The sequence below is a fragment of the Elephas maximus genome, chromosome 20 (assembly GCF_024166365.1).
Source record: "Elephas maximus indicus isolate mEleMax1 chromosome 20, mEleMax1 primary haplotype, whole genome shotgun sequence".
NCBI lineage: Eukaryota > Metazoa > Chordata > Mammalia > Proboscidea > Elephantidae > Elephas > Elephas maximus.
Genome location: NC_064838.1, coordinates 49,929,878 through 50,074,056, shown reverse-complemented (window position 1 = coordinate 50,074,056; position 144,179 = coordinate 49,929,878). Strand labels below are relative to the sequence as shown.

The 144,179-nt window shown below is 44.6% G+C and overlaps 2 protein-coding genes and 1 non-coding gene across 3 annotated transcripts; 1 reads left to right on the top strand and 2 right to left on the bottom strand.

The window, feature by feature from the left end:
* Positions 1-1,094: 1,094 nt before the first annotated feature.
* On the bottom strand, positions 1,095-38,531 carry SACM1L (SAC1 like phosphatidylinositide phosphatase). The gene is made up of 19 exons (XM_049862442.1): positions 38,434-38,531; positions 35,638-35,712; positions 34,600-34,727; positions 31,678-31,827; positions 29,049-29,108; positions 23,930-23,963; positions 20,448-20,549; positions 18,329-18,414; positions 17,438-17,524; positions 16,876-16,944; positions 16,703-16,782; positions 12,000-12,098; positions 9,434-9,572; positions 7,515-7,584; positions 7,312-7,384; positions 6,489-6,582; positions 6,288-6,380; positions 5,418-5,475; positions 1,095-2,956 (listed from the first exon to the last, which is right to left on the bottom strand). Exons 3-19 carry the CDS (start codon positions 34,621-34,623, stop codon positions 2,820-2,822), a joined length of 1,455 nt encoding a protein of 484 aa, XP_049718399.1. The 5' UTR covers positions 34,624-34,727; positions 35,638-35,712; positions 38,434-38,531; the 3' UTR covers positions 1,095-2,819.
* Positions 38,532-61,410: 22,879 nt separating this feature from the next.
* On the top strand, positions 61,411-61,483 carry TRNAR-ACG (transfer RNA arginine (anticodon ACG)). The gene has a single exon. It is a non-coding gene; the product is annotated as a tRNA-Arg (tRNA).
* Positions 61,484-69,352: 7,869 nt separating this feature from the next.
* Positions 69,353-141,439, bottom strand: LIMD1 (LIM domain containing 1). The gene is made up of 8 exons (XM_049862441.1): positions 139,263-141,439; positions 103,368-103,469; positions 85,330-85,397; positions 82,169-82,231; positions 76,423-76,553; positions 75,732-75,783; positions 74,894-74,962; positions 69,353-73,279 (listed from the first exon to the last, which is right to left on the bottom strand). Exons 1-8 carry the CDS (start codon positions 140,665-140,667, stop codon positions 73,142-73,144), a joined length of 2,028 nt encoding a protein of 675 aa, XP_049718398.1. The 5' UTR covers positions 140,668-141,439; the 3' UTR covers positions 69,353-73,141.
* Positions 141,440-144,179: the final 2,740 nt, after the last annotated feature.

The window sequence follows — 144,179 nt, the reverse complement described above, 5'->3', positions numbered from 1 at the left end:
GCACCATCCTAGTGTATCTCAGGAGTCTTAGACAAGCTGAAGGAAAAAAAACCTAAGTCGTTTAAGCTACTTCTCCAAACAACACCCCCATCCCCCTCCCCCGACTTCTTTTTCCTTTTCTTATTTGGGCTTTGGATTTGCCACATTTAGCCCACCTAATCCTGACACAAGCAGTCAGTCCGACTGCCTGGGGACTGACACTGTGCATCCATTGACTCTGGGACCCTCCTCCCACCTCCAACCTCCCTGCACCTCACTGAATCCTGAGAAGGCCAAAGCCTTTCATTTTGTAGCTACAGATAAAAGACTCAGAGCACAAACGGATGACCAAGGTAACACACTGACTACACCTTATTCACACTGAAGCGTCATCAGTCTATCAGCAAACATAGCTCATTTTTTTCCATGGCAAGAAAGGGGTTAGACAAGTGCCAGGCACAGAACAACAATTAGAGGGAAGGACAGAAGGTCACGGGGGTGCAGTGGAGGCGGGGGGACTACTGAAAACCCCTTTCCAGGAGGACTCTGGGCCAGCTGCCTTTGCCGGCACACGTGGGGACGCGCATGATGGAGTCCGAGGTGGTCCTGCACGGTTCACGAGGGGGAACATGTATAGTGCCCAGATGCCATTTCCAAGGAATTCATCTCACTTCCCACGTGTCCGAAGGCCTTCTAGGCTGCCTGGGTGTACTCACATCGCCATTTCACATGCTCAACACCACCTTCCCGCAGCCTGGAGAGAACATTTTCTAGAAAGCAGTATTTTCCCCGCTTGTCAGGTAAGACCTATATCATTGTGAAAAACAAATTATAACGGGGAGGAGGGGGGATGCCTTTTTATAGACATTATACTTTACTAGATATTTCTCTGGTTTTATCTATAACTTAAAAAAATTATAGGGACTTATACAATTTTTAAGTGATCGTAACTGCCAAGTAGGATTTCAGACGCTATTGATTTGCCTGCTTATTTAAACTGCCTAATTTTTCTATAATGATCCTGTATTACCTTGCATAATTTTTAAAATTCTAAGATTAAAAAAAAGAATATCAACACCTTTCAAGATAAAGTATAGGAACAACGCCAGCCGCAGTTAGAAAAGAGGATGACATTTTATTTTCACGTATAGAGGTACAGTACGTGAATTTAGAGACAAAATCACTGCAGGGTTCTGAAGTACTGATACCCTAAGACCTGACACACCAACATGAGTCCATTCCCGGCACAGTAGCCACATCAGCAGTTCTGATTTTGGTCTTTGTTGTAGTTGTTGAGTGAAGTTCTTAATGTGAAATGCCCAGTAGCATTTGAATAATATATTACAACAGACATGGACTACATTTCAATCTTCCAGGTATCTTTGGAACAAATTATACTTATTTACATATTAAGAATAGGCAGCTCTACTTTCTTACCTATTGCCAGTTTTAATGGCTGATTTTAAGCTACAGAGGCTTTCCCAGCTAGTATTTCCTTTAGAGTTTCTAAAAGCAACAACTCTTATTAACGTTTATAAAAGGTAAGGTTGAAAAAAAGGCAATGCTGAAACAAAGGTGCTTTTAGAAGTATTTAAGGACAACATAAGGTATTACTATTGAAAAATACTGTACGTATCTTCAAGCCCAACAATGCAACATTGCAGCAGTGTTTAAATGAGTAGTTTTAAAACAATGGCAATGACACTACCTTACATACTTTTCTAATATGTAAACCTTGTAATTACAATTTGAATATACAATCCAACTTACAATTAGAACTACACACAACTTCTAAAGCATATTTTCAGGTTTATTTCTGACATAAATTAAAGTTGAAGTTGGTCCTTGATTAGGAGAACTATAACTACCTGGAAGCACTAAATTTGAGACAGACTTATCGGATGCCAACAGAAACCTTTATAGAGTGAAAGGCATCCACAGTACCAGCGTGAAAAAGAAGCTGCCCACGTGCATCATCACCTCCAGCACAAGACCCTCGGGGAGGCCTGCACTCACGACAAAAGGCCCCCGGAGAAACCGGAATGTGCAGAGGAAGTGACTGACCAGCCAGGGCTGTTTTCCACACTGGGGCAATCCTTAAAATAGAGGCGGCTTTGGACCTTTAGCTCAAGAGATAGACTTTACATTCTTTGATTTACACCTTTTAAAAAAGATAAAGTACATCTGAACTTTGTCATCATACTTAAAACTGCTGGTCCAGCTGCAGCAGTTCAAGCTGACTGAACTTATGAGGCAACGCAACCAAAACTTCCCAAGAACACCCGACCGTTCTTCCCTCCCTCCCATGAAGTCACAGACCACTTTGTCAAACTCCCTGACGTATGTAAAGGGCTTACATCTTATAAACATACCGGAGTTAGCTTACTACTAAACTTTTAAGAAAAGTCAAAAGATGTGTGGGAAAGTATGCTTGCTAAGAGTGACTGCTTCTACAATGACAATAATGAAACTGAGCTAGAAAAATAATTTTCCTATTTTAAATAATGAAAGCTGCTAGATTTTTAATATATATTACTTATTCTGCAACAGTTGATTAGATTGACAATGAATAGATTTCTTCCATTCTGTGAGCTGAATTCAAGTTACATTTTAATTATAGAACAGCTCCAAGTGATAAATATAACCATCCCAACGGCAGAGAGATCATCAAGGCAGGACCATCAGATCATTTCTAGTTGTCACCACTGCACAGAGCACAGATGTGTTTTTTAAGAAAGGCTTTAAAAAGACCTCAGGCTGATGTGGAAAGCAGGTCAGTAAAGACTCCAGTTCTGCATGATGGAATCTTCCAAGCCAAGCCGCTTTCCACAAACACAAATTCAGTCTATCTTTTCTTTCTGGACCAATCTGGGAGCATCGACAAAATCTTTGCCATTGTAAAGGATAATGAAAAATGTTCCAATGCTTGCAACTGCCCAGAAGAGCACATAAGCCAGTGTTTCTGTCCACGTGTCACCTGTTGAGATTAAAAAAAAGTTGATAAAATGAAGTCTCTGATGCCAGACCCAGCTTTCTGCTATCAAGCACATCTTGACAACATTAAAGCTTAACACATCCACAGGAAAAACATGAGACCCTCTTCATTAACCAGCACTCTCGACTCTGGCTCCCATCATAACCCTCAGAGGGCTCGTTAAAGCACAGATGCTAGGCCCCACCCCAGAGCTTCTGGTCAGTCTGGTGGGGCCCAAGAATCTGCATTTCTAACAAGTTCCCAGGCGATGCTGACGATGCTGGTCCAGAGGCCACACTATGAGAACCACTGGACTACAGGATTTCACATCACATCACACAAATAATAATTACCACTTTTAGAATACAGACTTTCGTATTAGAAGAGACAATAGTTTAAGTCATAGTTCTATTCACAAATATTAGCTACTATCAAAATATCTATACAAAAATACATTTACAAAATATACACACTTCAGAAAACATTATACTTATATAAAACAAAATCCAGTAACATATTTAATAATGTATTTAAATACAACTCTGCTGACAGGCATTTTTCAAAGTCTAGGGTTCAGGAAGGTTAACAGCAAGCAAAATGTCTATTTTGCTTTATTTCCTTGCCGAGGGCCCAGTATCGCTTAGATGGGGAACACATGCAGAGGCTAACAGGCAGTAAGAACACACCAGGGGAAGCAAGCCAGGCGTTCAGGCTTTCCTAACAAGCTATCAGTGCTCACTCTGTATTTGCTTTCCATTTTCTTAAAAAACACACTCCAAACCAAACCAAACCCACTGCTGAAGAGTAGATTCCGACTCATAACGACCCTATAGGACAGAGTAGAACTGTCCCACAGGGCTTCCAAGGCTGTAATCTTTACAGAAGCAGACTGCCACATCCTTCTCCCACAGAGCGGGTGGTGGGTTGGCACCACACACTTTTCAGTTAGCAGCCGAGTACTTAACCGCTGAGCCATCAAGGCTCCTTAAAAACCAGAACAACAAGACCAAACCCATTCCTGGCAAGTCGATTAGAACTGCTGACCTGTGGTTAGCAGCCGAACTCTAAACCACAATAAACCCATAAACCCACTGCTGTCGAGTCAATTCCGACTCCTAGCGAGCCTATATAGGGGCTAGGAATCAAACATTATCCTACCCAAACAGTCCAAAGTTCATTATTTCACAACAATTAATTGGTAAGAGATGATGCCATCTGAAGATTAACTCCAGCAGCATCCAATCTCTTTTTATTCAAAAACACATCTGAAGTTGCTTAACAGCCCATGTTCACAGCTGAGTTTTAAGACTCTTCTTGAGCAAAAGGCAGGCAGTTCCTCATATGCAATGATCATATTCAAACCCTTCTCATCACCCCCACTTCTGACCCGGGTTCCCAGTTCCTCAACTTCCTGGAAAATCTGATCCCCTCAGCCTCCTCACTGGTGGCCCTGCCCCTTCTTTGAAGCTCTTCACCACAGAGGGAAAGAATGTTTTAGCTATTACCATTATTAATGGCTTGTTTCTTTTTACACCTCCCCTCTGCGGTTTAAGATCCTTGAGGGCAAGTTCCAGGTCTTCTTACTCTATGGCCTCAGCACAACGGACAGCTGGCCCTTGTCTCATTATGCAATCCTGAATCAACTTCTCCCCGCTGTGTTCTCCTCATCAACTCAGGTTTAGTCAATTTTATACTCAACTATTAAAAGCTAATGATTAGTGTTTTAATCTATTAATGACATTTATTTGTCCAACAATAGCTGTTTGATTAGATAAACTATACAGCCATAAACAGGATACTATGTAGTCCTTGAAAATGTAGATGAATATGTAATTACACGGGAAATATCTATATTGCTCAGTGAAAAAAGATTACCAAAAAGTATGTACGATATGATCTCACTTTTGAAAAAACACACACTCATAAGAATTAAAACATCAAATTGTTAAGAGTGGTGTGCTTCTCTTTGGAAGGCGAGATGGTGATTAATCTTTTTTTTTTTGCCTAACCATATTTTCTATAATTACTATGTGTTATTTTGGTAATAAGAAAAAAAATTTTTTTTTCAAAATCTTAAGCAAAAATAAATACCATTTATCAAACTACTGGGTATATATTTTACCTCCTGTCACTTCTAAGGAGCCCTGGTGGTGCAGTGGTTAAGAGCTCAGCTGCTAATCAAACTGGCAGTTCAAACCCACCAATCACTCCTTGGAAACTCTATGGTGCAGCAGTTCTACTCTGTCCTGTAGGGTTGCTTTGAGTCAGAATCAAGTCGATGGCAATGGGTTTGGGTTTTCTGGTCACTTCTAAGGACCAATCTCATCTGCTCACTTTATTCACTAAATTTAGTAAGGAAACACGAAGTGTTGAATGAACTAAAAAAAACTCAAATGCTATACAATAAATTTCAATGTTCTAACTAAGAAATAAATCTAAGAAGGTGAAGTATGAGCAGACTTACCAGCCATGAGCAAACAGATAATGCACATTGAAAAGGCAACAACCATGATGATAGGCAACTGGAAAAGAAAATGGAAACAGAGAAACCACTGTTTAAGGATGGTAATCAATGGCCGCAAAATCAGTTGTGCACGCTTTGCCTAAAAAAAAGGAACGTCTCTGCAATCTAATATAAGCAATTATCTCGGCTGCAATGATGGGCTCCAACATAGCAATGATTGTGAGGATAGCACAGGACTGGGCAATGTCTCATTCTGTTAAATGTTAAAAAGTCACTAATGAGTCAGAGCCAACTTGATGGTGCCCAGCAACAGTGTTTTCAACAAAACGCCATTATTCAGGGGCTCGGCCATGACTGCCAATGTCTTCCAGTGGGGTAAGTTACAAGATCTGAGGAAACACGCGTTTGCTCCAAACCGAGGAGTACTTAGTGGAAGGAGGTTGCCCAGATGAGAAACCAGACACCAGGGCTCTCCTTCCATTCCAGGCACTTCCCTTGCAAAGTCTAGGGAACAGAGGAGTCAATAAGGAGAGAAGGGTCACGAGCATACTTAATCTTACATGCTATAAGTTTGCCTCCGGTAATGCCTGAACCTACAGGGACTGACGACTTCCTGAAATGAGAAAACTCCCACATTCCCTATGCTTATGTGCCTTACATGAAATGGACGGGAGGGAGTGGGAAGAGAAAACAAATGCCCCAAAGTTATTTTATTCCTCTCCATACTCTTCTCTTTGGGGAAGCCTAAGAATTTATATTCCATTTAGAACAACATATAATGTTTTCAATCAGTGGGAGTTGGCACCATCTCTGGTGCCGTCCTCAGACACAATGCTTTTTCGGCATCTTGAAAATATGAAGGTTTCTTACAGCCAGGAATTTCCAATCCTTTGGAACACTTAAAGGACTATGAGATTCTAATTCATCCACGGAATAGTTCCCAAGAAATAAGTCTATGGAATCCTAGAACATAAAGAAGGAAATTATATTATTATATGACATTACTAAGGAATAACACAAAGGTACAACTGCATAATGACCAAAAAGGCATAAAGTATTGTACAAACTCACTTGTCGAAATCCATCAGAAAAGTTGTTCTTGTAATACCGTACTAGTGAGTTCCAGCCATCCATTAAAAGTCCCAACTGAGTTCTCTTCCCAGTTCTGGTTGAAAGAGGTTAATTTCTGAGTTAAAGATTACATATTAAATTCTCACAGTTTTATGACCAGGAAGTAGGTGGTATAGGGATAACTGAGTTACAGAGATTTAAAAAATCATTCCTATAAATTTAAACAAAAATTTCACTGAAGAAATCTCTGACAGAACCAAGAAATATGTATTCTCTTTCTAAACTATGACCAAAGTAGGACACAAACAGGAAAAACACTCAGTTCCAGTTGCAAAGACAATAAATTAGAGGAGAAACACAGAGCCTGGATTAAGTGGCATGAAACCAACAAACAAACAAAAATTAGGACTCTTGTTTTGCTCCCAGGGAATTCATACAACAGGTAAAGACCCACTTGCATTTGGGACAAGTTCAAAACGGCCTGGCTCTTCACTATCCGCAGTGAGGTACTAAAAGCTTTTCAGACTTGCAGAATCGCAGGCCCTGCCCCCAGGCTGGCTGATTCAGACCCCCTGTGACTCAGGGGCACAGTGAGGTTCCAGAAGCACTGAAGAGCCTAGTTCTCAACCCTCAGTGTGCACGAGAATCAGAGAATCACCCGGCCTGGGCCTCACCACCTAGCAGTCCCAACTTGACTGGTTGGAAGTGAGGCCCAGGCGCTGGTGTTCTGCTGGTATTGTGTGAAAGCCGCTCAAGTGACTCTCATCTGCACCAGGACCGTGAAGCACTGCTCTGGAATGCAATTTTTAAAAGCGTGACTTGCCTGGTAAAGTCAGTCTTCAAGGCACCAGTTCCCGCATACTGTTTGGCACAAGCATTCGCATTGTCAGCCCAGGCTGTGAAAAAAGGTTTAAAAAAAAAAAAAAAAAAAGCTGCTGATGATTAAAAGGATAACCAGAGACCTAAATCCAAAGTGTTACTTTAAGGTACAAAATTGAAGGACCTTTACCTCGGTTAATTACCTACCGTTTTTGTAAATCTTCTCAAATTCATCTTGCTCTTCAAGCTTTTGTCCCACATGCAAAACTCCTAGTCTCTGGAATCAGAATCACACCCATTCTTATTACAGGGGGTCCTAGCATGCACAGCCCTCTCCTGCCCAGGGCAGGCACCAAGCCTCTCCTGAGAACTCCTCTCCTCAGCAGCCCCCAATCTCCCTTGAGCCTAACCACCACAGCGCTGTCTGTCCTCAGGGAGAAGGGCAGAAGGGAAAGGAACAGAGAAAATGAAAGCTGCTGCAGGAGCCAACCACCACTGCCTCCCTCCCTCCTGGGCCCACCCTTCCCCTGCTGCTCTCCTCCACACAACTCACCGGCCCCAGACTTCCTCACCCTGGGTCATCCCCAATCACACCCCACCCCCAGGACCCCCGACAATCTGGTGGACGTTCCGTAACTACCTGCCCACAAGCTGCACATACATACAGCTCTTGCGTATAATCTCAGGGGGGTCGTGGGCCCCCTGAAGCTCCTCTGTGGACATGCACCCCTTCAGGGTTCACCAATCACCAACCAGGAACCCCTGCCTTAGCCTTTGTCTCAGACCCTCAACTCTCAGAACCACCATCTTCACTGCTCACCACAGACAACGTCTCAGTTTCTCTAATTCAGAACAGATTCTCGCTCCCACCCTCAGACAGCATAGGTGTCACTTATTCTAACTGGAAAGAAATTCTACCCTCACAGGGGGAGACAGGCACAACTGCAGAGTCCCACGCTAGCTGGCAATGCTGCTGCGGAGGTGCCTGCCCACACACTCTGTGGAGGTTGGTGAGGTTTTAGACTACTACATCTAGCACGTAAAACAATTCAATACAGATTCTAGCACCGAATTAAGTGGTTCTGTTACTCAGCCTTGGAACTAAATCATTACTATTGTTTCTACTGAAACATGCACTCTGAAGTATACTCAATAGAGCAACAAGGACCTGGTTAGTACAATACCCCAAATGGAGGCCACTCAAACAGGGAAAGCACTCTGTGCTGTAAGAGCACATTTTACTTAGTGTTCAGGAACAGTTCACTGGCAATGAGTTTACCATAATTCCCTCCTGGGTCTCATGAAATTATCACGAACAAAGTTGAACGCTTACTAATTATCTAAGCAGGAAGTCATTCGGGATACATTTTCTTTGCCACTCATAATAAATGCTAGTGTGATTTGAAAATTTGGGCTTTACATTGTTTTTAATTCCAAATATAAACAAAAGAAAATACTCATACCTACTTTTCTCAACAGCACAATGTTAGTGGTAAAGCCAAGCTAGATAAAAACTTTTTACCTGGAGTTCATACCCCTTGCCAGTAATAAAAAGAGATGCAAATAAAAGCCACCTTGAGGTACTACTACTTTATATGACTAAAATAGGGAAAAAAATGTTTTAAATAAAAACATTTAATGATGGCAAGAGTTCAGTGAAATGGATCCACTTATTCACTGCTGGTGTCAATGTAAATGAGCATTACTCTGTGGGAAAGTAATACGTTTATTTTCTTTAACACAGTAATTTCATTTCTGGGAATTAACCCAAATGAAATAATTCAACTTAATAATAGCATTCACAGATATATTCACTACAGTATTATTTATAAGCCAAAAATGTAGTGGCCTAAATAGCTTGGTAAATTAGAGAGTAACAATGAAGCCGTTAAAAGCCATGACTAGGCATAATGCTAGAGAAAATGACAAAATTAAAAATGGTGCATTTATACACTGACCATGGCTATGGAAAATGTGTGTGCCCAAGGACGGCAACACACAAAAGGAAAAAGAGCTGCATCAGGTTGGAAGCAATATGCATGTTTTTTGTTATTCATTTTTAAAGACGAAGTTTCTTTAATTTTGTTGCTATACTGTCTTCAATGAAAGGAAAAAAGAATTTGCACCTGAAGCTGGGCCTGAAGTGAACGGCGAGCTAACAAGCTCTGGATCACATTGGTCCTATCTAGACAATCCATGCAATTGCTGCGGAACACGCCTTCCTGGTTGGTCACCACCTTGCCAGCAGAGTCCACTAGAAAATAACTAAAACATATTTGTATAAGCACTCTAATACCAAAGTTAGTCACATCTACTGAGGACATACCTCTTACAACTGGACATCATTATCAGTGACATTACTAGAACCTGTTAAGGAAAAGATCAGACCGGAATGCGTGGTCTAGGTATATTTGATTACCACAGACCAAACAGAGTTTGAACAGCTGAGGCAAGACATGCCACCATCCAAAACACGAGTGTAACATTAGTGGTCATTTCATAAAGAAATGTGAAGAAGCAGAGCTGGGAGTACTGTCAAGGTTTCTCTGGGCACCAATCATGTTTCCCTAAGGCCAGAAGAGGGTTTTGTTCAACACGATTATTCCAACTAGGCACCTCTGCATCAGGGTTCACAGAGTGGGGTCCCCTGTCTATCTGTACAGTCTGCGGCAGAATCCCCTGGGTTGCTTGTTAAAAATGAAGATCCCCAGCCTTGAGATCAACGGAACCGGAATCTCTGAAGCAGGAGCTGGATATTGTACATCAGACACATATTTTAATCCTTTGAAAAATGGGTAATACCTGCGGAGAGTATAAAACCTGTAAAGTAGGGTATTGTAGGAAAGATCAGTTTCCCTTCCTCCCCTTAGCCACTCAGATGTTGGCACTGCAGCCAAACATGATAACCAGTTTCTGGGCAGTCTTCACTTTTAACAAGTTCCTCAGACAATCCTCTGAACTTGAAAATCTGATGACACTCGGAGTGGTGGTTAAGAGCACGGAGTCTGGCAGCAAACAATCCGCTTGCTGGCCTTAGCTCCCTGGGTAGTTCACTCTGTGTAACTTAAAATGATCAACCTCTGAGAGCCATGGAGGTGACGGCACCCCCACGGGGCTGTCCTGAGGTGTGAATGAGACAATGCACATGAAGTGCTTCACAGAGGGCACTGGACAAAGCATACCGATTACCAGGTAACAGTGATTTTATTGGAATTATTCCCAAGAATCCAAAAGGAGGGGGAAATGCAGACTGACCAAGGGCTAAATGAACAAGTGCAGTGAACTAATAAAAATCATGACCTTGGCACTAGGGCCTAGAAGATGTTTAGACTCAAAATCTACATGAGGTTCATTCAGAGCTGGTGCGCACGTGTGGGGGCACCGCTCCGCATTTATAAAACACCAACTCTTTTAAACACTACAGTAAGTCTGTGAGGTAGGCAGTAAGTCTGTGAGGTAGGCAGTAAGTCTGTGAGGTAGGCAGTAAGTCTGTGAGGTAGGCGTTACCTCCATTTTACACATCCGAGAAACCATGGCTTGAAGTTAAGTAACTTGCCCCTAGTCACATGGCTAATAAGAGGCAAACTGGGATTTCAAACCGAGATGCACTGGACCCCAAAACCCAGGTTCTTTCCATTGCCCCCAAAACTCTAGGGGAAAAAAGTCCGAAGAGGTCACCTGAAAGTCACTGGTGAAAGCTCTACTGCCCTGTGGAGCACAGTGAGGGGCAATGGACCAACTCTGGTGTTCATTCTCCCCTCCTTCTTACACCCCTGTGTGGCAGTGACTATCGGGTGACTCCAGAGAACTCCCCTCTGACAATGTGCCGGGCCCAGCCGATGTTTTCTCTTAATAGCCCAATAATGATATAGGCCACCTCTCTTCACCAGCTGTGCTCGTGACAAAACCTCACAGAAAAAAAAACAGATGTAAGTAACAGTAGCTGATAACTTCAGATGTATAAAAATATATATTAAAAATAGCCTGGCTAATGTCTGTTGGAGATGTTTTGCTCTATTACTGCGTAATAAGATAAAGAAGGTACATTTGGGTTGCCAGGTTTAGAACTATTACACAGAGGCAGAGCAAAGTAATAGAGCGGTTTAAAGATTCCTTCTTCTGGCTTTAAATGAGTAAAGACTGGCACCCACATAGGGCACAGCAAACCTGGGAACCAAGACAACCTTTTGGAAAACAATATGGTAAACACATAGAAAGTACCAGAGGATATTCAGGCCCTTTGATCCATTATATACCCAGAGTGATTTACTGCAGCACTATCTTCTACGGCAGTGAGAAAGAACACTTAACTGAGACTGATGACACAATGGAATACGGGAAAGCCATTAAACACCGTCGTTACAAAGACTCTAAGCTAATGAAACAATGCCTGTGATAGAAGGTTTGGGAGAAACTGACTGTACAACAGTAGTAAACTGACTTCAGTTATGTAAAAAGTTTTAAATGTGTGGAAGGTAACTCATAAAAACATGAAAACACTTGGGCTTAATTTTTAAGAATTTAAAAATGTTTTTAAATCACCAAGTCTCATCTTTCCAATAAAAAAAGAAAATAGTATAGACAAGCCCTTGTCGACCCACTGAACTATATCTGTAAGTCAGCTAGATGACGCATGACTGCTATGAATATACACCTCTTCCCCCACCTCCAGAGGGAAAGAACATCGCTTACCTTAATTCATCCTGCACTTCTGCTACCTTATCCAACAAAATACTTAGTCGATCCCATCTCATATTTTTACATTCCTTATGGAAGTCAAAGGCAATGTATCTATCAAAAGAGAAAAATATTCAGAAACTGACCACAGGTTACTCCTTTCCCTTCTATCAATTATGCTTTCATTAGCGGATTCTCCTCCTACGCCAGGGCGCACGGTATTTTCTGGGAACAGTGGAGCCTCTTCCGTCTGGGTTTACCACTACACATACATATACACACGCATCACCCCGGCTCCTCATTCTCATACCTGGGGGAGAAAGAAGTATATGTACGTCCACCCACACACACACACATAAATACACCCACACACACGTATCTTCACATGTTCTTCTAGGGGCCCTCAGGTAGGAAGATGGGAGAAGCCTGCAAAATGCTCGAGAAGTGGGTTCAGGTACAGTAATTAGGTACATACCGTAAAGAGGCTTTGCCTGAATACCTATCATGTATTTTTCTATCACTTATGTGAAAAGAATAGGGTTCCTTTTTGTTTTTCTCAAATCAATTAAAATGGGCAAGCAATTCAGTCCAAGAAGGATTAGTTTGTGTGTCTGTCCTGTACTGGGAGTTGTGAGAAGTACAGAGGCAGGATACTCTTCTCCATTCTGTTACTGGCCATCCTAACAAAAAATTCACTTTTCTTTACCAATATCTAAACATCAAGCATACATGTAGTAGAGATAATTTTCCTGTCAATTTCTAACAAGTTGTTTAAACTTATCCGATGTAGGAGACCCAGGTTGAATTCGTGGCCAACGGACCTCACGTATAACCACCACCCGTCTATCAGTGAAAGTTTGTCCGTTGCTGTGATGCTGAACAGGTTTCAGCAGAGCTTCCAGACTAAGAAGGACTATGAAGAAAGGCCTGGCAATCTACTTCCAAAAGCCAACCATGAAGACCTTATGGATTCACAACAATCCGATCCGCAGCCAATCATGGGGACGGCGCAGGACCGGGCAGCATCGTGTTGCGTTGTACGCGGGATCGCCATGAGGCCAGCACCGACTCAACAGCAGCGAACAACATTTAACAGGCACAGTTCTAAAAGTCAGGAGATATCTGACAGTGGAAGTGTCCTACCACAAGGTGAATAAAGTTGCCCCTCAAGAGGGGAAGAAATTATTAACAGAATCCTGAAAGTCAAGGGAAGCAGGATGGGTGCGGAGAACCTGGGCACCACAGAGACAGGGAAACTCCCACATTCTGCTTCCGCCCAGCTCCCTGCTCAGGGATCACGGTATGTCATGTAACAGGAGGCCTGGTATGCTCTCCTCTGCACAGTCAAGATTTAGATGAGGTGCCTGCTTCCCCGAGGACTCTCTCGGCTCCAACACACTGAAAGGGAGTCCATCAGCGTGTGGGCTTCTGAGCAGAGGAGAGGGGCTCCTACCACCTCCATGATTATCTCACTTATCTACATGGTTAGCTTCCAAAGACCAGGTCATTACTCAAAAATCAGCGTTATGCTAAAATGGCTGATTTTTTTTTTTTTTTTTCAGACCATCCATTTGTCTGATTTTATTTTGAAAAAAATGTGATCATAGAAATAACAACAGCTAAGATTTACTGTGACGAGTCCAGTTATGGATCATTCCTCTGCAGAGGAGGCTTGGAGGAGACAAAGCTGGATAAAGTCAGGCTGTGTGGAGGGCCCATGGCTTAACCACTTCACCTTCCTCTTGTATTGGAAGGCTCCGCCCCCACCCCCACCAGCCCTTTGTTCAAGATTCTGGAGCCTGTTCTGACCTCCAGGCCTGGGGAGTCACTGAGGATGGGGCTTCCTGTGAGGGCACTGGGAGCCTGGCCACACACCCAGCCCCACAGAAGCAAGGCTTCTGGCCCAGTTCAGCTCACTTTCGGATGTCATTAAACTTGTGTGCATTTCTTCCAAACACCCTCTCCAGCGATTTCTGCTTTCCTCCCTTCCCACCCCACAGCAATCTTGAGCTGCAGGGTCTCAGGCCACATAGGAGATGGGAACCCAGAACAGGTGCCCCGCTGGCTTGGTGCTGCCTGTGTATCTGTCCCCCATTTGCCAGCAGGAGGGAGCGGCAGCGAGGTCCAGCTTCCCCAAGGCTCCCCAGAGGCCCTCCTGGAAGGAGGGGATGCTCCGCAGCCATTGCCACCATACTTGCCATCTCGTTAATGTGCAAATTAGCTGGCAAGTAGATTTTTTACTATTGTCATAAATGCAAAATGTCCAGATAAGGGGGTAGTCGGTAAGTGAGGAGTAAGTATAGTACAAAATAGAGATTAGCCAACTCACAGGCTGACAACTTTGGGAAGACAGGGGGTGGCAGCAGGCATTTTCAAAGCAGCTCCAATAAACGCAGCAGTGTAACAGCTTTTTTCAGAGTGCTCTGGCCACAAGTGATAGCTCTAGATTTGTTTAAAGAAATTAAGACGCTAACATTCAACCGCACGTGGATTCTTAAGCCTGTATCCTTGTTCTAAAATCACACTTATATCTTCTAAGAAGGAACTCTAAGCTTCCACAGTTCCAGGAAGAAACCCTCAGAGACACATAACCTTGCACATCTCACCTTTTCACCCAATTTCTAAAAGAGTAACTTTCTACCGCTAATGCTCCCAGCCACTTCTCCGAAGTACAATCATATGACATTTCTCCTTCTGGTCCTTCGCCAATCCAGCAACTTAATTAACTTACTACAGTAACAACTGGTGACAAAACTAAAAAGTGACTCAGTCCAACAGGCACCTTATAGACTCAAAAAATCTACCGTTTGATTTCAGACTTGAGCCAACAGGCTGATTTTTTCCCCCGCCAGAATATATATTTATTAAGTAAAAAATACTCATATACCTGTTTTTCTGATGCTCCTCTGTCTGATGGTCCTCAGAGCCCACAGAAGGGAAATAACGACATCTTTGGGGTGATCACTCTTTAGCAGTAGGTGCCCTTTAACTTTCCTGAAACACTGAGTGTATAACCTTGGGACTCTACGATTTATGCATCACGTTCCCAAAGTTAGCTACTGCTAGAAACTCCAAATTCCTCGAGACAACTCTGGGGCAAGGCACACTCAGGAAACCCTCTGGGACAGGACTTAAGCAGGGTTGTACATGGGAGCCAGCATACGAACTTCCCCACTATAGACATGCTGGGCTCCGACCCGAGAGAGCTGGATTTTACAGTTCTAAGGTATAGCCTACGTTCCTCGCGGGTTTCTGAGGTACACCTGATCAGGAATTCCTTCTGAGTCAGCCAAAGTGTGTCTGGGCAGGTTTCACTCTGAGAAGGTAGAAGCGTGAATGCAGTGATGGTGTGATGAAGTTGCTAGAGTTTTTGAGTTAGACACAAAAGACTTAAATTCTTCCCCAAAGTTTCATTATATTATTCTATTTTGGGGTATATTTGAAATCTTCCATTAGGTTAAAACAATTTCTCCCCCAAAGAACTCACTAACATTTCAGATAGGAAGTTTTCCCTCAGTTGCCTGTGACCACTTCCTACCACAGTATGTCACCCTCACCTCCTGCCCATTTCCTGATGCAGAAACCTCCAAATGGGCTGACTCATTATCACCTTGCACCTCCCCACAGGATAACTGTGGATGTTTTAGGATTCCCGCCTTTTGATCAGCTACTCAGAATTTACAATCTACACCCGTGGAAGCAGCATTCAAGAAATCAAAAGACACATCGCATTGGGCAAATCTGCTGCGAAAGGATCTCTTTTAAGTGTTGAAAAGCAAAGACGTCACCCTGAAGACCAAGGTGCGCCTGACCCAAGCCACAGTGTTTTCAATCGCCTCCTATGCATGTGAAAGCTGGACAATGAATAAGGAAGATTGAAGAAGAACTGACGCCTTTAAACTGTGGTGTTGGCGAAGAATATTGAATATACTATGGACTGCCAAAAGAACGAACAAATCTGTCTTGGAAGAAGTACAACCAGAATGCTCCTTAGAAGCCAGGATGGCGAGACTGCGTCTTACATACTTTGGACATGTTGTCAGGAGGGATCAGTCCCCGGCGAAGGACATCACGCTTAGTAAAGTACAGGGTCAGCGGAAAACAGGAAGACCCTCAACGAAATGGACTGACACAGTGGCTGCAACAATGGGCTCAAGCGTAACGACGATTGTGGGGATGGCACTGGACAGGGCAGTGTGTCATTCTGTTGTGCGTAGGGTCGCTGTGAGTCAGAACCGACTCGACGGCATCTAACAACAACCAAAAACCCAGAATTTGTACCTGTTGTCTGGTGACTGCTCGTAAGACAGACAAAGCTGCTGCTCCAGTTGAGGCCACGGTACAGCTACTGAGCTGCCCCAGCTCCCATGACAGGCAGGACCACAGAGACCACACCAATTGCAAGCAGTGGAACTTTGAGATCTGGCGGCCTTCGAGCCACAAAGCCTCGATGAGGGGATTTTGATCAGGGGCTAAACATTTTACCAAACTTAGATGAAAACTTGAATGTTAAGAAATTATTTTACACCATAAAATTAAGCCAGAGAAAATTTCTAGTCAACCAAATCATGCCCTGATCTATTATTGGAAAGAAATGCAAGCTGAAACATATTATGTCTAGTGAGATCTATGTACTCAAGTATGCGTGTGAGTGTACATTTTTGTGTGTGCAGAGACAATGATCTGAAAGGACCCGCAACTGGTTTCAAGTGAGGTACCTGATCATTCCACTTCCCAAGGAAGACACCATTGTTGCAAACGTCTGTTCAAGAGGCTTCTCTGAGCCCTTCTGGTTAACCTGCAAAAAATTTTAAACATCCATAGCTTTCTTTCAAGTTTACTTAAAAGAAGATTTAAAAGGGGATTCTGACGCGGTTTGTAAGAAACATACCAGGTTGAGTATAACTTGCTTTCCATAAATAATCACTTGTGAATCAAAATGCCTTTGGAAACCGTCCAACTAGGAGGGAAAAAAAAAAAAGTTATCTACTTTACCAGATGACATTATAGGAACACTTATAAGATTTTTTAAAGTACCTCCTTAAATGTCCTATCTCTATATTCAAGGAATGAGGTTGGGATGCAGATCACGTCTTCTGAATGCTTTGTAGTAAACAGGATTGTAAACCATTCCACCCCGCCTGCAGTACTACTGTGGAAACTCTGAACACAATCTCCGACAGACTACGCCACGCACTCTAGAGTTCAAAGTCTTACTGAGGTCTCTAAAGTCTAACATGCCAAGCCATTAAATTCCACTTTGCTTTTCCACATCTGGCACGCCATTTATGCAGCCTTTTGGTTTAGAGGTCCACTGCGTGCCAGAACCAAGAGAAAGGCCTCAAAGATGCTGAATTCTAATACATGGGGAACAAATATGTGCTCCATATGCAAACTCTAGTGCCATTAATCTTCTATTTTTAGCTAAGGAAGAAAGCCTGGAAGATACACACATGATTTGCTACTTTGTTGATCTGGGGCTGTGGTTTGTACTTGAGGTTTGGTCTTTGGGACCAGAAAACTGGTATTGATCCTCGCGTCTAAAAGGAAAGAGAGAAATGTGAAATGAAAAACACACACACTTGTTTTTCTCAGTTTACTTACTGTCAGGGTACATATAGCAATGATTCTGCAAGGCAAAAAAGTAGCACAACTTAGCAACTCTGAAAGAAGTCCGCTACCTGTTCCTCCAGTTCATGTTTTTTGGGAATACATATGGAAAAGATTTTCTCTTCTTCTAATTTTAGTTACACGATGTCTGTAGAGCAGATAGTTGTTTCCCCCTAAATTCTAAAATAAATCAATTTTTCACAAGTAAAAATTAACAAACTATGTTATATGACTTGGCATTACGAAAAACTTAGAAAACGGCTTTATTCATTCCCAATGAATGCATTTATGAACACATGAATGTTTAGTTACCACTGCTCGGGAGAAGCTAGGGAGCCAGAATTCTGAAGCAGGCAACCAAACAGTGGTGCTGTCTCACAGTGAAGTACAAGGCAGGGAAGCCAGTCATAAACCAGCAGCTTGTCCTTCCTTCACTGCCCTGAATAAATCTAAAGGCTTAAGCAGATAGGTGGCTGTGTTCCCACACCCTTGTGCCTGCTACCCTCTCCTTTTGGGATGTAATTTAAGGGCAGAAAATGTCAGCAGGTGAGTACCAGATTAATGGAATATCCTTGTTCTGGGCAAACTCTTTCCCACACTGTAGACAAAGATATTACTTCAAAAAGAAAAAAAAGGGGTAAGGAGAGGACCCAACAACATGACAGAAAATGACGGACCAAGCAGAAGAGGCCCCTGGCCTGCGCCGACTCCGCCAACCAGACACAGAAACTTGCCTGCACAAAGGAAGCCCTGTTCCCATTGTAGTGCACGATCTGCTCTGTTTCTACAAAGTTCGCTGCGTGGCCTTCGGAATCAATCCCTACATTGAAGAAAAAAATAGTAAACTCTATTTATTACATAGGAAACACATCAGAAGCTCACTGATTCAGGTTAACTTGGAAAGAATTAAGTCAGTTCCAACTAGTGGAAAAGCACTTATAAAAATAAATTTCCAACAAATGCACAGTACATGACCACAAAGCTAACAGAAGCTCGCTTGTTTAAACCAGCTCAGAGAGGAGTATCCAGGACTAATAAACAGATGCAGTAGACTGTTGTTTGTTTATCCATGTATCAACGGTTTATACATACACAATTCCTCTAAAACAGTGTTTCTCAAACCTGAGACATCTTTTAAAGAAAAATAAATTCTCAAGGACCCCGAGAGAGTATGGCCATAGATCCCATATGGATCCCATAGATCCATAGTATTTGAAAAATACTATTTTGAAAGTTAAAACCTTCTATCTAGGTGATCATAGTTAGTAATAACACATTAAATGCAAATGTAGGGCATCATGTACATAGCATTCAGGTATAATAATGCAAATAAATGGTCCAGCAGATGCTTATATTGACTTTAATTATTAAAATGACAATACAAAAATGATATGAGTCTCAATCTTCTGTAAAATCTAGAGCGTCTATAACCACATGAAACCCAGTTTGAAAAGCACTGCTCTGAAGAGCTTAGAATCTGATACTGGTCAGTCCTTTCAAGTATGTGAAGCAGCCTTTTATGACCTTGTCTACGTGATCTTTTTCTACTAACAAAGAGCTTACCTGCTAAGCAAAAGCAACTTCCAAGCTAGTCTCTGACCCAAACAAATTACCAGGTTACCAGAAAGAAATCAGGGGAGTTTTAACTGTCCCAAATATTTTTCTTAACATCCTTTCTGATACATTTCTCAAGCGTCACATTTTGAGATATCTGTATGGTACGGAGTTTTTGTTAGTATATTATGGTGAGAAAAATGGTATGAAAAATTCACAACTAACCAGCTGGTACAGGGATGAGAACCAAGTGGATGGGGTAAGAAACGAGATTTTTTTTATTGTGTATCTTTTAAAACTTTTTGATATGTGAATTACGTGAATGTTATCTATTCAAAAAATTAAAAAATATGTTTCCATCCAAGACAATCCAGTTACCAGGGAGCTGCTAACTCTAATTCTGGTTCTCTGATCTTGGCCAGGTCACTCACTCAATGTCTTTCTTCCTCTGCTATATCATTTATAATGAGGGAGGTTATTAACCTCCACAATTTCCTAGCTGAAAGCTTGTGTGACTTATTTAATAGAACAGGATTTTATTCAGATATCTTCTGGTAAAAGGTAAAAAATAGAAAGAGCTGGAGAAACTCCTTTTCATTATGAAAGAAAGTTAATACTGATTTTAAAAGCTTGTTTGAGCAAATTAGCATACTGTTAGTACAAAACCTAGAGAATAAATGTTCAAGATGTAAATATAAAGTTAAATGTCTAGCTTAATGCATGCAAGGACAATGCAAGAAAATACTTTCTGATATTGAGTTTGGATTACTGAAAAGTACATTAAATTCAGCTGTGACTTCAGACATTCAGCAAGCAACATGGCCAGTTCCTCTCTCAGCAGGAAGCAGCCCATAGTGTCACACTGCCACGTGCGTAAATGACAGTAGCTGGAGTAAAGCACAGAAAACCAAACCCACTGCCATCGAGTGGATTCCAACTTACAGCAACCCTACGGGACAGAGTAGAGCTGCGCGTAGGGTTTCCAAGGCTGTAAATCTTTAGAGAAGCAGGCTGCCACATCTTTCTCCCTTGGAGCAGCTGGTGGATTCAAACTGCCACCCTTTTGGTTAGCAGCTGAGTGCTTTAACCACTGCACCACCAACTCCTAAAGCACAGACAACCTACCTAATTAGTACAATGAAGCAGGAGACAAATATTTAGTGAGGCTATCAAATGATAATGAAAACAAATTCAAAAGGTTACATTCATGTCACCGTAAGACAAAACGTTAGTGATAGATCTAAAAAAAAAAAAAAGATCTAACCCAGTATTAAATCATGCTGAGAAAATTAATCTCACCTCTCACATAGTAGCGCACACCAGCTCTGAAACAACTCCTTCTTGAGATGAGAATCCAATCAAAGTATTTTCCATTGATAGAACACGAGTGCATAGTAATAACTTAACTCCATTAAGAAAAACATAACATATGTAGAAATCACATTTATTTCCAGATTCAGTATGAATCATTTACCCTCCTGAGAACAACTCCATTTCTAAGAAAAAAAAAAAATGGCCAAAAATATACCAATCTTTCTGGTTCTTCATGAACACTCACAAGGCTTTAGTACCGTAATAGTCAAATGTAGAGTTCTGTCAAGGCAGTAGCCCTGCAATGACATATAATAAACAGTACATTTAAGTGGTTCATTATAGTGTCGCCACTTGGATAACATGATTTCCTTTTTCTGATATCCTCAACCACTTTCTCAAAGTAAAGAATTAAGTATTAACCTACTCTGAATGAGAAACATATAAATTTAAAATAGATTAACTTTCAAATAAGAAATGAAAAAAAAATGGGAAAAGGGCTAGACAACTGCAGTTAAAAAAAAAACTGAAAAATATCACATGTATAATTATAAACGTAAATTAACCATAAGAGTTGGTAAGCTTATGAAGATTTACAGATCAAGCTGAATTAAATAAAGATTATCCAGAAACAGAATCTTAGCTGTTTTTTTCTTGAAATAGGAAAAGTGAACCTAAATTTAAAAAAAAAAAAAAAAAAGACTCTCTCCTCAAAAGCTTCTTAATACAAAACTCTAACTACTGGTGACAGTATAGGCGACATGACACTCACAACCACTCAGTAACATCAAAGAGTCAGATGCCTGGAAATTGGAAAGGCTGACCTCTCTATTTCACTCCAGAGAAAAAGCCTGCAGAAGCCTCTGGCGCTGGCATACCTCTTAAATCAAAACTACATTTTTATCATTCAGTGTAATACAGAGTACATAATGCATATGTGCAGTTAAAGGAATAAAAAGGTACAAAACCACCTCTGCACCCACCAGCACCTTTGACGCACCCTTCAGAGTAACCACTCTCCACTCAGCTCATCGTTCCCTCACTTCTTTCCCGTTTTGCCAGTTTTTGACCTTTTTTTTTTTTTTGCAGATAAAAGGAATTACACTTTATATATTCTTTCAACTTGTTTTATTTGCTCAACATTATGTTCATGAGGTTCACTGGTTGCTATGGATGTATGACAGTCCACCATAGGGATATATATTAAAGAGAAGGAACACCGTAAAGAGAACGACATCATGCTTAGTGAAAAAGGGGGTCAATGAAAAAGAGGAAGACCCTCAGCGAGATGGATTAACACAGTGACTGCAACTATGGGCTCAAGCATAGCAACAGTTGTGAAGATGGCGTAGGACCAGGCAGGGTCGCTATGAGTCAGAGCCAACTTGAAGGCACCTAGTAACAACAACATCCATTCTACTGTCTGTGGACATGTAGGCCTTTCCCGTTTTTGCTATCATGAACAGTGCTACAGCAAACACTGCTGGACACCTGCTTCTGGGGCACTAAGCTCCTCTTTTTCATGTCACAACATACACTTTGTCAGCAAATCCTGTTAGTGCTATCTTCAAAACACATCCAGAGTCTGACCATCTCTCACCGCTGTCACTGCTACCATCCACCTAGCCACCATCACCTCTCACCTGGATTACTGCAACTGCCTCCTAATTGCTCCCTGTATCCACCCCTGCTCACCTCTGGTCTTTCCCCTACATTTACCTCAGTGATCAGTCTTAGCATGTCAATACTTTGCTCGAATCCCCCCAACAGCTTCTCACCAAAATTAAAAAAAAAAATCCATATTATGGCCTATCAGCCCCTGTGCAGTCTAGACCTGCAGTCTCTCGATGATGCAAACGGTTAATATGCCTGGCTGCTAGAGGCTCCACCCAGAGGAGCCTTGGAAGAAAGGCCTGGTGATCTACTTCGAAAAAAAAAATTAGCCATTGAAAATCTACAAAGCACAAGTCTCTGACACACACGGGGTTGCCATGAGTCAGAAGGGCTCAAAGGCAACTGGGTTTTTTGTTCATTTTTTAACCTGGGCCCAGCGACTTCTCTGAACACAGCCCCCACCTCCTCTGCTGGCTGGCTGTTCCACTCACGCACCTGCCTTGGGGCCTTGAAACTCACCATTCCCTCTGCATGTGTATGAAACGTGTTGACTATATTTCTAGTCAAGAAATTACACCAAACACAATTTAAAGCAATACGGGTAAATTTCTAAAAGTATCCAGAAAAAGATTCTCCAAAATCTTGATATTTGTCCATTCACAGTCTCATTTTGAGATAAAACACAACTGGCCTAATTCCCTTCAAGCACCACCTAAATATGTTAACATAAGTTCATTACATCTGTCACACAAATTTCAAAATATACAGTACTTACATTTACTTGCTACTCACACACACACATATACAAGTACTTTGGAAATAAAGTACAATAGGGAAACCTAGGATTAGCTCAGTGTTTATAATTGAGCAGTCCTTTCAATTTCTTTACTACGTAAGACTTATCTTCCCAGGCTTTACCTGTTTCCCAAATGCCCTATATTCCTCCTAAAAACCAATCACAGACTGTTGTGTTTCCAAGCTTCCTGGGGACACTGCAGAGAGAGCCGCCCCCTCAGTTTCTACAGAGCAGAGTCTTGCCTACAGGCACTCGTCAGTACACTGCCAACCAGCTCCCTCTGCTTCGCTATTTTTATCATGGTGTCTACAATAAAGCCATGTTTTTCAAATGAACTTACCATTAGATAGTTATTATGCATTTATACCATGATTTTTCCCTGAGTGTTATTCTTTGAACTCCAACTATTTTTATTTTTCTCTGGTTATTTGGAATGACAAATATAATTTTTAATTGTAATTCTCTCCAAGCTGCTGTTCATCCTACTTCATGAGTACAGCCTTTTTACTTACTGAGGAAAGTTTTCATTTCACAGACAGGGTGAAACTATTCTTCTTTGATTTACTGAGACAAAACCAAAAACAAAACCCAAATCCGCTGCCACTTAGTCAATTATGACTCATAGCAACCCTATAGGACAGAGTAGAACTGCTTCATAGGGTTTCCAAGGAGCAGCTGGTAGATTCGAACTGCCAACCTTTTGGTTAGCAGCCTGAGGTCTTAACCACTGCATCACCTTTACTGATACAAGGCAACATCAAAAATCTAATAAAGGCAAAATACAATGTATTAGAGTATTCCTTCTCTTTAAGCCACCAACCCCATAACTCTTGAACACAGAGAGAATAACTTCGTCTGAAGAGTTCATTCTTTAAAAAAGGCAGCAGTGGCTTACAACCAATATTCTAAGATTTTGTGTCAATGAGTCTGATTTTATCAACAATTTCTACTAATTCTGAAATTGTTCTCATGCAAAATCTGAGAATGTCTGAATCTGCCTTATAATAAAATTGAAAGAAAGGTTGTTAGAAAACTAAAGAGCAATACGATGTAAGGATACAGCCATGCAGCACTGGCAGGGCAAACCGATGAACCTGAAATGAAGATGTAACAGTACATTTAGGAATAAACGTACTTTAAAAACAAGTAAATAAGCACTACATTACAAGTATACGTGAAGAGGTAATATGCAAAATAACAAAGCAGTAAACTTCTGGGTAGTTTTTAATTTTAAAAGAAATTTCTCTAACGTAATGTCTTTTTAATTAAAACAATTTAAAGCACATCTATTTTTTTTTTAGTATTACAACCGTTTGGGCTTGACTATTCAGATTATGGGACACTAACAAAACTACACGACGTTGCAGAATGTTTTCCTACCTCCTTTTCAGTCTCTGACTGTAACAACTTCATTCCTCCAGGGAAAGGGTTTACCCATGCTAATTGTTTGCAGCTCAAATTACTTTTCCAAAACCAGCAAAGCAAATGACAAGAAATAAAGCAATTAGGCAAATCTACCTAGATTCTATATATTGTTTTCCTGGCTGTGCTTACTTGTTTATAACTCGTGTGTGTAAGCAAAGGACAAAGGAAGCTGAGGCCTACACCAGTCTCTCCTGGGTGGCTGAGGAGAGTCACAGCCCCACAGGAAGGCAAAGGCAGAGCTCTGGACTCAGCCTGGGGACTTGGCTCTGGCCCCTCATTTCTCCATTATTCATCCCCAAGACCAATCCTGTCCCTCTTACTTATAGAAAACATTGTTTTTGTTTTTTTTAAAATAATATTTTACTGTGTTTTAGGTGAAAGTTCACACAGCAAATTAGGTTCTCCTTTAATAACTTTTGGAAATCCTGGTGGCATAGTGGTTAAAGAGTTCAGCTGCTAACCAAAAGGTCAGCAGTTCAAAACCTCCAGGCGCTCCTTGGAAATGATGGGGCAGTTCTACTCTGTTCCATAGGGTCACTGTTAAGTTGGAACAGACTCAATAGCAATGAGTTTTTTTAAACAATTTTTATACAAATTGTTCTATGCCATTGGTTACAATTTTTACAATGTTATCAGCATTCTCATTATTTCCATTCTGTTTGCTCTGTTTCCACTGATAGAGCTTCCCTTCTCCTCGTCTTCTCGTTCTTGCTCTGTAAACGCTGACTGTTTGGTCTCACGTAGTTTGTTTAAGGAAGCACATTACTCATGGGCGATACTGTGTATTTTACAAGCCAGTCTATTATTTGACTGAAAGGTGACCTGCAGAAATAGCTTCAATTCCAAGTTCAAAGGTTATCTTAGGGCAATAGTCTCAGGGGTTCCTCTAGTCTCTATCAGTCCAGTAAGTCTGGCCTATTTTAGGAACTGGAGTTTTGTTTTACATTTTTCTCCCATTCGGTAGTGGTAGCCAGCACCATCTAGTTCTTCTGGCTGTGGTTCGTGCAGGCTATTAGTCTCATGGACTAGTTTCTTCTTGAGCCTTTGATTACCTTCATTCTCTTTAGCTCCATCTGAGTAGAGAATAATAGTTGTATCTTAGATGGACACTCGCAAGCTTTTAGGACACCAGATGCTACTCATCAATTTAGGATGTAAAACGCTGTCTTTGTGAACTATGTTATGCCAATTAACTAAGCTGTCCACAGAGACTATGGTCCCAAGCCTTCTAACCCAGTAAACTAATCCTTCAAGTTGTTTGGATATATCTAGGAAGCCTCCTTAACTGAGCCCCTGTGTGATTTGTTACTTATGTGGACATACACGCAGCGCACACAAACATACATATAGATACGCTTATAGGTGCACTACCCATGCACAGGCAGTTATTCACGTATGCCTTTATATACACATACATGCATCCGTATCTACCCACGTAACTACACATGTATCTTTTTGGTTGTGTTTTTACTGTTGCAAAATTGTACGTTACATAAAAAAAAAAACGAAACCAAACCTGTTGCTGACAAGTCAATTCCAACTCATTGCGACCCTACAGGACAGAGCAGAACTGCCCCATAGTGTTTCCAAGGAGTGCCTGGTGGATTCAAACTGCCGACCTTTTGGTTAGCAGCCACAGCTCTTAACCACTACACCAGCAGGGTTTCCCATAGCATTTACCAAAATTGTCCCATTTTCTCTCATACTTCTTAGTGTTTTTATTTAGCTTGGTTGAGGTATGCTTACTTCACCCATATTTGGTCTTATCTTTTCCATCACCAAAAGTAACAAGTGTCTACTATCAAGAAAGTGATTCCCCTCCCTCTCCCTCCCATCCCTGGTAACTGTCAAAGAACTTTGCTTTCTGTGTGTATATCTATTTTGATTTTTTATAAGAGTAGGACCATACGGTATTTGTCTTTTTGTGATGGACTTATTTCACTCAGCATAATGTCCTCCAGATTCATCAATGTTAAAAGATGCTTCATGGACTCCTCATTTTTCTTTATAGTTGTGTAGTAGCCCATTGTATGTATGTACCAGAGTTTGCTTATCCATTCATCCACTGATGAGCGCTAGGCTGTTTCCACCTTTTTGCTATTGTGAATGATGCAGTAATGAACACAGGTGTGCATATGTCTATTAGTGTCACTGCTCTTGTATCTCTAGGATATAAACCTAGGATTGGGATTGTTGAATCGTAAGGTATTTCTATTTCCAGCTTTTTGAGGAAGTGCCAAACAGTTTTCCATAGTAGTTGTACCATTTTATACTCCCACCAGCAATGTATAAGACTTCCAATCCCACCACAACCTCACCAGCATTTGTTGTTTTGTTTTTTTGATCACTGCTATTTTTGCAGGAGTGAGAGGGTATCTCATTAAATAGTTTAGATTTGCATCTCTCTAACAGCTCATCGTCACAAGCACCTGCTCATGTATTTGTTGGCCACCTGAATGTCCTCTCTGGTGAATCGTCTGTTCATGTCCTTTGCCCATTTTTTGATTGGACTGTCTTTTCGCTGTTGAAGTTTTCTACATATTTTAGAAATTAGACCCTTATTAGATATTTCATGGCCAAAGAGACTTCTTCCCAATCTGTAGATTTCTCTTTTTATTCGCTTGGTAAAGTCTTTTGATGAGCCTAAGTATCTAAGTTTTAGGAGGTCCCATTTATCAAATTTATCCTCTGTTGTTCACGCATTTTTAGTTTTGTGTGATAAGCTATTTATGCCAAAAATTAGGTCCCACAGTTTTGACTCTATGTAATCTTCCAGCATGGATGCAATGGACTAAGGGATGATTCACCTCCCGGTGTGAAATTTAAAACTTATAATTGTTTATTTCTGGAATTTTCCACTGAAGATTTTCACACCACGGGTGACCATGGGTAATTGAACTTGCCAAAAGCAGAACTGCAAATAAGAGGGGACTTCTGGTGCGGCAGTTTGCTTCCACAGAGATTTACAGCCTTGAAAACCCTATGGGGTCACTATGAGTCAGAACCAACTTGATGGCGGCAGGTCTGGTTTTACTGTATTGAATAAGAATGGTGATAAAAGGCATCCTTGTCTTATTCCTGTTCTCAAGGGGAATGGTCTCAATCTTTCTGTGTTGAGAAAAAGGTTGGCTGTTAGTTTTATGTATATGCCCTTAATCATATTGAGGAAGTTTCCTTCTACTCCTGTTTTGCTGAGAGTTATCTGGACAGGGTGTTGGATTTTATCAAATGTTTTTTCTGTGCTGATTGAGATGACCGTGTGATTCTTTGCCTTTGTTTTATTTATGTAGTGGATTATATCAATTGACTTTTTAATGCTGAACCATCCTTGCATCCCTGGTAGGAATCCCACTTGATCATAATGTATTATTTTTTTGATATGCTGTCGAATTCTGTTGGCCAGAATTTTGTTGAGAATTTTTGCATCTATATTTACAAGGGATGTTGTTGTTGTTGTCAGGTGCTGTTGAGTCAGTTCCAACTGATAGCAACCCTATGTATAACAGAACAAAACACGGCCCAGTCCTGCTCCATTCTCAAAATTGTTGTTATGCTTGAGCCCATTACTGCAGCCACTGTGTCAATCCATCTCATTGGAGGATATTGGTCTGTAATATTCTTTTTTAGTGGTGCCGTTGCCTAGCTTTAGCATCAGGGTTATGCTGTCCTCATAGAATGAATTAGGGAGTATTCTTTCCTTTTCTATGTTGTGGAATAGTTTAAGTATAATTGGTGTCAACTCTTCTCTGAATGTCTGATGGGATTGTCCAGTGAAGCTGTCTGGGCTGGGGCTTTTCTTGGTTGGGAGTTTTTTAATGACCTCTTCAATTTTTTCTTTTGTTATAGACCTACTCAAATTTCAAACTTCTATTTCTGTTAGTTTAGGAAGGTAGTGGGACAAATTTCTAGAAATCTGTCCACTTCTATATTTTCAAACTTGTTGCAGTACGATTTTCAGAATATTCTGTCACTATCCTTTTTGTCTTTTAATCCTTTTTATCTTAGTTGGTTCTGTTGTAATGCCACCCACCTCATTTGTTATTTTGGTTATTTGCATCTTCTCATTTTCTTTCTTTGTCAACTTGGCCAGTAGTTTGTCAGTTTTACTGATCATCTCAAAGAACCAACTTCTAGTCTTGTTGATTCTTTCTATTGTTTTTCTGTTTTCTAATTCATTTATTGTTACTCCGATCTTTATTATTTCCTTTCTTGTGGTGACTATGGGCTTCTTTTGGTGGTCCTTTTCTATTTATTCAAGTTGTAGGGTTAAGCTACTGATTTTGGCCCTTTGTTCTTTTTTGATGTGTCCATTTATTGCTATAAATTCTTCTCTGAGCATTGCTTTTGTTGTGTCCCAAAGATTTTGGTATGTCATGTTTTCATTCTCATTTGAATTTAGGAATTTTTCAATTTGATTTTTTATTTCTTCTATTACCCAGTAGTTTTTAAGTAAGGTGTTATTCAATTTCCATAGATCTAATTTTTTCCTTTTCTCTCTGTTACTGATTTCTAGTTTTGTAGTTATGATCAAAGACAAGAAAGCAACGTATTTTTACTTAAGGTTTCTATGAGATCAAATTAAAATAATTAGGCTTCCTCAACCTAGAATGATGTAAGGGTAGACCTGATCTAAGTTTATAAGTTATAAATACAGTTAAAGTAGATTTATTTACCAAAAACCCTGGTAGTCATTTTATTATATGTATTAAGACTTGACTGTAACAAATAAGCAGATTTTATTCAGTATACATTACCTCTGGCTGAGCAGAAAGTTCTCTTAGAAGATGACCATTCCATACAAACCTCTGATCTGCCTAAGAGAGAAGTTTTAAAATTAATATACTTGCTGCCAAGTTGACCTTCTACACAAAGAAAAATAAAGTAATCAATGTCTCCCCCTGGTGGCTAGGTATTTAGACTGCTCCAAACAGAACTCATCTTCCCACACTCATACTGTCTCTCCTCCAAGTTCACTGCCTCAGGCCAGGGCACTGCCCCAAACAGAAACCTGGGAGACCTCCCAGGATCTTTCTTTCCCTTACATTTAGTCAATCCTCAAGTCCTAAATCTCATCCAAAATCCATCTACCTTCTACATTCCTACTCCAACCAACCACGGCCAACACACTAGACTCCAGCCTAACTACTACAATGGCTTCCCTTGCCTCGAGTCTTGGCCCTCCTGCTTCATTCCTCCACAGTGCTGCTGCCAAGCAGGAGTTCTCTAACACGTCCTGTCTCCTATGTGCGCTGAATTCTCCCATGGCTTTCTATCACCTAAAGGACTCAATCTTTGAGGGACCTAGCCAGTCCTTGGCTCTGGCAGACCTATTTAACTCTCTGACTTCCAAACTACAAACACAGAGGAGGCGCCCTCAACCAGCCTCTGTTGAACTGACTCAGCAGAGTAACCAAGCCTCCCCATTCCCTCTATAAAGTCACCAACTCAACCCACCACAGATGAAAGCCACAGGGAGTGGCTCTTGCACTTAGCAGCATCAGATGAAATTCAGCTGTGTGTCCCCAACCGGTTTGTGCCAGTCATATTGCTATTCATCATTACATAATTTGACTAAACATTTTATACACCAATGAAATACGACTAAAACAGAACTGCTATTTCTATGAAGCTGAACGCCTTGAAATAACTCAGTAAAAGGCAAGTTGCTTAAAAAACTGCTGTTGAATTTGGAGCGCAAGTGGCAAGTAAAAAAGACTTTAGAAATGCAGTAAAAATCTACAGGATTTTATGCACAGATTGCTTTTTTGTAAGTATGAAAGCCTTTAAAAAGATCCAAGCTGGAAAGCAGTATGGATATAATTTACACAGGAAAAGACAGCTAGAATCAAAAAACCAAGAACAAAGAAAAAAAGCCTGTGGCCCTACATACAAAAATTGACCCTTGAATGAAAAATGTTGTTTAAATGTTTGACGTATGTATGTTTCATTTATCACTTTTGTGATTCCATATTTTAACTTTAACTGACTTTTCTGATTAGCTGACAACTTCCTATTCCCATCCCAACACATGGGATGGCTTCTCCCGCAGTTTAGCCTAATATTGCCATAGCCTCTGCCTGGAACCCTCTCTCTCCCACTGCCAACTGACCAACAAGCCCTACTCATCGGCAAGTCTCAGCTCAAATGTTCCTCCCTTTGTAAAGCTGTTTCTGACTCCCCCAGGCAAAGTGAAACCACCTCCCTTCAGGATCCATCCACACTTTGGTACATATTTCTGTTACACCAGTCATCCCTTGTTTTGTGATTGCTTGGAGGTCTGCTTCCCCTGTAGGCTGTAGGCTCTCACGAGGCAGAGGCTACATCTTTCCATTCTGTGTTCCCAGTTGCTAGTACCATACTTGGCCCATAGCAAGCACATGAGAGACATTTGCTAAACAAGTGGAGAATACAGCAACTGCTTCTAAAAGCAACAGTATCTTTGGTGTTAAAAGCCACTTTCTTGATTCCTTAGCCAAACTTACAACTAATCTTACATAGAATTTTACTAGATCAGAATATAAAATCTTACCCAAAAGGGCCAGTCAATTAAAATATTGATTTTAGTTGAATTACATGAAATTATCGTTTCTATTTTTTTTTAATTGGTAAACAACAGTCAATTACAAATGATTTCATATGTTTGACCTAATAGATAACTAACGGCAGCCTTTTAAATTCTATCTGTCCCCTAAACATATCTAATTGTTAATACAAAGTAAAATCAAGGCAGCAATTACCCAGGGTCTGAAGAGCAGAAATTTTAAGCTGAGATTATTTGAGGCCTAGTTTTAAAGATACACTTTAAAAATAAATGAATAATGGATTTTTTTCAAGCTCTGAAATCAATAAATTCTTATTTTTCTAATCACCCCAGATTATAAGTAACATGCTGCAGAAAGAACACCATTGACTTTGTGCTAATATTAACAAGATGTTAATTTTTTAAGCCCTATTTAGTCACTAACGCACTGCTTTACTACAGGACACTGAGTGCTAATAATTTACATGTGAATGCAATGCTGTTTTGAAGATTTGACACTTGAGAGCTACTGCTTGACAGCACAGTACTATTTATGTAAAAATATACGCTCTGAAGGCTTTTCATCTAATCACCTACACCTGCGTATTGAGACTGGCTTTCTAAATACCTGGGCCTGTGGTTCTCGATCCTGGCGGTGTAACAGGCATAGATTCTGGGGCCCTGAACTTGGGACTATGGTTTTTGTGATATATGTGAAACATGGTATGTTTTCAAAGCCCTGCAGATGACCCTGATATAGCCAGGGTTCAAAAGAATCAATATAAATTTTTATGGATGAAACAGAGACATGCCCCTTAAAAAAACACAAAAAGTAAATGAACATAACCAAAAAGCAAACTTACCCTTTCCAAAAGACTCATTTCTTGGAATTCTGGACTAGTGTTGGACAGCCGCTGCAATGTATGGGTCAAATCATATGATGTTGAAAAGTAAAATCCATCCACATTCAAGACATGGTTTATCATTGCTAGGAAAGTTTTATTATCTTGTAACTGTAAACAAACAGGAAATGTCAGTATGTGTCACACCTGAAAAGGCATCTGTCAGTATGAGGAAAGAATGAAAACAAGAATCTATCGTTTGGCCCCATTAAATATCACTGGCACGTGGACCGGGCCAGGGGTTGGGAGGGTGCTCACCATCCTTTCCCCCAGACCTAAAACACTTCCTGACATGGGGGAGGTGCTCAGTAAATGCTGCAGGGTATCATTAGATTACTTGATCAGGTGGGACTCCTTCCCTTTGGTATCCCTCACAATTTTTACCCTGAAGGGCAGAACAGTTGTTTTAACAAAATACCTTCACCCTAGGTTATGACCTACTATCTGGCATAGGCTTTACACAGATTCTCTTTCATCTTCACAACAACCCTACTAAACCCTACTAGGTTAGCATAATTATCCCCATTTGACCAATGAAAAGCCTAAGTTCGTGAGGAGCTCAGTAACAGCAAATAACAACAGAGTATCATCCTCATTCTTAAAAACTTCATTGGCTTGGGTTGGATAGGAAGTAAAACACAATTCTTTTTCTTTAAAAATAAGATTAAAAAGCCCAGTAAAAGCAATATTTATCTTTGCAGACACTTCCTAATAACCATTTTAACTGGCTTTCCCAATGAATACTAAGATTGATATTTTTTTTTATCCTTGTTTTAAAAAAAACGATTGTTGATGTTTGGTAACATAATTAATATGTACTACGAAATTTTAAATTTGGGCTCCAGAGATATTTTTTAAAAAAATCAAAAGCACAAGCAAGGCATATCTAATAAGCAATGCTAAAGTTAGCTACATGGCCTGACGACAAAGTGCAGCAATGAAGACCAACGGTCCGATACTACCGGGCTACCAAACACAAGCCATTTTATTTCCTTAAAATATTAGGCCCTCACGGAGAATGGATACAAATCCCTAATTTTTTCATTGATATATATTGTAAAAAAGAAATTTTAAGTTTAAACTAAAATTTAAAAAAGCAAATCCTACAGTTTTACTTAGTCAATAAAACAGTGCTATCACTTTATTTTCAAAATGTTTATCATAGGTAAGTTCCACATGTTAGTATAATAATTTTTCTTTCAGAAACAACCATTTTTGCAGTCTTGAGAGTAAAAATGTAACTTAAAAAAATTTAAATAATTTCTGAACATCCTGTTGACTTAAAGAATGCAAGTATTTATTTATAAATACTGTCTGGGTATGATGGGAGGCAGTCTTCACTTGGCACGGTTGAGCGGGACTATGAAAACGGCCCTGCAAGCTAGCTTAAAAAAGGAAAAACTATAATGGTCCTTTGATCTTTAAATTTTATAGTCAAAACAAAAACTCTCTTACTCTAAGTTATACATGTATAGAGAAAACAGTTAAAACTAATATTTCCTTAGTACACTGTAACTTAAAACATTAGAAACATGGAGAATTAAAAGTGTTTTTGTTTCTTTTTAAAAATCTTATCAAGAGTAGTCTGAACAGTGCTTGCCTCCTCCTCCTCATCGCTTGCGATATAGAACGGACATCTTTTCTACACCTTGGTGAGGTAGTATACTCCTTTCTAAGTCTGAATCATCTTCAAATATTTTATCCTTTGTGCTTTCTATGTGAAGAAATACCCCCAGAGAGTTCCTTCCATGGCAAGTTTTTCGCTGGCATCACTTCCTCTGGGATATCTTCATCCTTTTCATCACCACCACTTTGCTTGTTAGTATTGGTAAGTTCCCCTTCACTAATACCTCTGGCTGCATTATTTAAAGCCTCAGTCTCATACAGCTACAGTGGCAGCATTCCCACAATCAGCCATTTCTTCCATAACTCAAAAAAAAAAAAAAAAAACCCGTTGCCATCGAGTCGGTTCCAACTCCTAGCGACCCTATAGGACAGAGTAGAACTGTCTCATAGGGTTTCCCAGGAGCGGCTGGTGGACTTGAACTGCCGACCTCTAGGTCAGCAGCTGTAGCTCTTAACCACTGCACCACTAAGGCTCCTCTATAACTCCATTTATGAGCCATTCGATTTTTACTTCCAGCATTATTACTTTTCATTCCTTTGCAGCACTTTCATCTTTGGTAAACTAATTGTTTGCTTCATTAATATACTGTGGTAACGGAAATCTGAACTGTGTTGTTGGGGGGCCTGTTGTTACTTAACTAAACCACAGTAACTGAAATCCATGCATAAAGGAATCATGCAAAAGGGAGACAGTCTGAATATATGCACGGACATACCCACCCATACACACTTATATCCATGTGGTAAAACTGAAGAATACTTTTCTCTGAGGAAAGGGGGAATGAAATTTGATGAGCAGAACTTCAATCATATCTAATATTTTATTTCTTTCAAAAAGGGTCATCTATGAAGACAAATCTGGGTATTGAGTATATACGTATTTTCTGTTTGTACTTTTCTTACCACGTGAAGTTTCATTATTTAAAAATTAAGGCAGATTTTCTTTTTAAACAACCAAGAGCAATAAAATGCATTAATAATTTTTTAAAATATATTTTATAACTAGAAACCAAAAGTAAAAGCTTAAGTGTGTTGCCCCTACCATAAAAGTGACTAAGAGTTTCAAATTACCCAGAAGTAGCATAATACAGTTGTCTTTTAAAAAACCAGCTCTGTTTGCTTGCCACACAATAGCTACCTATTTCCTACCCTGCTTTATGGGTGCTTTTTTTTTTTTCAGTATTTGCATTTAAAAGAAATCCATCAAACATTCTTTGCATTTAGGCTCTACAATTACTAACTGTTCCCAGTTCTTACCTGAATATCAGTTAAGTGCAACATTGTCTTCTTATAAGAAAGGATATCAAAATCTGTTGCTTTCCAGATTACATGATTGAAAAATTCACCTATTTTTGTCTTTTTGGTAATGACAATAAGATAGTTACCTGCAAAAAGTAAAGTCAAACTTATATAAATATAAAAAAGACAACTCTAAAGCCAAAATAGAGGTCCTTATTGTTTAAACCGTAAAGGCTAGCCGAATAAGACTGTACTGTGCTACACAGATAAAAGGCCCATGCTTTTTTATTTTGGCAAGCTTGTATTTATGAACAGAAAGACTAAACATTATTTAGAAAAATTCTTGTTGAAAGGTCAAAGTTTCCCTCAAAAAAATAAAAGCAAAAGCTGTTGGTAAGCAGTCGTCTTAGCGGACGAAAAGCAGAGACAGAAAAACACTTCTCCCCTGTCCCCAAGGCATACAGGCCTTCTAGCTAGTAACACTGCATCACCAGCATGTACCTTAAAGTATCACAGGATGTGAGATCTGATCACTGCAGGGCAATGTCCCATCTACCCCATTCCTATGTCCCTCAGGTTATTCTAAATGGCAGAGAACTGTGCCGGGGCAGTGTAAGTGGTTACTGCAATATCACAAGGATGAGTGGCTAGGAATCAAGGAGCCACCACAGCACAACGCACAATATGCCAACCCTGATCCTAGCCACTTCCTTCTCCTCGCAAATGTAACAGGGTAACCACTTCCACTAACTCAATTCTTCAGCTCTGTTCAATGTTCTATCAATAAGCACCCTCCCCTGGAGCCTTCCTGGGTCCTTGTCTCCCCTAGAACTTGCACACCACACTGCAGTAACTTGCTGCTTACATGCCTCTCTCACTAGGCTGTGCACTACAGGACAGAAGGGGCCTGTAGCTTCACAACTCAGCATCTAGCGGAGTGTGACTTAACCTAGAGATTTATCACATAAAGCGTGACATGAAGTATGTCTCCGTCTTATACTCTAATATTGTCAACTGAATTACCTTCTTTGCCCATCTTAGCTTACTGTTTCTTACCTGCCACCAGATGGATTGTGCCCAATATACCAAATATTGGTCTTGTGACAGCTGAAGGAGGAACATCTTTCTTGACTTAAAACATGAAAAGAGAAAGAAAGAAAAATCACGTGGGAAAAAGCTCCAGTAGAAATGGAAATTCGGTTTGATTTCGATAGCTACTTCATTTAAATCAATGTGTATGATTTGCTCCAAAAACAATATATCCTTTCATAAGTGCTAGACCTCCAGTTCGGCAGAACGGAAAACAAAAACGCCCACGTGATGCATAAAGGCCTCTACCTGTCTAGACTGTGGAGCCAAAAGTAACAAGCCTCAGCAGCCTCATTGGGTAAATCGTTGGCTATTTCTAAAGTTAATTTTCAAACACATTTATTCAACCTCATGCCAGAAACTAAGTACCTATCTCTTTAGAAGAACTAGAAAATAAATGAAAGTGAGGGTTTGGGACAAGATTTTAATCTCTACACGCAACTAATAAAATGCAAAATATATATATATATATATATATGACTTGCCCATCTGTGTGTAAGAATGTGGGAAATGCAGGCAGAGAGCCAAGGGCAGAAGGAGGGAAAAGCCTCCTCGCGTCTAACAGTAAATTTACACAAGCAAGCAGGGAAGCATAACATAAACTGTGGTTTTATCAATTATGTCCCTATTAATAAAACAGTATTTATTTTAGATCACAGGGTCACTTCACAATTCATACTATAAGCCAATGTGTTTTGCAAAGCTTATTTTGTAGGCTCTAGTTTAGAGAATAATGCCCCCCAAGAAAGGGGCACAAGGAGCTCCACAGTCAAATAACCTATTGTGCTACCATGCATCGCCTCTGTTCCTTCTCCCAGACAGTCCTAACGCACATTCGGAGAATAAAGGCTCTGAGAAGGAAGGCTTGGTGTAAAAGAAAGCTGTTCCGCTGTCTAATTCAAGGTTTTCCAAATTTATACGGCTATAAAAGTTTTCTTTCAGTTACAGCGTATTATCATACTGGAACCCATTTTGGAAACACTGCTGTAAACCCAGGCTCTGATTCTTAAAGACATTCCTAACAATGTTGTTGTTGTGTGCTGTTGAGTCAATTCTGACTCATAGCAACCCTACAGAACAGAACTACCCCATAGGGTTTCCTAGGTTGTAGTCATTACGGATGCAGATCGCCAGGTCTTTTCTCCCACAGAGTGGCTAGGGGTCAAACCACCAACCTTTCAGTCGCCAGGTGATCACTTAACCATTGCGCCACCAGGCTCCTTTTCAAATAGACTAAAATTCAATCTAATTCACTCAATAATTAAATTTGCTTAATGACCCTATACCACAATTAACTAACGCGAAGAATGGGAACGCTGGTGCGGTAACAATCTCAGAGAAAATCCTAAAGGTACTGAGACCATCTGACAAACTTAAATGGACTACTGATAGTGCTGTAGGGTACAGTGACTTGGGTACAATGGCAACAAAACTATGAGGATGCCTAAGAATAGGTGTCGGTTTTTCACGGAAGGAAAAAAAAATTCCCTCTCTCTGTGGCCACAGTCTGTATTTCCAACAGAAAAAAGAAACTGGCTAAGAAACTGTCAGTGAGTCAGCCCTTCACCATCTCTGGCTTCATGCCAAGCATGTCTCCACTCATGGCTGCCTGGTATCGACATCGTCACATGCAGATAATCTACACCCTTCAGCTTTTCGGTCTGCTCAAATGAGTCGGCAGTCTCTAGCTGTGAGTAAAATGTCACTGCAAAGTCCAAAATAACAGACACCGGGCTGTCTCAATATGGTAAAAAGCAGCAGTGTGATTCAACTTCACGAGACGCATACTAACTTTGGTTAAACCCAAAAAGCTATCTGAAGAGAACAGCCACCAAGCCATGAACACGTGGGAAATACCGCATTACCAAACTAAAACAGCTCTAGTTCTGTTTGCTCAAATAAAAACTTTATGTGGTATTTACCAGAATAACCAGATAAGCAAGAAAATAGAAATTGTAGAGCCACAATCTTTCTTGTACTTTACTATCCCATGCAATATATTTTCATATTTCACTTTATCCATTCAGAGTATTTACTGACTGCCTAGTCTGTGGTTACTCAAATAATGTACTTAAGAAAAAACAAATACAGAACTCTGCAGTAAATCAGAATTTTTAAATAATCAAAAATGAAATTCTGAATGTGATGTCACAACGGTACACTAATTTGCCACCAAAATTATTTCACATCAATCTGTTTAGAAATCAGTGTTCCATACAATTGAAAAAACAGTTGTTTTTCATATCCCAGAAAGAAAAACCAAAACATAACTGGACAGGTAGATAAAGCTTCAGAACATCATTTGCCCAGAACTCTTACAAGTTTCAGTCAGTAAATTATATTTTTTTTCATTTATTAAATTATCCTCACCATCATGAATATTTTCAAAACAAAAGCCACTGCTGAATGTCACACATTTAATGATCTCAATCAAATACCTGAAAACTTAGAGCTATGAGACATCAAGAACACCAATCCTGTCAGAGTACAGGTAAGGGAACCAATAAAGAAATAGTTAGGTTTTCAAATGCTTACAGATAGTAAAATGTTTCCTAAAAATTTCAAGATCATTTTTCCTTTCTGTAAAAAGGAGACAGCATAAAATTAGTGTATAAACTTTAAATGTCATGGCCAAGAATTAAAATTTTATAAGAAGGCACACAGAGATCCGAACACTGGCATGCCTCTGAGTTATTTATTTTAATTATTACGACTTATGGATAAAGTCTTTCTCAGACGCTTCTACACACGACTAGGAAATACCTGAGAGGGTAACCTCTGTGGACACTCGGTCGATGGTAAGTACATCATCGGCTCCATCATCACAAGCTTCCACATAAAATTTTTCAGGTGTGATATGCCTAAGAAGAAATTTTAAGCCACAAGCAGTTAAATGAAATGAAAACTTATAAACGAAAACTATTTATTATAACAACGGTGTTTAAATCTGACGTCATTTTCCCAGCTTCTGACAACATAAAGGTGTTAAGTTTGCTATCCTTGTGAGTTCACTGCAACTCTTTTTACTTCTGTATTTAATGCTGACAAAGTTTTCATTTGCTGAAAAACCATCCGTTTGACTTACACAGAAAGGCATAAACAAGTGTAATTTATTATATTCAACACAGTGCAGAAAACAATGTAGCACAGCAGTTAGGAGCAGTATAGAACTAAACTGCCTGTGCTGTGTGACCCTGGACAAGTTACTCACCCTTTCTGTTCCTTAGTCTCCTTATCTGTAATTAAGGATAATACCAGACTCACCACACAGAATTGCTGTGAGGATTAAATGTGCTAATCTTTAACAAGCACTTAGAACAACACCTGAAACATAGTAAGAAAGATGTCAATACTAGCTAAAAATACTAAGAAATCCCATTCCTACGAAATTGTTCAAAATAAATTAACATTCAGCTGCTTTTTGTTAGAATGCCACATGTTAGAACTTTGAGTCTAACAAAAGAAACACTGGTTCCTCAGGAGATAACTGGGAAATATCAGGCAGGCAACTCAAGCCTGGTTAGGGTTGCCCCAGGGAATAGTAAAAATTAACCATAACAATGAAGTGAAGTGAAAATGCACACTTGCAGAAGTGACAGCGAGTGACGAGTGACGCAGGACTCTAAGCCTCTGGTTGAGGCTGTTGTTAAGGTGGGCACAGGAGAAGGCGGGACTCTCCAGGAACGGAGCAAGGTTGGGGAGGGAGCATGGGGCCTAGGAACTAACTCTGCACCACTCCCCCGCCCCCCTGCCCCCCCCCCGCCCCGGCGAAAGAACTAATTTCTAATGTTCTTAAAGCAGACTTGAAAGAATTTGTCTGTGTGGCAGCCAATCTGAGAGTATTTTCCTTTCCTTTTTTAATTGTACTTCCACTATTCTCGCTTTCCAGGCCTCTGAAAAACCTTGTACGAACCCATACAACCATTATTGACATCATTTCCTATTTACCAATCGCATATAAGCTATTTGGAGTTATAGAAACATGTCCTGTAGCAGAACAGACTGTATTGGCTATTTTTGACTGTAAGTTCTCTGAGGAATAATCAGCTCTTAATTATCCAAATATAATTTACATCCATTCGTGATTCACCTGTGACTAATTTCTTAACATGAGGCTAGTTTCCTCCATTTTGGGGGCTATGCGCTCGGGCAATGAATATCAATTTTAAATAAATCAAGCAAAATGCAATAAGGAAGGCAAATATGTTCGAAATATGGCAGTCTTCAGTTCAAAACAGTTGATTCCTTTTCATTGATGAGTAATATTCCATTGTATGGATATATCGATTTGTTATCTATTCACTCGTTGATGGACATCTGGGTTGTTTCCAGTTTGGGGTTATTATGAATAAAGGTTCTTATACATTCTTGTACAAGTCTTCAGGTGGGTGGCCATAACCACTCATTTCTCTGGGGTAACTTCTTAGGAGTGGAGTGGCTGGATCACATCACAGGTGTATGTTTAACCTGTGCAGGGAGGGATAAAAGGGATTACGAACTTTTAGGGCTGATGGATGCATTCACTATCTTGCTTCTGGTGATAGTTTCAAGGGTGTAAAAATATGTCAAAATTTATCAAGTTGGATACTTTAAATATGTGCCGTTTATTGGATGTCAATTATATATCAAGAAAGCTGTAAAAACAGTGAGAAGTTCTGCAACAAAACAAAGAACTTTCAGACATTCTACTCATTATAGGGTAGTCATCTCTACTCTTAACTCATTTAAAAACAAAAAACAAAAAAAACAACATTTCTGTTCATATCTGCAGAAGACGTTTTGTGCAAGCTACAAACTGTACTCCAATTTCAGGAGCAAGTCAGTATCTATTAGAAAGCTACCACGAACAAGTGACTAGGAGGCATACTGAATATACCACGGATCGCCAGGAAAACGAACAAATCTGTCTTGCAAAAAGTACAGCCAGAATGCTCCTCAGAAACAAGGATGGCGAAGACTTCATCTCATGTACTTTGGGCATGTTATCAGCAGGGACCAGAGCCTGGAGAAGGACATCATGCTTGGTAAAGTAGAGGGTCAGTGAAAAAGAGGAAGACCCTCAATGAGATGGACTGACACTGGTTGCAACAATGGGCTCAAGCATAACAATGACTGTGAGGACAGCACAGGCCTGAGCAGTGTTTCCTTCCGCAGTACAGAGGGTCACTATGAGTCAGAACTGACTCAACAGCACTTAACAAGAAGAAATGACTAGGAGGTAGGTGATAAATAAAAATTCAATAACAAATAGAAAAAATACCCCCCAAATTTTAAAAATAAAAAGCAGACTAGAGATAAAAGAGACATCTTTGTAAAGACTTTTGAAAAAAGTGCTGTATCTAAATCAGATGGCATTTTGAAAAGCCTACCTCCCGCACCGGGCCACCCAATCTTTTAAATGCCCTGTAAGCGCCTGTGGAGCAGGTGGTAGCCCGCTGCGTGCTTCCCACACCTCAACAAGCCATAGGAAATGCTTTCACACCGCGCTGGTGCCATCTCTGAACGTTTGTCCCACCCCAGTGTCCTATGAAACTCTTTTTATAATGTTCAAATGAGTAACAAAGAATCTTAAGACATTTTGTCTCCATTATCTGATCTTTAAAAGAATGATCACAGCATTGAAAAAACAGCCCATTACCAAAGTGGCTTCCGTGTTAAGTGTACCAACAAGGGTTTGTCCTGGTCCCAGTAATGCCAAAGCAATCATCCAAAATCAGTCAATTAATAAGCACACGCATGTAAGCTCTCCTATTTATACAGCCCCCACAGAACTGATCACAAGCCTCTCATCAAAACCACCTCAGCAAAGTATAAAAGCACCGCATTAGGAGTAGTCACACTGGGAAAAATCTAGAGAGCTGCAGTCAAAACCACAGGGGTTCTAATCCTGACTGCTATTTACTAGTTACGTGATGCTGGCAGAGCTGGGAGTATCTACCCTGGGCCAGGCCTTGTTCTAGACATCAGCGATACAAAGGCCCTGGATCAGAGAGCTTACGTTCTGGTGGGAGAGACGACCAAATCACAAGGAAGTACCCAGTGATTTCAGGCAGTGCAAAACAATATGACGAAAATAAAGGTTGGGTGGGGTACTCGGGAGAGGGTACTGATCTATTTGAGGAGTACACAAATCAACACACGAAAGCTCCTGGCACAGCTGTGAAAAAAGAGATTTTATATATATGTATACATACACACACATATACATACATATAAAAATATATATATATATATAAAACCTACCTCACCGCACAGAACAGCGAGAATGAAATGAACACTTACGAAGAGTTCATAAGCAAAGCATAAAGCACTGGCTCACCCGTATGATATGTTTTAACATTAACAAAAATAACGTCCTTTAACAGAGAAGGTAGAAAGGTTGCAAATTTTCATAAAACTCTCAACACGGGACCAGAAAAGTTGTTTGTCACATGGACAATATCTGAGTAATTTAATTTTGATAGTAAGATGCTAGAATAAAATTATATCTCAATTCAAATATAGTCTGTTTGAACATATAATTGGAATATAGAAACAGTAACATGTTATTGTTGTTGTTAGGTGCCGTCAAGTCGGTCCCAACTCATAGCGACCCTATGCACAACAGAACGGAACACTGCCCAGTCCTACACCATCCTCACAATTGTTGCTATGCTTGAGCCCACTGTAGCAGCCACTATGTCAGTCCATCTCATCGAGGGTCTTCCTCTTTTTCGCTGACCCTCTACTTCAGCAAGCATGATGTCCTTCTCCAGGGACTAATCCCTCCTGATAACACGTTCAAAGTATGTGAGACATAGTATTGCCATCCTTGCTTATTAAAAAAAGAAAAAAAAAGTTACCATTATGGCAACCCGATGTGTGTCAGAGTAGAACTATGTTCCACAGGGTTTTCAATGGTGATTTTTCAGAAGTAGATAGCCAGACTTTCTTCTAAGGCACCTCTGGGTGACTTGAACCTCCAATCTTTCAGTTAGTAGTCGAGCAAATTAACCATTTGTACCACCCAGGGACTTCAGTAGCTATTTAAAAAAAAAACTCGTGGTTGATTCTGACCCATAGTGGCCCTATAGGACAGAGTAAAACTGCCCCATAGGGTTTCCAAGGAGTGGCTGGTGGATTCGAACTGCCAGCCCTTTGGTTAGCAGCCAAGCACTTTAACCACTGCACCACCACGGCTCCTGCTGTATTAAACAGATAATTTTATTATATATGTATAAGTATTCCAGTAATACCCCACTCATCTGTCAGTTTGTCATATGGTGGTGGCTTGCATTTGTGATGCTGGAAGCCATGCCACTGGTATTTCAATACCAGCAGGGTCACCCATGGTTGACAGGTTTCAGCGGAGCTTCCAGACTAAGACAGACTAGGAATAATGACTACTTCTGAAAAAACTGATGAGTGAAAAACCTTACGAACAGCAGCAGAACATACTGGTGAAGAACACTGAATATACCCCGAACTGCCAGAAGAAAGAATAACTCTGTCTTGGAAGATGTACAGCAGAATGCTCCTTAGAAGCGAGGATGGCAAGCCTTCGTCTCACTTACTTCAGACATGTTGAGAGACCAGACCCTGGAGAAGGACATTATGCTTGGTAAAGTAGAGGGTCAGCAAAAGAGAGGAAGACCATCAATAAGATGGGCTGACACAGTGGCTGCAATGATGGCCTCATGCATAGCAATGATTGTCAGGATGGTGCAGAACCAGGCAGTGTTTAATTCCATTGCTCATAGGGTCGCTACTGAGCTGGAACCAATTCGATGACATCTAACATTCCAGTAATAAGGAGGCCTGGTGGTGTAGTGGTTAACTGCTCAGCTGCTAACCAAAAGGTTGGTGGCTCAAACCCACCAGCCATTCCATGAGAGAAGGATTTGGCAGACTGATTCCGTAAAAATTATAGCCTTGGAAACCTTATGGGACAGTTCTACTCTGTCCTACAGTCAGAATCAACTTGATGGCAATGGATTTTTCTTTATTCCAGTAACGCTGTTCTAAAAACTAAGATTACCTTGGCTTCGTATTTTGGCCCCAGAATTACGTGAAAAATCTGCCTTCTTCATTGTAATTCCACATTTCTTAATATTTAAAGACGTAAAATAATTATTTTCCAACATAAAACCCAGCCAGTGCCATCGAGTAGCGACATATCTGGACAGAATTCACACGAATGTGTTAATCTACATGTTTAAAAAAAAAATAGATTCCTCAAACCAGAATACAACAAACACAAATCTGGGAAAAGTTACATTTCAAAATAAGGAACTAGGAGTCGCTTCTTGGGGTAAATGTCCACTGAAAATACCCAGACTACATAAAATAGACCTCTGATTTATCAAAGATAAATGTTCTGAAATAACAAAAAGTTTTATTAAAAAATTATGAATACCTTTCTTGTTCATTTTTAAAGATATAAATCTATAAAAAGAAAAAATTCTTTAGTACAAAATAAATGTTAGCATAGGATCAGCTTAGAAAAGACAACATGCCAGCAATCACTTTTACTTTGCATACCTATCAGTTTGGGCAACTAAATTACAGACAAAATGTGCTGAAAAATTAACAGCAGCTATGGTCGGCAGTGGTGGTTAAGTGCTACAGCTGCTACCCAAGAGGTCAGCTGTTCGAATCTGCCAGGCGCTCCTTGGGAACTATCAGGCAGTTCTACTCTGTCCTATAGGGCTATGAGTCAGAATGAACTCGATGGCAGTGGGTTTTTTTGGGTTTGGTACGGTTGGCAGAATTCTAAATAAGCCCCCTCAAAATTCCTGTCCCCTGATTATTCAATCTAGGTATTGCCTGGCTGATGGAATTAAGGTTACTAATCAGCTGGCAGGAGCCCTGGTGGTGCGTGGTTAAGACCTTGGCTGCTAACCAAAAGGTCGGCAGTTCAAATCCACCAGGCCCTCCTTGGAAACCCTATGGGACAGTTCTACTCTGTCCTATAGGGTCGCTATGAGTTGGAAACGACTCAACGGCAACAAGTTTGGTTTTTTGGTAATCAGCGGGCTTTAAAATAGGGAAATTATCCGAGATTATCAGGGTAGGCCCAATGTAATCACGTGAACCCTTATAAGCAGAAGAAAAATGCGTCAGTCAGAGAAAAGCTGCAGAAGGGGAAGGCACGGGGATTACTAGTGAGGATTCCAAAGCTATGCATGGCTTCTGACATACAAGGGCCACGTGCAAGGATGGAGAGAGGTCTCTAGGAACTAAGGGCAGCCCCAGCCTGACAGCCAGCAAGGAAACTGACGCTGCTTAGTCCCACAACCACAAGAAACTGGATTCAGCCAACAGCCTGAATGAGCTTCTAAAAGAGATTCTTCACCAGACCCTCAGTAAGGAGCACAACCCTGCTGACACCTTGGTTTTAGGCTGTGAGACTCATATTGGTTGGGCTTCTCACCTACAGATACCATGGGATAAGAAATATATATTGTTTTAAGCTTCTGAGTTCATGGCAGTTTGTTATAGATAGCATCAATAGAAAACCAATGCAGTGATCAAGTCTACAGAGCCTCTGTCCCCTGTAGGATGAAGCTGCATTCACATTAACCCCCGACCAGAATATACCCACGAACGGCAACGCTTCTCTTTCTGGCAGCAAGGAAAGAGATCCTTCCCACGTCTGAATTTTCAGACATCTGGTATTAGATTTCTAAGTGATAAAACTTTTTCAAAACCATTTTTAATGGAAAGCCTTTATTTTAATCTGTACTAAACCTGTGTTTTTTCTTATTTCTCAAGCTAAGTCTAAATATGTAAGTACTGGTAGTCCCTGACTACATGGTTGTGTTCCCTGAAATAAGGGTTCGATTCTGACGTAAACTGAATACTTTTTTTTTTTTTCAGTTTTCATTATTATTGTCTTTTATTATCAGTATCTTTATAAATCTGATCTTTGAACATCTGCAAATGAACATTTAAGAATGATAACATCAGCAAATTACGTATAGCAACATTGTATTAGTATGTATTACTAACAATAAAATGTATTTTTAAAAAAAGGTTGTAAGTGTGGCTAGTCATATAACTCTAATAAAATTGTAAGTGGTTTTAAGTCAGGGACTAGCTGTAACAATGTTTCTTGTTGAACCAGGGTTGGTTTCTGTATCCTTGTCTTCCTATCAGGATGAGGCCTTTAAAATCCAGTAATATACACCAAAAAAAAACAAACCTGTTGCAATGGAGGCGATTCTGATTCATAGTGATCCTACAGGACAGAGTAGAAAGACCCCGTAGGATTTCCAAGACTGTAATCTTTATGGAAGCAGACTGCCACCTTTCTCCTGCAGAGTGGCTGATGGGTTCGCAACACTGACATTTCGGTTTGCAGCCGGGTAATTAACGGCTGGCCCAGCAGGGCTCCCTAGTGACAACAACACCAAAAAAAAACCAAACCCGCTGAGTTGATTCTGACTCACAGCGACCCTGAAGGACAGAGTAGAACTGCCCCATAGGGTTTCCAAGAAGCACCTGGTGGATTCAAACTGCCAACTTTTGGTTAGCAGCCGTGGCTCCTCTGAACCACTACACCACCAGGTTTCTCTAGTGATACAGCATGGTGAAAAATGAGAGGTTTCAGACCTTTATAAGTCTCGTTTGAATCCCAACTCCACTGCTTACCATCAGCTGTCCCTGAACAAACCACTAACTTCCAGGATCAGCTTCTATTAAACAGGGATAACTGATAGGTGAGGCCAAACAAGACAATACACGTGATATGCCTGGCACTAAGACAAGACTCCACGAAATGGCAGCATTATTGTTTTTTTTATTTTACTAAATGACTTCAAACCATTGGGTTTTAACGTCTTTTGACTCTTCTGCTGTCTTTAGTCTCTTGACAAAACCTTTGCCACTGCTTCTACTCAGCTGCTTTAGTTTTCCATCTAATACAAGGTTAACAAGCTTCAGATAAGGTCTGAGGAGGACAACACAGCTTTGACCAGAGAAAAGCCCACAGGTTTTATTACATTCATTCCCCCCATATTGCTCAGAGGACTGTTTTCTTCTAAGTTCACATCTATATTCTGAGGGACAGAGTCAACACAATTTATTTTTCCAGATAAATGTTGTATTACTTCTTTAATAATTATACTTAATATAGAATATATCTCAGAAATAAAATTCCTTCACTTTTTTATACAATGCACAGTAACCGAAAGCTTGCATCTATGAAACAGTCAGTACAAAAATGCATGTTGCTGACTGTTGCTGTCAGCCGCCAGCAAGTCGGCCCCGACTCACGGCAATGCCACGCGTTACAGAGCAGAGCTGCTCCACGGGGGTTTCTTGGCTGTAATCTTTACAGCAGAGGTTCGCTAGGCCTTTCTTCCAAAGAGCCACTGGGTGGGCTCACACTGCCAACCTCTGGGTGAGCAGCCAACTGCAAACGGCTTGTGCCACCCAGTTTCCTTTTATATTGCTCACATACTCATATGTATGGAGTCCCTGGGTGGCACAACCAGTTAAGTGCTCAACTACTTAACCAAAAGGTTAGTGGTTTGAACCAACCCAGAGGCACCTCAGAAGACAGGCCTGGCAATCCGCTTCCAAAAGGTCACAGCCTCGAAAACTCTACGGAGCAGTTTGCACACGTGGGGTCTCCATGAGACGCAATCAACAATATGGCAACTAACAACAACAAGTATGTACAGAAATGCATTGAAGATTCTCACCTGCGAAACTTATGATGAAAGTGAATGACCTGAACGAAGTCAGTGAGCTGAGAAGTCACACTTGCTTCCATGTGTAAGTTTTGGTGTGTAACCTAACTGATACCTTTCACAGGGATAATCAAGTGTTTATATGAGCAGGACAATCTGGTTTTAAATGCCTTAAAATATGTGTGTGTGTGTGTGTGTGTGTGTGTGTGTGTGTACGCGTATATATGTATTTAAAGGGCCAAAAACTACTATCCCCGTTACAGGCAATCCTCATTTCTTCTGGCAGTCCATGGTACATTCGATATTCTTCGTCAACACCATCATTCAAGCGCATCGATTCCTCTTCGGTCTTCCTCATTCACTGACCAGCTTTTGGATGCATATGAGGTACCTGAAAATCCCATGGCTTGGGGCAGGTGCACCTTAGTCCTCGAAGTGACATCTTTGCATTTCAACACTTTAAAGATGTCTTTTGCAGCAGATCTGGCCGATACAATATGTCATTCGATTTCTTGACTGCTGCTTCCATGGGCGTTGATTGAGGATTCGTGTAAAATCAAATCTTTGATAATGCCAATATTTTCTCCATCTATCATGATGTTGCTTAGTGGTCCAGTTGTGAGGACTTTGCTTTATGTTGAGGTGTAATCCATACTGAAAACCGCGGTCTTTGATCTTCATCAGTACATGCTTCAAATCCTCCAGACTGAAAAGACCCACCAAATAAATGGAAAACACACACAGACATATTAGACAAAAAAAAATTGAAAACACCAGATAAACAATCCTAAAGTTTCTAGAAAACAAAAAACTAAGAAGAAGAAACACTAACGTATTCAACAGTCACACTACCAGATCATTCCACAGCACCACACGGGACGACTCAGCAGCAAAGCCTTCGCGATTCTGGATGACGGTAATTTCCAAACGAGCATTCTTTACCTAGCCATGCTATCAAGTAAGGGTGAGGGTAGAATGAAAGCTTCTTTTTTTTTAAGGTTTGAAATTTTGCATTTTAAAGATTAACCCATCAAAAGCTAAAAATTTTCATTGTAGGGTCATGTATCAATCCTGCTTCTCTGTTTTATATTCGTAATACAGGAACAAAAAAGAGGAAACAGAATGTGCTCAGAAGTGAATAGGCCCAATATGGACTAATGCTTGGTGCTTTGGATTGGTACTTCTCAACCACACAAAAAACATTTTACTTAAACTCTCAAATCCCTAGTCTTAATCAAGACTTTCATGCTTCGGTTGATGTGATGACTCAACATTTTCTCACTTCAAGTTTCTCAAAATCCCTTTGGATCCTTGGGATTTTAAAGTTAATTTTGCCTATTGCCATTTAATAGAACAATCATGATGGAAAGCTGAGTTATGGTTAGGAGATAAGTCAGTAATTAACAAAGGGCTGTCTGCCATCACATCTCCCTGACACAGCCTACTTTACAAAGGGAGCCTTTTCTTTTTATTGTGCTTTAAGTGAAAGTTTACAAATCAAGTCAGTCTCTCATACAAAAATTTATATAGACCTTGCTATATACTCCTACTTGCTCTCCCCCTAATGAGACAGCACGCTCCTTCCCTCCACTCTGTTTTCGTGTCCATTCGGCCAGCTTCTGATCCCCTCTGCCCTCTCATTTCCCCTCCAGACAGGAGATGCCAACATAGTCACATGTGTCTACTTGATCCAACAAGCTCATTCTTCACCGGTATCATTTTCTACCCCATTGTCCAGTCCAATCCCTGTCTGAAGAGGTGGCTCTGGGAATGGTTCCTATCTTGGGCTAAAAGAAGGTCTGGGGAACATGACCACCAAGGTGCTTCTAGTCTCAGTCAGACCATTAAGTTTGGTCTTTTTATGAGAATTTGGGGTCTGCATCCCACTGTTCTCCTGCTCCCTCAGGTTCTCTGTTGTGTACCCTGTCAGGGCAGTCATCAGTTGTAGCTGGGCACCATCTAGTTCTTCTGATCTCAGGCTGATGTAGTCTCTGGTTTATGTGGCCCTTTCTGTCTCTTGGGCTCATAGTTATCGTGTGACCTTGGTGTTCTTCATTCTCCTTTGCTCCAGACGGGTTGAGACCAATTGATGCATCTTAGATGGCCGCTTGCTAGTGTTTAAGACCTCAGACACCACTCACCAATGTGGGATGCAGAATGTTTTCTTAATAGATTTTATTATGCCAACTGACTTGGATGTCCCCCGAAACCATGGTCCCCAAACCCCTGCCCCTCTATGCTGGCCTTCGAAGCATTCAGTTTATTCAGGAAACTTCTTTGCTTCTGGTTTACTTCGGTTGTGCTGACCTCTCCTGTATTGTGTGTTGTCTTTCCCTTCACCTAAAATAGTTCTTATCTACTATCTAATTAGTGAATACCCCCTCCTCTCCCTCTCTCCCTCCTCCCTCTTGTAACCATCAAAGAATATTTTCTTCTCTGTTTACAAACTATTTCTCGAGTTCTTATAATAGTGGTCTTATACAATATTTGTCCTTTTGCAACTAATTCCACTCAGCATAATGCCTTCCGGATTCCTCCATGTTATGTAACGTTTCACAGATTCATCACTGTTCTTCATCGATGTGCAGTATTCCATTCATCCATTGATGGGCACCTTGGTTGCTTCCATCTTTTTGCTATTATAAACAGTGCTGCAATGAACATGGGTGTGCATGTATCTGTTCGTGTAAAGGCTCTTATTTCTCTAGGATATATTCCAAGGAGTGGGATTGCTGGATTGTATGGTAGTTCTATTTCTAGCTTTTTAAGGAAGTGCCAAATCGATTTCCAACGTGGCTGTACCATTTTACATGCCCACCAGCAGTGTATAAGTGTTCCAGTCTCTCCACAACCTCTCCAACATTTATTATTTTGTGTTTTTTGGATTAATGCCAGCCTTGTTGGAGTGAGATGGAATCTCACTGTAGTTTTGATCTGCATTTCTCTAGTGGCTAAAGATTATCAGCATTTCCTCATGTATCTGTTAGCTACCTGAATGTCTTCTCTGGTGATGTGTCTGTTCATATCCTTTGCCCATTTTTTAATTGGGTTATTTGTCTTTTTGTAGTAGAGTTTTTGGAGTATCACGTAGATTTCAGAGATCAGGCGCTGATCGGAAATGTCATAGCTAAAAACTTCTTCCCAATCTGTAGGTAATCTTTTTACTCTTTTACTGAAATCTTTGGATGAGCGCAGGTGTTTGGTTTGTAGGAGCTCCCTGTTACCTAGTTTCTCTTCTGCATTGTTAGTAATGGAATGAAAACATTTTTAAATATGCAATGTCTCAAAAAGATACCTCTCTTGCACTTTTTCCTAGAGAGAATAAAAGGCGTGTTTCACCAAAATGAGGGAGTAATTCAACAAAGAGACTTGGAATCCAAAACAGGAGAGAGGTGAAAGCCATTCTCACGATGATGGTGAATGAGAGGTCTCAGGAAAATAGCTGTGCAATTAGCCTAAGCAATAATGTGTCCAGAATAAAGCATACAGGGATAGAGGGCTCCCAAAGGTGAGTCTGAGAAGAAGATGAATTGACAGTTACCTGACATGTCTGAGTGCATTTTATTGCTGTCAGAGAGACTGAAGGTTAATTAGTGATGATGTCGTTAGCTGCTATTGAGTCAGTTCGACTCAGAGCGACCCTATGTGCAACAGAGTGGAACACTGCCTGGTCCTGCACCATCCTCACAATCGTTACGATGTTTGAACCCACTGTTGCAAACACTGTGCCAATCCATCTCATTGAGGGTCCTCCTCTTTTTCAATGATACTCCACATTACCAAACATGATGCCCTTCTCAAGGGACTGGTCTCTCCCGATAACATGTCCAAAGTATGTGAGACGAAGTCTCACCATCCTTGTTTCTAAGGAACATTCTGGCTGTACTTCTTCCAAGACAGACTTGTTCATTCTTCTGGCAGTCCACGGTATATTTAATATTCTTCACCAATACCATAATTCAAATGCATCAATTCTTCAGTCTTTCTTATTCACAGTCCATCTTTTGCATGCATGAGGTGACTGAAAATCCTATGGCTTGGGTCAGGCTCACCTTAGTCCTCAAAGTGGCATCTTTGCTTTTTAACATTTTAAAGAGGTCTTCTGCAGCAGATTTGTCCAATGAATTACATTGTTGGATTTCTTAACTGCTGCTCCCATTGACACTGATTGTGGATTCAAATAAAATGAAATCCTTAACAACGTCAATATTTTCTCCATTTATCATGATGTTGCTTATTGGTCCAGTTGTGAGGATTTTTCTTTTCTTTATGTTGAGGTGTAACCCATACTGAAGGTTGTAGTCTTTGATCTTCATCAGTAAGTGCTTCAAGTCCTCTTCACTTTTCAGCAAGCAAAGTTGGGTCATCTGCATATCGCAGGTTGTTAATGAGTCTTCTTCCAATCCTGATGCTGCATTATTCTTCATAGAGTCCAGCTTCTTGGATTATCTGCTCAGCATACAGACTGAATAAGTATGGTGAAAGGATAAAACCCTGATACACACCTTTTCTGATTTTAAACCAATTAGTGATAGGTACGTCAAAAAAAAATAAGAAAATTAAAAAAAAAAAAAGGTACTTTTTAACTCCTGGAAAAACCATGTTTTTGTAAAAAAAAAAAAAAAAGTAATACTATACTGTGGGCTTGCCCTAAACCATATCCATATAACCATAACAATGTGAACACTGAATATTTTACTATACTAAGAGGAAAGGAGGAGAAAAGAGAATTTTAAAAGCTAAATCCTCATCTTCTTAAGTAGGAAGTCATCAGCTGACTAAAAATGAAAAAAGAAAAGAATCAGGAAACAGCAGTAAAACATGTTGTTTAGAAATATGGGGTAAATGCCAGAAGAAATCGCTTTAAAGCTGAAAGTAGGTAGGTGCTTCTTAGGGGGAACTGGAAGTACGGATGGGTGCTCTGGTTTTCTATAAGCTTTGTCGACTGTTACTTTTAAATATGTGTCTCAGATTTTTAAAAATTACATTTTCAAAAATATCTTAAAATAATAAAACACAAAAATAAGAGTAATAAGGGATCAAGACAGAATTGTACGCCAAGGGCTCTGGGACCTTGGCTTGATCATCCCCCTCAGAGAGATACTGCTAGAATTTAAGTTGCTGGTGCTGCCACCAGGCTATTCTCATAATGCAACTGAAAATGGTATCTCAGGCATAGTGGTAAAAAGATCAGCTACTAACCAAAAGGCTGGCAGTTCAAATCCATCAGCTGCTCCTCAGAAGCCCTATGGGGCAGTTCTACTCTGTCGTATACGGCGACTCGGTGGCACCTAAAGACAACCAGGCTTAAAAACTGGAGTAATGAAGAGCTGAACAGTGACTGCCAACTAATCAACATTTCTAAGGACAGCAATCCTAAGTAACACGCTCAGAATCCCACTGAACAGCAGGGTGCCACCGAAACTCAGGGACACCCACATGTCCCTTAGTGTCCTCCTCTTCTCCTTACCCTCCTTCCATTTCTCACCTCTCTTTAACTGGCCTTAAAATTGATCTGAAGTAGATCTGTCTTTATATATTAAATTCTATTCTATAAGTTTTATGCTCTCCACATGTCATTTCAAAACCTGGTGAGATTAACTTCAACTCTAGCACTTACGGTCAAGAAATACTCATGTGGAATACATGAGTAAACACCCAGTGGTGTAATTTTTGCTAGCGTGTATGATTTTGTTGCTGTTTGTTTTTAAATCCCCACCAAAGAGGCTACAAAGTCTCTACAGACAAGAACGTCCATGCTTGTTCCACTCTTCCTGGTATTTCCCACACAAGAAGAGCAGAGGCTCAATCAATGTTCTTAGAAAATGCAACATGTTTAGTCCGCAAACACCTACATGAAGCTATTTTTAATATGGCCCTTAACATTTTCTTTGGCTCTGTGACAGAGGAAATAGAATTCTAAAGTTTGGTTTCCGTTGTTCTAGCTAAGGAAAGATGTTGACAGGGCAAAACTTTTGAACTGGATTTGAGGTTATACTGTAACGAATATCAAGAGGTGAAAGAGGAAGCAGTGCGTTCTCCAATTACAAAGCCTATGAAGTGTCACCAAACCCAAGTACTGCCCTGGATATTTTCCCAAATTAAGGTCAACATGGCCATACTGAGTTATCAATGTAATAAACACATGGAAACTGAAGAACTTGATGGAAACCGAAGACAGACTCAATGATAATCAAAAGGCTACTCAAAAGGAGAATGAACAAAACCAAAGACACAATGTTATGAGTTGGAATTGACTCGACACCACCTAACAACAACAACAGACCACAAGTAGCACAGCCTCCACCAGCCTGAGCCCAGAACAACTAGATGGTACCCAACTACCATCACCAACCGCTGACAGGGATCATAATAGAAGGTCCCCGACTGAACGATAAAAAAAATGTAAAACAAAATTCAAATTCACACACACACAAAAAAAGACCAGATTTACTGATCTGATAGAGACTGAAGGAACCCCCGAGACTATAAAAACCAAACAAACCAAAGCCAGTGCTGTCGAGTCGATTCCAACTCATACTGACCCTACAGGACAGAGTGGAGCTGCCCCATAGAGTTTCCAAGGAGCGCCCGGTGGATTTGAACTGCCATCCCTTTGATTAGCAGTCATAGCACTTAACCACTACACCACCAGGGATCCCCCCCTCCCCGAGACTATAGCCCATGGAAACTCTTTTAACTCAGAACTAAAGTCACTCCCCAAGTTCACCCTTCAGCCAAAGATTAGACAGGTCTATACAACAAACAATGACACACATGAAGAACATGCCTCTTAGTTCAGTTATGTTTATGAGACCAAATGGGCAACACGTGCCCAAAAGCAAAGACGAGAAGGCAGAAAGGGACAGGAAAACTGCATGAATGGACATGGGGAACCTGGAGTGGAAAAGGGGAGAGTGTTAACGCATGGCAGGAACTGCAACCAATGTCACAAAAAAATCTGTGTATAAATTGCTGAATGAGAAATTAAATTTCTCTGTAAACTTTTACCTAAAAACCAAACCCATTTCTATGAAGTCGATTCCGACTCACAGCAACCCTAGAACTGCCCCATAGGGTTTCCAAGGAGTGGCTGGGGGATTCGAACCGCTGATCTTTTGGTTAGCAGCTCAGCTTTTAACCACTGCACCACCAAGGCTCCACTTTTACCTAAAGCACAATTTTAAAAAGAGTTGCTCAGCATGAACAACTATCTAAGAAAAAACCCTTTCCCTTTTGCAAAAAGAATGGCCCTTGATGTGTGATGCCCCTCATTTCCATAAAATTCTGTTACTTATTTTTTGAAACAGACCTTAGAAGTTAAAAGAAAGAGATCCCAGCCCAGAACTATATTTGGTCATTAACTATGCTGTTGATATCAAATCTGTAAGATTCAAAGTTATATTGTTGACTAAAAAGGACTTCTTTTACATAAACTATCTGTTGAGGTAATCAGAGTGCAACAGGTATTAACTGTTTAACTGAACAAGAACATTGACAAGCTATTTTCAAGAAAAGGGGATTCAAAATTCACTCAGAGTTCTGGCTACTGTTAAGACGACACACATTTTGGGGGGATATATCAAAGTAGGATAATATTTAAATCACAGCTATTTCCTATTTAACTACTTTTCTTTGGTTGGCTATTTTGCTTTTAGGGATATTGCCCAATTACGGGGTTAAAACATAGAGGGGACTAAAAGTAAAATTTAACTAATGCAATTCTGGATATTATACTTAATTTAAATGTATAGCCACCTAGGATTCAATAGCACTTAGGAGTGATTTTTTTTACTACCCTTGTTAAATTTTAAGAAAAGCATTACATTTAATATAGTACAAATATCAGACATTACAATTTCATTTTCTTTCAGTGTTGGCATTATGATTTTCTAGTATCTGAAAACATACTTTTTCCCCATGTAACATTCATATTTCAGGCAACAACTGACCTCCTCAAAATGCTGTCAAATCACACTCAAATTAACTCAATTCAAAAATATTAATATTTGCATAGAAACATTGTATAGTCATGTCATAAAACTAGCAAAAGTATTTGCTCAAAAATCTTACATAAAGAATTAAATCAAGGTCTCAATGATCAAATTTAATATATCTTTGGCTGAAAACATACAGGCATAAAATTTCAGTAGGTTTGGCTATCAAAAAGGGTCCTCTGAACCTACTACGCCCATACCCAGAGGCATTCCCACCGCTCCCATACATCCTCCCTTTGGGCCGCTGAGTCTCCCTGCACTGAGCTCCTCCTGGGGGCCTTTCCTAGGGCCCTCAGTTCACCCCAGCTTAGCTCGGGGCCCAGCCCAATCCCAGCTGGTTTCCAAGAAGCTAATACACTTCAATTCCATCTTCTTCCTCAAAATCCCAAGCTTCCACCCACTTCAGGCCATGGGGCTTCCTATTCCCCGTATACCCTAAGATTCCTTCTCTCCAAAGGCCAGACTCCTTCACAGGACCAGCTCTAAACTCCACCTGATTTGAAGCTCTAATCCATAGCACAATCTTATCTTTCAGCGGCCTAGGTCCCCCAAAGAAAGTTCTTCTACCAGCATTCTCTGGTCTTCATTCAGTTGCATCCAGCCCTAAAATACCCTTTAGAGTGCATAGAACTACCAGGACAGCTGGTTAACCTACCAGGACAGCTGGTTAAGCTTGCAGATTCCCAGGTCCCACCCCCAAAGATTTTCACTCGGCAGGCCTAACGTGGGGCTCTGGAATATGCATTGAAAACAAGCACACCAAGTGATTCTGATGTAGCCTAGGACCAACCTGGGCCCACTAGCCTGGACCCCCCACTCAAGTCTCTAGCAGCCATCATGTATTAGATACAAACCCTGTACTGTCTGTGCCCAAATTCATAAGGAAATCTCAGTTGCCCACACCCTTCCCTCCACAAAGAGCAGTGTGAATAACTGAATGTTCGTTGTTCTGGATAGTCTACGTATTCTTCATCACTATGTAGCTTAGCTTACATCTGCTCTGAGGGTTCTAGCACATGTAGCCCCGCTGACCTCAAAGCTATGAGAATCTTTTTAAGAAGAAAGGTGACTTCCTAACTGAGAAAACAGTACTGCTCCAGAGGGAAGCTGCAGCCTGATTCAGTTTATAGAGAATTTTCTACCTTCCACCTAAGTTTCAGCTCACTTTTCAAAAGAAAAAAAAAATGCTTTAAATTCTTCCAGTATGGCATTTCTGTTTTAATTGCTTAGCAATTTCCATTTTGTTGTTGTCTAACATTATCCATGTTTACACAAATGATTTAAAAGGCAAAATGGTGTCTCAAACATAGGATATTTTGAACTGCCTGAAAGTTTAAAAAGTGTGAATTTTAAATTCTGAATAAATCAATATTGTTTTCTATATTAAAAACCCTTGTGCACATGTCAACTATTTTCAATTATAAGTGATCCATTTGTATACTGGGCATGTCCTTGGACTGAGGGAGCAAGCTGATAAGAGAAAAGAAGGTTTTAAATGGGATAATGTGGCGTAATGGAAAGATCACCGGACTCTGGGCCACCTGTGTTCCAAGTTCAGCTCTGCCATGATGTGGCTGAGCGACCTGTGGGGCCAAGGGCAATTATCTGACTGTCTTCAACAATGATAGATGGTATACGTCAACCTACAGCCTCACAGAACCAAACCAAAACCCAGTTCCGACTCATAGCAATCCTATAGGACAGAGTAGAACGGCCCCATAGGGTTTCCATGGAATAGCTGGTGGATCTGAACTGCCAGCCTTTTGGTTAGCAGCCGAGCTATTAACCACTGCACCACTAGACCTCACAGAGGCATTGGGAAAATAATACGCATGAAATAGCTTAAGCTGCTGCTGCTTCAAAAGAATACATTCCAAATTACCCCAGACTGTTATCTTTTTGAAGTGCCAGTAGGTGTTCTGTACTGGAAAGTTCTTCTCATTTACTCAGGTGATTCACTAAAGAGCTGCTCTGTTTATGCTAGGTACTGAGTGGGACTAGAGAAGAAATCAATGTTAAGACGTTTCTAACACGTCCTAGGTATGTGCAGTCTGGTTGGAGAAAGCATACATTAAGATCTCACCAATTTTATGTGGTACTGAGAGGGCTTCAAAAAGTACTATGGACTGATTATTCTAGCTTCCGGTCCTCTTGTCCATGAAACAGTAAATACACTGTAAATCAATCCTAAGAGACAGGACGTATAAATTATATGGACATTTCGTGTCTAGACCCTGTGACAGTAATTCCTCATTTTGAATTAACTGCATTCTAGCTTTTAAAAGTTACAGGAGCTCAGAGAAGGGCGACATGTGGAAAGAAAACAGATTCTCTGACGAGGTATCCGTGTACACCAGGTATTTTCATGTATACTCTCCTTCAATCTTTAAAAGAATCCTGTGAAGTGTTAACATTCCCACTTTACAGATGAAAAACAGATTCAGAGACGCTAACTAGCGTGCCCAAGGTAAAAAAAAAAAAAAAAGCGTGCCCAAGGTAGAAGGATCAAAATACGGTGAGCCCAAACGTGGAGCTAGAAGAGCACGAGCCAAGTCTGGTATGAGGAAGTGGGAAAGGAAAAAAAAAAATTGGGAATGTTATGGGAAATAAGGAGCCCTGGTGGCGCAGTGGTTAAGAGCTCAACTGCTAACCAAAATGTCGGCAGTTCGAATCCACCAGCCGCTCCTTGGAAATCCTAAGGGGGCAGTTCTACCCTGTCCTATAGGGTCGCTATGAGTTGGAATCAATTTGATACCAATGGGATTGGTTTGGTTTATGGGAAATAAAATTAGGGGTTAGATGAGTCAGAATTGACTCGGCAGCAACCAACAACAACCAGAATACAGATGGCCAAGAAACGTGGGCTGATCCTACAGGCCAACATGATGGGACTGGAAATCGAATACAGGGTCGCTGTGAGTCACAGTCGACTCAACAATGGATTTGGAGAGAGGAGTAAGGATGAAATCAGGACATTAGAAAGGTGAGCCTCCTAGCAGGGTAAATGGACTGCAGGGAGAGTGTTGGATAACGTAGAACTACTACTTAAAATTTCAAGTACTTCAACACTTAAAGAACCCAAGTAGCAACACTTTATAATAAATTAATCAAACTATCTCTTTTGTATGGGTTTTTCTTAAAACACATCTTTAGGCACATTTAAAAAATAGTTATTCCTTTGTCCTACTAATTCTTAAAGGGGTCAGAAACCACTTCCACTTCCAAATGCATCCTAAAGAATACTCCTTATTTCAAAGGCTACATCTGAAAACCTTGAACAAGGGTCTTAGAGCAGGAAAAGCCAAAGACAAAGACTAAGAGGAGACTCCAACTCAGAGAGACTTCAACTCACAAAAATCTTTGGTAAAGAAAACAAAGTTGTAAAAGAGTTGTATCTTCTAGTTGTAACTAGAGAGTGCCTGACTACACCTGATGACTGCTCTGACAGGGAACACAACAGAGAATGCCTGATGCAGCAGATGAGTAGTGGGATGCGGACCTCAAATTCTCATAAAAACACCAGACTTAATGTTCTGACTGAGACTAGAAGGACCCCGGAGGTCACGGTCCCCAGACCTTCTGTTAGCCCAAGACTGGAACCATTCCCAAAGCCAACTCTTCAGGCAGACTGGACTGAGCTTTAAGATAGAAAATGATACTGGTGAGGAGTAATACTGGCTCATGTAGACATATGAGACTATGTGGGCAGCTCCTGTCTGGAGGGGAGATGAGAAGGCAGAGGGGTACAGAAGCCGGCTGAATAAAGAGGAGCGTGCTGTTTCATCAGGGGGAGAACAACTAGGAGTACACAACAAGGTGTACATAAATTTTTGTATGAGAGACTGACTTGATTTGTAAACTTGCACTTAAACCACAATTAAAAAAAAAAAAAGTACCTTCGGATTTAAAGAAGCTCTCAAAAAAAAGTTCAGGGGAAAAAGGTTAAGGACTAGCAAATCAAAGAATGACTTTCACATGACCCAAATATTTTTTCATCCCAGTAAGTTTAGTTTCCACTTCTCACAAAGATCAATACAAAGACATCGTCCTCACCACTTAAGGGCCAAATTGCCTTTCTCTTTTGTGGATACAGAGCATTTTGTTCTTTTTCTGATGTCTGGACTGGTGAAATTTAGTGTCCTGGCCGTTCAAAAACGAACATAATTCTCCAATTCTCTAGCCCATTCACTCTTTGCCACAGGAAGATTTAACTGCATTCTGTAACCTAATGCTTGGCCGCATCAAGCCAAAGCTCCATATTCCTTAAACACACTTGAGATGTGGTATAAGATCACGCTAACCCTTTCAGAGGCTATCGGATCTACAACAATAACCAAATTACCCAGCAGAGCACAGGTGACACTGGCTCTGCCAATACCCTAGTCAAAGAGGGACTGGGACTCATTCATTCACAAGGTGATCATCTTGCAAAGGGAAAATGTGGAAGCAAGTGTGCAGCTGGAGGTCTCACAGAGATTTACGGTAAACAGAGTGGGCTAGGGAACGTAATCGTCATCTTTTCTGCAGAATATTTGATGTCAAGCAGATGACCTCTCTCTCCACTTTATATCCCTAACTTTACAATGAACCTTCCAGAAAGTCATTAGTGAGCTTGAGGTTCTGGGAAAAGCGTAAGAAGTACCCAAACCACATTCTGATGTCCTCATTTCTCTGCAAAGGAAATCTGACACCTAAGTACCAAGATACTTTGACTTATTTAGGGATGGATAAGCTTCTCAGAAATTACAGTTGCTTCTGCTGCCAAAGACATTGCCAAATTATGGCACCTGGATGTTCCAATATCCGCGAGGTAAAGTACTAAACACACAGAAGTGAGTAAAAGTTATGCTAAAGATATAACACACGCACGAAAAGGGTGGGCTGGTGGTAATGCTAAGGGAAATACATGTTTTTATTTATCCAGAACAAGCCAAAGCCATCAAACTCCTATTTTACAACTCTGACCACCAGAGCCTATTTGTCAAAGCCTCAAGAACTTGACTTTACCGAAAAGTCAATCTGCAGTGTCAAAATTCTCGAGACTGACCTCTGGCTATTAGCAAGGCCTCCAGAACCTGCTTTGTGCTGCAACTGAACAAAATTTAAAGCAAAGTAAATACCTTCAGGACTTCAAGAGTACTAACTGGACTTTAAAATTTTTCTGCATCCTAAAAGCCGGTCAGGTAAGCATCGCTGCCTAGATAGGCTGTACCAGGGAGAGGTCCGCCGATCTGTGCATTCCAAAGTGCAGCTATGGGCTCATTAAATAAGAAAAAAACTTCTTTTCTCTAGGAAGCCGTCCAGATGAATTTCGCCGCCCCCATCTAGAGAAAGAGTGGGCAGGAGCGCAGCGCCCCGGAGCGCCGCATCGCGACGCCGGCCCCCCTGCACTCTCCCGCCGCGGGCGCCGAGGCCCAACGGGGCGGAGAAAGGCCGGCGGGGCGGTCCACCTCCGGCCGGGCCTCGGGCCGGGAGCGCTGGGCACCGAAGGCGAGGACGAGGGGCTGCCACACCCGCCTTCCGCGCCGGGCCCAGGAGCCCTCCCCGAGGCCGGCCGCGAGCACCTGCCGTCCCGCCCCGCCGGCCGCATCTCAGGCCCCCTCTGTCAACGGCCTTCGGCCCGCAGAACTCACAGCTTCAGATGCTCATAGGCGGTCGCCGCCATCGCCATCCTGCACCGCCACCTCCTTCCTGCAGCCTCGGCCCGCCCCGCCCCACACCGCCACCTCGGCTACGGCGCTCCTGGTCACCCGGGTACAGGGGCCGCCGCGCCGCGCCTCTGTCCACCCTCGCCCCGCCCCGCCCCGCCCCGCGCTGAGAGATGACGGAATACGGCCGCGGACAAACTTAGTTCGCGAGTTCGCGAACGCGAGGCGGCACTGTCCGACGCGGCGGATTGGAGCGCGCCAACGAGCGCCGGGACGTACCTCCTGCAGATTGGTGGAGCGCGTTTGCGACAGAAAGGCGGGGCGCTCTGCGCTGAGACAGAAACGGAACGCAGGCGTGGCGCCGCCTATTGAGGCTGGTAAGAAGTGATGAGACGTTGCAGCGAGCACAGCAACAACACGGGGCCAGTGGCGCAATGGATAACGCGTCTGACTACGGATCAGAAGATTCTAGGTTCGACTCCTGGCTGGCTCGAGGTGTCTCTTTTTATTCCATTTTTAGGATTGGTTTTGCAAGAATCTTTGACAACGGTTATGGTTAAAGCATGAAAGCTAAATATATTGATTTTTTTGAGTTTTTAAAAAATTATTGTACTTGAGATGAAGGTTTGCAGAAGAAACTAGCTTCTCATTAAATATATTTAATTTTAATGCTGCTTTGAGAATTTAAGCTATATTTGGAACCTGGAGTTGGCTGAGATGTTTGTAAATTCAAAGCTTTCTAGTAATAAGGCAGGTAGGAGCCTCCCTAAGTGGTACATTTGGGGAAATACATCTGGAAAAGTGGTGGTGGAGGGCGTGGTGTGGCCAGACGTTGACTCTCAGATGACATAAAAGCGCAATTCTGGCCTTTTGCCCATGGAACCGACACCCTCACACTGATAGAAAAAAGAGCGCTGTCCCGGGCTGTCAGGAGGCTGGAGTGCCAGCTCTAGCCCTCAGCAGACAAGGAAACGCTGCCGTGCGGCTGCGCGCCTCCAGGAGGGCTGGGCGGAGGGCTGGGAGTCTGCAGCGCTGGCCCATTGCGAGCTTCGGGTCCAAAGCCAACCTGGCCCCGGATTCCACCGGGAAACCTTAAAACATGGGCTCTTTACAGTAAGAAGGCACCAGGTAATCTAGTGGATTACCCCTCATTTTATAGGTGCCGGGATTAGAGATCTGAGAAGGCCCGAAACGTCTGCGGCTGAAAGGGGACTTGAACCGGTGGACTGGCTCAGTCATCGGACATCGTCCATTCACCGATTAATCGATCAACATAATGTTTCCCCCGCCTGATTATCATATTAATTATAGAAATTTTGGAAAATACAAAAAATTATTGGGACTAGAAATAGCCCAAATTCTTATCCCAAGGTAATTACTATTAACGTGTTTTATTTCCTCCAGAAGTTTTTCTTCCATACTTTTTAATATGGCTAAACCTAAACCTAAACCAAAAAATCCTGTTGCCCTCAGTCGATTCTGACTTCCAGCCACCCTTTATGTATTTTCCCACATTTGCTGTTGTACCGGAAATGGCTTTGTGTTCTCATTTTGTCCTTTTGGAGCCCCAATACACACTTCCATCAACAGCATTTTTCTTTGCAAGCTAACCAACATTGGGTATTATAAATTGAACTATAATTTCATTGCAATTTTCATAATTGAAAGATAGAGCTTCCTTTTACTTGCATTTATTACTGGAGAATGATATATGCCTTCTCAATTCATTCCATTTTTTTTTCTTACAGATTTGTTAGACTTTTTAATACATTTTTGTTGTTGTTGTTGTTATGTGCCATCGAGTCGGTTCCCATGCATAGCAACCTTGTGTACAACAGATAAACCCTGCCCAGTCTTCTACCATCCTCGCAATCGTTGTTAGGCTTGAGCCCATTGTTGCAGCCCTTGTGTCAGTCCATCTCATACAGGGTCTTCCGCTTTTTTGCTGACGCTCTACTTTACCAAGCATGATGTCCTTCTCCAGCGACTGGTCCCTCCTGATAACATGTCCAGGGGACATGAGACAAAGTCTCACCATCTTGTCCTCAAAGGAGCATTCTGGCTATACTTCTTCCAAGACAGATTTGTTCATTCTTCGGCAGTTCTTGGCATACTCAATATTCTTTTCCAACACCATAATTCAAATGCCATCTATTATTCTTTGGTCTTGCTTATTCATTATCCAGCCTTTGCACACATGTGAAGTGATTGAAAATCACATGGTTTGGGTCAGGTGCACCTCAGTCCTCAAAGTGACATCTGTGCTTTTTAACACTTTAAAGAGGTCTAGTAGATTTGCCCAATGCAATACATTGTTTGATTTCTTAACTGCTGCTTCCATGGGCGTTGATTGTGGATCCAGGTGAAACGAAATCCTGGACAACTTTCAGTCTTTTCTCCGTTTATCATGTCGATTATTGGTCCAGTTGTGATGATTTTTTTGTTTTGTTTATGTGAAGGTGTAATCCATACTGCATGCTGTAGTCTTTGATCTTCATCAGTAAGTGTTTCAAGTCCTCTTTACTTTCAGCAAGCAAGGTTGTGTCATCTGCATACTGCAGATTGTTAATGAGTCGTCCTCCAACCCTGATGCCCCATTCTTCTGCATATAGTCTGGCTTCTCAGATTATTTGCTCAGCATACAGATTGAATATGGTAAGAGGATACAACCCTGACACACACTTTTAATATACTGGAGGGTATTAACTCTATCATACACATTGCAATTTTTTTTTCCAATTTATCGTTTTCCTTACATTTTTGAAACTAGAGTAATTTTTACTTTTGTATATTGAAATTACCAATATTTTACTTTATGGCATCTATTGCATATGTGCTTTCTTCAAATTATTTTGTGTTGTGTTTTTCCCATTTGCTTGGAAAAAACTAAGTGTGGCTCTTAATTCGTTCGTATCTTATTTTATACACGTCATGATATAAAGATCAATGAAGTCCTAAAAATGTCACACTTGTTGAGCAATTACTGCATGTCATGTACTACTCTAAGCCCTTTACGTGGACTAAGTCAGTCCTTAAAACAATCTCATAAATTCCTGTGTTTATCCCATTTTTTACATATAAGGAAACTAAATTTGCTCAAGGCCATGAAGCAGTTAGGTGGTGGGGCCTCGATTAGACTGAGTTTGAGCTCTTGGTCCCAATGCTGTTCCGATCCTTTTTAGCTCAGGTAAGTGGGCTTAGTGCCAGTTCCCTTCTGGGCATGGATGGCAGTTGTATATGCTGCTTGCCCTCTCCCCTGCTGATTAGCAAAAGGACCACTGTGTTTCCAGTCCTGATGATGCCTCTACACGCCACCCCGGAACTCTTGGCCATTTCCTCTCCTTTAATAAAATGAGGATTTAAGTTGCAGCTGAACAGCCATCACCCTGTAGAGAGCTCCCAACCAGGCTTTATAAACAGGTCACCATGTAGAAGGAACTAGGAGACGTAAAGGTTCACCTTTCTTCTCCAGTTATACAGTATAAGCCAAGGCCTTTGTGAACATTCAATGAGACTGAAAAACAAACTAACCTGGGCAGGAAGAGGCATTCCTCTGGGCTTTTTAAAGGCAAACAAGCCAAAGTCAGAGTCTAAGGAGAGGAACATTCAGAGTAAGAAATCAGCCAAGGATGGTAAAGCCTGGGTAATTTTAAGTCGACACTTTCAGCCAAATGTTTCCTATAGTGAAATTACTTACAGTAAATAGATATATATTTTTACAACATATGCTAGGGTCTCCCCATAGAGACAGTCCAAGCTGCATATAAAGCTTGCTGGCACTGTCCAAATGACTTCTACCACCCCCTGAAGGAGAATGTGGCTCCCACTTCGATCCATTCTGCCTGCTGTGGGCTCTGCCTTTCCTCTAAGCCTCCAAATTGTGTGTGTTCCCTCACTATTCTTCATCATGAGCCTGCCATGGGGAACCCAGGGCCCACAGTCATCTGCCCTTAATCAGTTGGAAGTGTTACCAGAATAAGGTTCGTGCCTCTCACTGGTCAAGGATGAGCAGGTAACGCACATAGAGTTTTCCACACCAGCAAAGCTTTATTGAAGAGGCTTGCAAGCGGAGACGAGAAAGGCCTAAAGCAAAGCTTACCCAAGTCTCACAGAACAAAAGACAGGCCGGGGTTTTTAAAAGCTCCTGGGCAGGAAAAGGTTCACGTTTATTCATAGACACAGGTGAGGATATGTTAACTACAGTGCCCACACAGCAGCCTTCTAAGATGGCTCCTGTCCCAGAGGCTTCTGGGATTCGTAGCAGGACTTATTATGGGGTGTCGTGCCTGCGCAGTCTCTCCGCGGGTTCAATTCCCTGGCTGCTCCTGCCCCTAGTGGAAGGTCACACAACAGTCACAAGTTGATGTTCTGCGCTTGTCCCTGGGGCTGGTTTACTCCAGCTGCTTCTGAAAGACAACTTTAAAGGAGTTTGCACACTGGCCCATTTCCTTTTACTTACTTTTCAGATTTGGGGGGCCCTCTCTTCCGTCTTAGAAGGATGTGTGTGTGACCAGGCGGTGAGAGTGCCTTAGGCCTCCTTACACACCCAGAAACCTGGGGACGTCTAGAAGTGTCACACGCCTGGTGCTGTCACATACCTGGACCAGACTTCTCTTTCTTCCCACACAGGATCCTGCTATGGCCTATTCTCTTTTTTTCATACCTAGAGTCCAAATCCCAATCACTTGGATGTATGAAGCTTTACTGTTTTCATTTCAGGGATAATGCAAACCCTACTTATAGCAATGCTTGAAGAAAAGGCACTAATACTCCAGGGATATTCTTTTATCTTCACCAAAAAAAAGAGTTGATCAGACACTGTGGTTGGATGAATGACCCCTCAAAGATGTCTACATCCTAATACCTAGAGCCTGCAAATGTTAATCCCATAAGGCTGTAACGGATTGAGTTATGTTCCCCCCCACCAAAAAAACAAAAAACAAATGTGTATTGAAACCCTAACCCTTGTAACTGTAAATGGAGACCTGGTGGTGCAGTGGTTAAGCATTCGGCTGCTAACCAAAAGGTTGGCAGTTTGAATCCACCAACCACTCCTTGGAAACCTTAGGGGGCAGTTCTACCTTGTCCTATAGGGTCACTATGAGTTGGAATCCACTCAACGGCAACAGGTATGGGTACCTGAAAAAAGGACCCTGGCTGGAAATAGGTGTTTTCTTTTGTTATGTTAGTGAGGTCATGCCAGTGTAGGTCGGATCCTAAACCTAATCACTCCTGAGTTACGAAAAGACCAGAATAGACACAGACACACACACAAAGGGAGAAGAGGAAGATAAAGGATGGAAACAGATGTATCTACAAGCCAGGAACACCAAAGACTGCTGGCAGCTATTAGAAGCTAAAAGAGGCGTGGAAGGACCTCCTCCTAGAGCCATACCCTTAATTCTGATTTCGAGCCTCCTGAAGAGTGAGAAAATAAATTTATTTAAAGTCATTAACTTGTAGTACCTCTTGTTATGGCAGCACTAGGTAACTAAGACAAGGACAGAAAGGACTTGGCAGATTTGATTAAGGATCTTTGTTACCGCAAATCGGGGATTCGAGCCACCTACCTCAAAGCCAATACTGAGAAAGGTGGAGGTAAGCAGGAAGAGGGCTTTATTGAACACCGTGTTCAAGAGACAGAGGGTTCCCCAAACTGTCTGCCCCAAAAGGGCTGACTGAAGGGTTTTATAGGGAGAGGGTCGGGGTTTAGAGATTTCCGGGAAAGTTGATTCTCCTTTGAGGTTGGCATAATGACAAAGTGACCTATTGTTGACATCCAGCAGGTCTCTTATTGCTATCCTGGTTTCGGTCACAAGATGGATCCGGACTTTGCTCAGTCATCTCGGGTCCTAATGGTACTGTTCATTGTCTCGTCTCCTGGTCTAATCAATGACAAAAATCTCGATTACCTTGTTTTTCTACAAAGGAACTTGTTTTTCTACAAAGGAACAATCGTGAGACAGATCCCAGAGCAAGTAATCGATATTTTCAAAGACTAAAGATTTAATCGCAGCTTATACAGCTAAACAAGAAAATATTTTCTCTTATTTTGATACTGAAACACTAAAGAAAATGTATTTTCTCTACTTCATCTAGCAGTGGTGAGGTTATCCTGGATTATCCAGGTGGGCCCAGGTAATCACAGTGGTCCTTATAAGAGGGAGGCAGGATAGTCAGATGGAGAGGAGGTGGGACAAAAGAAATCAGAGTGATGCGCCCAAGGACCAAGGAATGCTGACAGACTCTACAAGCTGAAAAAGGCAAGGAATGTGGCTCTACTGACATTTGATCTTAGCCCTGTAAGACCATTTCAGACTTCTGGCTTCCAGGACTGTTTTAAGCCACTGTTAGTGGTAATTTGTTACAGCAGCCATAGGTAACTAATACTCCGATGGACAGCAGTATAAGCTCCTCCTCACAGCCTCATGATATGAGTCTTTAGACTACGTAGCTTTGATAAGAGCCTCCCTAGCGGTACAAATAATTAAGCACTCAATTCCTAACCAAAAGGTTGGTGGTTTGTACCCACTAGAGGCTCCTCAGCAGAAAGACCTAGTGATCTTCTTTCATATAGACTACTGCCTAGAAAACCCTATGGGGGAGTTCTACTCTGTCATATAGGGTCACCATGAGTTGGAATTGACTTGACGGCACCCAGCAACAGCTTTGATGAACACAATGAAGGACAAGTTACTCCCCTCACGGCAGCCAGAGTGGTAAAGCAGTCAAGACAGCCTCCTCTGGGTCAGACTGCCTGGGTTGCACTCTCAGCTCTACCATTTACTGGATACTTACTGTTTGGTAAGTTACTTCACTCTTTTACGTATGTTGCCTTATCTACAAAATGGGGAGTGAGAATATATGGTCCTCAGATATCTGGTATGTGGTGGGCACAGAAGGAATGTAAGCTATTACTATTGCTACTGCTTTAACCACAGAACTTAGAATCGAACCAGATTTTCCCATTGCTTCAGCCCCAAGTGGCCCAACTGCCGGAAGCTGGCTCATACTTGTTCATGACTGTGCGGTCTCCTCCCAACTCCAAGTTCAGGGATGTCAGGTTGGTAGCTTGAAACTGGCAATGGTGGGAATATTTACACCACTGAAACTGGCAAACACAGGGCCTATTTTTTCCCCCAGAGACCTGGTTTGCCAGCACATCACAGCCCCAGACCACCAGAAGATTTTTCTCTGACTACATTTTCATCCCTTGTTCAGGCTCATAGGGAAACAGCAGCTCACGTTTGTAAAATCAGGATAGCTGCTCTTCTGCCACTTTGTGTGCGTGTCTGTGTGTATCTGTGTATGTGGCCCCACTGCCACAGCACCTTCATTCTCAGTTTCCCTGTATCCTTGGCACATCAGACCTGGCAGCCTCAAGAACTAAATGGAAATCTTAAATGAGCCCCCAGAGCAGTAAGTGACGAGTAGCTAAACCACCTACTCCAGGCCAAGGTTTCTAACCATACTCAGCCCCGTCATGCTGCGAGTCCTGCCTTCCTGCAAGTGGCTGCCTCAAATCTAGGACATTGACTGGTTCTATCCTGGCAGCAAGATAGTTAAGCCCTTGGCTGCTAAATGAAAGGTTGGCTGTTCAAACCCACACAGCGGCTCCTTGGGAGAAAAACCTGGCTATCTGCTCCCATAAAGATTAGTCAAGAAAACCCTATAAGGCAGTTCTACGCTGTCATATGGGGTGGCTATGAGTCGAAATTGACTTGATGGAACACAACACCTCAAAAGAAAAAAACAATAACAGGAAGGAAACAAAGGGCCACCACTGCAAGACCCAGTTAAAGAAACTGCCGATTCTTGAAAGACAATTTTCCAAGAGTCTCAAGTTCCTACCCATCTTGTGAGCAGAGGCACCAACTGCCTTAGTTCTAGACTACCTTTTGAAGGATGTTTGTATAGTGAACAGTATTGGATGTGAGAGATAGTGTCTCTCTCAGGAGCAAAGGACAGGCACGCTTCTGCCCATTATAAACGATAAGGTTCCCTGAGCTTGGGGTTCCTCTTGCAACATATGTACAGGTGTCTCCTGGCCCTCTTCATGGGGCCCTGTGGGAACAGGGCTTAGGGAACCAGCTCAAACGCTAATCCTCTGTCTATTGCTACTGCTGTGAGTAATACACTCTCCTTTGTCTCTGACCCAGGAGTCTCATGACTCTTGCCAGCATCCATGAACTGTGGGATACTAACTTATTAGCTTCCAAGTAGGGTAAAACCTCAGACCCTTCACAGTCCTTGATACCCATGTGTTCCTTTAAAAATCCAGAGCTCTAAAGACCAAATCCAGTCAGCAAAAAGTACCATCTGCTTACTTCACACACACAAAAGAAGACCCCAGTAAACATCATCAGGTTGGGGAGCACTTTAATAGTCTACAAATTAATGCAGTTTTATTGTCACAATATTTTGGATAATTTCATAGTAGCAATATCTTGGATAATTTCATAGTAACAATATTTTGAATAGTTAAAGAAGAAACACAGAATAATTCCCCTGCACAGTGAAATTTTCATACACTATATGGAAATTTCCCACATCTGCCCAGTTCTGGCTCAGAACAATAGATAGCTAATATATTTTACTCATTTTTTTCTATTACTTTGGAAAGTCATTTCAAATAGTAACTAGGAAATTAGGCCTTATTTCTTGCACAACGGACAGAACAAAGAATTTGGTTTCCTGGCACACAGAGTCTTAACAAGTGCTTGAAGCAACAATGGTGTGGGGGTCACCAAGTCTCGCACGCACCCCTTCAAGGGTACCAGCAGCTATCACGGCTCTCATGCTTCCGCACACGTGGGAAATGACACACAAAAACAATCTTAAAAGGACTGCAATGCAAAGGATCATGAATTCCAAATAATTCTCTCAAGTCCTAATGATCCTGTTTTTCATTTTGGAAGTGTGACTCAAGTCCACAGAAACGAGGTGATAATGAGTCTTGAAGGTGATGAGAATTCCTTGACTGTCCCATCAGCCATCCAGCACCCACCAGCATAACCCCTGTGGATTCTGCTGAAGGGTTTTCACTCGAGCACTCACATCACGGAGAAATGGAAATCCTGCTGCCATTTGCAGGCACTGACCCAGGGACGACTAGATGCCATTTGGTGTTGAGACAGGAACACATCACTCTTTACCCAACAATAGATGGGCTAATGACATCACGTGAGAGGGAAAGAATCCTGATACAGCAGGCCAACGGGGTAACTGGTTTTGCTCAGGCCACCCAGTTTTTGAACGGCCCAAGCTGGGGGTGGGGGTGGGAAGACAAACCAGGAGATGGTGAACAAAAGCTAAAGGGCAAAAGGAGGCAAGGGAAAAAGCTGGCTTTGAGGTCTGGAATCGGGCCATAGCCCTCCTCCTTGGCCAGGGAACTCAAGAAGGTCTATTTGCTCTAACTTTTAAAACAAACTTAACTTTTAATAAGCTTAATAAACACCAGGCCCTTGTGTTTCCTTTCTATAATCCCATTACAGTTCCTTCCGGCTAATAATTTATAGAACGTTTAAAGTAACAGGTAGGTAAATGTCTCTTCATGGCTTTTGTGCAAGGGCCTGAGGAGAGAGAGAGAGAAAACTGGTGCAAGCACCTCACCAGCTGCCCTCCGCAGGGAAACTGGCATCAAGAGAAGTCTGCTTACTGGATTTCTAGGACATCGCCAGATTCTCTTATTCCGTTATCGTTCTTCAACACCACAAAATGGCCTGTTTGCAGAGAGACCTGAATCACCTCAATCAAGGCCACTTTAAAGGATTCATTCAAAAAGTTAATCATAGATTTTTAAAACCAATTACCCAATTTGCAAGCGAATCCCTGTTACTTCTGTCTGTGGCTCCAAGGCATTTTTCTTCACTAGGCTTAAATTGAAAGCGGAGCAAAGGTCTGTCACAAGGCCAGAAACAGTCCCACGTTGGTGGAGACTGGTTAAAATATAGTCCAGGCTTCTTTTACCCTTGAGCCCTGCTAAATGCAAGGGAAGAGAGAGGCGAGACTCTGGGGTTCACTTCCGTACCCATGTGTGTTTGGGGTTTCACAAGCCCGAGCCTGTGAAAAAGAACCAGTAAAAGCACACAGCCTGGGCCAAAGTGACATCTAGTGCAAGGATTCCCACAGAATGAATTTAATCAAAATGAAAAGGATGATCCATGGCACCAATTCTGTGCTTCCTACAGAAAACTGCCATCAGACGAGTCAAAGCCTGGCCTAGAAATGGAACTGGGTCTGAGTTCACAGGGCTCCATAGACGCCCTCGGCTGGCCCAGACCTCTCACTCTGGTGTGGGGTGAGGTGGCAGGTGCACCCTGGAACCACTGTGCTCCCAGCTGGCTGGCAGGGGTGAAATGGGCACACCCTCCCGAGACCAGGCTGCCAAAGTCTCCCCGTTGGCTGAGAGGGCAAACGGCAGTCGGCCTTTCTTTTTGCTGCTTCAAACTGGAGCACCAAGCCACACTGACCTCCAGCCTTAGGGGTGTGACTTGCAGGGCATATTTTGCCTCTTCAGTGCAGACGTGGCCTTGACATCTTGCCAGTGTGTGGCCCTCCCTTAGCCCTTGCTGCCCCGGGGGGCCAGAATGATGAAACACAGAAGGCAACAGCACTGGCTTTTAATCGGCTCTATTCCCAGCTGCCCTTTCGTGAAGCTTACAGTGCCCTGATAGACCGGAGATTCCTAACACCAAAGAAGGTATCTGAGTCCAGGGAGATGGCTGGATTCCTCCTGAATCTGTGATTAGATGAAGATCTTATCTACGAGGTATTTTTTGTGTGTGTAAAGACTGAGAGTGGACGGAAACTTAAAAAAAAAAAAAAAAAGATAAAAGCAGTGTACCTTATACTGGTTTCTTTAAACATAATGCCTGTGCCAAGATCTGAGCAAGAAAGAAACCTGTGAAATGAATACAATAACTTATCCCGAGGCACTCCCTCCATGCTGGCTTAGAGATCTCACACACACAAAAACTGCCCTTGTTTATAAGGGGCTATCTCTCAGCATGTGGGCAGGACTTCCCCCAAAGCCTATTATTAAATAAGCTAAAACAGCCACGAGAGACGTCCCCACATGGGACCCTGAGACTTCCCTTTGTAGAAGCGGCTCTGAAGTCACAGACTCTCAAGAGCATCAGAGGAAAAAAGCACAAACAGGCAAGCGACAAAGGCCTGGTGCCTGCACCAAGTTCTTTCAGAGCAAGCTTTGCTAGAACAGGACAAATCTCCTAAGGCCCCAGGGGCATTCGAGGGGCGCAGGGAGGACACCCTGCTCACTTACTTCAAAACTTGGCTCTGGTTGACCAAATTCTTCTTAGGGTACAAATCCCACGACAGAGCTTCCCTCTTACCATAAGGCAACTCAAATTTGTCACCATTCTACTGGAGAACTGAAGTTTTGGGCTGAAAGAAAATTTTAAACCATGCTCTGTGTGTGTGTGTGTGCGTGCATGTGTGTGTGAGATGGTCCCTGGGTGGTGCAAACAATTTGCACATGTCTACTAACCAAAAGGTTTGAGGTTCAAGTCCACCCAGAGGTGCCTCAGAAGGCCTGGCACCCTACTTCCAAAAAACCAGTCATCAAAGCCTCGACAGAGCACAGCTCTACTCTGACACACATGGGGTCGCCATGAGTCAGAACGGAGTTAACGGCAACAGGTTTGGGGTGTGTGTGTGTGTGTGTGTGTGTGTGAGAGAGAGAGGTGGGTGTCTGGGTGCAGGTATTTCCCTAAGGGGGTGAGGAAAGAGGTGACCATATCAACAGCTGAGCTCTCTCTTCAGGCGACATTGTGAAATCCGCTGAAGATGAACCTCTCCCTCTGAAGCAGGAACTGTTCCCAGTGGGGACAGAAGGGTCTGCCTGGTTTCACCCATGGATCTCGCTGTTGTATGCCACACACTTGCTGGGCGTCTTTCTGAGTAACCTGACGACGGTGCGGCAGCAGAGAGAGGCACTTGGAAGGTGCCTGCACCAGACAGGTTGTGTTTCACCTCCCTGGTTCAGCGAAAGGCATCCTGCACACCTGTGTGGGAACCTGCCTGCCCATACTTCCTCTCCCCCATCCCAACCCCACTGGAAATCAACTGGCGGATTTCTGCATGTGAAGGCCTGGCTTCTCGTGCCCAGGAGGTCTGTCCCAGGCCCTGGCTAGAAGTGGTGCTGGTGAAGGGTGGCTGGCGAGGGGCCTTTCTCTAGCCTCTTGACGTGGCAGGAGTGACAGAACAGATGGTCCTCCAGTGGGTAGCAGCGGTGGCCATCTTCATCATTGAGCTCCAAGCCACAGTCCTGGGGGTGAGGCGAAGACGTCCAGTGGGAACAAAACAAACACAACAGACTATAAGGCTGACACAAAGACCACAGTCCCGGAGCCGAGCAGAGGGTACTGTGTTTCTACATGTTGCTGGGTGCAGTCGAGTTGATTCCGACTTATAGCGACCCCAGGTGACAGTGCAGAACTGCCCCAAAACGTTTCCTAGGCTATAATCTTTATGGGAGCAGATCACCAGGCCTTTCTCCCGTGGACCTGCTCGGTGGGTTTGAACCGCCAACTTTTTGGTTAGCAGTTGAGCACTTAAGTATCACACCACTAGGGCTCCCACCCAGTGAAGGCATGGACTGTGCTGCCCAGCACAGAGCCAAGAGCCACATGGTGTCACTAACCACTTGAAATGCAGCAGAACTGAGATGTGCAGTTGGCATAAAGCACGCATTGGATTTCAGAGACAGAAGACAAAAAAGGATATAAAATATACCGTTAAGTAAGTTTTTATATTAACAGCGAAATGGTATATTTTGGATATACTTGGTTAAATAAAACATCATCACAAAAATTGATCACTTCTCTTTCTTTTTACTTTTTTAACATGGCTACTAAACACCAAAAAACCAAACCCAGTGCCGTTGAGTCGATTCCAACTCATAGCGACCCTACAGGACAGAGTAGAACTGCCCCATAGAGTTTCCAAGGAGCTCCTGGTGGATTCGAACTGCCGACCCTTTGGTTAGCGGCCGTAGCACTTAACCACTATGCCACCAGGGTTTCCAACATGGCTACTAGAAAACTTAAATTGCACATGTGGCTTAAATTTGTGGATCATGTGGCTTGAATTTGTGGCTCTCAGATTTCCACTGGAGAGCTCTGGTCTGGAATGAGTGGGCAGGAATATTGAGAAAATACTGTCACCTTTCTCTCTAGGCACCTGGAATGCCATGACAGTGATCCCTTGTTTATCTTCAGAGCTGGCCATGGGATCGAGCTAGGCGGCACCTGCGCCTCCTGTTCTCCCCACTCACAGGGTCACAAAATCAATCTAATCTCCTTCTGTGGGTGAAGCCACTGAATTCTGGCTCAAACGCCACAGACACTTAACATGTTTGCACCCTTCACAAGGGGTGGGCAGGGTGACCCCTGGCTTTCCTGACAGCGGCTTCTTCAGCCTTGGTGTGACCCAAGGACAAAGAAGGGGCAGACAGGCCCCCACCACCTTCATACCACCAGCTGACATGCCTGTCTCCAGGGGGGTTTCTTCATAATTTCCAGGGCTTGGCTGAGAAAGGGGGTCCTGACAGACAGAACAGCCTACAAGCCTCTTACCCAAACCACACAACCTGCCTGACAATCTGAGCCCCAAACAGGACCTGAAACTGTGGCCTCATAAGAGCCTCCCAGTGCTGCAGCTTCAGGGAACAGCAGGGTGAAGGTCTCAGGACCTGACGGTTCTGAATGTGGAGGCCTTTGCACCCCAAACATCTGCATCCTCTCCTGCCCCACCCTCGTCAGGCTGCACCTCGATTCCTAGGTCAGCTCTGGAGGGCACACCCGCCCCAGAGTCTTGTTGGTCATCTTGCATCCCAGCCAAGCAGGGAGGCTTCCTCTCTTGGACCTGGAAGCTGGCCTACCTCACAGTGGTAGCACTCCACGTGGTAGTCTCTGTCCATGGACACGACGCGGATGGTCTCGTCTGAGCCCTGGGGCCAGGCACAAGCGACAACACCAAAAAGAGGCGGTTAGGGGCCTGTTCATTGGGCTCCACATAAAAAGGGGCGGGGAGGGAAGAGGTTCTGATGTGACAGGTAGGTGGCCTTAGAAGAAGCGTATCAATCAGTGGTGGACGCTAACACTTGCAGGAAAAAACACATGGTGGGATAAGTGCAACGGGGAGTAATGGCAGTCCTACCTTCTGGGATGTCAGAGTCAACAATGAAACACAAGACCCACGTGGGCATTTATTTTTTTAAAAAAATGAATAGGGCATATGAGCCCAAAAGCAGAGAATAGAAGGCAGGAAGGGACAGGAAAAATGGATAAATGGAAACTGAACCTGGGGTGGAGAAGGGGAGAGTCTTGACAGATTGCAGAGTTGGCAACCAATGTCACAAAAGAATTTATGCATTCATTGTTTAATGAGAAACTAATCTGCTCTGTAAACTTTCACCTAGAGCACAATAAAAAAAATAAAATAAAAGGTAAGCTTTTTAGCTCATCTAAAAACCTAGGAGTTAGTACCAATAAGAGTTTGACTTGATTATAGAGACAAACGGGGACAGGGGGGCACTGGGTGGGGAGAGCCAGCCAATGGAAAAGGGGCTTCCCAATGAGAACGCTATTTATCTCAGAGTTAAGATTTTATAAGGGTTGTTTAACAGGTGTAGGGACAGGACACCGATCTTGCAAATGACCTCAGGGAGATTTCCTAGTCTTGGAGTCCCCACGGGCATGTTTGAAGAAACATCTTACCTCAGGTGGAAGGATGGGAAGCCCACAGGCTGCACACTTGGGGGCCAACACCCTGGGGGAAGAGGCAAAGAAGTTGTATAATGCATATTGAGTGCTTTCTGGGTGGTAAGGCCCAGATTAAGACTTGCATCTGGAGCTTTCTCACCACCCACCTCCTACTATCTTCTTCTGCGTTCTTCCAGCCCTCAGAGAGAGGCTGGGGTCACTCTCTGGGTCATGCTTCATTGCTGCGTTAGAACCATGCCCCAGCTGTAACAAGAATGTTTGGCCCTTCTAACTCTACTAAGGGGAGAGACGGAGCCCTTTGTTTGTTTATTCCCCTCATGGAGCCTAGTGTGGCCCAGGCAAACCGAGAATGGCGGACACCAACACGGTACCAAGAGCCTTTTGAAGTGAGGTAAAGCTGGAGCCACAGGGTTTGGCTGGTCCTCTTGAGGCCTAACCAGGAGTCTGATTACAGGTTGTGTTGTTGTTGCTCTGCTTTTTCTCTAAACACAATTCTTTAACCAGTTCCTGCCTGTAGTGTCACTGATTGCCCTCCCAGGGCCCCTCAGAACAACAGAGCTCTCGCTGCCTGCCGACCGTGGGTACAATCCGTCTGCACACACACTTCCATCCACCTCCATCTCTCGCTCTGCTGAGGTCCACGTGGGTTACGCGTGCAGTTCCTCTCCGCTCCACCCCTCCTTACTTGTGGTAATCTCGGACACAGTAGATCTTGTTCTCTGAGTCCACAGTGAAGGGCACCCCATCCAAACACTCATTGCAGATGACACAGCGGAAACAGCCGGGGTGGTAGGACTTCCCCAGGGCCTGCAGGATCTGGGGGTATGCAGAATGAAAGCTGAGAATCAGTAGGCCTTAGCAGAAAGGCAGGGGCAGTGGAAGGGAGAGAAGCACCTAAGGCTAAGGGAGCACGGGAGCAGACACGCAATATGGCACACACTCTTCTCAGATTACACTTGGACAGAGGTTGAGAAAGGATGGGGGCAGGAAAAGATTAAACAGGAATCCTATACTTGACAAACTTCTCGCAGGGTCTCTAGTGCCAGAAGAGAATTTAGAGGGGTGGTGAAAGTGTTTAAGCACTGGGCAACTAACCTAAAGGTTGGTGGTTTAAACCCACCCAGAGGCACCTAGAAGAAAGGTCTGGAGATTTGCTTTTGAAAGGTCACAGCCTTTGAAACTCCGTGGAATGTAGTTCTACGCCACCGCACGTGGGGTCGTCGTGAGTTGGAAGTGACTCCACGGCAGTTGGTTTGGTTTTTGGTTTTACTACTGTTATGGATTGAATTTTGTCCCCCCAAAAGACAGGCAGAAATCCTAACCCCTGTACCTGCGAATGTGACCCTGTTTGGGAATAAGGTTTTTCTTTTGTTATGTTAATGAGGTCTTATGAAAATAGGGTGGGTCCTAAACCTAATCCCTTCTGAGTGGTGTCTTATAGAGGGGACTATGGACCCAGACAGACATACTCCATGTGAAGTTGGAGGCAGATGAACATATAAGCCCAGAAACACCAAGAATTGTCCTTGGTGCCACAGTGGTTAAGTGTTCCGCTGCCAACCAAAAGGTTGGTGATTCAAACCCACCAGCCTCTCCACGGGAAAAAGATGTGGCAGTCTGCTTCCGTAACGATTTACAGCCTTCAAAAGCCTATGGGGCAGCTGTACTCCGTCCTACAGGGTTGGAAGCGACTTGATGGCAATGACTTTGGTTTTTGGACTAGAAGCTGAAAGAGACAAAGAAGGATCTAACCCTAGAGCTGATGCCCTGATTTCGACTTCTAGCCTCCAAAACTGAGACAATAAATTCCTGTTCTTTAAAGCTACCTCCTTTGTGATATTTTTGTTACAGCAGCACTGCATAACTAAGATACCTACCAATTCCTTACACAGAGCAGGAATCTCTCTTCTAGTTCTTTCCTAAAAAGATGTGCTGAGGCATCTAGGATACAATTATTGGTCTCTATTCATCCACAGCAAAAGAGAAAGAAGGAAACCAAAGACTCAGAGAAGAAACTAGTCTACAGGACTAATAAATAGTCTACATGAACCACAGCCTCATCTACCCTGAGATCAGAAGGAATAGATAGTGCCCGGCTACCACTACTGACCATTCTAATCAGGGCCACAATTTATGGACCCGCATAGAATGGGAGAAAAACATGGAACAGAATTCAAATTCTTAAAAAGTTCAGACTTACTGGGCCAGTTGAGGCTGGAGGACTCCCTGAGACCACTGCCCTGAGATACTCTTTAAACCTTGAACTGAAACTATCCCGAGGTCACCTTTTAGTGAAATAACAGATTGGCTCATAAAATAAATAATATCATCCATGAGTACTAAGCTCCTTTAAATAATCATCTATATGAGATCAAATGGTCAACAATTACTCTAAAGCAAAGATGAGGAGGAAGGGCAGCAGGGAAACTAGGTTACTGGAAACAGAACTAGAACAGAAATAATGAGAACGTTGACATACTGAGAAAAATTTAATTTTCACAATAAAACATTATTTAAAAAAAGGAAGATGGATTAAAAAAAAAAAAGGATGTGCTCTGGCAGGGTTGGGGTCACTCCCAGGACAAAATCCACCATGGAGAAGCAGAAAATGATGCAAAGCAGGGCCATAGAAGGATCCATCCCAGATCTGGGTAGCAGCAGCTATATGGACAGATTAAAGGAAATTCCACATGGAACTGGCAGTGCTCAAAAAAAAAAAAAAAAAAACCCTCTTAACATCTGCCTCCTGGGTACAGTCAGAGGTTCTCAAAGTGTGGTCCCAGCACCTGCAGCCTCAGCACTACTGGGAACCTGTCAAAAACGCACATTCTTAAACCCTGCCCCAGACTTCCTGAATCAGAAAATCTGGGACTGGGGACCAATAACCCGTATTCTAACCTGACCCCAGGTGACTCTGGAGCACACTAATGTTCCAGAGACACTGGTTTAAGTTAAGGTCCCTGGATGGTGCAAACAGTTTGTGCTCAGCTGGTAACAGAAAGGTCAGTGGTTCGGACCCCCCCACCACCCAGAGGCTCTGCGGAAGAAAGGCCTGGTGATCTCCTTCCATAAAGATTACAGCCAAGTAGAACTACACAAAAGTAGAGCCAAGTAGAGCTATGGAGCAGTTCTACTGTGTGACACATGGAGTCGCCACAAGTCAGAAACCACTCAACACAAGACGACAACAGGAGGTTTAAGTTAAAATGAGTCAGGTTTTCTACAACTTGCAGTTGAAAACATCTTCACTGACTCAAGAGATTTCATTTCTGCAATTACGTGGGCAGGGAAGCGCAGCACAAACAATGGAACTACAGACCAACGTAAGGGTGCCCCCAAACACCGACGTACAAGAACATGCAGAATGGCTGTCAGCATCCTGCAATGGGGGCCACACAGAAGTCCTCAGACAGGCAGAAGGAAGGGGACTCCGAAGTGAGGAAAACTTCGCCAATACACTGAGAAGCCTGTGGGAAAGACATGCTGTGTTCTGGTCCCCTCCGTAGGCCCCATGCTGCCTCAGGAAGTGAACGCCGCCTGCACACACTCCAGCCAAGCTATTCATTCCTGCATTCATCTGAAACAACAGCTCCCTGGCTCAGCTTTCAAGCTTCCTCATTCCCTCCTGGGTTTCACTAACCTGTGGGGACCCTCTCTATCTGCAATGAGCTACCAAAATAGGAAGAACAATCAGCTGGGCTTCCAAAGTCCATTTGATACCTTGGACCTTGAAATGCATTTCCCCCTACACTAATGCCATTTTGGCAGGAAGACCCTTAAAGTTAATTAACCCACACCGTGCCTAAAGTATGGTACGATAAAGATGCCACTTCACCACATTCTGAATAGATGTAATGGTGTCTTTTTTTTTTTTTTTTTTTTAATGTGGAAAATGCCCAGTTCTAATCTGCAAACCCAGAGTACACAAAAGGTGGCAAAGACAGTTTACAAAAGAGCTGAACAGTTGGGATTCTGGTGTAGGACCAAGAGTGGTATCTGAAGGTATTTTTCCCTGCATTATTAAAATCCTTGGCAGCAGTTAAAGGTTCTGTCTTTAAAACTGGGCATCGCTACCAGAAAGACATAGGCTAAAAGTTTCCAAGTCCTGGAAAAGATCTGTGAGACTCCAGACTCAATTTCCCATTATCCTGTGTGGTAGGGATCATCTCCAAAGATGGCCACCATCAATTCCTTCCCTCCCTGTATTCACATGTTGATACTCACATCAAGAGGTGGAGAATATTTCCCCTCCCTGTGAATCTGGGCTGGCCTTATTATTTTCTTTGATCAAGAGAATGAGGAAGAAGTGATGTTTTGGGACTTCTGAGTAAAGGACTTAAGACTGACAACTTCTACTTCCTCTTCCTTGCTGTAAGGATGTCCAAGCCAGACTACTGCATGATTAGAGGCTACCGGGAAAGAGACCTGGAGGGTGAGAGGTCACCCTGGACATTCCAGTCCAACCATGCCACTAGCTGAACACAGTAGGGTAAATCACTCCACACTCCAGCCAATGTCAAGTGGAGCAGAAGAACCACACTGCTGAGCCCTGACCTAATTCCTGACGCACAGTATCACCCAACCACAGTCCTGGGACAATGGCATGTGAGTATATGTCTGAGTGTGTCTGTATGTATGCAGGTGGATGCCTTGGGAGAATGTGAGTTCTTTCTCATGATAAATAACAAATCACTGTTGCTTTCAACCACTAAGTTTTGGGGTAGTTTATCAAACAACAATGATAAATGAAATACCCAGAAGCCCTAAGAAATTTTAGGACACTAAGAACTAAGAATAGGGTATAATCATGCTCATAAAGTTTGGACACTGTTAACTTCATATGCAGAAAGTTTGTCAGAGGGCTCTTAAATAAAGGGAGCCTAGCATGTCTGACAGGCACTTGAAGAAGGTAGGGGTGAGGGTGAGTAGCTCCTGCCAGCCTCCCATTGAAAAGGGCCATGTTCATGTATGGGGTTCTTCCAGAGCTAAGCTGTGCCTCTGCTGTGGTCTGTCAAGTGTAAATGACAGCAGGTATTCTTCACGAATAGGCAGGGCTCTGGTTCACTGTTGTTTCATAAATGTTAGCATATAACCAACAGAAATGAGTGTTTATGTCCACCAAAGACATGCACAGGAATGTTCACAGTGGCTTTATTCGTAATAGCCCCAAACTGGAAACCACTCAAATCCTCATTAGCAGGGGAATGAATAAATAAACCATGTGGTATGCCCACACAGGAGAATCCCTCTGAGCAATGAAAACGATGAATTACTGATACAGGCAACAAGATGGATGAATCTCAAAAACGTTTTGCTGAGTGAGAGAAGCCAGACCCAAGAGAGTTCATGCTGTACAATTCCATTTATATGTACTTCTAAGACAAGCAAGCCAAATCTGCAGTGAGAAGAGTTCCTAAGAGTTCCTAAGAGCCAAAACTGCAGTGGAAGGGGGTCTTGACTGGGAGAAGGGCCAGAAGGAACTTTCTGGGGAATGTTCTCCATCTTGATCCGGGCGGTGGTTACATAGGTATACGGGTATGTAAAATATTAATTTGCTGCCCACTTTGGATTTGTACCCTTCACACTATGTGAGTTATTTCTCAATAAAAAGGTAAAAGAAAGAAATTAGCCAAGATTTGTAATAGTGCCTCCTGGGGAGAAAGAAATAAGTGAGTCAGCTTAGAGAAGGATTTAACTCTTTCCAACCCACAGAATGTCACATAATCATTTCCTCTGACCAGTGTTTTAAAGAAATCCTTAAAGGCTTGTCTCCAGTGGTGAACAATTTGATTCCTAAGACAGGATAAGAACACTGTATTTATTAACCTCACAACCTCATCCTATAAACAGGCCAAGAAGGAAAAACTGTCCCCACTGAAGAGATAAAGATACTAAGGCCCAAGAAGACCTCAGAGAGCCAGTGGCTGAGTGAGAATGGAATGTGTTGAACCTGCTTCTTGTTCTGCTGCCTTGGAACTAAACTACACGCCCCATAAATTCAGGAAGAGGTTGAGCCAGGCAGAATGGGGGGGCAGGGGGGAGAGGACAATTGTGCTTATCTGCGTTTCTGTGCCTAATTCCAAGGGTGCTGAGATTTCTGCAGTAAAAACAAGCTCCATTTGGCATCTCACCTGGGATGCCACATGGATCTCAGAGAAATCAGAGGGAGGCCGGTGTGATCTGAACAGCCCAGAGGAGGAAGGAGCATTGCCAGAGACATGACATCACCCAGTGTGGATGGTTAAGGATGCTGATACCAAGAAAAGCCAACAAGAGGGGCTCTATCAGCAAGCAAGCTGCATGCACAGGGCTCTTTTAATAAAACCAGTTGTGATCACAAAGCCTGTTCTCAGTTACTAATTTTTTTTTTTTTAATCTAAAGGCATCCCCCTCCCACCATGCAATTATCTCATCCAGCTGACCCTACTCACCATATCCATGATCAGATGTCCACAAAGAAAACACCTGTCAGCAGACTGCTGGAACCCAGAGTACTGCAGAGAAAAGAGAAACCGTTAAACCCAGGCAAAGAGGAGGGATCCAACCACTTTCCCGCCAGTCACGAGGACAACAAGGAATTTCTCAGAAAGATGTGTCACTCTGTGCAGAAGTGTGTCACTTCCCTGAGGTCAACACAGCTGTGTGATGAGTCACAGAATATACCTTCTGCTGCAAAAGTCACTACAGATACTAGTACCACTCACCACAGCAATGACTGGGTCTGGCACCCACGACATGCCAGTGGTTCTCAAATGATCCCTAGATCATCTGGAAACTTGTAAGAAATGCAAATTCTCCCATCCCATCCCATCCCACCCCACCCCACCCCAGACCTACTGATTTAGAAACTCAGAGGGTGGGGCCTGGCAATCTGTTTTCACAAGCCCCTCAGGGGATTCTGAGCCACACGTAATTTTGAGAACCACTCCTCTGATTCTGAAAACAATTCTGCAAGGAATATATTATCTCCATTTCCCAAATGGAAGATCAGAGAGGTTAAGTCACCTTCTCAGGATCACACAGCTTATAGGGGTAAAGACAGGACTCAAATTCAAGTCTGGCTCTGGCTCTGGCTCCAACGCCAGTGCCTTTTACAGTTAGCTCAAATAAACTTGCTAAATTGTGTCTACTTTACCTTACCAAATACTCAGGCAAACATACACACACACTTGGGAGTTTTAAAAGAAATGGGGGACTCTCTTCAGAAAACACACTAGATACTACATACTGGAAGTAACGTGTTACTGCTGTTGTTTGCTGTCAAGTCAGTTTTGACTCATAGTGACCCCACGTCAGAGAGCCCAACTGCCCCATAGGGTCTTCCAGGTTATAATCTTTACAGGAGGGGATCGCTAGGTCTTCTCCCACTGCTGGGTGGTTTGGAATCATCAACCTTTCGGTTAGCAGCTAAGGGCTTAACTACTGAGCCACCAGGGCTCATTCCTAGAAGCTTAAACCAAACCCGTTGCCGTTGAGTTGATCCTGACTCCTAGCAACCCTATAGGACAGAGTAGAACTGTCCCATAGAGTTTCCAAGGAGTGCCTGGAGGATTTGAACTGCCAACCCTTTGGTTAGCAGCCATAGCACTTAACCACTGTGCCACCAGGGTTTCCAAAACATTGCCATTGAGTCAATTCTGACTCACAGTGACCCTACAGGACGGAGTAGAACTGCCCCATTGGGTTTCCAAGGAGCACCTGGTGGATTCAAACTGCTGACTTTTGGTCAGTAGCAGAAGGACTTATAACTACTACACCACCAGGGTTTCCTCCTAAAAGCTTAGATAATGCAAACATAGCATAAGTGGGAAAACATGGTGGGAAGGCAGAAGGAAAAAAAGAAAGCAAGGAAATTTCCTACAACTTTATACCACGCAGTGGAAGTCTCTGTTGCCGGGCACCTTCTTCCCATCCCAGGCGCAACAAGTCTTTATTTCATTGGAATTCAGCCCGCACACCCCTCACCTCGTAGTTCCCATGATTTCCGTGTGGTCCACTCGTGCCCAGTCCCAAGGCAGAGCATGTGATTCAGACCTGGCCAGTCAGAGCCTTGCATTCCTCCAGCACCAATAATTTTGTCCAGGGATGGATATGTGACCCAATAAGAGCTAATGAGACTCCAGGAGACTTTTGCTCAGGATTCTGAAAGTGGGACAGGCATTCTTGCCCATGGGATTTGAAACTGGGAGAATAAAACTCTGGAGTGCTGCCACCATCTGGCCATCAGAGAGTGCCTGAGACTGAAGCTAACGGGGTGGGAGGCCAGGCCAAGGACAAAAGAGAAAATGACTCCTGAAAGCACTACTGAAATGAATTTCCGTTTTGCATAAGCCAGTTTGGGTGTGCTTGTCTGTTACTGGCAAACAAGAGTCATAATGAATCAATCCTTATCTCTGAAAAACCAAATAGAACTTTCTCCAGGAGAAGGCGGAGAGAAGAGGGCTTCCTATATTCACCAAGAAGCTGGCTGGAAGCCCATCTGTGGGTGTCCCATTCCTTAACCGAGAAACAGCAGAACCAGTTCAAAGAGTGTTTTCAGAGTGCCCCCCTGCTTGGCCTTGTGTGAGCGTCTGAAGATGCGAAGGTGGAGAAGCATGCTCTTTCCTTTCTAGAAGCCCAGTCAAGTGGGGGAGAAAGGCTTGTAAACAACTTGATGCAGGGTGCTAACCGCTGTCCAGGGCAAGCCCCGGGCATGGTGGCAGCACAGGGCAGGGGCATTTCGCTGTGGGAGCAGAAAGGGCAAGCAAGGCTGTTGGAGTTAACCAGGCAAAGAAAGGGGCAAAGATACCCCAAGCAGGGAAAACCACAGGCAAAGGCACGAAGGTCTGAGGTGATGTGGTGTGCAGAAAACAAGCCACACAGAGCCAGCAAGAGGCTGGAGAGGGAGTCAGGGTTCAGCTCTCGTAAGCTTCCTTTCGGGCACGCTCTTCACCCTGGAGACACCAGAGTGAAGGGGGTCAGATGTACATGATGGGGGCCTCCTCACAAAGGTACTGTGGAGCAGGCTGCTATGCTGACCCAGCTGAGCCCCGGTGAGGGTGGGAACTAGGGCAGAAGCCTGGAGGACACAGTGGCACAGGGCTCAGTGCCTGGCTGCATTCAGGGAAAGATGGGAAGGAAGAAGGTTGAGGATGGACTCCAGTCTCTAGTGGGGTGGGGAACAGAGGTCAATCTCAGAGACAGGACACAAGGCAAGACTACGCTATGTGCTTCAGACAAGGAGGGTGTAAGGCGCTAGAGGACAGCACGCAGGCCATGTCCAGTGGATGGGGAGACCACAACAGCAGGACCCGCCACAGGTGGGGGCAGGACACCAAGGTTCAAGAGATGCATGGAGGAGGCAGAACTCAAGAAAGTGACAAGAGGATAGGCCGAGTGGCCCTAAAGTCCCTACAAAGTACAAAGCTCTGCAGTCTATCGTTTGCCTGGGGAACCTGGGCCACCCCCATACATCTCTATAAGGAAAGTCATGGCCCCTCTCCAGCTTCAGCCAGCACAGAAAGGTGCCCTCTTCTGCCTGATCCCAGGCTCTCCATATCCTCATTCCCTCTAGTCAGGGAAGGGGGAAGGGAGGCAACAGTAACATACTCACCAGGAAGTCTTCCTCACAAAACACTTTGCCGTTGACAAAATAAAAGGCTTTTCCCCTCAGCTTCCGGCCTAGGGAAAAAAAAAACACAATGGTAGGATATAACAAAAGGGGGGGGCCAGGAGAGGGTAAACACTTTTTAAGCAGAAACAAACATACAAATAAATGTCAACTGCCAATTACAGCTTCCTGTTACTGTGGCCCTTGGTGATGGGCAGACTGAGGCCAGAAGGCACAGACTGAGGCTATTTGGCAGGAAGACCTGACGGCTGACTCAGGAATCATCCATACCCACCTTCTAGTACCTCCTCTCTGCTTAGAAAGAAGCCAGTGACTAGATCACAGAAAAAAACACAAAAGAAGCTTCTGTTTCCCAAAGGCATTTGTTTTTCTTTTATTGTGATTTAGGTGAAGGTTTACAGAGCAGATTAGTTTTTCATTAAACAACACACGTATTGTTTTGTGACATGGGTAGCCAATCCTGCGACGTGTCAACGCTCTCCCCTTCTCGACCTCGGGTTCCCCATTTTCATTCGTCCAGCTTTCCTGTCCCCTCCTACCTTCTCATTTTTGTCCTGGGCTGGTCTGCCCATTTAATCCCATATACTTCACTGAGCTACACGTATTATTGTTTGTTTTATGGGCGTTGTCTAGTCTTTGGCCGAAGGATGAACCTCGGGAGTGACCAGTACTGAGTTAAAGGGGTGTCCAGTGGCCATGCTTTAGAGGTTTCTCCAGTCTGTGTCAGACCAGTTAAGTCTGGTCTTTTTTTGTGAGTTAGAATTTTGTTCTACATTTCCCTAGCTCTGTCAGGGACCTTTTATTGTGATCTCTGTCAGAGCAGTCGGTGATGGAAGCTGTCTAGTTGTTCTGGGCTCAGTCTGGTTGAGGTTGCCCCACAGGCATTTGGGGCAGTGACCTTTCACTATATTCTCAGGGGATGTTTATGACAACCTACTGGGGAAATCCTATGACTTGGTTAACTTTTATTTTCCTTATTTTCATTCACATCTTCTTTTCATCTAAACTATAGAAAACACACATTGTTGGAAGGGTGATTTTTTCTTGTTTTCTCTTGATCTAAATTGGGTAGCAAGAATGGGGAAAATGCAATGCACCCCGACTCTTTAAACGGAACTTTAGATTCCATAAGGCTAGAACATTGACAAGAATATACCTGTCCAACTCTTTTAGTCTCTTACAGAAAAAAAATGGGGCCACATGTTCAAGGTAAGCAGGAGTATCTTTATGGGAGTCCTTGGATCTGCTACTCAGCAACATTCACAGACCTGGGAACATGTCCAGTGCTAGGCATAATATTTACCCAAAAGACAGCACGTGAAGGTCAAAAATCAAACGAATTCTAAACACGAATGGTATCAAGTGACTTGGGGCCCGGGTAGGCTGCAGCTATGGGTGCAGCCACTAGGGGGAGCAAGAAGGCCACCTAGGAAGGGCACACCCTTTACAGAGAGACGAGGCTTGGAGAGCACAGACAGGGCTGCGGTTCCAGGAATGGGTCCAGAAAGTTCTAAGGAAGCTGAGCTGGGAACCAACTGTTTTGTTTTAATAGAGGGCAGATTACCTCTACTCTCATAATCATAATTATAGGACATCATTAAACATGCAAAAGCATCTAAAACCCCCTAATATTCTAAGGGAGCCCTGGTGGCACAGTGGTTAAGAACTCGGCTGCTCACCAAAAGGTCTGCGGCTGGAGTCCACCAGCCACTCCTTGGAAACCCTATGGGGCCATTCTACTCTGTCCTACAGGGTCGGAATTGACTCAACGGCAGTGGGTTTAACCCTCTAAGAAGGAGCCCTGGTGGTGCAGTGGTTAAGTGCTCAGCTGCTGACCGAAAGGTTGGTGGTTCAAGCCCACCACCTGCTCTACGAGAGAAGGATGTGGCAGTCTGCTTTGATAATGATCACAGCCTTGGAAACCCCAGGAGGCAGTTCTCTTTGTCCCATAGGGTCGCTAAGACTCAGAATCAACTTGACAGCAGCGGGTTTTTTTTTTTCTTCACCGTGACGTCAACAAGGACTTCTTAAATGATCACAAGCGATGTTCGTGACTGCCACCGTCACTGCATATTTCTGTAAGCTACCGATGCGAGTGTAAATGATAAACTCTCACTGGAGCGGAAACCTTAAAATACTTATTCTCTGACCCACCGAGAGCGTCTGAAACTTAGCTTAGGGAAGGCATCAGTAATGTGTATAAATATTTACTTAGATAGCCAACGGTAGCCTTAGAGGAATGGTTACGTGAACTACAGTACATCTAAACGACGGGATCTTATGCCGCCATCTAAAATACCATTCAAATAGGTCTTAATGATATTGGAAAATGCTCACACTCTAGGATACCCAAAATATATTAGTAAGTGAAGAACGCAAACTGGAAACAGTATTTATAGTACAATTCCATTTCAGTTATTAACATGCCTGTCATTGATATGCAAAAGGGGAAAAAAAGGAAAGACTGCACACTAAAACTAATACTGGTTAGCACTGGTAGGGAGCACTACTGGGAAATTTCACTATTTCATAAATTTGTCTTTTTTTAACTTCTCTAGTCTTATGTAAAGGAGCCCTGGTGGTGCAGTGGTTAAAGTACTTGGCTGCTTACAGAAACATCAGCAGTTGGAAACCACCAGCCATCCGCTCCACGGGAGAAGGATGTAGCAGTCTGCTTCCATAAAGATTTACATTTACAGCCTTGGAAACCCTGCGGAGCAGTTCAACTCTTTCCTACAGGGTCGCTATGAGTCGGAATCTACTTGAAGGCAGTGGGTTTGGTTTTTGGTTGGGGTTAGAGCGTAAAGAGCCCTGGTGGTGCAGTGATTAAGAGCTCAGCTGCTAACCAAAAGGTTGATAGTTTGAATCTGCCAGCTGCACCCTGGAAACCCTACGGGGCAGTTCTACTCCCAGGATCGCTATGAGTAGGAATCAACTCCCCGGCAATGGGAGTATTATATAGCACTGGCAGTGGCTGTCGTTGCTATTAGCTGCCGTGAAGCCGGCCCCCAGCTCATGGCAACCCCATGCGTAATATAACAAGCCCTGCCCAGTCCTGTGCCATCCCCATGATTGGTTATGAATCACACCGTTGTGATCCATAGGGTTTTCATTAGCTGATTTTCGGAAGTAGATCAACTGTATCCTGAACTCTCTTGGTAGGTAGGTGGTGGTAAAGAGAAATTTCACTTTCTACTTTATACACCTCAATACTTTTTTAAAAAAACTTTTCTAGTGTTAGGTACACTGGTAGATAGACTATGAGAGAAATTTCACTTTTTACCTCATACCTGTCTATATTAAAAATTTTTAGACTCATATATATTGTAATCTGAAAAAACAATTTTAAAAATTTTTAAAAATTTAGATGACAATGCTCATGTCACAATGTGAAAAGTAAAAAATCAAGGTGTAATAATCATATATGCAATATGACCTCAACTATGTAAAGAAGAAAGCCAAAGGAAAAAGCTTGGCAAGGAAAGCTGCCAAACTGGGCCTCTGAGTAGACACAGGCAAGATCTGTGCCATGGGGCCAGGGTGGCCAGCCCGCCAGCCGTTGGCTTCTTCACGCTCTCCTACACTTCCCCAAGCTTTTAACAACAAGCAGGCGTTACTCGGATCGACATTTTAGAACACTGTCCAGCTGGCTGGACAAATCTTGATGCCCACACTCAGAGCAGAGAAGTCCCACGTTCGGACACAGACGCCAGCAGAGGGCTTTAGTTGCTGCACCCGCTTTTCCTTTATTTAAAAAAAAAAAAAATTGAGAACGCCCCCACAGACCCAAGAGGCTGGGGCTTTGATCTGCTCTGATGGACTAAAACTTCAGTTTTTAAAAAACCACCAGAGTTTCGATTCCACATCCAAATGTATTAGTTTGTATTTTTGTCAGAGAGAGAAGAACAAAACTAACATCTGTTGAGTGCCTTCTATGTTTCAGGTACTGTAGCTGGAGCTTTCGTGTATTAAAAGAACTATTTTAAGAACCACCGCCCCCCGTGTTATTGCCTCATTACCCGCCCCCCGCCTCATGCTTTTTGCAGAGAAGTGTGTTAGGTCATTCCCTGCCAGCTACTGTAGCTTTCAGCAAACATGGAAAGGGCTCACATAAGAGTTAACGCAGAAAAAAAACACTACACGCCAATAATGGAGCAGTCCAAGAACTGGTTATTCTTGGGAATCACTGGACATGGTATCCTGGATTGCCTCCAGATTTCTGGGTTTCCTTTTCTCTTCAAAAAAGCACAATACTTATGAGTTAAATGTTATTGGCTCCATTTCATAAACAAGGAAACTGGGGCTCAGAGAGGTTAACCCAAGTAGTAAGTGGCCAGGATGGGAACCGTGGTTTGTCTGACTCTGCAGTCCATGCTTGCTCCATTGTGCCGAGGGCTTCCGGCACTATTTAAATGCTATTGAATGCACAGCTACTACAGTGAGAAGAAGAAAACTGTCGCTTTTTGAAGCACTCTCTTGTACTGGACCATTTACTTAGATCATATCTCACTTAATTGTCAAGACAATTCTGTAAAAATCCCTTGAGATGACACACATTTGTATATAACTTAATTGGCAACTGGCTCCCATCTTCCCCTGGGAGCAGGCTAAAGTTTGTGCATCTTTGGAGAAGTGGTGTGTTGAGGAAGAGAGGGTGAGGCCAAGCAGGAAGCAGCAAGAAATCTCGTCTCGAGAAGCAAAGAGGCAGAGAGAAGCTGAATCATTCCAGATCTGGCCAATGAAACAGACACCAACCAACTTGGGAAGTCCTGGAACCACACTACGGTCCTGAAAGTTCCAATCAAGTACAGGATCCAAAATCATCCTCATGGACATTTAAGCTAGAGCATCCCCCCACCACTAGGTGACACCAAACCACAACCAGGACCAGGACAGACTGGCGTAGCACAACCGAGAACTCTAGGCTGGCTAGTGGTAGAGGCTGGCTTGGGTCATTGCATTAATCTTGTAATAATGTGACCCTGCACTTCAGATAGTTGAACCTCACTTATTGCAGCATACTCGCTGCCGTGGAGTCAGGTCTGACAGCAACTGACTCATAGCCACTCCATAGGGTTTGCAAGGCTGTAAATCTCTACGGAAGCAGACTGCCACATCTCTCTCCTGCTGCTGGTGGTTTTGAACCACCGACCTTTCAGTTAGCAGCCAAGCGCTTAACCACTGTACCAACAGGGTTACCTATTGCAGTGTGGTGAAGCTGTACTGAATCTTCATTTTACAAATAGGGAAACAGAAGCAAAAGAAGTCAGGCAAACCTGCCTGTTTTAGTCAAAACTTTTTCAGAGTTTTAGAATACTAGTAGTCAAAGCTGCTCTTTATTGTCCTATTCCAACAATAGTTTATAAAATATTGAGTGATAAATATACAGACTCATTGAGAATCCACTCGAAAAAGACACTTACCATAGATTCAGTGAATGAATATTTTATATTTGCCTTCAGGGGCACCTTCAGTTGAAAAGAGACATATGCATCTCACAAAGCCAGTGTGGCTTGATGAAGGAAAGAAATAGCAGACAAGGACGCCACAAAGAGAGGTCAGTCATTTAATCTGACAAATAAAAATCTAAATTTTCAATACTCACCATTCTCTCTTCCCTATAGAAATTGAAACAACATACAATCTATTCTGGAAAAGTAATTGGCCCTTAGCCGTAAGACTTCACCACAAAATTTCAGTTCCCAAATATCTCCCCGAAAAGTAAAAATGCAAGGCTTTGCCGACTACGAGTAGTTTCTGAGAAAAGGAAGTAAAAATTAGACTGTGTTTTTATTGTGCTATCCTAGTTAGTTACCTCATTCTACCTGTGCTGTCCAGAGGGGCCGCCAGCCACATGTGCCTATTTATAAAAAAACAAGCCAAACCCGTTGTTGAGTCGGAATCGACTCAACGGCACTGGGTTTTTTTAAACCCGTTGCCATCAAGTCGATTGCAACTCATAGTGACCCTAGAGGACAGAGCAGAACTGGCCCATGGAGTTTCCAAGTAGCACCTGGTGGATTTAAACTGCCGACTTTTTAGTTAGCAGCAGTAGCTCTTAACCACTACGCCACCAGGGTTTCCGTACCTATTTATAGGCAGATGTAAATTAATTAAAATAAAATAGCACTGAAAACTCAGTTCCTCAATCACACTAGCCACACTGAAGTGCCTGGTGGTAGCACCTGTGGCTAGCACAGCTCTAGAATACTTACATCATCGCAGAAAGTTCTACCTGATCTACTTCTTCAAACAGCTTTTTCCAGAACAGGCTAACTCTTAAACCGGTAACCAGCTGCCGTGGAGTTGACCCTATGTGTGTTAGAGTAGAACTGTGCTCCATAGGGTTTTTAAGGGCTGGCTTTTCAGAGGAGATTGCCAGGCCTTCCTTCCAAGGTGTCTCTGCGTGGACTTGAACCTCTAACTTTTTTGGTTAGCAGCCAAGTGTGTTAACTGGTTGCTACTACCCAAGGACTCCTAGCTCTTAAAAGTTATTACCTATACCGAAGCAACAGAAAGAAAGCAATCAAGTTAGTTTGAGTTAAATGAAGCAGAGATCAAATCTGGAATCCTAGTCCAGCCTCAGGAAGCCCACAGGGTGATTCCCACCACAGTAGGCCCGAGCTTCTCTCCATGTGATGGACTCAAGGGGCAAGGCAGAAAGGTAGAGGTAGAAAGTGTTCAGGCTTGGGGTCCAAACGTGGCTTTGTCACTTCCCGGAAATGAGACTGTAGCCATCACCTAACCCCTCAGGGTACAAATGTGGAGTGAGGAGCCCAGCACAGTGCCTGCTCACACACACTGGTACTCACCATCAGTTACTGCTGCCAGGACTCCATCAATGACCTTCACTTTCTTCAGTGGCAACTTCGTGAGCTAAAAACCACATTCCCCACCAGCTCCCCCCTTTCTCCAAACCCTCCAGGTCACTACTTTCTTTTCAGTTTATCTGTGGTAAAGGGTCAGGCTTTTTTGGAAGGGGGTTATTTATTTATTTGCTTTATTTTGTTTTTAATTTCCATCTGTCAAAGACTTCTTTTCTTGTAAAACACAATAAAAATTACTAGAAAAATGAAACATATGAAATCTAAGCCCTGACGCTATTTATTCCCTAATTCAACTGACACAAAGTTACTCTGTCAAATTGTCACACAAGTTTCTAAATGTTCTCAATTTCTGTGCATGTCTCACTGAGGACCCCCATGTTGTGAGTAGCGGTGTTCACATTCCAATTCTCTTTTCCCTTGCCTCTCCCCAGTCTTTTTTCTTACGGTTTTATAGCTCCATTCCTTTTTTGTTTTCCATTTCCACTACCCCAGGCCATAATCATCTGGGTCAGAGAAAAGAACGCTGCAGAGAGGGAAATTCTGGAAATCTGCAGAGGGTCTCCTTCTGGTATCCAGCAGAGTACTGGTCAACACATGCGTGTGAGGAAACTAGCCAAGGCTGAGGGGAAAAAAAACACCCAAAAGAATTAGAAGGAACAGTGCCTGGCGTTCACACAGGGCCAGAAATAGTGCCTATTCCTACCAGCCAGGCTGGGAAAGCTCATAATCCACAAGGTGTTGAGTAAAATACTCAGGAAAGTTTTGCCCCAGAATAGGGAATAATTAGCTCTAAACTGAGCTCTGTTCCAAACTTGTCTAACAAATCATAAAGGCAAGACTGGAAAGGGCCACTGTTTTCAAATAACTTAACTGCATCGCAGAACAAAGCCGAAGACAATTTAAAGGAATACAAAAATTATCCAGTACTCAACAAGGTAAAATTTACCATGCCTGGCGTCCAGTCAAAGATTACCAGGCACGCAGAGGCAGGAAAATGCAGCCCATAATGAGAAGAATAATTAATCTACGGCAATCAACCCAGATCTGACACAGATGTTAGAATTAGCAGAGAAGGACATTAAAAGTTGTTACTATATTCCATATGCCCAAAAAGTTAAGCAGCAACATGGAAGATATTAAAAAAAAGATCCAAATTGAACTTCTAGAGAAGAGAAATAAAACACGTGAGATGAAAAATACACTGAATGGGATTAATGGCAGATGTAACACACTTTAGGAAAAAATGTTAGTGAATTTAAAGGCATAGCTATTGAAACCATCCGAAATGAAACTAAGAGAATAAAAGAATATAAAAATAATAATTTTAATGAAAAGAGCATAAGTGAGGTGAGGGACTACTTCAAGACGCTAAACACAGGGATAAGTAAAACCCCTTAAAGAATGAGAGAGAGGGTGTGGCAGAAAATATTTTGAGGAAATAATGGCCAAAAGCATTTCAGAATTGATGAAAACCACAAAGAAGCTCAACAGACCTCAAGCACAAGAAACATGAAAACAACACCAAAAACAAAAACAAACCCAAACCCGTTGCTGCCAAGTCGATTCCGACTCACAGCAACCCTATAGGACAGAGCAGAACTGCCCCATCGGGCTTCCAAGGAGCAGCTGGTGGATTCGAACTCCCAATCTTTTGATTAGCAGCCGAACGCTTAACCACTGTGTCAGCACAGCTCCAAACACCACCAAAGGAAGTCATAACCGAATTTCTCAAAATCAATGATACAGAGAAAATCTTAAAAGCAACCAGAGAAAACCAGCATGTTACATACAGAGAAATAAAGATAAGAATGACACTGAATTTCTCATTGAAACTAATGCATGTGAGAAAGCAGTGGAAAAACATGTTTAAAGTACTGAAAGAAAAAAAACCTGTCAACGTAGAATTCTATACTCAGCAAAAATATCCTTTAAAAATGAAAATAAAGTAAAGATGTATTCGGACATATAAAGGCTGGAAGAATTCATCACCAGAAGATCTGGGCTACCAAAAAAAAGTTAAAGAAAGTCCTTCAAGAAGAAGGACGATGGTACCAGATGAAAATTTGGGTCTAAACAAAGGAATGAAGAGGACCAGAAATGGTAACTGTATGAGTACATACGCTTTTTTTTTAATTAGTTAAATCTCTTTAAAAGATAATGAATGGACTGGCTCAATGGAATACAACTTAGAGACCAGACACAAACCCTTACATTATGGTTCAACTGATCTGCCACACGTTTGCCAGGTCTCTGCACCAAATGGTGCTGGCAGAACCGGATATCCATGTGCTTGAGAGAATGACGTTGGAACCCTGCCTCCTACCATATACAAAAATTAACTCAAAATGGGTTAGAGACCTAAATGTAAAAGCTAAAACTATAAAACTCTTGGAAGAAAACGTAGTCCTGAGTTGGGCAATGGTTTCTTACACATGACACCAAAAGCACTAGCAACAAAAAAGATAAATTAGACTACATCAAAATTAAAAATAAAAAAACCTGTGCACTGAAAATGCCACCATCAAGGAGGTGAAAAGACAAGGAACTGACTGACAGAACGGGCCACATGTGGCTATTTACATTTAAATGGTAATGAATTATAAATGAAGCAAAATTAAAAATTCAGTTCCGAAGTCACACTAGCCACATTTCAAGTGCTTCATAGCCACCCCAACAGTGGTCCTCACCTTTTGCGGAGCATCAGTCACCAGGAGCGTGTTACAGTGCAGACTCCTGGCTCCACCTGCAGACACCATGATTCATGACGTGTGTAAGGCACATCCCTGGGGGGTCTGATGCAGCCAAACGGCCACTGTCTACAGCCTAGCAGTTGGCCTCACCACCCACACCTCTTTACCTTCATTTGGACTTCCACCTCTCTGGCCTCTGGACTCCTTGAAAAATCTAGACTCTATTAATGTCCCAGACAAGAAGAACCTGAGATTCTTCCAATCAGTGACTTCAAGGCCTCTGACTAGATCAGCAAAGTCTGATCTGGGAAGCCAAGCTTGGCCCCATTTCAAGCACATCCGTGGAATGACTACAGGAGACGGACACAAGAGACCCTTTGGTAGCATGCCAAGTAACTGTCACCCCTCTGCTCCTGTCTGACCCGCACAGCCCTGTACCCAGCTCCAGTCTATTCTGGTTATTTCCTAATCCCTCCCTCGCCCACTGATTTCCTTTGGTCTCTGCCCACTCTTCCTTTCTCACATTCTTGGTCTTTGGCTTTTTTCCTGAGGTCCAGCTGACTCACTCAACTCATACATAAATGCTGAATAGGATGAGAAATATTGGGACGACCCAGAAACTCAGGGATCAAAGGCCTGAAGAAAGAATAGACCTCTAATCAAAGCCCCTAATCCATGTCTCTCCTATGGGTACATCCCCTGGTTGAAATTCTGCCTCCCCTATTCCAAGTCCCAGGCCACTCTCCTGCACCCATAACTTGAGTGTTTCCAAGGGCCCAGCCTCTGTGTCACACAGCCCCAAGGTGGCAGCTGAACCTGAGAAGTCAAGGCAAGACCCCATGCCCACAGCCAGGCCCCTTTCTCCCTACATATCCTAAGCAAAGGTAATTTAACATAATGGCCCTAAGCAACGGCTGTGGGTTCACACGTTCCTAGGTTCAAGTGCTCACTCCGCTTCTTAACAGTGATGTAACCAGAGACAAGCTAAATTCACCAAGCCTCTGTCTGCCCTTCTGTAAAATGAGGATGATAATAACGCTGAATTCACCGGGTTGTTACAAGAATTTCTGAGCTACTGAAGGTAGAGGGCTCAGCATGGTGTCAGGCCCACAGTAAGTTCTAGGACGCTCGCTTATAAAATTATTGTGATGGCTGTTCTAAGGAAGCAGACTTCCATGACGTAAATGACCAGTTACCAGTGGCTGCGGAGTTGATTCTGATTCACGGCGACCCCACACGCATCAGAGTAAAACTATGTTCCACAGGGTTTTCGATGGCTGATTTTTCAAAAGTAGATCACTAGTTCTTTCTTCTGAGGTACCTCTGGGTAAACTAGAACCTCCAAAATTTTGGTTAGTGGCTTAGCACACTGACCATTTGCACCACCCAGAGACTCCCAATTAAAGGAAGACCTCCTTAATTCTGGTTCGGTGAATTCAGGATCTGTGAGCATTTTCAAAGGCTAGGTTGAAGAAGTCATTTACAAACTCGATGGAAAAGGCAAACATGATTTCAGAGGCAATGTTTAGACTTTGTAAGAAAAACAAAATAGCTGACAAGAACCCTCCCATACTTCACAGATTCCAACTCACTGGTAGGTGAGTCACCAACCACTTATTTATTAAGAATGCCTGCTCAGCAAGGCTGGGCTTAGAGCTGGTGGTTTTATTTACCTGAAAGTAATGAAATGGCATTTATTTCATGTTTTAGAGGGAAGCTTTTCACTAACTCAGACACACTTTCCCCTAATTGAGTGAGATTTCACGATAAAATCCATCCATGATCTTTAGCAGACCTGGGTGTTTAGTTTTTGAAAGGTAAGATGTCTTCCCCTAAGGTATGGCTGGCAGATCACAGTTCGTCCTCCCACCCAGAAATATAAACACTACGTTATGATGCCTTGACTTACACATCCTGGCACTGCCCCTGGGCTGGACCAGTCTGAGCCCTCTGTGGTCCTCCTCTGAGCTCAGCCCTTCACCAGTTTAATGGTTTTGGCATAATTCCCATCAGCCTCAGGGTCAGTGCCTCCCAAGCCCCAACCCCAACACTCAGGCCCCCTCATGTTCTTAGGGGCCTCCAGGAGGAGAGTACATAGTGTTTCATATCTAGTTTATCATCCTCCAACTTGCACAGCCGAGACACAACAGACACTATGAACATGACAGAGCAAACAGGTGTCACCTGGACTCCAGGACAGAATTTGTCTAATCTTTACAAAATTGTTTTGGGGACCAAAAACTGCCTGGACTGAGGACACAGCGGCTTTGCCTTCTTTTTCCACCACAGTCTATTCTGGAAGGTGCTAAGCAGAACCCCACTTGGCCCCTTAAGCCCAGCATACCTTTTCTTCCTTTTCACTCCATCTCTTACTCAAGCCAGATGGGCGGGAGCTTCTCCTCAGACAGCCCACTCAACACAGGGTATCCATACACACTACGTGCATGGTCGCCTGCCAAGGCCACTCCTGCCTCTCCTGTGGGTGCCAAGAGCTTCCTGAGAGCGTCCAGGCAGGGTGCTCGGCCCCTCGGGTAAGCAGAGCCGGCAGGAGGAGGTGCCACAGCTCACATCTCCATGGCAACCAAGCACACTGGCTGCTCAGGGGTCCTCAGGAAAGAAGCGAACTTGAAAAACCATATACACGCCCACACACTGGACCTTGAATGCTTGATTCTGGGAACAAACACTAAGGAAACAATTCAGCAGAGAGAATAAAGACCCACGCATAAACTTGTTCTCTGATGCGATGTGTAATAGCTAACAAACCAGAAAGGCGCCTAAGGCCATAAACCGTGGCTGTAAACCAAGTCCTCTTGGTAGACTCAGCTGGTTACCACGTTTTAACAAAACTTACGGAGGCTGCAGAGACAGGGATGAGTTTATGATATGATGTTAAATCAAAAAGGATACAACATTGATTATCCTCTATGATCACAACCCTAAAAAATGTGTATACGCATGGCCAAAAACTGGAAGGGAAAAGGAAAAGTGAAAATAGCTGGGCTAGAATGATAAAATAGCAGGTTTCTTCTTTAGAACTTTCTCTCTGGTCATCATGTTGTTGTCATGCTAAAAATGAACTAAGTATTGTGGCCTCTTGGCAGAGAGGTGGGGGAGCCCGCAATGCCAGGTGCCTGGCGACCTCACGTGGATCCACACAGGCCAAGGGTCACCTGGTCTCAGAGCAGCACTGTGTGTGTGGTCCTCCTGGAACCCAAGGAGGGCGGGAGGCCTCTGAGGAGCTGCTGCAAGGCCATCTCCCTCGAGCCTCCTTATCTCCCTGGGGGGCTATCATCAGACAGTCTCTCATCACCTCTGCGTTCTGAAGAGGTCTGAGACTCTGCCCTGGCCCCTCAGGATTGCACTGCAGACTACAAAACCCCCAACTGCATGTAGATTTGGCTCCTCAGCAACAGGGGGGAAGGGAGGGTGTTGTCGTTCTTTTTGGTGTGTGGGACGAGGACCCAGAGGCCCTTAGACTACTTTACTTTTCATCGTCTAGCTAAAGAATAAGCTCTCTGGATCTAAAAGTGGCTTGTCGTATCTTTACCAGTCAAATCAGTCAGGTCTTGGCCTTGCCTTATCTTATAAGGGTGTGTGAGTTTGGCAAGACCCCACGATTTTGGTTTAATGCAGTATCAGTAAAATCCAAGAAGTGTGCGTGTATGTTTGTGTGTGTATACATATAAAAAAAAAAATCCATAAATAAATATACATATATATACATATATATACACATATACACATATATACACATATACACACATATACACACATATACACACATATACACACATATACACACATATACACACATATACATATATATATATATGGAGCCCTGGTGGCACAGTGTTTAAGCTCTCAGCTGCTAACAGAAATGGGGGTTGGCAGTTGGAACCCACCAGCCACTCTGTGAGAAAAAGATGTGGCAGTCTATTTCCGTAAATATCTCAGCCTCAGAAACTCTATGGGGCAGTTTTACTCTGTCCTATAGGGTCGTTACGAGTCAGAACTGACTTGACAGCAACAGATACACATATATTCACTACTCATCTGTCAATCTGTCATACTATGGTGGCTTGCATATTGCTACGATGCTGGAAGCTATGCCATCGGCATTTCAAATACCGGCAGGGTCACGTGTGGTGGACAGGTTTCAGCAGCCTTCCAAACTAAGACTACAAAGAAAGGCCTGGCAATCTACTTCTGAAAATCAGCCAATGAAAACCTTGGATTTAACAGGTTAAAGACGAGTGACATGTGGGGTACCACCAGGTCTCACCCTTGGTCTGGGATTACTGCGGGAAAAGGGTGTAGATTTTTATGCTGATCACAGCAGAACACTGTCTGACTCGCTTGCTTTGGACATGTCATCAGAAGGGATCAATCACTGGAGGAGGACACCATGCTTGGTGAGGTAGAGGGCCAGCGAGGGTGAGGGAGACCCTCGGTGAGATGGACTGGCACAACAGCTATATCAATGGATACGAACATGCCGGCGATTGTGAGGATGATGCAGGACCGGGCGGTGTTTTCTTCTGTCTACAGAAGGTCACCATGAATTTGATATGACACCACAGCAGCTAACAAGAATAACAACTATGGGTATGTGTACACATACACACACACACACACACACACACACACAGATTTTAAGCTAGACTGTTACCACACATGCCTTCAGTATGGATTAATCTCAACATAAAGGAGACAAAAATCTTCACATCTGGACCAATACGCAACATCATGATAAACAAAGAAAAGATTGAAGTTGTCAAAGATTTCATTTTACTCGGGTCCACAATCACACCCATGGAAGCAGTGGTCAAGAAATCAAACAGTGCATTGCATTGGGCAGATCTGTGGCAAAAAAACCTCTTTTAAGTGTTAAAATTCAAAGATGTCACCTTGAAGACTAAGGTGTGCCAGACCCAGGCCATGATGTTTTCAATCACCTCATGTGCACGCCAAAACTAGATGGCGAATAAAGAAGATCGAAGAATTGACGACTTTGAACTATGCTCTTGGTGAAGAATACTGAATATTCCATGGACTGCCAAAAAAATGAACAAATCTGTCTTGGAAAAAGTACAACCAGAATGCTCCTTAGAAGTGAGGATGGTGAGACTATGTCTCACATACTTTGGACATGTTATCAGGAGGGACCCGTCCCTGAAGAAGGACATCATGCTTGGTAAAATAGAGGGTCAGCAGAAAAGAGGAAGACCCTCAATGAGATGGATTGACACAGTGGCTGCAACAGTGGGCCCAAGAACAACAACTGTGAGGATGGTACAGGACCAGGCAGTGTTTCATTTTGTTGTACACAGGGTCACTATGAGTCGGAACTCACTTGACGGCACCTAACGACAACAACATATTATCATAAATGAAATGAGAAAACAGAAAACATACACATATACTCACAAACACACACAGTAGCCAGGTGTCTTTATCAACAATCAAAATATGAAGAACAAAGAAAACACCCCTCTCTTCAGCTTGGCTGGGTGGAAACGTATCAGAGGGAGAATCAGAAAAGCAGGTAAGTACAAGGATAACGTAGACTCAGGTGCCTTGGAGGCTGATGCCAGCTCCACTGCTGGGTTTTTGACCTTGAGAAATTCTGCTCCCCTCTCTGAGCCCCCATCTTCTCTTCTATGAACGTGGGGATGGAATGGATGAGCCCCAGCCCACGCTGTGCCGTCTCCATGGCGCCGAGGCTCACAGAGACACACTCGAGGACCTGCAGAGCCAGGCGCCTCCTTTTACTGCAGAAAGCTGAGTTAAAGGGTAGCAATAAGTTAACCGAACAAAAGGCAAATGACTTCTAGAGTTCAAGAGAAGCCACTCAAACACATGCCTGGGTTTCTGGCAGCACCAACGGTTCCCTACAGCTAGTTAGAGAGGAGCAAAATGCTCCCCAGACTGGAGCGTGTGCAAGCCCGGGGGCAAACAGGTGTTCCTGCCTTGTCACAGAGGGGCCTAGTTTGCTGGCACTGGAGACACAGGGCATGTGTTCCCTGTCTACCAGGTAACACCAACAAGAAGGCCAAACCCAAAAGTCCAAGCCAGTCGCCGTCAAGCTGACTCTGCTTCATGGTGTGTATGGAGTACACCTGTGTTCCATAGGATTTTCAATGGCTGAGTTTTTGGAAGTAGAACTCCAGGGCTTTCTTCTGAGGCACCTCTCAGTGGACTCAAATGGCCAACCCTTCAGTTAGCAGCCAAGTGTGCTAACCTGTGACCACCCAGGGACCCTAACAAGAAAGCAGTACATGCCAAATTCAGGAGAAAAGGTTCCTTTCTGCTAGGAGAACAGGGACGGCTTCCTGGAAGAGGAGGTATTTGAGCTGAGTCTTCAAGGCTGGACAGAATTTAAACATATGAAGTGAGCGGGGACTAGTGGGGATAGGAGATTCTAGGGATCAATGTGATCAGAGGCATGGAAGTGAAAGAAAGAAACTCAATTTGACCGATAAGGAAGGAGAAAGTGATAAGGCAGAGACCAGACCACAAGGGCTTTAAATGCTAGACCAAGTAAAAGCCTGAACCAGCTCTGTCTTCCTTAAGGGCCTGGGCTTGTCACAATTTAAAGCAACATTAACTTGACCCATTAAGGAAAAAATAATTATTCATACAGCCACAGGTAGGTTTGATTTTTTCCCCCAATAGCTTTACTCTTTCAAACGGCAGTCGTGTGATGTAAAAAAAGTGTCTAATGTTTCTTCTCCTTTTCCTAGAAAATAGAGCAAATATGGAGAAACAGCTGTAGGAGGCAAAGATGTTAAAAGATCATTTTTAACATAGAGTGTAATCACAACTCTCATACAGATATAACACAAATGTGTTAAAGTGTTTTTTTTTTTAATGGATTAACAAACTAGGGAGCCAGCAAGATGCTCAACCAGGAAAATTCAAAGAATCGCGCATATATAAGCCACCGGGAATGCAGAAGTAAACTTGCTGAATAGAAGTAAAACCGGTCAACAGCCACAGAGCAATAATCAATTGGACGCCGCCTACAAACTCAGTTTGCAGTGCTATGGATACCGTCGGCATTCCACAACTGACAGTGTAACTCAGCTCAGACAGGGAAAGGCCCAGAGGCCCCAGACAATCATATAACCACTCAACTCCTGCTTTTTCCATTGAGGACACTCAGTAATTTTGGATCCATTTCAAAATCTTTTACAACTTCTCACTATGCAGGTGATTACTGATCAATGTGCCAACAGTAAACTCTCAGGCATATGTTTTATGGGAAATCGCAGGGAGGATCAGAGTGTGAGGTTTAGAACTTGGGCATCTGACCAGGCCACACACACAAGCAACTGTACACACTCTCACACACTCATACACCAGCCTCCAAATCAAAGGTTGGGGTCACACAAGAGAAAGATTAGTCCAAAGGACTAATGGACCACAACTACCACAGCCTCCACCAGACGGAGTCCAGCATTACTAGATGGCACCTGGCTACCACCACTGACTGCTCTGACAGGTATCACAATAGAGGGTCCCAGACAGAGCTGGAGAAACATGTAGAACAAAGTTCTAAATCACAAAAAAAAAGACTAGACTTACTGGCCTGACAGGGACTGGAGAAACCCCCAGATACCCTTTTAGCTCAGTAAAGAAGTCACTCCCGAGGTTCACCCTTCAGCCAAAGATTAGACAGGCCCATTAAACAAAGTGACACTAAAGGGGCACACTAGCCCAGGAGCAAGGACTAGAAGGCAGGAGGGGACAGGAAAGCTGGTAATGAGGAACCCAAGGTTGAGAAGGAGAGAGTATTGACATGTCGTGGGGTTGGTAACCAATGTCACAAAACAATATGTGTACTAACTGTTTAATGAGAAGCTAATTTGTTCTGTAAACCTTCATGTAAAGTATAATAATAAAAATAAGTAAATAAAAAAAGGTTGGGGTCCCACTGGGGTAACTGCGATTGACTGATCACCCTTTGGTTGGCTGGTCCCCACAGTAGGGCCGATAACTGACAGAAGGGAATGATGGTGCATCCCAGACATCCCTCCCCCGTCCCACCCAGGTCTGAGACCTCTGGCATCATTACAAACTCTGATGTTAAGGATTGCTTTGAACTCACTCCAGCGTCTCACCAAAGTATGTCTCAGGTAATCTCTGGTACCCAAGGATAAGTCACCCTACCCTGGTGGTAAGAAGCCCCACTCTAAAGAAACTGTTCGCCTTTCTGTGGGACTGGGGAAGGCGTGGGCCAGGTATCCACTGGGAAGGATGACCTTCTATTTCTGTGTGGCCATTGCAATGAATGATCGAACCCAGCAGAGAAGTAGAGAGTACTGGGTAAGGGACGGCTGGTGTCAGTATTAGTAAAGATGGCGGAGAGAGGAGGCTTGACTGGCCTCCACCTCACAGAAGTCAGCCTTGGGCTGTCGATCTTGGTTCTCCTTCCCCCTTATGAAGTTGGAGGAAGTCAGATGCTGCCCCCACACCATTTTTACACACACACACTTACTGCAGGCTGCACAGGTGAAGCACGTGTCATGGTAGAGGTTCCCCATGGCTTGGCAGGCCTGGTCGGCCCCAAAGACCCCTTTGCTGCATTTCACACAGGCTCCTGCAAGGGCAAGAACATATCAGTGAGTCGGGAGGGAGACAGTCCAAACTGAGTCACAAAAAAGCCAATGGAAACAGCAAGGCGCACATCCGTCCTCATAACCAACCCCTCACCAAACCCCAAGGAGTACTCCCTTGAAATAATACTTGTCCTTCTTCAGGCTGGACCTCCCTGCCCCATGCTGCCATCCACACTGTCATGCGAACGTTCAGAATGCCTCCACTTGGCCAACTCACCCCCTTGCCCAAAGCTTTAAAAGTTCACAGGAAAAGACCAGAAATTGCAGGACTGGCTACAATATGCCAAACATAGTTCAACTGAAGTATCTCATTTAATCCTCAGTGGACACCCACCAACCGAGGTGGATCATCTTCACTTTCTACAAAAGGCATCAGGCCCAAGCCCCCAGCTCTGAGCTGGTCACTGCCCTCCGCCCTTGGCCCCTCACCTTTCTAGTCACCCCATGCTAGGGCGGCCCAGCTGCTTTTCCCTCCATCCTCCAAATAAGTCCCCCCGTATCCCAGCTCTTAGCATTTAAGGACGTGGTTCCCCTGCCTGACACACCCCACCCGCACCCTTCTGCCCATTCAAATCCTTCTAGACCTTCGCCTTGACTCCTTCCTCACCCTCTCCAGCTCTCAGTTCTGAAGGCAACATGGTGACATGAAAAACAAACCAGAAACTAAAGAGCCAGGTTCCAATCTTGAGCCTCCCACCTACTCAGCACCTACGTGGGTTGGGTTAATTCATTCAACTCTTTGAATGTCAGTTTCTTTAATTAGGAAGTAGAAGTTAGTTTTACGTGCCCCTAATGTGTCAGGAGCTACAGTAAAGAAGATTGCTTTGTAAACCAAAAAGTTCTAGAGTTCATCTGCCCACAATTTACTAGCTATGTGACTTCTTGTTAGCTGCCATTGAGTTGGCTCTGACTCATGCCAACCTTATGTATAAAGAAACAAAATGTTGCCCGGTCCTGTGCCATCTTCATGATTGTTGGTATGTGTGCGTCCACTGTTGCTGCCACTGTATTCTGAGTGCCTTTCAATCGGGGGACTCATCTTCCAGCACTGTATCAGACAATATACTATTATACAATATACTATAATATCCGTAAGATTTTCATTGGTTAGTTTTTGGTAGTAGAGGACTTTCTTCCTAATCTGTCTTAGTCTGGAAGCTCTACTGAGAACTGTCCACCGATACCATAGCTTCCAGCATCACAGCAATACTCAAGCCACCACAATACCACAAACTGACAGACTAGGGCAGATTACTTAACCTCCCTGACATCTGGCTTTCTATCTATAAACTGGGGATATAATAATCCCCTTATAGGGTTGCTGTAAGAGAATACACAGAGTACTTGGCACAGGGCCTGTCATTTGGTAAATACTCAGTAAACAGGGATACAAAAAACAGGGATGATAACGATATTACTCCATTCAGCAAGAAGTTGCTCTGACCTAAAATGAACTGTCTAAGAAGTTCCAGACCTCCCAGGATCTCAGGTCCATGAACAAGACCACCCCAAGCGTTTTCATTCATCAGGCACTTCTCTGGCTTCAGAGCCCCAGCCCTCTGCCCACAGGGTAGAAGGCACTGTGTTTCAGAGTTCATATAGCTTCAAATTGAGAAGTTCGTCGCCATCAAATGAAGCCCGAGCTAACACATCCTTCAGGTTCAAAGTGAAAACACGAAGCCATCGGCCCTCAAGCCCCAACTCTTCACCAACTCTAGGAAGCAAGGAGAGGCAGTTGTAGGAACAGAATTGCGTCACCCAAGAAAACTCTTAGGGGAATTAGTTATGGAAAGCTCTAGAGAACGTATACTGGTTATTTGCAGTTCTGTTTCAACATTGTACTAGGAAAACTTTCAAACTAGCATAAAAGTTGAGAGAATCACACAGTAAACACCCAAAAAACTCAGTTCCGTAACTGACATTTTGCTATCCATCCTCCTATGAATTCAACAACCCACCTTATTTTTTCAGCATTCCAGATTAAGTTGTAGGCATCAGTCCACCTCACCCCTAGACACCTCAGCCGATGTATCATTAATTAAAGTTCATTTTTTATTTACAGTACTTCTTCAAGGAAAAATTTACAAACAACGAAAACATAGAAGTCATAAACCTACTACTCGATGAGTTTTGACAAATGACCTATGTAACACAAACTATGTTTCCAACACCTTAGAAAGTTGCCCTAGACCCCTTCCCTTCCTTTTTCTCCTTAATGGCTATCAAATTGTGTGTGTGCGTGTGAAAGTATCAGAGCACGTCATTGCTAGGAAATTGAAATTGTGAAGTAAGTAGGAGGCATCAGGATTTCTTTTTGTCCAATTATTTCATATATACTCTCAGCTGCTCTCAAGCCAGGAAATACAATAGTTCTGGGCAAGGCACACTCCTTTCCTGGCATGCTCAGAGTTGTTGTTGCATGAAGACAGCAGGGTTCTGCCATTACCATTCATCTTGAAGGCTCATTTAAGCAGGCTCATAACTCTAGAAACCAGTGGTGCTGACGGCTGCTGCCGGAGCAGAGAGGGCACTGAGCCAGGCTGGCCAGGTGGGGCCTCCGGGCCTTTGGCATTTCGCAACATGAGGCTGTGGAAGCGATGCATTGGCAAGTCCACCACTGGGCACAGCACATCTCTCCCTGTGGCAGGTTACTAGTTGCCTGTGCATTTATCTGCCTCTCCTAGTGAATTGGGAGTGCGTCCCGGGTAGGGGCCCTATCTTCATTGTGGCCTCCACAGTGCTCATAAAGGAGTGCTGAGTTGCATCACAGTCCTAGGTAGCTCCACGCTGTCCTTTCTCCTCTCCCTTTTCTGGGCACTCACTCTCTTATGTCTTGGGCACACAAGTCCATCTCCCCCGTTAGCATCATTTACAGAGGTTCAGAGTCTTATTGAACTCTGAACACCCCAGCCACTGACCAAGTGCCTTCAGTATGCCCTCAATACCCATTTACTACACAGAAGCAGAACTGCTGGGCACTTGCGATGGCGTAATTCAAATGTGATGCTGGGAAAGAATGCACTCTGAAAAAATGCCCAGGATCAGGCAATGGCAAAGTATTCGTTAAATTATTTAGTGATGATGTGTGTTACGGACTGAATTATGTCCCCCCAAAATATGTGTTGGAATCCTAACCCCTATACCTGTGGAAGAGAGTCCCTGGGTGGTACAAATGGCTAAGCACTAGACTACTAGCTGAAAATTTGGCAGTCCAAACCCACCCAGAGGAACCTTGAAGACAGGCCTGGTGATCTGATTCCGAAAGGTCACAGCCATTGAAAACCTTATGGAGCAGTTCTACTCTGCATACATGGGGTTATCATGAGTCAGAATCGACTCAAAGGCGGCTAACAACAACAAATACCTGTGGATGTAACCCTATTTGGGAATAGGGCTTTCTTTGACACCATGTCAGTGTAGGGTGGGTCCTCAGCCTAATCTCATCTGGGTTATAAGGAGCAGCATAGACACAGAGACCAGCAAGCACAAACAGGGGAAGACAGATGCCATGTGAATATCGCCAAGGAGCCAAGGAATGCCGACGCAACACAAGCTGAGGCCAAGACCTTCCCCCAGGGCCGACAGACAGACAGACTTCCCCTAAAGCCAGTGCCCTGAATTTGGACATCTAGCCTTCTGAACTGTGAGAAAATAAATTTCTGTTCTTTGAAGCCACCCGCATGTGGTATCTGTGTTACAGCAACACGAGGGAGCTGACCTGACTCTAAACCTTTACAATAAGCAACAAGGGCTGGTTTGTCGGGAAGCAGCCAAAACACACTCAAACCAGACTGGATGTAACGTCGACACGATACCCTCATGAACATAATTCCGTTCGAGAACATGGAACAAAAGCACCCCCAGACCCAACATCATTTCTTCCCTGTTACTCTTTGTGGTCTCTTTGCTGAACCAACTCACTGTAGAAACATTCACTGCAAACAGCAGAGGAGCAGTGAGGCTCCACAGCTCAGCGTGGCAAGATCGCCCCTTCCCCCATCGATAGGATGGACACACGACAAGGACCAGCCTTCTAGTCAGCTCACCAGAAAAGAGACCCTAACTATAATCTCATGAGTCAGCGGAACACTGCTGGCTCGGAATGAAGATGTGAGCTCCTCTTGTTGGATTTTGGGGAATAAATTTAGACAGCTTCTCCCACTCCTGCTATGATGGAAAGATAGAAGCATCTCTGAGTGGGCGCACAGGCGCTCGGACAGCGGCCCAGGCCTCCCTGGACTTCCTACTACTTTATCTCTGGATGTCGGCCTTCCTCCTCTCCCTCCGAGCCCAGCCCAATGACACACGCTCCTGGTTTCCTCTTTATCTGAGGGCTGTGACCTCCTGCCTTCAGCCTCCACCTCACTCTCTCTTTAGTTCTGCAACTTGGCTCCTTCAGGCCGCTGACATCCTTTCTCAGCACTCTGACAATTGAGACCAGATACAAAGCAAGGAAGGAAGCTACTTATGTTCTAAACGGTCAGTCATGAAGCAAGGAAGATCGTGTCAGAAGCCAAATAGGTAGGAAAATACTTCATCCTCTGGCTTGTGGTAAATGCACAGAAAAGGATTTCACGGACAGGAAACAGATCTACTCTTCTTTCTAAACAACCATCCAGTTGCTGTCGCGTTGACACTGACTCACGGCGACCCCACAGATGTCAGAGTAGAACTATCCCACGCAGGGTTTTGACTGATCTTTTGGAAGTAGATCGCCAGACCTTTCTTTGAGGCATCTCTGGGTGGACTCGAACCACCAACGTTTTGGTTAGCAGCCAAGCGCATTAACCATTTACACCACCCAGGGAAACAAGGCAGATTTCAAATTCTGGGAAATTAAAATTTCCTGCCATGGGCCATACCCTGTGCTGAGAGGTTTCAACCACTGAAGGAGCTCCTGTCATCTCCTTTCTAAAGCTCAAGTTCTAGAAAGGTCCTGCAACTTGCTGAAGGTCACACACATGGTAGGTTTGAGAGATGAAATCTGAGCCCAGGTTCTAAACCAACAGCACCCATGCAGGAAAGACACGTGAAGGCAGCAGGGTTCTACCACTGCCACTAATCTTAAAGGCTCATTTTAGCTATTCCTGTCTGGTTTGCCATGGCAGTTATTCCTGCCACACACACGTGGCATCCAATAAGGCAAGCAGACCACTTCCTCATTCCCAACACACTCAGGGATACAGACTCACAACCAGTCTTGCCCCAGGATCTCCTACCGACCACCCTAGCCTGCCTCCCCTTCTGTCTCATCCCCTGCACACTGGCTGTCTTTCTGTCTGTGACCTCAACCACAAGGCTACCCTCACCCCATGGACAGGCAACCCTCAGTTCTTCCTGCCCTACTTCCAGGGACATCGCAGCTGAGTGCCTCTTGACGACATTTGATGAAGCAGGAAGCCATTCATTCACCCCATAAATACTTCTCTATCACTCTCCCGGAGCCAGGCTCTCAAGCAGACACGGGCCACAGGATAGTTAGCAAGATGACTGCTTTGGGGAAGGTGCTCCAAGGAACCACATTTGCCACAGTGCACAGTGAGCTGACCAGTCTCACCTAGAAACCTGCTCTGAAAGTTCACTAAGTGGCCAGGGCTGAGGAGAGGTGCAGGCTCTAACAAAAGAAAAAGAACCAACCAGTCAACAACCACTTTAAAACAAAGATGAGACTGTAAAGGGACAGGGAAACCAGATTAACAGAAGTGCAACAACCAGAATGGAAATAATCAGAGTGTTCACGCATTGTGAAGAATGTAACCAATGCCACCGAACGATTTGTGTAGAAATTACTGAATGGGAACCTAAACAGCTGTATAAACCTTCACTGAAAACATGATAAAATATTATTTAAAAAAATAAAAGAAATAGAAAAAGAAGAAAAGGCTATTAGGCAGCCCTGTTTTCAGGAGGAGTCCCTGGGTGATGCAAATGGTTAATGCATTCGGCTGCTGACCAAAACGTTGGAGGTTTCAGTTCACCTAGAGGCACCACCGAAGAAAGGCCTGGTGATCTACTTCCGAAAAAATCAGCCATTAAAAACCTTATGGTGCGTGGTTCTAGTCTGACACGCATGGGATTGCAGTGCGTTGGAATGGACTTGAAGGCAAATGGTTTGGTTTGCTATGGTTTTGGTTTTCACATGTCCTCGATGTTACAGGATTTTAAAGAAATGCCCAACAGTGGAAAGTAAGAAAATGTAGTCACTGATAACCCTAATATTCCAAGTTCAAAAGCCAGGCGAGTAAGGCGAAGAAGGGATTAAGCTTTTAGGAGGAGAGAGCAAGGGCAGGGCATTTCCTCCTGCATTTAGACTCACTGCTTTTTAATCTACATTCCAAACTGCAGACACAGGGATCTTTTTTAAAACAGTTTTGCTGAGGTATAAGTGACAACAATAAACTGCACAAATTTCAAGTGTGCAATTTAACAAGTTGTGACATTTGTATGCACCTGTGACACCATCATCACAATCAAGATAGTGAACCTTTATGCCTTTTGTAATCCTTCCTCTCTGCCACTGCTCTGATTTCTGTCACTATACTTTGTACCTTCTCAAGTTGTATATAAATAGAGTCTACAGTGTGTACAGTCCATGGGGATTGGTTCCAGCACCCCGGTGGATACCAAAATCCGTGGGTGCTCAAGTCCCTTATATAAAATGGCATAGTATTTGTATATAACCTACGCAGTCCTCCTACTACCTTAAATCATCCCTGTTGTTGCTGTTGTTAAGTGCCATCCAGTCAATTCTGACTCACAGCGACCCTATGTACAACAGAACGACACACTGCCCAGTCCTGTGCCATCCTCTAGGTTACTTCTATACATAATATAACGCAAATGCTACGGCGACAGTTGTTTCATCAAATTGAAGGCTCGCTCTGGAAGGCAGCCCTTCTCTTCTATGAGTTTCTGGAGCTCTCTCTGCTGGGAACGCTAATGCTGCCTGGGTCTCTGTGATGCTGGCTCGTCTGTGATCTTGAAGTTCTGGAGGCCACAGCGCAGCACAGAGCTAGCCAGCCATCCCTTCCTAGCTTGACACTCCTTCCTCTCGCTCTCCTCAACCCCTCACATTTAGCCTCTGAGGGACTGCTCTGACCACTTCTTTGCTTTTTAGGAGCCCATTTTTCACAGAAACCAAGGGGGCACACAGCACAAGTAGGAACTAGTAGCGAGGTGAACAGCGCTCAAACAGCCAGCACTGGAGAGAGGCTGAGGATTTGCGAGGTGGCGGGAGGCTACAGCAGGGGATGTCTGCACTTCATTCTCTTGCATTCAGCATAGTGCTCTGCAAGCTGCAAATTCAAGTTTTGCTTTTTGGGCTTTCTTTCTTTTTTTTTTTTTTTAATATTTTCAATCCACGGTTGGTTGAATCCACCGATGCAGAACCCGCAGATACGGAAGGCCAACTATACTCGTTTTTTTCTTTTTTTTCGTTCAGTATAACGATTTTATGCTTCATCCACGTTGTTGTATGAATCAAGAGTTCATTTCTTTTTAATGCATAGTATTCCATTGCACGGAGTGACCATAATCTGTTTATCCATGCCTCCACTGAAGGACATCTGGATTGTTTCCAGGTTGGGGCTATGACAAATAAAGCTCCTATCAGCATTTGTGTACAAGTGTTTCTATAGATACATTTCTTTTCTCTTAGCTAAATACCTGGGAAGCAAGTGGCTGGATTAAATGGTAGGCGTGTGTTATGGACTGAACTTTGTCCCCCCAAAATACCTGTCAACTTGGGTAGGTTGTGATTCCCAGTATTGTGTGATTATCCTCCATTTTGTGATTTGATGTAGTTTTCCTATGTGTTATAAATTCTAATCTCTGCCTGTGGTTAACAAGGCAAGATTAGGTTATGTTAAAGAGGATTAAGGTGGGATGCAACACCTTAACTCAGGTCACATCCCTGGTCCGATCTTGTAAGGGTAGTTTTCCCGGGGTGTGGCCTGCATCACTTTTATTTATTTATTTTTTACAAGAGATAAAAGGAGAGAGAGAGAAGCGAGCAGAAGAGAAAAAAAAAAAAAGGGGGCCTCATAATACCAAGAAAGAAGCACTGGGAGCAGAGCACATCCTTTGGACCTGGGGTCCCTGCACTGAGAAGCCCCTAGACCAGGGAAAGATTGATGACAAGGACCTTCCCCCAGAGCTGACAGAGAAAGACTTCCCCTAGAGCTGATGCCCTGAATTTGGACTTCTAGCCTCCTAATCTGTGAGAGAACAAATTTCTGTTTGTTAAAGCCATCCACTTGTGCTATTTCTGTTACAGGAGTACCAGAAAACTAAGATAATGTGTATTTAGCTTTCTAAGAAAATACCTGAAAAATCCGTGTACCTGACCCAAGCCATGATATTTTTAATCACCTCATGTACACATGAAAGCTGGACAATGAATAAGGAAAATCGAAGAAGAACTGATGCCTTTGAATTATGGTGTTGGCGAAGAATACTGAATATACCATGGACTGCCAGGAGAACAAACAAGTCTGTCTTGGAAAAAATACAGCCAGGGTGCTCCTTGGAAGCAAGGATGGTGAGACTTTGTCTCACATACTTTGGACATGTTATCAGGAGGGACTAGTCCCCAGAGAAGGATATAGAGCTTGGTAAAGTAGAGGGTCAGTGAAAAAGTGGAGGACACTCAATGAGATAGATTAATACAGTGGCTACAACAATGGGCTCAAGCATAACAAACATTGAAAGGACAGCACAGAAAGGGGCAGTGCTTTGTTCTGTTGTACGTAGAGTGACTATGAGTTGGAACCTAACAACAACATCCCCTTCTACCCAGAGTTGAACCAAACTTCACAGGTCAAGGCACAGTCCTCCAGACTAACAAGTCTGCTCTGTACTACAGACATCAGGCCCATTCGAGGGTTCCCAGGGCCACCCTCACTTCTGACCAGTTGGCTCCAAGTTCAAGAGTTCCCACTACCCCTTCAAGTTCAGTAATTTGCTAGAACTCAGAGAACTGAGCAAAGCGCTATACTTACGATTATAGTTTTATTATAGCAAAAAGGATACAAACCAGAACTACCCAAAGGGAGAGACGCATAGGGTGAGGTCTGGGAGGGCCCTAAATGTGAAGCTTCCTTGACCTCTCCCCATGGAGTCAGGACATGTCACCCTCCTGGCACTTCAATGAGCCAAGAGTATTGTCAATCGGAGAAGCTCACCTGAGCGTTGGTGACCAGAGTGTTTACTGGAGTTTCATTACATAACCATCATTGATTGAATCATTAGCCATGTGATCGAGTTCAATCTCCAACTCCTTCCCCTCCCCAAGGTGGAGCTGATATCACCTGGTGGGTATTTCTTGAATGGCTACCACATTATGATTTGTTTCATTAGCATAAATATCAGGTGGGGCCAGGTAGAGGGCCTCCCATGAATAACAAAGGCACTCCAATCAAAGTTTAGAGATTACTTCCCAGGAATGGGGGCAAATGCCACTTTCTTTGGATGAAGTTAACTCTTCACCTCACAATGCCAAGGTGTTTTCCAGAGAAGCGCTATCATTTTACGTTCCCACCAGCAGTTGATTAGAGTTTCAGTTTCTTCACATCCTTACCAAGATTTGCTATGATCAGTTTTTTAAATTTTAACCATTCTAATATAAGCCCCGGTGGCACAGTGGCTAAAGTGCTCGGCTGCTAAACAAAAGGTGGGAAGTTCGAACCCACCAGCCACTCCACAGGAGAAACGTGTGGCAGTCTGCTTCTGTAAAGATTTACAGCCTTAGAAACTCCATGGGGCAGTTCTACTCTATGCCATAGGGTCTCTGTGAGTCAGAATCCACTTGATGGCAGCTGGTTTGGTTTTCTTTAATAGGTAAAATCAATGTCCAGGGAAGCAGCAGTCAAGAAATCAAAAGATACATTGCATTGGACAAATCTGCTGCTAAAGGTTTCTTTAAAGTGTTCAAACACAAAGGTGGCGCCTGACCCAAGCCATGGTGTTTTCAATCACCTCACATGCATGTGAAAGCTGGATGATGAATAAGGAAGACTGAAGAAGAATGCCTTTGAATTATGAATGTCTTTGAATTGTGGTGTTGGCGAAGAATATTGAGTATACTATGGACTGCCAGAAAAATGAAGTACAGCCAGAATGCACATTAGAAGTGAGAATGGCGAGACTGTCTCACGTACTTTGGACATGTTATCAGGAGGGACTAGTCCCTGGAGAAGGACATCATGCCTGGTAGAGCAGGAAAAAAAAACCCAAACCCGTTGCCACTGAGTCAACTCCGACTCATAGCAACCCTACAGAACAGAGTAGAATTGCCCTATATGGTTTCCAAGGAGTGGCTTGTAGATTCGAACTGGTGACCTTTTGGTTATCAACCATAGCTCTTAACCACTGCACCACCAGGGCTCCAGTGAAAAAGAGGAAGACCCTTAATGAGATGGACTGACACAGTGGCTGCAACAACGGGCTCAAGCATAACAATGATTGTGAGGATGGCGAAGCACCGGGCAGTGTCTCGTTCTGTTGTACACAGGGTCACTATGAATGGGAACTGGTCGACGGCACCTAACAACAACAGAAGTGAATGAAAAGTTTGACTACTAAGGGAATTTGGCATTTTTTAATTATTGTTTTTATCATCGTTGCTATTGCTGTTGTCATTTCAGCCCCACATTAACGGCGTTGGTGAAATACAAATCAGGCTGGCCTAACTCTCTTTGTGCACAACAGTGATTTTCAAACTGTTTAACGGGGTAAAATTTTTTCTCTAGAAAATTATCAGCAGAAATCCAAATATATACAAAAGATAAAAGGAAAACCACTACGGTTTGTGGTGACACAGAGCCCACTCTGCCCCCTGGGATGTCCCTGCCCAGCAGCAGTCCCAGGAAGGTTATTTGAAAACCAGTAACAGGGTAACTGATCAGTGCAGACACCACTGCCATCCCACCCCCAGCCTGGCCTGGCAGCATTCTACATGAAGCAAGTTATCCCCAGTTGGTATTAAATTATCTCCCACACACCCAAAGCCAAAACAAACTTGGTTTAGGGCCATGGAGGTGCCCCGCTCTCTCACGAAGGCAGGATTTACAAACGAGGAAGCCAGCAAGGCAGCCTGAGAGTGAGATTCGGCTGGAATAGAATTCCTGCCTCTTCCTGTGGACGGCCAGCCGAGGACCCTGGAGGCCTTCCTTCAAACGCATCCACGGTCAACTGGGTGATCACCAAGTCAGCATCTGCTGTTGTTATGAAAGGTTCTAAATTAAAAGGCTCCATCAGGCTAACCAATGAGTTGTGGCCCTGAACACACTCAGCTTTGTCCAGGCGGTGGCTGCTCCTCTCTGCATGAGGAAGGAAGGCCTTTTGGAACAGTCCCTCCCGCTCTGCATTGGCTGCTGCACACCACGTGGGGTCACAGAGCCACGAACCTCCTACAATGTGCCGAAAGTGGTCAGCAGGTGCAGTCAAGGTCTGTGGAGCCTGGAAGGAGGCAGAGCTGTCTGGAGCACATCTGCATGAACCAATCCAGGTACAAGCTGAACAAGGTTCTTTCTCAGCCGAAGGTTGCAGCCTGTGGACCTCTACTGCTCTAGGCAGCTCCGAGCATCAACAGATTCTGGAAGAGGAGCCAAGCCTTTGGGAGAGAGCTGACCCATGATCCCGGCAGTGGTCTTCCTCCTAGCCATACTCCAAGTTCACAAAAATACCAGGAGGTTTTTGGTGCTGGGCTCCTTACTTACTAACACGCAGATCGCCACTTGTCCAGTACACTGTACAGAATCGGTAGGCAGATGCCCGACACTAGCTCCAGAGACTCTGGGCCCATTTTGGGGGTGGGATTAAAGCTCCTCAGGAGATTCTAATGTGATCAAGGTTGAGAACCGTGGATGTAGGTAATGCTAGAAACCACATCCAACCTGGCGCTCCGAGCTTCCCCTCCTCTGTCCTTTCACCCGCAGACCCTGTAGTTCCTGAGTCCGTGAGTGAAACTATCACCAAAGCCACAAAGGAAGTATTTAAGGCCATTCTGGGCGACGGGGTAATTGCACCAGTCTACTTTCTTCACTCTGAAGCTGCCATTAAAACACACGTGGCCTCAAAATCAACCATGGCTTCACTTCAAAGCCATGGAAAAGGAAGTTTCTAATGGGATTTCCCAATCACTGTAAGCTTGAGCATGCCTGGCAACGACTACCTGCAGCTTTACTTCTGCCCCAGGGCACTACCGGTCTCTGGCCTGAAGAGATTCCCTGCCATCTACTGGCGAGGGGAAAGAGGAGTTCAAGATATCACCCAGGTAGGCTCTGCACCTCCACCACCAAGTACTACATACATTAAGCCCTCCTACAGCTACCAGGAGTCCCTGGGTGGTACAAACTGTTAGCGCCCAGAAGCACCTTGGAAGAAAGGCCAGGAGATCTACTTCTGAAAAATCAGCCGTTGAAAACTCTATGGAACACGGTTCTACTCTTGACATGCACGGGGTCACCATGAGTCGGAACTGACACAAGGGCAACTGGTACAGCCACCAGGGTAATCCAGTCCTGCAGCTCTGGGCGCACCCTTCCCTCTGTCCTTCCCCCCCTTCCTAAGGCGGCCCATCACTTCCAGTTTCTCCACACAGAGATCAGTTAGCTTTCCCAACCCTAGTCTGAAATAGGAATGCCAAGCAGCATATGAAAAGATGCTCCACCTTGTTAAGAGTCCAATATGAAGATGTGCTTGCCCCTGTTGTTCAATTGGCAAAGGCGGAAAAGAATGAAAAACAACAGCGTCATTGAGGGTGTAGAGAAAAGGGCACACTGTTGGCGGAAATCTAACGCGTACCACCTTTCCCGGGGCCAGTCTGGCAAAATATATCAAAAGCCTTAAAACACATTTATATCATTTGACCCAGTAATTTAATGGAATTTTTCCTAAGGAAAAAAATCAGCCATGCCCCCTTTTATTTATTCATATCAGTAAAGACTCGTGGATATTTATTTTACTCTATGGGTTATAATCCATGTCTGTAAATTATTTTCTTGCTCAAATTGTTGCAGATTTTGAAGCCAGTTTCTCAAGTTAGCTCACGTGTCTAACATCACTTTTCCTTGTGAGAAGGCTCAAAACTGTGCATGTTTCCCAAGATCCAGAATAAACATCAACCTCCAGCAGAAAGAGCCTTGAACCCACTGCGCAGGCTGAGTGGTACAACACTTAGGTCACTGCTTCTTTTCCTGCCAGATTATTCAATGTAATCCCCTCTTGACATTGGTTCAGTTCCCCTCCAGCACCTCAGAATCCCCCAGCCCAGCATCCTGTACCCAACTTACTTCTCTCCTAAGTTTTTTTTTTTCCATCTGGTCTCAGAATCCTCTCATCTCTCAAAGAAGGCCCAGTTGTATTTCTTATTCCCTTCAACTTTCAGCTCAAACAAGGGTTAAGAGATAAAACACAGGAGAGCCAGCTGAATTTGAAATTTCAGGTAAACAACAAATAAATTTTTTAGTATAGGCATGTCCCACGCAAACTTGAATTTCACAGATAAACAAATAGTTTTTTAGTATAAGTATATCCCAAATATTGCACGGGACATACTTATACTAAAAAAAAAAAAGCATGTTGTTTATCTGAAATTCAAGTCCAATTGGGCATCCTATATTTCTATTTGTTAAATTGGGTAACCTCAGCTCAAGCCTAAAGAAGGGCTAGCATTTATCGTCCACACAATTCATGACCAGTTTAGGCAAGAAGTAGCTAAAACATTTTACGGATTTCTAAAAATATTACCTCAGCATTCTTTTCTGGAGAGTGTTGTTTTACTAAAAACATTTATACTGAAGTGTAACATACATCAAGAAAAGTTCACAGATCGTAAGTTTACAACTCAATGATTTCTCATAAAATAAAGACTCCTGTGTAAACACCAAGTACAACAGGAAATAGAGCACCACCAGCTCCAGAATCAGGGCTCACACTTACTAAACCTGAAGACGACCCAGCAGTCTTGCTGGTCCCATGTGCCAAGATCATTTTTACCCTGTCCACATCCTCTTTCCTGAGGTAGAACTGCAAAGAATGGGTTTTGGTGTCAATACTTGCTTCAAATCCTACCTCAGGTACTTAGTTTCCTCACCCACCAAATGGATTATAATAATATTCATACCTCGTGGGGTAACTTTGAGTACTAAATGAGATAAAATGTACCTGAAACCACACCTGGCACACAGAGAGAACTCAACAAAAGTTCATTGCCTTCCCTCCCTTTCCAAGAAAGGTGCTTCCCTCTCCGTCCTCTAGTTTCCTACCAGGCTTTAGTACTATGAATTAATGGAAATAACATCAACCACTCCCCTGACAGACACTCACATTCCAAACACCCCAAGAAACTGCCTTGGGGTTCTCTTAGGAACCCACCTAGGCTCTCGGAACTAGGCTGTCTCCATCCAGACCCACAATTCCTCTCCCTGTTAAAACTGTCTCCCCTTGGGATGGCAAGGCTCTTGAGGACTCAGCCATATCTTTTACTGAACAGATGCCCAGCACACATTAGGTGCTCAATTAGTGTTTGCTGAATGAATGAATGAGCCCACACAATCCATCCCTTGGTTTCTCTCCTCACACAGCTCAGTGCTCGCAATCCCCAAACCAGCACTTTTCCAACTTCCCTCTGGCCCTCCTTCTGCCCCCACAGCCCATCCCCACCTGAACCACAGAAAATATAAACTCTAGCAGGTGGCTGATACACTCTCCAGTCTGTGTCAGAGGTGACTTTTGTGGCCCAGGAAGGCTTGGAGGGGCAGTGAGAAGTCCTGCCTCAGACCGTAGCCCACACCACAGCCACAGCTGACCATGTAAAAATGGACAGGAACCAGAACGAAAATTCTTCTTCTTATGGAAAAACAAAATCCTGAAATTTCCTTGGAAATAACATCAGGTTGGTTTTAGGGATGCTTTAAAACAGGCACTCACCAAAGATGGAAAGGGTGTGAGGGGCAAGACAACCATGTGAGAAGTTACAGGTAGCGCCTTAAAGCTGAGGGAAATTCTTGCACTTTCTCCAATTTCCAAACAGACAGCCCTTCTTTCCTTCTTGCCTCCCACTCGCCCAAGGAGTTAGAAGCAGGAGCCTTGACTCCTGCCAGCTTCCTGCAGGCTGTCAAGAGGCCCCGATGTCAACAGGCGCCCAGAGAATTACACCCACCCACAATTTTCTACTTAGAACTAACAAAAAGTGTGAGAAACACGTCTGTGCAGTTCTGTCCTTGCCCAGTGAGCGAACTTGGACAAGCCACTCCATTGCTCTTTGCCTTCGTTTCCCCACGTCCAAAATAATCGGGTGTTTTGCAGGGCTGCTGAGGGGATGAGAGAGGGCGCAGGTAAAACCCGGCACATTAGTGCTTAACGGATGGTTATCAGCCTGCCTGCGAAGGAGGCGAGGCTGGCCGGGTCTAACGCAAGACACAGACATTTTAACATCAGTTTAATGCTTGAGTGAGAGTGTGACAGGGCCAATCACCAACCCCTCTTTCCTAGAAAAGGCAAGAACAGTCCTTTTTAAGACTATCTCACTCAGCATCTGTAAAAATAAGTGTGCTACCTGCAATGCATACAACTGACACAATTTTCCTGGGATAGCAAAGAACCGGAAACCCTTGTGGCGTAGCGGTTAAGTGCTACGGCTACTAACCAAGAGGTCGGCAGTTCGAATCCACCAGGTGCTCCTTGAAAACTATGGGCAGTTCTACTCTGTCCTATAGGGCCACAATGAGTTGGAATTGAATCCACAGCAGTGGGTTTGGTTTTTTTTGTTTTCTCAAAGAACCAAGACAGCCTGCGGCAGGGGTGCGGGGCCTGACAACCCACCTGTCCACAGGAAGGAAATGATGGATTCACAACCATAAATGTGCGGGGTGCCACACACAAGGGGGCGAGTAGGAGAGGCAGGGCCAGGGGAAGGCAGGGAAGACAGGGTTGCGGAGGCTAGCTTCAGGACTTTGGCTCCTATTCTGTGAGCGAGGAATGGTGGAGCGGCTTAAGGATTCTGAACCCAGGAGTAACAGGACCTGGTTTTGTTTCAACAGGATCAATCTGGCTGCTGCTGGGGTCAGACCTTTAGGAAGGCACTTGGCTGGCCAGAAGAACAACTTTACAACTATCAGAATGACCGGCACTTCTCTGGGCTACTCCTTGAGGGAGTGAGCTCCCTGTGACTGTCAGTGTTCAAGTGGAAGGAATATTAGTCTGTCCAGAAGATGCTGGAGGTGCAGTGGGTGGGGGGAGAAACTGGGCTCTAAATTCCATGATTCTGTAATTATTTGTATAAAATTAGTATCTGGCTGTCCCTGCAAAATCAAGACAGCAACTGGGGTAACACAAAAGCCAAAGGAAAGTGGCATTTGCACAAGTAACTAAAGGAAGATTTTTCATTCCCTGGTTTCTGAACTCTAGTTTTGTGACTTCCCTAGAGGCCTTCTATGGCCATAATTTCACTAAAGTCTCCAATTTTCCAATAAAGTTAGTTTTAATTCACTCAGATTCTTAAAAATCAAATATGTAATATCTATGTGTAAAAGAAAAAAGCCTACCTTAACAGTGATGATCCCTACGGTAAAATGATGAGTAGCTTTTACTATTCTTTTTGCTTGTCTAAATTATCTGACTTTCCTAACTTCCTTTCTTCCTCTCTGGCTTCCTCTGCTCTCTTGGGCACAGCCCCACCCCCCACCCCTATACCCTTCATGTCCACTGTCTACAACCAGAGAGGTGGCTGCCGTGGGCCCCAGCAGAGAAGCTGCTGGCTCCTGTCCAGTCACAGCTCCTAAAACTGACCTCCATGGCTGGCCAACAAAGGGCTTCTGTTTAAGCCCCCACCACCTGAGAGGAAAGCCTCAGTGACGTCAGGCCAAGTCTACCTAAGACAATCGGGCCTTTGGAAGCTGCCTGGAAGCCACCTCCCAGCCTGCCCCCAACTTGGCATCCCCCTAAAATGTGCCTGTAGTGAGGTCCACACACTCAGACAAGGACCAGAGAGCCTGGCCATGGGGCAGGGCACAGGCAGGCCTGTCAGCCCTGGTCCCCAGGTGAGCTGCACCAGAAAGAACCTTCCTCTTGCTTTTCACGACAGTGTTTTTACTTCTCCTCTAACCACCTAAGGACTCTCTGGATGCCTGTCTGCACTCAATAAACAGGGAGAGTGTTTTTGTTTTTTCCGTAAATTTTACTTATTTCATTGTTGTTAATATATAAAGCAAAATATACACCAATTCAACAGTTTCTACATGTACAATTTAGCGATATTGATTATATTCAACTTGTGCAACCATTCTCACCTTCGTTTTCTGAGTCGTCCCTCCCTCTTTAACATAAATTCACTGCCTCCGAAGGTTCCTATCTAATCTTTCAAGCTGCCAGTGTCAATTTGATCCCATATAGATGGTTCTTAAAACAGCATATGCTCATATGTCTTTTTTACTAAGTAAGCTGAACTACTGTTCAGTTTTAAGATGACTCAGGGGTATTTCTGGTTTAAGGTTTAAAGATTATCTCAGGGCAATAGTTTCAGGGGTTCGCCCACCCTCCATGGCTCCAGAAAGAATACAGTCCACAAGAACTTGAAATTCTGTTCTGTATTTTCTTCCTTTTGATCCAGATTCTTCTATGGAATCTTTGATCAAAATGTTCAGTAGTGGTATCTGGGCACCATCCAGCTCTTCTGGTCTCATGGCAAAGGAGGCAGTTGTTCATGGAGGTTATTAGCCACACATTCCATATCCTCCTCCTGTTCCTGGCTCTCCTTCTTCCTCTCTTGCTCCAGGTGGATAGAGACCAATTGTTATGACTTGGGTGGCTGTTTGAGAACTTTTGAAGACCCCAGGCACTATGCAAGGAACTAGGAGGTGGGACAGAAGCACTAAACACGTTATTCATGTCCCATGAGACTGCAACTCTGAATCTCCAAACCAAGGAACCAAATCCCATGAAGTATTCCGTTGTACGTAAGTAACCTCAGTAGCTACTCTTTTTCTTTTCCTTTTTCTCATTGTTGTAAATATATCCATCACAAACTTTCGCCAATTCAACTTTTTACAGGTGTACAACGTATTGACAGTAATGACAATAATCAGCTGTGCAACCCTACCCTTAATCAATGTAATTTTTCCATCATCATTATACAAGTGTGTTTTTAAGGTACCGGAAAACTGGCTCAGTTACAACTGCCGACTGTTCCACCATGTCCTGTGTGGACACCTTCTGCCTTTGTCGGATGGAGAACACACACATTCCACACACCTGCGTGTGAGCGGGCTGGCCTTCCCCTGTGCCTCGCATATGTCTGAGGATGGCAACCATGACTTCCGTGGACAAATTACACTCCTTTTTTTGCATTTGTGAGTCTGAACAAATGGACTGGGCTTGGTTTTCAGATGGGACAGATGAAAATTCTTTGATACTTTAAAGACAATAATAATGGCAAGTGGTTGTACGGCAAGCAATCACCAGGCACCATGCCCTGCTCTGAGTGCTTCCTGGACAGCAGCCTGTCCAACAGGAAAATAACTCAGGCCGCACAGGTCATTTTGCTTTTTCCAGTAGTAGCCATGTTTAAAAAGTAAGAAGAAACAGGTGAAACGAATTTTTAATACTATATTTAGCCCAATATATTCAAAATATTATTATTTCAACATAGTCAATATAAAAAATAAGCTATTGTACATTCTTTTTTCTTTACTAAGTCTTCAACACTCGGACGTTTTACACTTTAAAACCAAACCAAACCCACTGTCGCTGAGTCAACTGTGACTCCTAGCGACCCTAGAGAACAGAGCAGAACTGCCCCCATAGCATTTCAAAGTCTGTAATCCTCACAGAAGCAGACTGCCACACCTTTCTCCCCATGGAGTGGCTGGTGGGTTCCAACCACAGACCCTGAGGTTAGCGGCAGAGGGCTTTAGCCTTCTACACTTTAGCACATCTCAACTCAGGCAAGCCCCATTTCAAGTGCTGAGGAGCTCCAAGTAGCCAGTGGCTCCCGCGTTGGCCAGTACAGACACAAAAACCAAAAACCAAACCTGCTGCTGTCTAGTCAATTCTGACTTATAGTGACACAGAGTAGAACTGCCCCATAGAGTTTCCAAGGGGCGGCTGGTGGGTTCAAACTGCCGACCTTTTGGTTAGCAGCCGTAGCACTTAACCACTACACCACCAGGGTTTCCGGTACAGATATACACTACCTCACTGAGTCCTCACAACCACCTCAAACCATTTCACTGATGGAGAAGCTGAGGCAGGGGCATGATGGGGAGCCTGCCCAGGGTCTCACAGCCAGTGGCAGGTCCAGGCTTGGCAGTTCCAGAGCCTACAGGCTCACGCAGCTTTTCATTCCCACAGACAGCTCCTCGAATCCCGGTTCTAGTATAATATAAAATGTCTTCTCAGGCAAGAACACACGTGCCTGCCAGCACAATCTCCCTGCTCCCATCCAAATCTTCCCGGGACTTTGGTGAGCTGGTCCCTGTTGTTGTTAGATGCCATTGAGTTGCTTCTGACTCATGGCGACCCCATGTGACGGAACAGAACTGCCCCATAGGATTTTCTAGGCTGTAATCTTTATGGGAGCAGATCGCCAGGTCTTTCTCCTGTGGAGCCACTGGGTGGGTTCGAACCACCGACCTTTCAGTTAGCAGCCAAGTGCTTAATCATTTGTGCCACCAGGGCTCCTTGAAGCTGGTCCTAGAGCTCTGCAAAGTTTCCACCCAAACTGTGGTGACCCAACCCCTTCAAGCCCGTCCAACCCTTAACTACCCAAGGTATCTTCTACCCATGTGGGAGAGCTCATCCGAGTAACTCCTGGGTCAGGGAGGGAGGTGGACAGCTAGCTCTGCCTCCTCGCCTGCCCAGCACTCACCTGGCAAGTGAATGTGGCTGTGGGTTAAGTCTGGAGTGTGTGTATGCTACAGCAGTAACGTCCCCAGTCAAAGCACCGAGATGCAGAGGCAGTGAAGGAATAGTTAGTCCCCTCCCACTTTCTGGCCACAGCACTCACTCATTCTTTCAACAAACACTTATTGAGCATCTGCTGTGTGCCAGACACTGCTCTAGGCTCTGGTGAAAAAACCGAAAGAAACTTATTCCCAAGGAGCTCACACTCCAGCAGGTGGAGATGGATAAGAAATCTTTGTGCACAAGGAAGCCCCGGTAATTCTAATGCAGTCTCTTGTACATAGTAACCAACCAGTTGCCGTCCAGTCAACTTCCCTCTACTCATGGTGACCCCACGTGTGTCACAGTAGAACTGTGCTTCATAAGGTTTTCAACGGCTGACTTTTCAGAAGTAGATCATCATGGCTTTTTTGTGAGGTGGCTCTGGGTGGACTTGAACCGCCAGCCTTTTGGTTAGCAGCTGAGCATATTAACTGCAACACCCAGGTACTCAATAAGAGTAGTTAAGGGAATAAATCATTTGAGTTTGGAGCTATTTTTTCTGAATGTAGTGATGGGAAGAGGAGGGTGAAGAGTCTGGGGCAAGTGAGAGCCATAGAACCCAAAAGAAAAGCCAGTGACTCACTTGGGGTTCATGCCCACAACCTGAGCTTCACAACTCTACAGCCCAACCCTGCCAAGCAAGACAGGAAACCATCCAGAGACTCACCCAGATTATGTGCTATCTGACCTCCCCTTCACCTCCAAATGTCGTTGAATCTCAAGTTTACCCTAAGTTACAGGACTTCTCCATGCTTACAGAATTTGTAGGCTCGGCACCTCGGAGGCTCCCCTTCCACCTTGAGTCTGGCTCACCTGCTGCACATGATATCACCCAAGTCCCTGCCCGATAAGCTCATCCTTCAGCTCTGACAGACAGCTGGGGTCTAGCAAACACCGGCACAGGGTACTGTCAGCTACCGCTGGGTATAAGTCAGGAGAAACTACGTCTATAGCATCCAGTTTCTCAGCCCACTATCGCTGAACAAATGAGGTCATTATAAATACACACCATGACTCATTTACCCAACAGGTGTGTAACAGTAACTTCCACAGACCAGGCCTTGTGCTTTGTGTTTTGAATAGTATCACTAATTCAGGGGTTTGGTTTTTTTCCTTGTTTCCCTTATTCCTTAAGGGCCACTTTAGAGAGCTTAAATTTTTTTCCAAAAGAATGAAGTTTCATGAGCAAAGTCAATGATGACCAAGTGCATTTAGTCACTTCTGCTGAGACTTGACTCCACTGAGGGAGCCGCCAAGCCAATCTGAAGAGTGCTTGCTGCCCAGTGTGTGCCAATTTAACACACGGTAACTGTGGGTCACACAAAGGCTCTCAGTGCACCAAGGCAAACACAGCTGTGAGTGGGGACAGTGCCTATGGCCCTCTCTGAGGCTTGGGGCTGAATAAAATCCACTTTCACTGGACAAGAGGTGGATAGTGGGCCTTTGGGCTGGGGAGTGATGGATTGAGGACAGAAATGGCTGGGAGGCTCAGGAAGGCGGCAGCTAATCTCCTGATCCAGGCCCTCCCAATCCTAACTACTTGCTCAGGAACTCAGCCAGGCCATCTTTGGGGTCTGGGTTCTGCTCCGAATCAAGACCTACCTGGCAGGGGTGCATGAGAAAGTGAGGCGCAGTGGGCCCAGCGACTCAAGAGATGGTAACTACCTACCAATAATTAAAGTGACTTTGAGACATTAAAAATTCTTATAAATACAGCTAATACTTCCCACCTGTTCAGGTTGGCTCAGAGAAATGCACCCTTATCATCGAGTAAGAGCAAGCAGATAGAGCCTTTCTCAAAGCTCCGTGAGGGGGCACCTCCTCAGACCCAGGGGAGCGTGGAAGCCCAGCTCCTGGGTCTGGACTACTCGGAGGTGTAGCTTACACACCAGAGCTCTCCGTGGAAGACTAAAGCTGCCCCTGTGGGACTCTGCTGGGACTGCACCTTCCCTGATTCCTCTCCCTCTGTCCCCCTGGCCTGCATCCCCTGGGACCACTGCTTCATAAATCACTTGCATATGAATTCTTGTCTCAGTGTCTGTTTCTACGGAGCCTGACCGAACCACATAGCTTCAGGAATCTGGCCTAAGCTCGGTGACAAGGCTTTAGAGGCAGCCGGGGTGCGATGAAAACAGCATTATTGAAGGGGGTCCGAAGTCCTGATCTGCTACTCACCCCCAGCTGTGAAGCCATTGGCAAGTCACCTCACTTCTCCGAGGGACAACTTCTCAACTGTGTGATGTTAACCAGTGAACTAGCTTACTAGTTGCCATAAAGAGTAAGTAGATTTCAACTCATGGCAACCCCACGTGTGTCAGAGCAGAACTATGCTCTATAAGGGTTTCAATGGCTGATTTTTTGGAGGTAGATCACCAGGTCCTCTGGGTGGACTCGAACCTCCAACTTTTCACTTAGCAGCTGAGCATGTTAACCATTTGTACCTCCCTGGGCTTCCTAATCACTGAAAGGACATTTTAGAGGACCATGGAAGTGCATGGGGTGACTCAGCACTGCAGGAACAGGGGTCTCGTCCTACTCAGCCAGTGGCCCCAATGCCAACACAGAGCCCGACACAGAGCAGGCACCCAGGTACATCATGGCGCTAAACGGGAGGAGTGCGGTCCAGGCACGCCAGGCCAACTCAAAGAAGTGATGCTGCCTGGTATGTGCTGATTTTTTAAAAATTGTTTTGTCATGGTAAAAAAATACATAACAAAACATTTGCTATTTCAGCATTTTTTACACGTACAATTCAGTGACACTGACTACGTTCATTACATCGTGCAACCAGCACTGTTTCCAGATTATTCCATCACCATTAACAGCAGCTCAGTGTCCCCTAAGCAATGCCAGTGTGTGTTAACGTAACACAATATAAGCAATGGCACTGTGTCTAATTTAACACGGTAGAGCCGAGCCGCCCAGTGACCCATCTCCCTTGCTCACTTGCTTCTAAAGCAAACTTCAGCATTCCACACGTGTTTTTCACGCCCTCCCCGCCCCAGGCTTCTCCACTGTCGCTGGCTTCCCTGCCAGCAAACTAAGGAAATGCTTCCAAGTTCAACTGACACATGCCCCCGTGACACACACACAGCAGGTCCTGCCTCTAACCACCATCGCCTTCGGAGCCAAGAGTCTGCTCCCAGCCAACAGCCCCAAACCCAAAACTGGCTCTGGAGGCTCGCAGCACAGGAAAGAAAATGGAATGATAATAAGCACAGGACATTCAATTCCCACAAGATGAGGAAATCGAGGGCAGAAAAGTGGAACCCCTGGCCCCGCCTGCACAGCCAGAAAGCGCCATGATCACGCAGCCAGGACGCTTAGTGTGAAGATATCGCTGTCACCTGGGCTTTCCCGAAATTCGTCTCCTTCCAAATTCACAAGCTTACTGCATCATTCGGAAGCAACGGGAACTAAGGGGGTGGGCAGGCTGCGGGGAGAACAGACAACATTTCAGCAGACACAAATCCCCAACCTGATCCTCCAGTCCTATACCCCGGGTGAGCCCTATGATCATGTGAGCAAATGCTGCCACAGCTGGGTTCCACCCTGCTGAAAGGAAATCCACACACTCAGCTGACAGGGCGGGGTGGCGCAGGAGAACAGGGAAGTTGCTGTGTTACGGTCCGAAGGGGCTCAGGCAACAAAACACAAACCCGCTACTGTACTATCAATGCTGAAATGGCCATTACCATGGCTGTCCGGCCTAGAGCCTGCTTATAGGAGGGGTGCCTCGTCCACTACTGTTGTTAGCTACCGTCAAGTCACCCCCCCAACTCATGGCAACCCCATGCACCCCAGAAGGAAACAGTGCCGGTCCTTCGCCATCCCAGTCATCAGTTACGGATCTCCCTGTTGTAATCCCTAGGGTTTTCACTGGCCGGCTTTTGAAGTAGATTGCCAGGGCTTTCTTCCTAGTCTGTCTTAGTCTGGAAGCTTTGTTGAAACCCATTCAGCATCATAGCAACACGCAAGCCTCCACTGACAGATGGGTAGTGGCTGTGCGTGAGGTACGTTGGCTGGGAATCGAACCTGGGCCTCCCGCGTGCAAGGTGAGAATTCTACCACTGAACTACCACTTCCCTTAGGCTCTGTCTGTTAGGGTCCTCTCAAAATACTGTCACTATACCTCCCAGAACAGGCTGCAGGGCGGACCCACATTACGCTCAAGTCCCCTCCTTTTTTTTTTTTAAATATTTTATTTTATTGTGCTTTAGGTGAAAGTTTATAGAGCAAATTACTTTCTCCTTAAACAATTAATACACAAGTTGTTTTGTGACATTGGCTGCCAACCCCCTGATGTGTCAACACTCTCCCCCTCTCCACCCTGGGTTCCTTCAAGTCCCTTCCTCTTAAATGACAGCATCATGGCAGGCTTCCAGGACTTTCTACATGTTACAAATACATGTTTCGGGGAAGAAGGTGGAGGCCCCTGAAATGCTCCCGACCAACTTCCAGTAGCAGAGTAACCCATCCTTGCTCTCCTGGGACAGGCACAGAACAAGACAGATAAGGAAAGGACTCAGCCAAGTCTAAACTCTCAGCTCCCGAAACTCAAAAATAACCTGGCTGTGGAGCCTAAAGTCCTCCCTTTGAACACTCAAGCATGACCTGAGACTCACTGTCCAGGTGGTTTCCCTGTGAGGGGAAAATGGAAAACAAACACTGGAGCCCATTTAAACATTTGCTGGCAGGACTACCTTGCCGTTGACAGGCCTGGGAAACTCTGGTGGCCTGTTTTGTTTTAGGGGAAGGTTTCTGTTCAGTTTGGCAGATGGACTCTAGGCAGAGTTTCATCCAACATTTGGTTCTAAGCACCTTTCTGCACACAGTCTGGGGCTGACCCTCAGACCAAGGCACCCTGGCTATGGGCTGGGATACCCCTATCCTTGCCCACAGCACTTTGGGGTGTCACACAAAGCAGCCCAAAGGACACAGCATGCTCGCCCTAACCCACATTCTTCAGAAGAACACGAGAACTCAGGGAATTGAGGGGCTGTGGGCAGTCAAGGCCACTGAGCAGCTTGTGTGCCTCTAAGCTTCTGTGGCTCGTCACTGCCCTGTAGGGAGGTGCTCATACCTGACAGGCTTCTGGTGGTGAGAGGAACCCGAGTGAAGGCTCTGGCTGCAAGAGTGGGACCTAGCTCTTCCAGCTAGCTCAGGCAGCCCTCCACGCCCAGCCTTCATCGTTGCTCAAGGGCCAGAGGTGACCTCAACTCTGACCTACTCATGGCCTCAGGCCCCCTTGAGTCCCCTTTGTCAGAAAGACATTGCATTTCCAGGAGCTGGGAAGATCTCAGACTCAGAAGCCAGACTGCCTGGGTTTGAGTTCAGCAAAGCTATTTAATAAACATATTAGGCAGGTTACTTAACCTCTATGTAGCTCAGTTTCCCTATCTGTAAAATGAGGATAATAAAATGGGGTTGTCAGGAGGATTACACAAGTTAACACAAGTAAGATGCTTAGAAAAGGGCCAGGCACAGAGTAACTGCTCAACAAATTCTAGCAAAACTATCTCAGTGTCAGACCCCTAGCTAAAAATCTCTTCTCCTTTCCCCTTCAAACCCTAACTGAAGCCAGGCATTCTTTGAACAGACATCACTGAGCCCACACCATGTAGGCACTGGAGACAGAGAAGCGAAAGACCAGCCTCACGGTGCCAGGCTCAGGCCACAGACCTGGGTCAAATGACCAGGCCTGAGACCCAGCAGCACAGAGGGCACCACTGGAGCCAGAAAGGCGACATGAGATGTGCCAGCAAAAACAAGGAGGCCGAGCCTCACAAACCAGGACTCCCAGCTGTCCCCGACATTAAAGATGCCACGTTTAATGAGAACAAGAGCCTCGAAAGGCCTCTAAGGGTTGGTAGCCATTGTAATATCAGTGGCTCACCACATCTGGTTATTTCTTCCAGGAGACGTTTACTCCCTTCTAATCTTGCTTTAATTAGATACACTCCTCAGAGCAAATTGGCCCCAAGCTCAGTAAATGATTCTACATTTGGCCAAAGATCCAAGAACGGCAGCTTATGATGCATCCCGCCACCCCTTGGCACCTGAGAACTTTCTGCAGAGCATCTTAATACTGATGATTCCAAGGGTGGCAGGCATAGGAGTGACTCACGTGTCTTCTTTTAAGCACAAGTATTTTTCAGAGTATCTAAAGAAAAATGATTACCATTTGTAATGGAAAATGTAACTGTAACTAAAAAAAAAAAAAAAATTGCTTTTTAATTCCATAGAGGTCTAGAAGGGGGACGGGCGCTAGGACGCTCAGCTCCCTGCCTTTGCCGGCTCTTGGCCGCTACCAACAATGATACTGCCCAGTCCCTGGCTGGTTAAAATCCAGGCATCTAAGTGGGCCCAATACAACAGTCACAGAGCTTTAGGCCAGAAGGGACCTCGGAGGTCATCTTGGCTCAGCACAGGGGTTGGGGGGCTGCCTGACATCATATCTTGGACTGTTGGGAGGATCAGGCCCAGAGTGCTGGGTTTCCTGACTCCCAAATGCAGGCCTGTCTTCCACAGCTGCACCTCCTACGTGGAAGCCACAAATCAACAGATGTAAAGATGCAAAACTGGGGTTTTTCAAACCTCTGGCAAGAATGGCCATGTCAGAGATCCGTTTCATGCTCTGGGTTATTAAAGGAAAGCGAAGGATGGAAAAAACGAGAAATTCTTTCCTGGTCACAGAGGAATAGAGCAGAAACACACCATCCCAAGAGCAGGAGGGCCCCAGAGAGAACATGACAGGACAAGGCAGATGTCGTGAGAAACCAATGTCAGGACCCACCAGGGCTACGGCTTGAGGCAGACCCAGTCGCCCTGAAGAGGATCAGCAGGTCTGAGCAGCCCCATGCTGGACAGAAGGACGTTCACTGTGGAAAGGCAAAGGCAAGGACTCTGTGCTGGGAAGGAACTCAACACGCTCAGAGGGCAGCAAAGAGGCCAGTGCAGCGGGAGCACAGTAAGCAAGGCTCACTGAGGGAGGAGACATGTCACGGAAGGAGACAGACCCCAAGGCCACGATTTTATTGTAAGCGCGAGGGCCTCAGTCTTGGTGGCCTTTCCCCAGCACCAAGCCCAGTGCTAAGGGCACACACTGCCCAGTCACCATGGAGTCAGCTCCAACTCATGACAACCCCATGTGTGTCAGAGTAGAAACGTGCTCCATAGGGCTTTCAGTGGCTGATTTTTCAGAAGTAGATCACCAGGCCTTTCTTCCAAGATACTTCTGGGTATACTTGAACCATCGGCCTATCAGATAGCAGCTAAGCGCGTTTACCCCTTGTACCATCCAGGGTCCCTGGGGTATAGCAGGTGCCTGATAGATACACATGTTGTTGATTCGCGGACTGAGTGAAAAGATGAGCCGCTTTGAAAGAAGTTTGGGAACTTCCTCATTGTCTGTCCCTCGAAACCTCAGAAAGCCCTGAAGAGAAATGCTTGTGGAGAGAGCTAGAGCGTAGGGGCGGTGCTAAGGTATGTGAGGAAAAGTCACATGGTGGTTGAGCTCTGACCACTGGTCACACAGGAGTAACCACCATTCCAGAAGAGGGCCTGGTAGCCCAGGAGGGCGCTCGATGGAGCTGGCCCCATGCTGGTATCACCGACTCCAGCTATTCCAGCTTGACTTCGCTCAAGCAGTCTCTGCTCATCTCAAACTGCGCCATAACGCATTTAAAAAAACTGTTTTTTTTTCTTAAGTTTTAAAAGTTACTTCAAATTACATTTTGCTCAAAACTTATCTGTGCTATATAAGAGGTCAGGATTGTAGTAATCTTTGGAAGGTGACCGCCACTAGACCTGGACACAAGGGGCCCCCTCAGGTACGGGTCATGCTGTTTCTAACCTGGGCGCTGGTGACATGGATGTGTTCACTCTGTGAAAATTTATGGAGCTGTACACCTACAACGTGCGTATTATACTTCAGTAAAGAGTGAAAAACATATGCCTGCCTGATTTTGAGGGAAAGGCTGCCTGGTCTATTAAAAAAAAATGTACACAGGCTGCCCAGTTTCTAAAAGGTTGAGTGTCCCCACATCCCCATTGTGCACCTGCAGGGCTAGACAGCCAGCAGAGGAATCTTGGACGGCATTCAAAAAAACTCACCCAAGAATCGAAAATTTACTCCCATGGCAATGGAAGCCTGGACTCAGTAAGCTCAAATCACAACACCAAAAAAAAAAAAAAAAAAAAGCCATTGCTGTTGAGTTGGTTCCAACTCCTGACAATCCCATGTGTTACAGAGTAAAACTCCATAGGGTTTTCTTGGCTGCAATCCCTATGAAAGCAGGTCACCAGGCCTTTCTTCTGTGGTACTGCTGGGTGGGGTCGATTGCCAACCTTAACAGCCAGGTGCAAACCGCCTGTACCACCCAGGGACCTAAGCTGCGACACAACATCCCCAAAAGGAATTTTGGTAGAAGTTTCCAGGTAAGCTGGCTCCGAATCACACTTGGTCATGCTGGTTATTTAGATACAGCCAGCAAGCAGATATCTTCAGCCACCTTCTACTTCAGCACTTGGTTTGTTTACTGAGGCACCCAATATTTGGAGGGAGGGAGCAGGAAAGGTAGATGACTGTGACCCCTGGGGTGCACAGACGGGCTCCTGTTCTGGAATTCTCGAAGTGCCACTCTATTACAGGATTGGACTTATAACTTGCTTTTATACAACAAAATGCTCTGAAACCACTCTCAATTTGTCCTTCACAGCTTGGATTAAGCCCCATATTCCACACGCAACAATAAAGTCAGATAAAAAACGCTTAAAGGATCATTAGGACAATGAGCAGCTCAATGTTTAAGGGCCTGTCAAATGGAAGGAGCAGAAAGAACATGTCTGTGTTTGGGCCGCTTATTGAACCTTGCCCATTGCCAGTAAAATGAAATCTGCGGGGGCAGACTCCCTGGCCCCTGGTGGAGGCAGGGCCACACCTAGGAGGAGTCACACCTGTGTTCAGGCTCCCGGGCTAAGGTAGCTTTCTGGGTTCGTTACCACGGCAGGAACATCTACCAAAGGCAGGAAAACTGAAGGCAAGGCCAGCCTGTTCTCTCTCCATGCAGGGTGGGGAGGGGCCCCCACCATCCACATGCTGGGAAAAGGAGACCCTGGAATCAGCTTATTCTTGCCCTTCTCTGCCTCTGGCTAAGCCTTCTCCCCTCGAGGGCAGAGTGTGGCTCTCTCCTGGGTGGCCCTGGCTTCCCTTACGGTACTCAGGGGGCCGTGCAATGACTGACCACCCAGGCCCACCCACAGCCAGGAGGGAAGGCGCAGAGAGGTTATGGTTCAGACACAAAGGCCCAGAGTCCTGAACTTGGGGGAAGCAGGTCAAAGGATCCTGGATCTGGAAGAGCGGAGAGCCATTGCCGCTGCCCTCAGCAGGTGGATGAAGAGTGACTGAGGGACAAACAAAAGGCATCCAACTCGGGCCCTGTCCTAGGCTGGTTCTCTAGAGGAACAAAACCAGTGAAATGTATGGATATAAATATACGGAGAGAGATTTATTTCAAGGAAATGGCTCATGCAGTTGTGGAGGCTGGCAAGTCCCAAATCCATGGGCCAGGCGTCAGGCCAGAGGCTTCTCCTGACTCACATTGTTGCAGGGGCTGACGAACCCAAAATCGACAGATCGGATGGCAGGCTGCTGGCTCACGGGGCTGCAGAAGCTGGCAAATCTCAAAATCTGCAGGTCAAGTGGCAGGTTGCTAGCTCACGCCCCAAGAATCAGAGGTCAGAGGATGACGAGTCAGATGCAGGATTGAGAGGGAGTGGGCTTTGCTGGGACATCCATATACACTGGATGCAGGCCACACCCCTAGGGAAACATTCCTTTCAACTGATTGGCTGCTCACATCAGATCACAATATGGAGGATGATTACACAGTATCTGCCAAACCACTGAGAATCATGGCCCAGCCAAGTTGACATATAACCTTAACCATCACAGTTCACCCCTTATCAACTTGGCATCTGTACATGTCTCCTTAAACCACACATAATCTCTGAATAAAGACAATTATAAAGTCATATTTGCACCTAACATGATACAACTAACATGCATACAATTGAAAACATACTAGCCCTGTTTACATCTTATATTTTATAAGTAAAAAAACAAAAAAATTTGATGCACACATACCAGGAACGAATACTCATAACAATTATATCCCTCGTTTCTGCAACTGGTCACATGGTTGTAATTGGTATTTAGAACTACCTTCTTCCACCACCCATTCTGTATTCCCTTTCTCCTCAGTAAGTACCTCAGCGGGTCATAGTTCTTTGCCTGGTAGGGTGACCCAAACCAATCTGGGCCATTTGTAGTCATGCCAGAACTGGGTTGCTGTAGTTTTCTGTTGACTTTAATCACAGGGCATGGTAGTACTAAGAGGCACCCAAAGGGACCTCTGCCTTCCAGGCATAGTCTTCTTTACCTCCATCATGTAATATCAATCCACTTTCCCCTTGGTAATCAGGATCAGTCACACCAACCAGCCAAACCATGACAATCATGGCCTAGCCAAGTTGACAAATAACCTTAACCATCACAGACCCCAAAGACTACCTACAACCGCCATTTGAGCAGTCAGACATGGAGAAGGAAAGGCACAGGAGCCAGTCACAGCATCACTATTGAGAGCTGTGTGGTCTTGAGCAAGCATTTAACCTCTCTGGCCTCAGTTCCTCGATTTGGTGCCTATGTCACACCTGGCTATGAAGGCTAAATGACAACAGTGTCACAAAGCACTTTCCCCAATGCCTGGCACACCACAGGACAGTGGCTAATATCAGTATCGTAGTGCTCAAGGCCACATACTCTTAACTTTCCCGAGAACGAGAGCTGTGGTGGACGTGGCAATGCACAACCCAGGTCTCCCTGCAGTGAACGACTTGCTGCTCTGGCTGCCACCAGGTGGCCATAACCTGCCAGCCCCTTCAGGGATTGCCTCAGCTCCAGAAAGCCATCTCACCTGAGGACACCCCTTCCCTGGGCGGCCACATCCAGTGATCCATGGGGGCGTATGAAGGCTGGGCCATTTAGGCCCAACTGAGGGCAATTCTGAGGGGCTTTTCTGCCTCCAAACTCCCTTAGGATCGACCGAAGCTTGTCAGGCCGGCACCACAGCTGGAACTCTCCCTGCCCAGTCCTACTCTTCTCCCTCCCTCCTCAAGTATTGATCACATACACACACACACACACACACACACACACACACAACCAGTTGCCATGGAGTTGACTCCTACTCATGACGACCCTATGTGTGTCAGAGTAGAAATGTTCTCCATAGCATTTTCAATGGCTGATTTTTTGGACGTAGATTGCCAGGCCCTTCTTCCAAGGCACCTCTGGGTAGATTCACACCTCCATTACCAGCCGAGCATGACATGAGCACTCCCTAATAAGCCCACTGGACACCAGACTGTCTCAGAGTTGGCTTCGCAGGGAACCCAGTCTGTGACAACTGGTTTTTGTGTGTCTTTTTTCCTTGGAAAGGGAGGAGAGAGTCAGTGTGAGGAAGACAAGAGGACACGGTGGAGGGTCACTTCACCTCTGAGGTGTAAATAGTGGTGTTAAATCAGAAACCACATCACGTGGAACACCTTCCTTCCAAGGTGGGAACCCAACAACACTCTCCAAGCAGCATCAAAATTTTGTCCTTAACTCTTTCCTCATGGGCAGAAGGAGACATCTAAGTGACCACAGAGGATGCTAGAGAAGGGAAGGTGGACCCAGCGGGAAGAGGGGAAAGAAACGGTGCCTCTGTGGGACCATATCTAACTAAACCCAGAGACAGTATGGGTATCCCAGGAAAGTTTTGTGATGAGTTATCCCGTAACTGGAAACCAGGGTGTCTTCAGACCCCAACGAGTCCTCAAAGGGGGTAACTGGGCTTCACCAGCTCTTCCCACAATGTCATATAGCAAAAGGACCCCTTTTGTTAGATGCAGTGAGGAGGCCTAGGTTAATCAATCGAAACATCTACTTTCCCTTTGGCTAGAATTACAACTCCAACAGCAACAGGTACACTCTTCTGACCCTCTCCGGCAAGGTCCCCGTACCTTGAAATATTTTTCTATTTGTTAAACAAGTAATGTGCAAGCACAAACACATTTTTTGAGATATTCATCAGCAGGTGTTTCCCAGCACGTGAAACGGCAAAACCAGCATATACTAATAACCAGGCTGGGATTCTAAGTGTCGGGTGCAGACTTGGAGATATGCCATGTGTTGGGGAAAGAGCCTTGGTGGCGCCAAGGTTAAGTGCTCGGCTGCTAATAGAAAGATCAGCAGTTTGAACCCACCCAGTGGCTTTGTGGCAGGAAAGACCTGGCGATCTGCTCCTGTAAAGATTACAGCCAAGAAAACCCTAGGGGGCAGTTCTACTGTGTCCCATGGGGTCACTATGAGTCAAAAATCAATTCAACAGCATGTAACAACAGTGTGTTAGGGAGAAAAAAATCTCTGAAATGATACCAGATCTAAGGACAGGGCGACAGTCGTGGTGGTAAGCCCATGAGCTGATCCAGCACCTCATTCGAGAGATGAGGGAAGTGAGGCTTGCAGGAGCACACGGTTTGTTCAAGGTCCCACAGCAGGGCTGGGCCAGCATTGGCTGCTGGGTGCTCAGACAGACAAACTTCCACCTGCGTCACAGATGGAAACTCCACAGCCAAAGCAGGAGGACAGCAACCGGGCAACGTCTATATGGCACAAGGCACCGGCCCACAATCCCACTCCTGGGGCTTTAGCCCACAGCTACACTTGCTCCTGGCAGGTGGGCACACTGTAAAGGTCCAACAGGGACGGCCACTTACGTGATCTGGGGCACATCCACACTGTGGTGACACCAAGGCTATCAACACGTGCTGCCGCGGGACAACTGCCAAGGTACACTGTGTGGTGGAAATGGCAAAGAGCAGGTGGAAGCACGACAGCACCGTGAGATAGATATATTTATATTCATCATACCCAGAAGGACACTTGATGAGTAACAGGGGTGGGAAGGAGAGTAATATCTCACCGGACATGCTTTATGTAGCTTTTGAATTTTCTACAGGTGAATATAACGCTTTAAAGGTAAAAAAAACCTATAGCCATCGAGTCCATTCCAGCTCATGGCGACCCTGTAGGACAGAGTAGAACTACCCCACAGGGTTTCCAAGGAGTGGCTGGTAAATTCGCAAGGCTGACCTTTTGGTTAGCAGCCGAGCTTTTTAACCAGTGCCGCACCAGGGCTCCCAAAAAATAATTAATTAAATAAACAGGTTTCAAAGCTGTGCTCAGGAGGCAGTTTCGCGATGCTGGCTAGATGCCTGGGCACAGGGGCTGCGTGGTCAGGTTCAAATCCCAGAACTACTTGTGAGATCATGGAGAGTAATCTCTCCTCCCTCATCTTGAATTTCCTCATCAGTAAAATGGCCAAAATGTTAGAACTTGCTGCCTAAGGTTGTTGAGCCAAATAAGTTAAATAATCAGCATCAAGCATCTAGTGGCCTGGAGCAGTCTCCCAGGTTCCTCCCTGCCTAGAGCACCCTTTCCACAGGCAGCTGTGTGATCCCCTCCTCACCTCCTTCAAGCCTTTGTTCAGATGCTACCTTCTCCATGAGATATTCCCTGGCCACTCACTGATTTAAAACTGCAAACCTCCCGCCCACCCCTGCCCTGGCTCCATCCCCTTCCACTACCTTATTTCTCACTCTACTATTTGCTTGAAACCCTGGTGGCACAGCGGTAAAGAGCTCAGGCTGCTAACCAAAAGGTTGGCGGGTCAAACCCACCAGCCGCCCCTTGGAAACCCTATGGGGCAGTTCTATCCTGTCACTGTGAGTCAGAATCGACTGACTGGCAATGGGTTACTACTTTTTTATTTAATTTTGTTCATTTTTCTTCTTATCTAGGAGGGCAGAGGCTTTTGTCTGTCCTCTTAACTGCTATAACCCCAAAGCCGAGCACAGAGCATGGCACAAAGCAGACACTCAAGAAATAGATGACATTTGCACTCGACTACTAACCTAAAGATTAGCAATTTGAACCCACCAAGTGGTATCACGGAAGAAGGGCCTGGCAATCTGCCTCCATAAAAATAACAGCCAAGAAAACCCCACAGAGCACAGTTCTACTCTAACACATGGGCTCACCATAAGTCAGAATCAACTCAACGGCAATGGGTTTTTTGGATTTTGGTTAGCCAATATCATCACTCTGATCCAAAATGTAAACTTGCATCCTTGAGTACATACAACTGCCATTTTGTTTTTCAATAAGCTCAAAATAAAAAATCAAATAAAATTTTAAATTAAAATACCCACAATATTTCCAGCTAACAGCGAGCCTATAAAGAAGAGACAGTTCATGGTACGACGGTGATACAATTTAAATGAAAAATTAAACCAGCAAATAGTAACCCGACCACTGCCCAGCATGGTGTGAGAGCTTATTCTCATAAGGTTCCTTTGAGGAGCCAGGGTTTCGACCAGCGGCCCATGTCTTGGACTCCTGTCCCTCCAAGCACCCTGGGACAGAATCATTCAGTTACAGAGACAAGAGTAGGCTGGAGCAGTCCCCCAGGTTTCCCCCTGCCCAGAACACCCTTTCCACAGGCAGGTGCATGGTCCCCAGCTCACCTCCTTCAAGTCTTTGTTCAGGCGCTACCTTCCCTGCCCCCTGCTCTCCTCCATTCTGTGAAGCTGCTGCCCTGACGGGACTCCGGGCTTCCCAGGGCTCTCAAGCCTCATGTGGGGAAATCATAACCCAAATATCCAAAGTCCAAAAAGGAGGGGGAAAAAACCCCTCAGTCTCTCTAAGAACAGGCTGTTCTGTAGCTGGCTCTCCTACGAGATGCCTATATCATTACTGAACATATAGGGACTGTCTCTCTGCGTCCAAACCCTGTGCAGAGAAAAAAAGCTGAAGCCAGCAATCTCCGAGAGTTTGTAGCTTTAAAGAGAGAAGAAAACAAAACCTGTACCTCTGAGTAAAACCAACAAGGAGCACCTTCCATCCTCTCATGAGCCACCTCGGGTCAGCCCACGGCTGTGGGTGTAACCTGGCTGCTGGTACCCAGGGGTGGGGCTGAACTGGAGGCAGCTGGTCCAGCAGTTCTCAAGCCACCCTGCCCCACATCAGGACCAGCTGGCCATCTGTGAACTCACTGATTGTGGGGTCCCACCCCAGAGTTTCTGACTCAGCAGGTCTGGGGTAGGGCTCGAGAATGTGTACTTCTAACCAGTTCCCAGCCAAAGAGATGCTGCTGGTTCAGCAGCCACACTCTGAGACCCACCGCTCTAGGGCAGAGTCTTCCTTCCATGCTGGCGTTTCACCCACCTCAGCTGCACACAAGTACCTGTGTATACACACACACAGTGGTCGGGAGCCCCTGCTCCATCCGCTGGTCCTCAAATAGCCAGCCTTACCTGGCCAACTACTGACAGGACGCTTGGGGGGATCTGGCCCTGAGACAGTCGCTTTAGTTCAAGTCCAGCAGGACTCTGTCACTCCAAGAGGCTCACCTGAAACTCCTGAAGTCCGGAGTCACAGCGTTTCCCTTTTCTGACAGTAATCATGAGCAGTCCCACCCTGCTTCACCCTTCACACATGGGTAACCCCCAGCTGCAACATCCGCTTTCTGCCCAGGGATGCTTTCAAGTTTCTGAATCAGAAGCAGCAGCAGAAAGAGGAAGCCTCCCCTTTGCCTCCCCCCACCAAAAAAAAAGGCAGGGCCCTGGAAGAGAACTGCAGCATCCCTAGTGGAGGGCACTTCCCCCCAAGCACAGGGACCCCATCGCCCCACTCTGGGCAACTTTACCAGCCTCTCACTCACCAAAGTAATCAGCCTTCGGGCGGGCATCCATCTCCAGCTCCAGGTGCTGGGTGAGGGCTTCTAATTTCAATTCGGCCGCCGATGGTCCGAGCTCAGGGCCAGTGACAAGGGTCTGGCAAGGAAGCCTCACCCTAGGGGGACTAGGGCTCTCTGGGAGCACAGGCCCCAGGCTGCCATCAGGGGACCAGCAAGGGGGACCCTCTTTACAAGATACCTCAGGCAGGGTGGACATCACTGGATGGACAAGGTTGGTGGGGCTGAGCTTAGGACCAGTGCCAGGATCTGTGCTGCCAGGTTTGGGACCTAGCCTAGAAGCCACAGCCTTCTGTGAGCTGTCCATGCCTGCAGACGAGGATGACAGGGCAGAACTAGAAAGGTAAGATTTGGGGCCATCTGGGAACCAGGGTTGCGGGTCCACAGTAGCTTTGGACATCACACCGGAAACCTCACTCCCCTCCCCTGAGTTTGTTCTTGGAAGAACTCCTTGACGGGTGCAGCTCAGGGTGAGGGGTGCCGAGAAAGAAGGAGCCCTGGACTGAGCAGGCCCCAGGGGAGGCCCATTTTCTGGGCCTGGGGAAGGGAGGCCAGAGTTCACCCGCTGGGAGGAGGAGGTGGACCAAGGGCCCGCTGGTTTCTCACTACCATGGCCACCAATGCCACCATTCTGGCCACCAAGGCCACTCTCAAACGACCTGCTGGAGCTCCGGGACAGCTGTGGTTGGTACATGCGATGGTCCCCGGAGGGTTTGGGCAGTGATGGGTCACTCCCTGAGGGTCCTGGCCACCCACTCCCTCCATTCGGCCTGATGTTAGGGGATGCTCCCAGCTCGTTGCTGCACTTGGAGCCTGCCAAAGAGAGGTTGTCGTAATAGTCTCCATGAGTGAGGCAGGAAGAGTCCTCGCAGGGAGCCGGTAGGTGGAAAGCAGACATCTCAGAACTCGCCAGACACTTCTCAGAGCCATAGTCCTGACTGCCATGCCTCATGCCACGGGCATACGGCCTGGCCTTCTGCTCCTGCGGTGGGTACAAGGGCTGCATGGCAGCGATGGCGGTGGCTGCCCCAGGTGCCACCGTAGATGCAGCTAGAGGAGGCTTGGCAGCACCATCCAGGGCTAGCTTACTGCCCACACCAGCTTCCCGGTGGGCCTGCAGGCCCGGGCGGCCTCCACCACTGACTGGGGCTCGGCCTCCCCTGGGCAGGGTCTCCTCCTGCAGGAGCTGCTGCTGCTGCTGGAGGTGGATTTTGGCCATCTTGGTGGCGAACACCCTGCGTGTTTCCTCAAACTCAGGGTTGTTGCCCGCACCCTTGTCCACTCGGAAGAGCCCATCCTTGGAGGCCTCATACATGTTCAGGTCCTCAATGAATTTACTGGCCTCCAGGCCCAGGTCCTCGTACTTATCCATGTCGCCGCAGCCAGGTGCTCCGGCCTAGCACGGTGTCCAGTGCGTGCGAGGGGAGCAAGGAAGAGGGAATGCCGGGGAAGGTCCAAGGCTCAAGTCCAGCCCAGGGCAGGTAAAGGCTTCCACCTGTCCAGCATGAGGGTCATGGCCCCAAGCCTTAAGTCCACAGTTGAGGCCTCAAGGCCAAATGGAAGAAGTTTGCTTCCAGCTCCCGTTCCCTGGTGCGCATACACGTGGGGTCGCCTGGTGGCGCTTCGCTGTCCACGGCCTGAGGTGCGGAGTTTTTTTTTTCTTTCTCAAATCATAAAAGTAAAAAGAAATAATCACCCAAAAAAATCACATCCTCCTCAAGCAACCGAACTCGGAAACCCACAACAAGGCAGCGAGCGGCCGCTGGGCGGGGGACGGTAGAAGCCAGCGGGGCCGGGAGTGTGGAGGCCCGAGCGGAGCGAGGCGCGGCGACCGCAGGCGCAGGCACGTCCCGGGCGCCGACGCTCCCGCTGCTTCCCCCGGGGTCCCCGGAGCTGCGACGCCAGCCGGGGCGGTGAGAGAGCGCGGGCCGGGACGCACGGACCGGCCCGGGGCCGCAGTACCGACCGACCGACGGACGGGCCGCGGCAGGAAGTTCACAGCAGCCGGGGTGGGCGGCCCATTGTCCGATGGCGGCGGAGGCTCGGCGCGCGCGGGCCCAAGGGCGGCGGGACGCGGAAGTGAGCGAGCCGAGCGCAGCCCTCGCCGCTAGCTCGCCGGCCCGGCACGACTGGGGCCCGGGAGGAGGCGGGGGCAGAGGAGGTGACCGAGGGGGCGGAGGTGGCCGAGGGGCGGGGGCGCCGCCGAGGGGCGGGGACGAGGCGCGGGCGGGCGGGCGCCCGGGGGCAGGGCTGAGCCTGGCAGCGCGGAGAGCCGCCCGCCCCGGGCCGGGCTGAGGAGCGCGGGGCTGTGCCTCGTCGGTCAGTCCCGAGCGCGGAAGTTCCCCGCCGCCGCTGCCGCCGCCGCCACCGCCGCCCCGTGCGAGCCCGGCCCGCTCGGCTCCTCCGGCCTCCCTTCCCGGGGTGGGCACCCGGCCCCGCCCCGCCGTGGCTGCGCCGGGCGGGGGCCTCGGGCGGAGGTGGCCGGCCTGGCAGCCTGGGCAGCCTGCGGGGGTCCGGGACAGGCCGCTGAGGGTTTGCGAGGCTCCCTGGGGCGCGCGCTCCTCGCCCTACCGTGCCTCAGTTTCCCGGATGGGAACCCAACCCTGTGAGCCGCTCGAGGCCGCCTCTGCCCAGGCGGCGCCCGCCTCCTGGATTGTCCGAGGTGCGCGCTGGAGGTCCAGGGTGTCGCCCGTGGGCTGGACATATGGGGAGACTGAGGCACAGAGGGGGACATGTCCAAGATGCCAACGTGGCCCACAAAGCGCGGGTGGGAGCCCAAGTCCGTAAGACTCCGGGGACGCCCGGCCTGACTCCTAGGCGCCCCCACATGGTCCCACACTTCCTGCACCAGCTCCGAGATGACCCCGGAGAAGCTTCGTTTCCTTCCACACGGCAGCCTGAGTGAGCCCAAGGCAAACATCAGTCACTTTCCTGCTTACACCCTCAGTGCTCGCCCGGGACTTGGATTAAAATAGCCTCGGCCCGTGGACTTCCCAGCCTGCCGGGTCCTGGCTCCCCGACCTGATTCGTCCCCCAGCCCCGGCCGCACCCTGCGCTCTAGCTCCCTGGCTCATGCTTTCCACGTCTCCTGGAGTCCTTCCTGCTGCTCTTTTTCAACACCGCCTTTGTTTCCTGCTCAGTCCTGATCACCATGTCACCAGCTGCTCTGCGGCAAAGTTATGGCAGCTTACTTTCATAAAGATTACAGCCTTGGAAACCCTATGGGGGCAGTTCTACTCTGTCCTATAAGGCTGCTGTGAGTCGGTATGGACTTGAGGGCAACAGGTTTTATTTACATGGGTCTTTTGTTTGGTTGGGACCCTGGTGGTGTGGTTAAGAGGTACGGCTGCTAACCAAAAGGTTAGCAGTTTGAATCCACCAGCTGCTCCTTGGAAACCCTATGGAGCAGCTCTACTCTGTCCTGTAGGGTTGCTGTGAGTCAGAATCAACTCGACAGCTATGAGGTTTGTTTGGTTGGTTGGTTTTCTACCCCATTAGACCATATCAGTGTCCCCAGAGCCAGCACATAGTAGTACATAATGATTGACTAAGTCAATTAGTGGATCTCTGTCTGCCAGGGTTGTGAGGAGGAAGCTATAGATAATAATATACTTGAACGGGGCTTTGTACTCTGTAAACCCAAAGGGTGGTCCATGCACCAGTAGAATTCCATCACTAGGGAGCTTACTGAAAATGCAGAATCTCAGGCCCCACCCGCAACCTACCAAATCAACCAAAACCAAACGAAACACACTGCCGTTGAGTCAATTCCAACTCATAGCAACTCTATAGGACAGAGCAGAACTGCCCCGTAGGGTTCCCAAGGAGCACCTGGAGTATTCGAACTGCCAACGTCTTGGTTAGCAGTGGTACCTCTTAACCACGGCACCACCAGGACTCCAGCGAAAAAGAGGAAGACCCTCAACGAGATGGATTGACATAGTGGCTACAACAATGGGCTCAAGCATAAGAACGATCATGAGGTTGGCAAAGCACCGGCCACTGTTTTGTTCTGTTGTACATAGGGTCGCTATGAGTTGGGAGCTCGGAACAATGGCTATTCAAGCGCAACATCTAGTAATCCCAGAGCCCTGCTTCCTGGGCGCTCAGTTCTAATAGCTGGGGCCCTGGTGCAGAAGCCACAAACACCAGCCAGGGCCTCTTCTCTTTTCATTCCAGCTTGGCACCCACCGGGGCCCATGATCCTTGATTCTCTCCTGCCTCCCCCGAACTTGACTTGCTCGCAGTGCTCAGCCTCCCAGAAGACCCAGGCTTCACACCTTCACCACGGCTCTAGAACAGCTATACCATCTCCACCAACTAAGCACACACACCTGAACCCACAATCCACATATTTCCTGCCCAGACAGGCTTGTTCCCCTTACACAGTGGAGCACCTTATGCCTTTACGAAACAGCTTATAAAAATGGTATCCCATGAACCTCACAGCACATAATATACCACTGTGAACGGGTACTCCGAGATACTGGAAATGGCTGGGAGAAGGCTGAACGCTTTACTGCTGCTGCTTAATTCTTAAGAGGCAGAGATGCTTTCAAATTCTGTGCCCGACATTGAGAATTCCAGACTAGGTTATTAATATAAGCCTGCTTTATCTGATTCTTGTGCTTGGAAACAGCTATTGATTAATGTCTCCAAAAAAAAGTGCGTTGATCCTTGTACACCAATTGTTTTATCCTAAAATAGGTGGAGCATCGATGGGTATTTAAACATTCACCGGTAATGTTTTGTTTGAGTGAGAAATGTTCAATGTGCAACATCCTATTTTACCTGTAAAACGTGGAACCAACCCAAAGCAGCCATCATTCCTCGTGGCCCTGCCTGCATAGCACTGACGCTGTTCGCACAGGAGCTTTCCTTTAG

Bases quoted from the DNA above. Each gene is read 5' to 3' on its own strand.
- SACM1L (XM_049862442.1), bottom strand. From the start codon at position 34,623: ATGTTGCACTTAACTGATATTCAG. The intron at 7,585-9,433 runs GTGCAAATTCTT...TTCTGATTCCAG, and splicing joins CACTTCAGGCCCAGCTTCAG to AGACTAGGAGTTTTGCATGT. The intron at 7,385-7,514 runs GTAGGTAATTAA...CTTTTTTCACAG, and splicing joins TGAGAAGATTTACAAAAACG to CCTGGGCTGACAATGCGAAT.
- LIMD1 (XM_049862441.1), bottom strand. From the start codon at position 140,667: ATGGATAAGTACGAGGACCTGGGCCTGGAGGCCAGTAAATTCATTGAG. The intron at 85,398-103,367 runs GTAAGTGTGTGT...TTTTTTCCCTAG, and splicing joins CTTCACCTGTGCAGCCTGCA to GCCGGAAGCTGAGGGGAAAA. The intron at 73,280-74,893 runs GTAGGCCAGCTT...CCTCACCCCCAG, and splicing joins TGGAGTGCTACCACTGTGAG to GACTGTGGCTTGGAGCTCAA.